This window comes from Sparus aurata, chromosome 21 (genome assembly GCF_900880675.1).
Source record: "Sparus aurata chromosome 21, fSpaAur1.1, whole genome shotgun sequence".
In the NCBI taxonomy this organism is placed as follows: Eukaryota; Metazoa; Chordata; class Actinopteri; order Spariformes; family Sparidae; genus Sparus; species Sparus aurata.
Window position 1 is genome coordinate 3,828,383 of NC_044207.1, and position 144,179 is coordinate 3,972,561.

General features: G+C 41.1%; 8 protein-coding genes across 10 annotated transcripts in view; 3 read left to right on the forward strand and 5 right to left on the reverse strand.

Moving 5' to 3' along the window:
* Positions 1-1,792: 1,792 nt before the first annotated feature.
* On the reverse strand, positions 1,793-7,162 carry pdca (phosducin a). The gene is made up of 6 exons (XM_030401944.1): positions 7,034-7,162; positions 4,906-4,963; positions 4,596-4,732; positions 4,147-4,366; positions 3,892-4,004; positions 1,793-2,342 (listed from the first exon to the last, which is right to left on the reverse strand). The coding sequence occupies exons 2-6, from the start codon at positions 4,952-4,954 to the stop codon at positions 2,154-2,156; spliced, it is 708 nt and encodes a 235-aa protein (XP_030257804.1). The 5' UTR covers positions 4,955-4,963; positions 7,034-7,162; the 3' UTR covers positions 1,793-2,153.
* A 4,551-nt stretch (positions 7,163-11,713) lies between these two features.
* Positions 11,714-15,635, forward strand: ccr12a (chemokine (C-C motif) receptor 12a). Its single transcript, XM_030401704.1, has 2 exons — positions 11,714-11,867; positions 13,802-15,635. The coding sequence occupies exon 2, from the start codon at positions 13,816-13,818 to the stop codon at positions 14,914-14,916; it is 1,101 nt and encodes a 366-aa protein (XP_030257564.1). The 5' UTR covers positions 11,714-11,867; positions 13,802-13,815; the 3' UTR covers positions 14,917-15,635.
* Positions 15,636-20,924: 5,289 nt separating this feature from the next.
* cntnap2b (contactin associated protein 2b) lies at positions 20,925-49,522 on the forward strand. Its single transcript, XM_030402498.1, has 25 exons — positions 20,925-21,391; positions 29,724-29,834; positions 30,675-30,868; positions 31,199-31,346; positions 32,870-33,073; positions 33,245-33,429; positions 33,751-33,894; positions 36,410-36,665; positions 36,780-36,929; positions 37,058-37,220; positions 37,346-37,452; positions 38,027-38,146; positions 38,526-38,641; positions 39,042-39,126; positions 39,891-40,047; positions 40,743-40,870; positions 40,981-41,151; positions 42,420-42,638; positions 42,997-43,233; positions 43,577-43,810; positions 43,974-44,107; positions 44,880-44,973; positions 45,448-45,678; positions 45,778-45,852; positions 46,548-49,522. The coding sequence occupies exons 1-25, from the start codon at positions 21,310-21,312 to the stop codon at positions 46,745-46,747; spliced, it is 3,945 nt and encodes a 1,314-aa protein (XP_030258358.1). The 5' UTR covers positions 20,925-21,309; the 3' UTR covers positions 46,748-49,522.
* Positions 49,523-51,895: 2,373 nt separating this feature from the next.
* tgs1 (trimethylguanosine synthase 1) lies at positions 51,896-64,472 on the reverse strand. Of its 2 annotated transcripts, none has more exons than XM_030402500.1 (15): positions 64,236-64,472; positions 63,988-64,055; positions 63,663-63,790; positions 62,679-62,745; positions 62,501-62,578; positions 60,647-61,168; positions 58,840-58,963; positions 58,570-58,656; positions 57,732-57,882; positions 57,002-57,398; positions 55,822-55,983; positions 55,024-55,170; positions 53,586-53,802; positions 53,178-53,256; positions 51,896-52,282 (listed from the first exon to the last, which is right to left on the reverse strand). In XM_030402500.1, exons 1-15 carry the CDS (start codon positions 64,349-64,351, stop codon positions 52,166-52,168), a joined length of 2,460 nt encoding a protein of 819 aa, XP_030258360.1. In that variant the 5' UTR covers positions 64,352-64,472; the 3' UTR covers positions 51,896-52,165. The 2 variants fall into 2 exon arrangements, with proteins under 2 accessions (XP_030258360.1, XP_030258359.1); XM_030402499.1 differs by having other exon boundaries at positions 63,663-63,793.
* A 595-nt stretch (positions 64,473-65,067) lies between these two features.
* On the forward strand, positions 65,068-78,844 carry tmem68 (transmembrane protein 68). Its single transcript, XM_030403966.1, has 9 exons — positions 65,068-65,246; positions 65,814-65,966; positions 68,812-68,985; positions 70,935-71,034; positions 72,210-72,377; positions 73,112-73,305; positions 73,973-74,033; positions 74,348-74,487; positions 74,850-78,844. The coding sequence occupies exons 2-9, from the start codon at positions 65,907-65,909 to the stop codon at positions 74,952-74,954; spliced, it is 1,002 nt and encodes a 333-aa protein (XP_030259826.1). The 5' UTR covers positions 65,068-65,246; positions 65,814-65,906; the 3' UTR covers positions 74,955-78,844.
* A 922-nt stretch (positions 78,845-79,766) lies between these two features.
* Positions 79,767-104,537, reverse strand: xkr4 (XK related 4). Its single transcript, XM_030402542.1, has 5 exons — positions 104,109-104,537; positions 103,081-103,934; positions 93,392-93,591; positions 90,880-91,234; positions 79,767-89,871 (listed from the first exon to the last, which is right to left on the reverse strand). Exons 2-5 carry the CDS (start codon positions 103,773-103,775, stop codon positions 89,271-89,273), a joined length of 1,851 nt encoding a protein of 616 aa, XP_030258402.1. The 5' UTR covers positions 103,776-103,934; positions 104,109-104,537; the 3' UTR covers positions 79,767-89,270.
* Positions 104,538-111,379: 6,842 nt separating this feature from the next.
* On the reverse strand, positions 111,380-137,246 carry rnf31 (ring finger protein 31). Its single transcript, XM_030403175.1, has 24 exons — positions 136,783-137,246; positions 133,803-134,001; positions 133,199-133,345; positions 131,806-131,961; positions 131,655-131,711; positions 127,867-128,065; positions 127,225-127,405; positions 126,681-126,814; positions 125,893-126,065; positions 124,525-124,758; positions 124,252-124,437; positions 123,985-124,152; positions 123,706-123,891; positions 122,694-122,900; positions 122,429-122,602; positions 121,720-121,818; positions 120,803-120,892; positions 120,254-120,368; positions 117,569-117,681; positions 116,706-116,816; positions 115,263-115,311; positions 113,406-113,502; positions 112,576-112,741; positions 111,380-112,448 (listed from the first exon to the last, which is right to left on the reverse strand). Exons 2-24 carry the CDS (start codon positions 133,998-134,000, stop codon positions 112,398-112,400), a joined length of 3,291 nt encoding a protein of 1,096 aa, XP_030259035.1. The 5' UTR covers position 134,001; positions 136,783-137,246; the 3' UTR covers positions 111,380-112,397.
* A 1,232-nt stretch (positions 137,247-138,478) lies between these two features.
* LOC115572754 (potassium voltage-gated channel subfamily B member 2-like) overlaps positions 138,479-144,179 on the reverse strand; it is a 26,557-nt gene continuing 20,856 nt past the window's right edge. For both annotated transcript variants that reach the window (XM_030403176.1, XM_030403177.1), the window contains exon 3: positions 138,479-144,179. This exon is cut by the window's right edge and continues 759 nt beyond it. In XM_030403176.1, the coding sequence (XP_030259036.1) occupies positions 142,917-144,179 (1,263 nt within the window). In that variant the 3' untranslated portion in view covers positions 138,479-142,916.

Sequence of the window (144,179 nt, forward strand, 5' to 3'; positions counted from 1 at the left end):
TGTACATTCTGGAAATAGTCTTATTACAGTTGCAGATTTGGATATTGACTATTTTCATGATTCCTGTCTCTCCAACATTCCATTAAAATAATGCCAAACTTGATCATTCATTCCAGACCATCTTTTTTTTTTCTACAGATCTGGGATTCCCCCTTGTGGATAAATATGTAATAATCTGTCAGGCCTCTTTAGATCAATTTGTAAATCTGTCATCAGATTTATTTGGAACATAATCCTTATCACGTACGCACACCACAATATTATCATAGATGAATCTCCTAATCCACATGATTTTAATGTGTCTGCCAGGATTCCAACATATATATAGCATAGTTGTCATCTTGCTGGTGCACATAAGCAAATCAACGGCCCATTAACTGTGCTCCCTAGTAGTAATCCTGTGTCATGTCCATTTTTCTACATCCATTTTCATATCATTTTGGGGAGAAGCACAATAGCAATAAACAAACAAAAAGAAAACGCCAACCTGCAGGTTAAAACTAAGACATCTGACACAGAGATGGATGTTGATTCATCAGAACTTTATTTAGAATTTTACCTGGCAGATCCACTCCCCTCCATCATTACACATTGTTCTGCACACACCATACACTGTTGTGTTACAGTCATATATTGCAACAGAAAAATACAGCCAGAGTTGTCCTGCTGAAATACAAGTCCTATATTAAAACGTCTCCAATGATCATAAATTCAGATACCGTACCATTACTGCTGTCGCAGTCCAGTGGCAGCCTGTACAGTCAGTTTGGGATGAAATATCGATACAGCAAGAGTCATTCCACCACTTCTTGTGATTCGACTAGCAATACGCTGGAAGTGGTGTGCTGTCTTTTTCAAAACATGAGGCAGCTCTAAACAGACTCCCCTCACAATTAGACATGCCAGACTCACTTAATGACTTCTCGTTAAGGGGGGCACTCTAAGGAAGAAATGGAAAATAATTGTAATATTTACAATATGAATGTGGTAATAATCCAAACTTTTTCCACCACTGAATAAACCAGCTGTTCTCAGAGGACAGCAAGGTCCCAGAACACTGTTCTAGGAGCTAGAAAGGTGGCAGGGTCCGCCACATATAAACAGAGTAAAACAGTATAAACTGTGTTGTCCTTTAAGGTCAGTTTTTTTATTCAGTTTATTCAGTCATGAAAACAAAGAGTTTGATTATTTAGTTTGTTTAGGCAGAAGAATTCAGTCAGTACTGAAGATCTTTCTCTTCTCATTAACACTTCTGCCCCAAAACTATGGACTGCTCCTTTATCTTAATCGCCAATTTATTGAAAAGAATTCACTGAGCCATAGTTTTTTTCTTCTTTTACACATTTTTATCCAGAATGTTGTGCTCTCTGGCAATCCTACCTTTCAGTTTATGGCTATTTTAAACTGGAATGAAGGCACCCATGGACAAGTTAATATCTGTGATGAAAAGACGTTTTTATACATTGTGATTATACATTTGACATCTCAGGTCATGTCAAATTCTGTGACACTGTCACAGTGTAGTCAATAAATACATAGTAACTGAACTTTGCCATTTTAGGGGTATTTAGTTTCTTCTGTTAGACAGATCATGATGTTGATGAAGGTTCTTCTCCTAACTAACCAGTTAGAACTTGTGAATCATATCATGAGCTACTCTGTGATCCCCACTCCCAGTGACGGACTGGTAATCTGGAATTTGGGCAGATGCCAGAGGCCGTTTTTTTTGTTCCCAGTCCGTCAATGCCCACTCCTCTTGTTCAGTGTTACAAAGACAGACAGAGACAGAGAGCACCTTAGTAAAGAAGTATTTTATTGTAGAGCTCTGATGTGACTGTGAAGCAGTATTTCACATTGCCACATTCATTTACAACTAATTGCTTCTAAACACAATCAGCGGTCAGTATGTGCTGATGGATTTGTACTATTGTGAGTTCATCTGCACATGCAGTGTAAATGCTTTCTTAACCCCTGTGTGTGTGTATGTGTGTGCGTGTTTTAAGTTCTTTACCCATTTCCTTTTCTCAGCTCTCCTTTCCAGTAAATTTCCTCCTTCTGTTTTCACTTTCTCTGCTTTTATCCACTCCCCTCCTCTACAAGTCCTCCTTTTTTCTTAACTATCACGTCCCTCTCTTCCCTCTATCCTTTTCATTCTATTCCACATCTCCTCCCTCGTCATCATCATCAGCACATGCTGCAAACTCCTTCTCAGGTAACAAGCTGTATTCATTGAGAAACGCCTCCACATCCGTTGCAAAGAAATCTTCACTGAAGTGTTTGGTAACAGCCAGGAAATTGCCCAGTAACTCACCAGCTTTGTACACCAGCAGAGCAGGAAGAACCTGAAAGGTTAAACGATAAAGGAAGAATCAACATTTACTTTGACACTAGCTTTAACAAAGTCAGTACTTAGCATCGTGTAACAACATGTTTCAGTAACAAGGAGTCAGTGCCAGTCCAATTTCTGTTATACTGTTACAACATTTGACCAAATGATCTATTTTTCAGGTGCATTTAAAATAATTTAAATGCATTTAGTTATGTAGTTAGAGCTTCTACATATGACAAACCTTCCACTGTGGCATGACACAGGTTACGATAAAAACATACTGATATTCATAGTAATCATTTAAAATGAGAGTTTTGAGTTCTTAATTTCAAAGGGACATAGACAAAAGCAGCTTTTCACTGTTAGCCAGCTACCATCAGTTTTGCCAAATGAAACAGCATCTGTTGGTTGTAGAACGAAACAATGAACATAGCAAAAAGCTTTTAAGGCTGGGTTTGGCAAGGTCAGCAGTACCTCCTTCCAGAGCTAATGTCCAGCCGCTGGACAGCAGGTACTTTACCATGTTCCACGAGCTCTAGTAGTGTAGTAATAAATACAGAAATAAACAACTCTGTTAACTGCCACAATCATTTTAACACGATGTCGCAAACATACCTCACTCCCAAAAGGCTGTAGACTGGTGTAGCAACTGCATATTTTTGTAGGCTAACCTAGAAACTAGCATCACTATGATTCCCTCAAAAAAAAGCCTTTGCCTTTTTTTAAATGGATTTTAGAATATTGCCAGAAATTAGTTGTGACAAACTCAAGTTTATGATACTTACTCCTACTACTACTACTATTATACATTTTGATAATCTTCACAGATGAACACCACTTTTGTGATTTTTGGAGCAAAATTTAAATCACTGTGGGTGCAGCACATTGTTGTCATCGCTAACTATCCAACACGCTTAACCTTATGTTTAAGAAGTAAAACAACACCTAGCATTGTCTTAATGAAGGAAAACAATGAATGTGGCTATTGTTAGCACTCAACACTGGCAAGCTAGAATGTTAGTACTGGAAAATTACGGTTGCACTTTCTTTTCTATTTTTTTGCTACTAGCTTGCTAGTAGCTTTAGCAGTATCCACCATGCCTTCTGGAAAACGCCATTCATACACAATGAGGTGTTTGTAGGTACAACGACAGGTAGCCTGTCCAATCTTTCTCATGAGCCAAATTAAATGATTAGATGGGCATATTAGAGGCCTGTGACAGCTTCAGATACTTGTTTTTTTTTTAAAGAGCATTTGATTTAAGATAGTTCCTTAGTTATCATAATACAAACAAAATCAGTGGTTTTTAGTTCATTTGACATAATTTGCTCTTTCTAGTTCCACCTGCCGACTTCTTGGACGATTGATGCTCATGGGAAGGGTCAATTAACCTCTCATAACCTCACAGTTCCACAAAGTCCATTATTATCACTAGGAGTTATACTATAGCCAAATGTCCTTATGGGGGAAAGTGCAATTCAGTCAATTATTTCCTATTCCGTTCTTAATAATCTACCTTCACCATTTTCATTGCTGTGTTTGTTTGTAACAGTTTACTGACCTCAGGGGAGAAGCGCTCAGCAGCACCTGACGCCACCGCATCGATGCGACAAAACTTAACACTGGTGTACTCTGTAGCCAGACAGTCCAGACATGAGTTCATCTGATCACAGCCTGACAGAGGACAAACAATGTATGCATAAACTGTTAGCAAACAGCACTGTAGAGACCCATCCCCCAGGAACACATCTTTATTTCAGCTTGTGAAGCTAGTTGATCAATAAAACTGTACTGTATCATGATGAGTCGAGCTAACCTTTGACACCGTGCTGGTAGATATGAACTACCACAAGGGTCAACCGATGTTCCTTCTCTATGACCTCCAGGAAGTCCTCTCCACTTTCCAGGTCGTAGACTGTTTCAAACGTCGGACCGAAGCTCAGGCGCTCGTGCATTTCCTGCATACACTGTTTCCTGTAGCGTTTCAGGCAGCGTTCATCCTCTTCCTGGATAAGTTCGTACTCCTGAACGCTCATCTAAAGCCGAGGACATAAACATTGCTGTTTCCTTTATTTGTAACATTTACATTCATTCTTATTCTTTATCATTTCTCTTCTCCAAAGCGACATCGCCGCTCCAATTCCCCAGTCTATGATTCTGATTATCTACTACAGCAAAATTGTTGTTAAATTATCCTCTCATTGACTACAAAATCCGTTAATGCCATGTATCCTGTGTGCGAGTTCTGAAAGTGATTCCATTCACCTTCCTGTTGAGTCTCTCCTTGTCGTCCTCTCGTGGACTGGACATTTGTCTGAGCAGCTCTCTTTTGCTTTGAGGGACAGTCTGATCCACACTGTCCAGTTTGAACCTTCGCCAGTCATTAATTACACCTTTTGGACCTGCAGATGGGCAGAAATACCCACAAAAACATTAGCTCATTAAGGCTATCACATGACCATCATTTGGTGCCTTAATCAAACTTTACATCACTCATATGTTTTGAATCAAATTAGTATATGTACTGAGTGAGACTAGACTGGCATTTTAGTCATTATGACTGCATCGTTCTGACCTGTATGATTGGCAGGCAACTCCTCTTCTTCCTGGGTAGAGCCAGACATCTCGATAGTCTGCAATACAAAAGCACACACATTGGATGCAGAGAGCAGGTGAGGTGATGTGGGTCTGAATGATGATTGATAATTCTTTCAACCTAGCATATTTCCCATAAATCTAGCTTTTGTGGCTCATGCCAACTTGCCAACTTGATTGGAGAGATTTCGAGAAGCACAGATTTTTGCCGTACATTTTTGCACACTTGAACAAACAGCCACTGTAAACACTTTCTGGCTACACCTGAATGGCCAACGTGACAGCTCGTTTGGACACTTTCTCTCATATTATAAAAAAAGTTCCCCTGAAATGTGTCTCTAAAGACATTTTAGGTGAGAAATAAGCCGTACAGTATGGTAGAATTTGGTCTTCATTTTAGATCGACAACAGTTAGTTTTTATATTTTTTCTTGTGTTTCCGGAGGAAGCAAGTCACACTGGCTGCACCTTGTTTGCATAAGGTGGCCTTCATCTCAACTTTATGCAAAGGAGGAGTGGGAAATGCATCACTTCCAGTACACACTGCACAACTGCTAACATAGACCATGAACAGAAAGTGTGGAAATGATGAGCCTGTGGAGAGATACATGTAACAAACATTTTTCATCTCAATTGCTTGATAGAAACGTTTCCACGGGGTTAGGTGCGCAAATTAAAAGTTGAGCTGGACTGACACGAATCCTGTTGTTTATTTCTGATGTGCTGAATGTTAACATAGTACTCAAAGTCAAATTAATGGTGAGTTTGTTACAGAGCTATCCTCATTTCATGATTCGATATAAAATCACTAAATATTATCTTTGCTAGGAGAAGTAGACCACCAGACAACAAAGTACACCCAGCCAGGGGCCTGGGTAAGCATTGTGTTTGTTGTGAGAAACGTGTGTGTTGATGAAATGCTAAAATAGTGAGCAGAGTATTGCTTCTTACTGAGTCATTTGAGCATAAACATAGCCTAACAGCAAAATTCCACACTTTGACACATCCATACTTAACTATCTGCTACATCTCTTGTGTGTGCATACATGTGCATAGGTGCATGCAGCTGGACACTGTTGTCACAGCCACTTACCGTGAGCCAGGCTGATGTTTACTTATCAGATTATGCTGAGATTACCACCAGTCTGACAGGCCTAGGACATCTTATCATGTATGTGCGTGTGTGTGATATGACACAACATGGTAGTAAAGCTTGTCATTAGGTTTACCTTTTTGTAACCTATACATGATTTATCCTATTGTTGTGAAATATTAAGATGAACTTCTGGTGACTGACTCCATTTTTAGAGAGAGAACACATGACCTCTATTTTTCTTTGTCAGAGTAACCAAACATGGTGACAATGCCTAAGTTAAATTATAAATAAACCTACAGCAATTGTGGTACTGCAGTTAAGTGCTGAATGTGCACTACAGGTCTGAGTACCAAGCAACACTCTGGTGAGGAAACCACTTCCTGTTCTTTGGAAAGATCAGTAAAGGCCACATTAAAAGCTATTATGCTGATACAGCTGAGCTGTCAATGACGAGAGGCTCCTAATCAACACTACGTCATCATAACACTGATAATGCTCACCAGTCTGAAGCAGCTAATTCCTTAATGTAAGCAAAGGAATACATTTCTTGTATGGTTGCTTTTGATGAACTGAACTGCAGAAAGTAACCTTCAGGTGAAATGGTTTCAAATGGAATGGCATAAAATGTATAGTATCCAAGCAAATGCACACTACATGAAAAAATGATCAGACTAAACTAATTACTGTATAGGCATACATAAATGGATGTAAACATTTATACAGTATATTACCATGTGCAGCTTTGGAGCAAGTACACATTTCAGTTTATTACAGTATTGCAATCAAACTTATACACAAAAAATGCACACAGAAAAATCAGAATGTGATTTGCTGCAAACAAAGTGACTCAGCTGCTAAACAGTGACACATAAAAATAAACATGGTATCCTTCAGAAACGCTTGTGTGTGGAAAAACTATACATGGCGCTCCAGAAAAAATTAGATGATAGAGTACTAGACATACTGCACAAATATATCCATTGTACCAAACTAAAACAGACAGAAAATCTTACCTTTGCGTCTCGTTCAGTTACTCACAGATTATTTGTCTTTGTCACTGTGTCGTGTGTCCACACACAGTAAAGTGACGGGAGCGGAGAGAACACAGGTTTGGAAAAGGGTGGGGAGGGAGATGAGGGAATAAGCTTTATCTTCGCTGTCATATTCACCATCACGGTAAGATGATGCGTAATAAGATTAGGTGTAATACCAGCTTTAGTGTTATGGATTCAAAACAGCAAAGCAGACACAGGAAGAAAAAAAAAAACAAGATACGGAGTCATGTGGAAAGGTAAGAGCACTTCCAGAACTCAAATTGAGTCTGTAGATCAACCCTGGATCAGGATGTCTAAAAATCACAAGGCAAATCCAGGAACTCTGTTTTAAACTATCACAATGCTGTTATTATCACAGCATCGTCAAGTTAGACCTTGGAAATAAACTCTGACTCACTGGGACATTAAGCCTTAGTTAAATCAAATATCCCTGTTCTTCATGAATATTGTTGACAAAAAGGTGCCGTAGCTGCAGGGTTTATCTCAGAATCAGAATCAGAATCAGAATCAGAAATCCTTTAATGTCCCGCAGACGGGGAAATTTGCTTGACACAGCAGCAACAGAATATTACAAAAACAGAAACATATTACAAGAACAGAAACAATAGCAAAAATAAGTAATAGAATTAAAAAGGGGAGAAATAAATCGACATATATACGTATTTACATGATATAGTGCACAATTAACAGCATTTTGTTTGTTTTGTTTTGTTTTTTAAACGTAGATTTTAAATACAGATAATAAATGTGGGTGTTAAGGAAACTTACCAGAAGTCATGCACAATGCAAAAACAGAAAACTAAAAACTGCTCACACTCTCTCTAGGCTACAACCGCAGGTTCAGGTGTCAGATTTCCATTGGTTGAGAATGTGTTTCTTTTTCTCCACCTACTACACTGTGCAGTCCTGCTGTTCCTTTTGTGTTGGATGAAGTCAACATGCCATTGGGTTCATGTCAGGTAGTGGGAGCTGGACCAGGCAGCACAGATCAGAGTCCTGCACGGGTTCGGGTACCCGCGGGTACCCGACGGGTGACCCGCACAATTTGGATGAAACGGGTGAAAAATGATGTCCTGTGTCGGACACGGGTGCGGATCGGGTCGGACGCCTAGAGAGCGCGGGTCGGGTTTTGCGATTGTCATTTTCATGGCGTCAGGTACAAAAAAAAAAAAATCATTAGCGACACATCTACAAAAATATGCCTGCATTTCAAAATGATAAGCATGTACTGTATTGACCCGAATATAGGACAAGGGTTTTTTCGATGAAAATTATGTGTAAAAGTGGGGTCGTCTTATAATCGGGGTCTAACCGTTGACACATGCTGATAGTTGTCTGGGTCGCTACACGACCGCAACAGCAGAGGGCGCCAGCTTATTAGAGACGTCACTTACACTGTGGCTGCGGTTATCTGTCAATCACAGCGGAGAAGAAGTGACAGGACATGAAAAATGGAGAGACGCGGTGATTTTACGGAGAAAAGTGGATCAAGTGGGGCAAGTTAACAGACATCTGAGGCGGAGCTATGATGCTAATTTTAAGATAATGGTGATCAATGCAGTGGAGGCGCCAAACAACTGTCAGCCAGCCAAGAAATATGGAGTTATGGAGTGTAACGTCCGAAGATGGCGGGTCCAAAAAGACCGTCTGAAAACGCTAACAGTAAGAGAAAAGCTTCTCGTGGTCCTCTAAGCGGGCGCTTCCAAGAGATTGACAGGAGGGTATGTGAATTTGTTATTGAGAAACGAATTTTGGTTATCAGAGTCTTTTTCTGAAGATTAATCTTGAAAAGAGGGGTCGTCTTATAATCAGGGTCGTCCTATATTAGGGTCAATACGGTATATTTCATATGAGCTCATTCATGCGTGCTTGCGCAGTCCCAGAACTCCCATTCCCCACGCTGGCTTACTTTCATTTTTAAAAACTGCGTCAGTCTAATTTTGCTTCGGGTGCGGGTCGGGCGTCGGTACCAATTTATAGCGGGTCGGCTCGGGTGCGGAATGTAATTTGTGCTACTGTCGGGAAACGGTTCGGATGCGGTTTTAAGTACGACGGGTACGGGCGGGTGCGGGTTTGCAAAATAAGACCCGTGCAGGACTCTGGCACAGATTTCACCATGGCCAACCTTTTTCCCATGTAAGTATGTCTACATTGCCGAAGGTGATGATAGTGAATAAAACAGCAGTTACTGGATGTAACTCCAGCGTTTATGAGCAAATGTTTATCTCTTTAAGTGCTTATTATCACAGCAACAGTAACGCACATTTTTTTAAAATAATGTAGGTGCTGCTGACAGTGTTGCAAAATCCATGTTAGTGTAGCAGAAAGTGTTGACAGTGACAAAACCAGTATACTGCCCACCTCCACTTTGTAATGTTAAATACAGGCTTGGGGAGTAACGGACTACATGTAACGGCGTTACGTAATTAGGATACAAAAAAACAGTAACTGTATTCCGTTACAGTTACAGAAAAAAAAGACGTAATCAGATTACAGATACATCTGGAAAAAAATTGGGATTATTAGTTGGATTACAATTAAAATATATGATGATGAATGATGAATAAATGTGAATGAATGAATTAATCTAACACTTGCCAATGCTGCAATGCCGTATGCACACATTACTACACTTCAGACAAGTCAGTCACAACGACCTTCTGCTCTCAAGTGAAGCCAGACGGCTCATTATGGACTCGAGCGCTAGAGAAAAAAATGCTTTCACTGCGTGGAAATTTCGCCATTACTTTGTTTCTAAAGAAGTAAGAGGGAACAACATCACTGCACAGTGCAAGCTATGCCTCCCTGCTGTGCACACACTGTCATCGTCCAAGGACTCCACATCTAATTTAAAGAAACATTTAATGGTAAGCGAAACTGCGAACGTTAGCTAGCTACATAGAAATTCTGTTAGCTAGCTACACAGAAATTCTGTTAGCTAAAGTTAACATTAGTTAGCCTGCTAACCAGGCTCGGGCTGTCATTGTTTCAACTACTGCTGCTGCTGCTACTAGGTACTACTACTGGGTCTGTGGGTGGTGCTGCTGGTGACCGGGATGGTACGTGTTGAGGTTTTTTGGTAGTTTTGAAGTCTCGTTTTGGTTCGCTCCCGTTTGCCCTGTTAAAGTTAAGACATTACATTGTTAATACAAACTCAACACTTCCTGTGTCCGTCTCAAATTAAAAGTCCTCTAGCATAAATAGCTCAGTAGGCTTTTATTGTGAAACATTTGCACGGACTTAATCGTGGAAATCTTGTTGACTTGCGAGAGCCCCATAGGCACTTGAAATGTAGCTACTGCCACCTTGTGAGGCTTGTACGTTACAAAATTGCCTGAAAAACCTGCAGTGACTGAAATGGGTCACTAACACTTAGATCACAACAAGGTATTGAATTAGCATGATTATATTAGGAAATTGTATGGGTAATTTTGGGGGACAAATAAGTGACACACATCCTATATGTGGGGGTGTTTTACTACTGCTATTACTAGAAATAGGCCTAGTAGTTACAATAACACTAATAATAACTGTTACCATTATTATTATTATTATTATTATTATTATTATTGTAATATGTCATGTAATTCTTGAATACAGCTGAATAGTCAGTAGTCAATGAATAAAACTGAATAAGTCTAACATACCCTACAATTAATTAAATATTTAATTTGTTTTATGTGTTCCTTGGAGGAAGTCTTTAATTGCATGTGCATTGAGGTAATCCAAAAGTAACTTAAAGTAATCAAGTTACATTACTTTAATATTGTGGTACTTGGATTACGTTACTGACTACATTTTTTAACAGGTAATTAGTAACTGTATCGGACTACATTTTTAAAGTAACCCTCCCAACCCTGGTTAAATATGAAATAGACATAACACATGCAGTTTGCTATCGGACCCAGGTGCCTGGGCAGGTGCAGCTTTTTATGAAAATACTCAGAGGAAGTCTTAAGATGGTATGAAAGATATGCAAAACGGAAACAAGCAGGAAGAGCAAACCCCCTCAGATGAGACTTGTTACATGTAGTACGTGGTGTATTGCACCATTTCCACATAATTTCTCATCTATTTCTCGAAACCACTTGTGTCTGGAGGGTTAATATTATTACATTAAATTCTAAAAGCACAGTGTTATATACATGCACAAAATCCATTTATATTGCAGTATTTTGAACCTAGTATCAATTGTCTGATATATCCCAGGTGTCCAAGCTTGTTCATCAAAACAAGGCAAAGGGGTTAAGATCTGAGCGTGTAGACTACAGTTTCCTTTTTAGGAAGTGTTACTAAGTTTTTTTTACTGAACAAGTCAAACACTGTTCCTGATTCCTCTCATATAATACGCACAAACCTTTAATCCAGGTTACCTCTAATACTACTACTAAAATTTAGAATTGGCTGGTGTGAAACCTGACAAAGATGGAACTCTGACCTTGTGACGGACCATTTCTGTGTTTTTGTGTCACCAAAACTAAAGAGGGCACTTTAAATGTAACAAGACAACCAGTTAATTCCTATTTTCATTGTTTACCACACATTTAAGATATAACCTTTAGTCTTGTCAGCTGCATATTAAGTTAACAGTGATAACAGCCAATACTATTAAAGCTAAAGCCTAAATGACTTTTGACTGTCTTTGAATATCACACAGACACTACACGACAGCAGTTTTAGGACAGCCCCTTCAGTGGATGCAGTGTCTTTGTCACTTAACTCAGCTCAGTCAGCAGAACTGAACACTCCTGACTCTCTCCTACTTCCACTGCAAACCTGGAATCAGTCACTGGTAAGATGTTTATTTCATTGTATTTTTTTTCCATAGGAATCTCTATTTAACATTCTATGCCTCCCTTTGAAATGTACATATGCGAACTTGAAACCAGTATATGTTTTTTTTTTTTAAATGCACATTGATGATCTAACAAAAATCAAACAGACCCCTGGTAATAAACCTTCACCTTCATACAAAATCCTTTATTCTGTAATGGCACCTATCTCACAATTATCTTTAATTACATGAAAACCTTTCCCTAATACTTTGTCCCAGTGACAAGCAATAACCTTATTTAAACAGTGCTGACTCATTGGCACATATAAAGCTGAAGAATTACAGGTTTATTCTATAAATGGCCTTTATGTAACATGTTACTTGTAATAATCAGTTTTTTATCTGCAATATGTGAGCAGATTGCAGCGTGACGTGAAAAATGAGACCTTCCTGTGTTTCTCGGTTGCCTATACAAGCCTGTTGAGGATTTGTTTAAAAGGGGCACTATGTAGTTTTGGAAAAGATATACTTACAGTATCAATGACTTAAGAACACAAAGTCAGAAATATTCATTTTCTCCTTAAGTGAATAAACCAGCTGTTCTCAGAGGAAAATAAGATCCCAGAACACTGTTCGAAGCTAGAAAGGTGGCAGGGTCCGCCACATATAAACGAAGTAGAACAGTATAAATTGTGTTGTCCTTTAAGGTCAGTTTGTTCATTCATTTTATCCAGTAAGTGAAGACCGTTCTCTTCTGATCAACAAATCCCCCAAAACTACATAGTGCACCTTCAAGTTGTTAAATGCTGCTGGACTATGGATTTCTTAGGGTCAGATTTTATGCAACGTTCTCAAAATATGTGACTAACGTGCACGTTCTCAGGTGCCACACCTCAGCACCATACTCCACTCTGCTAATGGAAAAAAAGTCTAGAAATGGAGTTCTTATAGGCTATACACAAGTAAGGTTGCTTGAGACAGTCCCCAAACATTACCCAAAGCTTTGGCAACCACAGATTTCACTCTAGTCAGCAGAAATTTGGTACGTAACATGGCTATAACACACAAACACACACACACACACACACACACACACACACACACACACACACTTGTTTCAGTTCCTTGGAGTTGAAACGTCTTCAAGAAACTGAAACGTGTCCAGCTGCCTTTGATACAGCACTTAAAACAGCATTAACACCATATTGTAACCCACAGCATCATTTGGTCTAAACAGATGATAAACACTGACAATGTTCCACTGAAAGTCATGATGTCAGGAGTCCTGTAATGAATCACCGTGCTGTCACAGTTGTACACAGGGCAAATGAGTGGGTGAATCTTTCTAAAAATATGTAAAATAACTTAAAATCTTTTTGATTTATAGACTTATGAGGTTTTTTTCTCATCAAATCTACACTTTATAAATAGCTAACACCTGGCTCATTAATTGTTTATTACAAAATACCTGAATAATATATATTAATATACAATTCAAACAAATGCACAGAAAAAAACATCTCTCTGACAGATAAAGCAGAAGTGAAAGCAGATCTGACCAATATGTCAACTGCAGAGAGGAAGATGAGGAACTACTTGTTTCCTGCGAGCGGAGATGTCAAACATCCACTCGTTCCTTAATCAAGTACAGATATTTGTGTAAAAGACTCTGGCAAAAGTATTTATTGATTGCTGTCAGGATTTTCAGGACTTTTTTTTTCTAGAATAACTCATCAACCCTAGCTTCAACTTACATGACATGTTACCAAACAAGCACTTACATCTGCCAACCAAACATGCACTCATTGGACATTTGGCTCATTTGCTGCGTGTGAGGGTTGAGCGGAATTCTGGTTCAGCTGATGTGATTAGAAACAGTTGTATTTCATGAGCAATTGTTTAAACTAAGTGCAAAAGGACTAACACAGATCTTTATCGTCAATGTGCCACAGGAAAACCCCCAGCCATGAGCAATGATGATGACTGGTATCAGCGCTACCTGGACATGAGAGATGAATATGACTATGAAAACGCGACTGACCCGAGTTACGTGCTCAGTCAGCCTGTCAAGCTCTGTTCGAAGGAATCCCTCAACAGCTTCGGTGCGACAATCATCCCAGTTTTCTACTATGTCAACTTCATCCTGAGTTACCTCGGCAATGGGCTCGTCCTCTTCATCATCTACAAGTACGAGAAGCTCAACTCAGTGACAAACATCTTCCTCCTAAATTTGGTCGTCTCCAACATTCTCTTTGCCTCCAGTCTCCCCTTCTGGGCCACATACCATATGTCTGAGTGGATTTTTGGTCCGGCTCTGTGTAAGATAGTAAGCAGCGCCTACTTCATTGGTTTCTACAGCTCCATCCTCTTCCTTACACTCATGACTTTTGACCGATACCTTGCAGTGGTGCACGCGGTGGCAGCTGCCAAGAGCAGGAAAAGGGCATATGCCATCATTGCATCCGTGGTAGTTTGGTGCATCAGTATCATAGCAAGTATCAAAGAGCTCGTTCTCAAAAACGTGTCGGAGAATGCGCTCTCTGGGCTAATGTGTGACGAGTCAGGATACCCCGAGATCACCATGGCACGCTGGCGTCTGGTCACGTATTACCAACAATTCCTGCTCTTCTTCCTTCTCCCTCTGTTCATGGTGATGTACTGCTACATCAGCATCACCATACGCATCCTGTCCACCCGCATGAAGGAGAAGTGCCGTGCCATCAAGCTCATTTTTGTCATCATCTTCACCTTCTTCATCTGCTGGACGCCATACAATATTGTCATCCTCCTTCGAGCTATTCAGATCTCCAGCCCAGGTGAGGAGGGCGACATCTTGTGTTCTGCAGAGGAGAATCTGGACTATGCATTGTATGTGACCCGGAACATAGCCTATTTGTATTGCTGCATTAGTCCTGTGTTCTACACATTCGTTGGAAAGAAGTTCCAGAGTCACTTCAGAAGGCTGATGGCAAAGAACATCCCCTGTCTGAAGAGACGTGTGAGCCTCAACAGCCAGAGCACCAGAACCACATCACAGAAGACACCACATTCAACTTATGAGTACTAGTTCTAGACACACACACACACACACAAAACCACACACACACACACACACACACACACACACACACTGTGACTTTATGCAGCTTAATCTTGTATGCGACCAGACACATTTACTACTCTGTCTGGAGTTACTTTACCTATGTTACTACTGGCCAAAATTAGAAAAGATGTAACTGCAACTGCAAAGCAATTGACAGAATGGTGTTTTGGATTAAATCACTTTTTAACGGGATTCATCTGGAAAAAATGGACACACTCTTGTGTTTTTGTTTTACAAGGATCTGTAAAACAGATCTCTACAATGTGGAGCCCATTCCTTTCTCGTGCTAAACAATTGCATTTCCCTGCAGTTCTACAGTTATATACTGCCTTTGTTGGATGGCGATGAGGAAATTGCATATTTGGTCATATCATATTAATTTTTTCTTTTAGTTTTTGCCTGTTTGTTTCCTTTTCAGATTTGTTTGTTTGTTTTTGGTATCCATGTGGGAATATATGTTTCATATAACATATAAGGCAATCTGCAAGTGCAATTATTCTAAAAAACCAACAAAAAAAGAAGCTACAAAATGTTGAAAGATAATTTCTCTATTACATCCATATACTGAGTATTCTAATCTTGCTGATTTTATGTTGGATGTTGCATTTTGAATGAAATGTGATGCATTTGATACATCCTGTCTTTTGAATAAAATACATTACAATAAAGTGCTTTAAAATGTACTGTATCTTAATCTTCCAATACATGATGCAATCAAACTATTACCCTGCAACAGCTGTCATTTCAAGGATTCATATATAAATCACACGCACACACGCTGGATATAGTTCTCTTTACTCGCGTATTTTGTGGGATGAGACGAATGATCATTTCTCCTTTCTGACAGAACATCTGGAGACATTTCCTGTCAGCTAAGCACATTCCTCTGGTGAATCAGTGCAGTCAAGTCTTGAGAAACAACATGGAATAATGGTATATGGGTGTAGTGATAGTACATTATGTTGAAACAGTTTGATGAAATAGGCTTTGTCATAAATACAGTCTGAGTCAGTGTTATTGCCAAATTTTTGCTGAGAACATAGCAAACAACAACTGCATTAAAAGTACTTCTGACAGAAACTCAGGAAGGCTACATTTCAGAGCCAGACACTGGTCAGGTTTTACAGAGGAGCAGTAGAAAGCATCCTGACTGGACACATGACAAACTGTCAGGTTCATCGGGGCCCAGGACAGGAAGGCTCTACAGCGGGTCATTAAAACCACAAGAACATCCCTGCTACCATCTACAGAGCATCAGGGACATCAGTGAAGTGAGATGTCTGCACAGAGCCCAAAGATACTAAAGACAACAGCCACCCAGCCACAGTCTGTTCATCCTTCATGTCGGGGCTGGTTTAATTAGCTGTAAGACTCAAACGTACAGTGGGACACATGAAAATGGCATTTAAACTTCTCATCGCCAACATCTCAAAAGACATTCCAGAATATTTCCCCACCATTTCTCACGCTTCCATATGGCTCGTTCATGCTGCTGCTGGACACACATCCAAAAAGCTGCAGCTTTCTTTCTACGGTGGGATCTTATTGGCCAAGTGCCAAACTCCAGTTCTGAGAATTGAAGCAAATGTGGAAGAACCAAACACAGCACTTCCTTGACTTGGCAAGCAAGTATGAGCACATCTCACCTATTTTAGCTTCACTCCACTGGCTGCCCGTCCATTTTAGGATTCATTTTAAAATTCTTTTATTTGCTTTTAAAGCCTTGAATGGCCTTGCCCCACCCTTCCTCTCTGAGCTGCTGCACCCCTACACTCCCAGCCGATCTCTCAGGTCAGCTGACCAGCTGCTCCTGACAGTGCCTAAAGCTAGGCTTAAGCTCAGAGGGGACCGAGCGTTTGACATTGCAGCTCTAAAGCTTTGGAATGGTCTGCCGCTGCACATTAGACCGGCCTTCTCTCTGTCTCATTTTAAAACTCTTCTTAAAACCCACATCTTTTCTTTGGCTTTTAATACCACGTAGAGTGTTGATTTTATTTGTTTTTATGTGATTGTATTTGTTTTTTGTGCACACATGCAGTTTTTTTTAAATGTATTTATTTATTTATTTCTATCTCTGTTTTATCCTTTTGTGCAGCACTTTGGAAACCTTGTGTTTGTTTAAACTCGTGCTATATAAATAAAGTGGATTGGATTGGCTTTAAAAGCCAGTCAGTCCCATGTTAAAATGTTAAAATGTCTGTAAACTGTATAGCAGAAATCAACATGTTTACAGCCTGGAACAAAAACTGTTTTGGGCTCTATACCTAATTTATCCCTACAACTGCACAGGGTTGAATTTTTAAATACTTTACATATTTACATAATACTTTTAAATTCACCGGTTTAAATTACACTAAGGCTTACAGTTACAAATAATTATGGGCATGGCCGCTTTGAGTGACAGGTACCGACAAGCTGTCTGCTTGGCTTCACCTCAGCTAATTCAGCCACTGACCTGGATCTCTCTGGCAGTATTTGTGGTGTTGGTACCTTCTGGAGAATTTCTTATGTAGATATCGGACAAATACTATATCTTTCTGTGCTGTAAATTGGAATGAAAGACACCACTGAGGGACAGACACCTGTGTTTTGGATTAATGTGCAGCTCTGTTGGCATGAACTGTCGGACCTGCAGGAGCAAGTGACCTCTGCTGGCAGAGCCTGGAGCTTCAGGGCTTCAGAGGTTCCTCCAGAATCTAGAAAAATTCACTGGGTGCCAAATGTTTAAACAATGAGTACACATGGTGTACGAACGGCCACTGTCAGTATGCATGATGTCCTGACATATAACATGAACAACAATGGTTGAGAGGATACTAATCGTGGCCATTATGGACACCCAGAGCTGAACAATAACACATCTACTCTTACGGAGACAGGACAAACAGTGAGCGAGAAAGTCTACCTGGTAAGTTTTGGAATTATTCCTCAGCACAGCAAAGCTCTGATCGATCTGAACTCCATTCAGCATTTTACAAGTTGTTTGCTTGTCGTCTGGCTGACAGACCTGAAGAAGCATGTATTCAGGCTTTTTACAAGGCATAATGATGCAGTTATTTGGGTGTCCATCTGATCGACTGATTGCAGTCAGATCACATGCTGGGTGCTGCATGGTTGTGGTTATTTACAGGGCCATGCCCTTTAATAACATTTAAAAATTCAAATTTGTTCAGTGAGGTTTTATTTCAGTAGGAACTCAATGACCGCCAAAGACTTTCTCATTCACTTTTGCACACATGGCATTAAATCTTCATGATCACTCAAAAATATGAGTTTCTCCTAATTGGAATGAGGCTCAGTGTAAGTTCAGTCATGAGACTGTATTTTCACTCACCTCTCTCCCTACTACCTGACCATGGGAGTTTAATTTTCTCCCTTTCATTTTATCTCAAAACATCCTGCCATGAACATTATCAGCCAATTATGTCTCTGCTGTTAAACTTAAAACCGCTCTCCTCCCTGCTGCCAGCTGTCCTTTCATGTGACCTCTTTTCACCCAATCCTCCTCCAGCTCTTCATCCAGTGGCTCAGTGCTACTCACCAGAATCTACCTACTTTTTCTGTTTAGCTCCCCTACTTCTTTACATACCTACTCTGTTTTGGATTGAATGTTAATGTCCATTACCCCCTGTCTGTATACTGAACTCAACAATTCCTTTTTTGACTGCTTCTTCAGAGTGTGCTTTGGTTCTTGGGCGAATGTATCCTTTAAATCCCACATGGTAACAGGCACAAAGTAAGGAATCATGTATGTGTGCACATTAGGGTTGGGCATCTTTGGTGTGAGGCCAATACGATACGTATCTCAGTACACTGTCAACGATCCGATGCATTTAAAAAACACATGTACAGTGCACTTTTTATATACCTGGCTAACAGAGTAAAGGATTAACTAAAGAATGTCAAGATTATCGAGACCAATCCAGTGCAATATGAAAAATTATGCTTGACGCTGTTAAAGCAACTGGAAGGCTAACTCACCTGTGAGTAGCACAAACCAATACTAATTTATATTCTGAACAATACAAATGAATTAACCTTTCCATAACTGCTTACAAATAAAAAAAATAAACTATTAGCAGTCACACGCTGCTGTAAACAAACATCAGTCTCGCTGTCATAATAGAAGCCATGACAGTAACATAACTAAACTGAGTGGAGCTGTTAGCTAGCAGGGCATGGAATAATCTTCACCACTCTTGAGGGCAGTAACGCTGGTTGTTTTATGGATCCGAACCCGAGGCAGGGGACACTAGTTTTCTGACAGACTCCTCCTTGGTCAGACCCTGTCATCGCTTCAGGTGTGTAATAAGGTTAGTTGTAACTTAAACATCCGCGACACACGTAGCACTATACATCCTGGTGCACATTAACGTATATTAGGTCCAATTTAGGACCTTAAAGGAATTAAATAAAATATCTTTTATTTGGGGTTGGTCCCATTTCTAAACAAATGAATAAAGGATCTAATAATAGATGAGATTTTACAGATGCAAACATTTAATAACCAATGTATCTTGATTCAATTTTAAAATTGAATCAATTTACAGCCGCTTTACCGATGCACTCCCACCTAACCGCCCATTTCCCTGTACCAATACGTATTGGTTAATCTTACCTTCTCTAGTGCACATAAGCCTCGAATAGGGAGGCAGGAGGGGTGTTGCCCCCCCGAGTGGCTGAAAATTGTCCCTACATTGAGTCCTAAATGGGTTCAACAAAATTGTTGCTTATATGAAAAAATATTTTTAAAGTGATCTTATAAAAGTCACGTTGGTTATAAAATGTTTGGCCAACCCAGACCAAATGTCAACTCTGCCTATGTGAAAGATGCAGGGCCCAATGGTAGTTATGGCCCTGAGATTAGGCCCACCTGAAGTCACATTAACATTTTTGTTGAAAGTGATTTGCTCCCTTGAGGTGGGGCTGTAGAGACCTCGAAACCACCAAACCTGGACAAAAGTTCAGTTAAAGACAATATTCACATGCCAGCCATGTTTCTATTCATCATGCTCAGTGTGAGGAGCTTGAATGCTGAGATAATATTAATGTTTAATGTTAGATAATGTTTTCCATTTTGAAAGCTGTATAAATGTAGGAAATCTGACGAATTGTTAAAATTTCACCAATTGTTCGGCAACTGAGAAGATGATGGGTGGTCATATTCAAGGTCAAACAACATTCATAACCCATTACTGTAGCTAACGTTAGCATTAAACCGCCTCCTTGCTAACATTACTGTTCAATAATGTCAAGCACATATCACTTCTAGGTTTAAAAATATGTATCCAAGATCTACTCTGAAATTCTAGAACTAACCTTTCCAATGTTATGGTCTAACACCATCAAACAGTAATGTTGGTTTGAAAGTGGTTGAATGCTAACGTTAGCTGTCAACAAAAGTTAACTGGATTTATCAATTATGTTGTTTTAAAATGAAATGTCTTTTCAGTTGCTGTTCAATCAGGAAGAGGTGAAATAGCAATCATCTGTCAGATCCCTATATTTACGGAACTTTCCTTTCAACCCAGAACACAGCAGAACAACATCTGAGCTTCCCACCCTGAGACAGAGGAAACTGGCTGCTGTGTCAGTCCGGACTATCAGTGTATCTATATTGATCTTGAATTCATGCCATATGTAGCTGCTGGTAGTTCTTGTTGTATTATTATTATATATATTATTTTACTTTACTCTTGAGGTTTGATATCAAGCTTTTGTGGGCCATAATTTCTCTTCTATTGTATTTCTACCCTTCTATATTTTAAAAGCATCTAGGTCTACCAAACATGTTATTTTCCCCCAATTTTTCATACCTCACTTGTGAAAACACTGAGCTTTGTGTGCCTTTTTTGTTACCTCTTTCCTGTGTTCCCTTCGGGGGGGCTGTGTGGACCCTCCCGCTCCCCTCTCTCCCCTCCTTATTTCAGGGAGCCCTGTATTGTTGTGCGGACCATACCAAGTGAGACAGAGAGCGGGGGTGTATTGATTAGCCAGGCAGTTAAAACGGTTTCATTGCTCTTGCCTGTCTGTCTGACCATGCACCTGGAGCTAGAGGCCCGGCCTGCAGCTCAAACGTCTTCTTTTCACAGGCTCGATCCGGAGGTTGTCGGTCAAACCCCGCTGGAGTGCCGCTGGGCAAGCTGATAAGCGAGGAGAGGAGTAAGAAGACATTACGTACAGGACGCAGCGGACGGGCAGCCACTGTTTTCAATACCGCGGCCGATAAAGAAAGAGGCATCTTGGCTGTGTATCACCGCAACAACAGACAGCCCGGCGGAGGGAAGCCCGCACCGCACCGCACCGCACCGCTTCATTGTCTCTGTCTGTCTCTTTGACTGAGGATTTTCTGTGAAGATGTCTCATCTGACCGTGCTGCTGTTGCTGCCAGTCCTGTGTGGCATCATCAGCACCTCCACCGCTGCATCCTCAGCATCCCGTAAGTAACACACACACACACACACACACACACACACACACACACACACACTAGCAGCCGTGGCTAATCTGGTGGCTTGCTTGTCTCCGGCTGTGGACTATAGCATAAGGCCAAACCAGCATACTCGTAAGTAATGCTAATAATTGCATCGACACACACGTATTTCATAATGTCATCATTACGAATTTTATATCACTATAGAGGAACACGTATAGATTAATGTGCAGAATGCTTTAACAGTAAGAATGGGGTCAGTCATATATTCACTCAGTCATGTATTTATCAAGTCTCCTGTGTAAGAGCATTGCGGGACGAGTCTAGCTAATGCTGAACTAGAAAGCTCAACTGCACCCAATCTGTGCAGCCAAGACTGATATGTTCTGGATACTCTGGCTGCACAGAGTGAATAGATAGAAAACACATCCCACCCAGCCATACACACCATTCCACTGTGCTCCACATGTACCCACCAATAGAAGCCCACCATTGACATTTTTACCCCTTTTTTAATCAGTTTTAATGATGTAATATGCATGACTCCTGCATCACAATGTCTAAAAACACTTAGACGCTTGTTATATATTTTGTTGAGTTGTGTACTTGCATCATCCCAAATCTTTCCAACAATTTTCAAACCCAGAGAAATCCACTAGTTTACTTAAGATAACTGTGTTCAATATGGTCAGCTTTGGCTACTTCTGGGATAGAGAAGTTGGCGAACAAAACTTTTGATGCATATTAAACTTGTCCATGAATGTTTGTGCCTGAGTCAAGTCAGATTCTCATCAGCAGTGATGCTTGTTTAACTGTGTGTTCACCACCAGTGAAGCAAGTTTGACTGCAGGATCATTTGTGTTTATTGGCGTTACTTAAGTGTTCATTCGCCCCAAACTGCAAGATTACTGTGCATCAGCTGTAAAATAGCATACAACGGTGAAAGACTCTGGTTCTTTCTCTTCTTTCCCCCCTCTCGTCTCTGTAACATGTTACACTCGTAAAGTGTATTTCCCCTCCAGCTCCAGTCAGCAGTCAACATTACAGAGCATAAACAACCGACAATGGAGGTCCCCTTTGCGGATCACTGCTGCAGTCACATTGATAAACAGGAATGAATATGAATCCATTTTCACATTCAGTAAATCTCTTGGCTCTCCTCCTGGGGACCAAATCTCAGTGACTCTGGGTGTTTATTCACCCAGAAGGTCCAGCTCTGCTTCTGATCGTCTCCTCCAGAGATAGCCGGCAATGGTTCTGCCCGCACACTCAGAAAACTTCTTTTGTTTCTTGTTTTGATTAAGAGATCCATAATAGCAAAAATACATATTGTGCATTTGATTTGTGTATATACACTTTATATGGGGGTTTCTAACAAACTGCAGTCCAGCTTTTAATAAATTAGGAGACCATGTATTAAGTGTGTATTGTTATGTAAACATTTGATGATACAATATACCTAATATCATGCATGTCTATGCATGCATTTTTAAGCACCTCAAAATGTGTATATATATAGAAATCAACCCTATAATGCCTTTTGATGTTTAAGAGTGAGCGTTCTTATGTCTGAAAAGGCTTGAGACCATGAACTTTTACTAGAAAACTACAAATTGTAGGTATGAGTTTGAAAGAGGATGAATGCCTTGGCCTTCAAGATAAACTAAGACAAGATAAATATTAATACAACATCAGGAAACACAATTTGTTTAGCACGCCAGGAATGTCTAATGAAAGATGCTCTTGAGTTGCTGTCACAACTGTCCTGTGTCTCTGACACATTACAATATGAGTCCATATATTTATATAATATTTGGATCTCGAAAATGCCAAATTGTGTACAACAAATGTGTAATGAAATTATTAATTTTAAAAGAAATCTTGATTCTGTATTCTCTTGTGACGGTGATGCTTTGCCGTTCAGGAGATGCACTGTGTTGAAACTATGGAAGGAAACCACTATTTAGTTTATTTGTAATTAGCCTATGATTTTTTTGACAGGATGGTGTGATAGGGCTGTACCCAATTAAGAATTCAGTTGAATTGGATTTTGCTGTCCAATAAAAAGATTCAATGATTCAGCTTTTTTTCAGTTCAGCGCCACGTTAAACTTCTGTACTAGCCTACAATAGTATGTTTTACGTGCAGCCTCAGACTTGTGTTTTCACACTTTTCATTGTCACCTGTGATGTGAAAACATTGTAACAGTGAAACTGTGTGCGTCCTGCTCATAGTTCAGTTATAGTGCACCACACAGCGTTTCTCCTGTCGCTCCTGACAGCGCTGTTAGAGCAGGGCCGGTGCTACACATTTTGGTGCCCTGAGCCAGATTAGGATTTGGTGCCCCTGAATTGCATCTCTCATCAGGTAACCACTATCACATGTTGTCAGTTGAATGTTTTTTAACTCGTGCTGCAGTAAATATAAAGTTATATTTCTGGTTCCCTTTATATGTAATTGCTCGCTGAGATTTTATGCCAGTTCATTTTTGTCAGCCCCTTTTGTTTTTATCATATTTTTCTAATGTATTCTGATGGACAAATTCAGTCTTCGACTGACTGGCTCAAAAACCTTTTGACACACCGAAAAGATTTGTTCCCGAACTCGTCCGAGTCTCCCCAAACGCTTCAGACAGCCAATGGTTGGCCCGGTGTGTTTCAGTCTTAACGTGGAGTGTAAGAAGAAGATGTTGATTAGCTAGAAATCAAAATGACAGTGCTTGGGTATGAAGAGAGACTCGTGGTAGGACTGCACAAATTCGGAAACCACTGGCATTGCAGTATATTGGTTCTCTGCAATATATATCGAGATATGATAAAATTAGTTAACTTGAATAACTTGAATAGATGTGTTTGGAAATGCTGATTTTGAAAAGCTGATGCAAAAAAAACATAGCTGGGAAGATGAATGATACCAGTGTGGAAAATGGGGAATATGTCAAGGTTTGTTGAAATGATGATGAAATGAGGATTAGGGATTTATAATCAAATTTAAGATGGGAGCTAAATTGTATTGTTAGCTTAAAGGAGATGGAGAAGTAGCTGAAGGACTATTAAGAACTGTTAAAGTTGGAAAGAGTAATTTGAACACAAGTAGAAATGGAAAGCGTGACAGTATGGTTTTAGGTGCAGATAGTGTTGAAGTCACAGGGCAAAGTGGCAACATGCAGTATCTGCAAAGTCCTGTGTCACTGAGGGGTTTTAAGGTCTTACCCCTGTCCTAAGCCTGGGAAAAACCCAGTGCACTCATGACGTACTGGTCCCTCTATTAAAAAAGAAATAATAACAAATAATCCTCTAACGTGTATCTCAGGAACGCCTTGAGCGAATTTAATCAAATTTGCCATAAATTCCACTTGTGGTGGTCTAAGGTCAAGGTCACAGTGACCTCTTGTCTGTCCCATTCTAGTGACTGTGATATCTCAGGGTTGTGCGTCTCTCCCCTCTAAGACGATCCAATATGCATCCAGATACAGGGGCTCCAGCACAATTCAGGGACAATAGATTTTTAATATAGGACAATTTGGTATGCTTTAATGTGATTCAGTGGGATTTGATGTGATACAGTGCAATCTAATACAGTTCATTTGTTTCATGTAGACATTCATTTCCCTTTATACCTTTTATAAAGTTAACTTGGGGATTCCCAAGTACTTTTTTATAAGTAGCCTATATAAGAGAATAATAACTGGTTGAGCTTTCACCAATGTCCAGTAGATTCTTCTAGTCTTATACTCAATTACTCTTGGCAGTCATGATTGTGATTATGACTTCTGCAGTAGACACAGACAAAAATGTCTGGCTGCATGAACAAACAACAACAACAAAGCCATGCCCAGGTGCCTCACATTGGCAGAAAGAGGAAGAAATATTTGAAATGATTACCTTATAATTAATTAAGACCTCCCTGATTTGAAGCAGGACAAACCGTCTGATATCCTTGCCTTTGTCTTGCTCGTTCGTGCCTGTGCAAGCTGTGTTAGCATCCACATAATTACTCCTCATTGCCTGCATATGTTTTATCATACCGTCTGTCTAGGTGAGTTTTCATTCTGTCTTTTAAAATTCAAATGTTCCCAAACTTTAGACCTAATGGTATGAACCAGAGACACAGTCACATTTTCTGCTTCAGAAACAAGACAAAACAAAAGAAAACAAAAGTTTGCATCTATACTGGGAGTCGGCAGCTAAAAAAGCGGGAAAACAACCTACCTCTCTGCCAAAGTCTTGCAGCTTATGCTTTGCAGGAGCCAGGATCTTTCTCCTTCCTGGGTGACTGTCGTTAAAGGGGGGAAAAGACTCTCCCTCCCCCTTCTATGACCCCGCTGTGAGGTGGGTACTGAAATCACCATCCCTCTGTCTGACGGGGAAGTGTCGATCTGATGGTGTTCACAGTGCGATAACTAAACAGCTCCTTTACTCAACAAAATAAAGAGAAATGTCCCACACAGCAACGTTATAGGACCAAACAACAGCAACGTACTAACTGGTAGTATTTTTGGCAACTTATATGAGAGGAAAAATACTGCAGTTATAGGTGGAAAAGTGTCTGTACCCCTGTCTGTCCTCCTGTCTGTCATCCTGTCTGTCCTACCAACTCTTCATCACAGTTCTGCCTTAAAAAAAGTCTGTCCCCAGTAAAAAAACTCCTTCCACTATAGTGTTGTTGTAGTTACTGTCAATCACCCCGACGGTCAGCCCTCCTGACCTCCTTTCCCTTAAAAAAACACATCATCATCATCATGATGTGTACCGCCACGCCACTTTTGGATCCACAGTGGTGGCTTGCTATGTAAATTAAATCTTGAATCTTGAATTACAGACGGGTGCGTCCTTTTTTTTTACGCCAGAGCTGCTTGGTTGTGTATGAACAAACAATGGCAGAGAATTCCTGCTGCTTCATCTAATTTATATCATCATGAAACATCCCCACTTTATTTCTTACATTCAAACAATAATTTTTTGAGTTAGTTTCATGAAATTGTATATTTAAACATGAACTAATTCATTCTCTTCATTGATCAAATAACTCATAAATGTTCCTCAGAAAGTGTCAGTACAGTGGTGCGGTTATTTCCAGGTTCTCCATCGAGCACGTAATCTCTTTCTTGTTCCTTTAAACTGATTAATACATGCTTGGCTTGTTGTTTTGTAATGCATATGAGGAAGCTCATTACCATTCTCTGCACCTGTCACACACGCACACACACACACACACACACAGAGCTGTGACCCTTCCCCCTGCCCAAAACCCCATCTGATATCAGTTCTGATAAACGTGTGGAGAACAAAGACCAACCAAAACAATCAGACACATAAACACAAATATGTCCAGTTACAAAGGAAACAATGGTGTGGGGAAAAAAAATGAAGTAATTTTCTGTTCTTATGCTGATCATTGTTGATCAAGACCAAATCAAAGTGTAACCACTTTAACAGCTTACCAACTTAACAGGCTTTTAGAGTGATTTGAAAGCCTAAATAAAAGACTAAATAAGACTAATAAAATGTAAAGCATTGCAGAATCTAAAGTTATGACAAAGTTAACCCTGTCCAGTAATTGATGATGAAATCCTATTGCATTTCATTGGCATTTAGTTAAGACATTCGTCTTAATAATTCGTCCTTATACAACACATGATTACATAACGAAATGAAACTGAAATGTGAACTCCTTCATGCTACACAAATGGAACACATACAGTGGCTTGCAAAAGTATTCATAGCCCTTTTCCACATTTTGTCACGTGCAACCATAAATGTATTTGTAAATGTATTTTATTGGGATTGTATGTGATAGACCAACACAAAGTAGCTTATAATTGTGAAGTGGAGGGAAAATGATACATGGTTTTAATTTTGTTTTACAAATAAAAAACAGAAAAGTGTGGTGTGAAAAAGTATTCACCCCCCCTTACTCTGATACCCTTAAATAAAATCCAGCACAACCAGTTGCCTTCAGAAGTCACCTAATTAGTAAATGGAGTCCACCTGTGTGTAATCTAATCTTAGTGTAAATACAGCTGTTCTGCTCAGGTGGGAGAATCTGTCCACAGGACAACCATTAGTTGTGCACTCCACAAATCGGGCCTTTTATGGAAGAGTGGCAAGAAGAGCGACATTTTTATAACTTTACTACGGAAGCCCTAAACCGCCATGCATTCATATATTTTATTTCCTCCTTTTTCCCGAGATAACGGGATAATTTTCTCGAGATCTCGTGATAACGAAACTTTGTTTTCCCGAGATAACGATCTAATCAATTCGAGATCTCCAGAAAACAAAACGATAGTGTAGTATATTAAATCATTGCAGGAAACATCATTCAGTGTAGCAATGTCAGAGGAGCAAGAGCATATCGATCACTGCGTCACATATATTTTCAATCAAGGCCTGACACAGGCTGACATAGCATTATGCCTTGCTATTATAGATAATATTTACATTAATGTGCGTAATCTAAGAAGACGGTTAGCAAGGCTTCAGCTATATTGGTGGCGCAATCTAAGTGGGCCTGATGTCGTTGTAGCATCCCCGCTGAATGATGGTCAGACTCTCTAACTGATGGTCCAAAGTGTTTATTACAGGAACCTTGTACACTCAAACACACCTTCGGACACACCGTAAGAGCTTGTACTCTCTATCAGCCAGGTGCACAGTAAATCATTTCATCACGTTCAGCAAAAATCATGCAGGCACACTTTAAACACGCACACACACGATTCACAGGAACACAGATGTTCTCGGTTCACAGCGAGACGCTTTCAAAATAAAAGTCCCGCATTTAGTGTCTAATATAATTAATGAAATAATAACCTGGCTTCAAAGAATATCAGTTAACTAAATGAAAACAAGATGTTCCTATTAACAATTATCACATTAAAGGTCATTTACAGTCGTTACACTAACTGACTGACTCATTCACACACACACACACCTTATTATATCGTTATCACGAGAAAACAAAGTTCCGTTATCTCTAGATCTCGAGAATATTACCTCGTTATCTCGGGAAAACGGAGGAAATTAACTCATTATCACAGGAAAACAGAGGAAATAAAATGTATGAATGCATGGCCGTTTAGGGCTTCTGTACTTTATAACTTTTAACAATCTTTTATTTTTAATCTTTTTTGCACATTCCTGTACAGCTCCTCCTTCTTTATTTATCAATCACCCCGCACTCTATGTCTCTGTCTGTTTATATTGTATATATTATAGTCACTGTTTGTATATTGTCTTCAATGTATGCAACTTCTTCATCAAGACAAAGTCCTTGTTGGTGTAAAAGCCTTCTTGGTATAAATCTGTTTCTGATTCTGATTCTGATTGATGAAACAAAGCCACAAGAAGCCATAAGAAGTCTTGTTTGCAGTTTGCCACTAGCGATGTAGGCGACACAGCAAACATGTGGAGGAAGGTGCTCTGGTCAGATAAGACCAAAACTCAAGTTTTTGGCCGAAATGCAAACTGCTATGTGTGGTAGTACATCACTCTGAACACACCATCCCCACCCTGAAACATGGTGGTGGCAGCATCATGCTGTGGGGATGCTTTTCTTCAGGAGGGACAGGGAAGCTGGTCTGAGTTGATGGAAAGATGGATGGAGCCAAATACAGGACAATCTTGGAAGAAAACCAGACTTGAGACTGGGGCGGAGGTTCACCTTCCAGCAGGACAACGAGCCTAAACATACAGCCAGAGCTACAATGGAATGGTTTAGATCAAAGCATATTCATGTGTTAGAATGGCCTAGACAGAGTCCAGACATAAATACAATTGAGAATCTCTGGCAAGACTTGAAAATTGCTGTTCACAGACACTCTCCATTCAACCTGACTGAGCTTGAGCTATTTTGCAAGGAAGAATGGGCAAATATTTCAATCTCTAGATGTGCATGGCTGGTAGAGATGTTTTTTATTTTTAAAACATTTTCCTTCCACTTTACAATCATGCGCCACATTGTGTTGGTCTATCACTTAAAATCCCAATGAAATACATTCATGTTTGTGGTTATAACATGAAAAAATGTAGAAAAGTTCAAGGGGTATGAATACTTCCTCAAGCCACTGTACACAGTTATTTATGTACAAATATGCATAAAAATGTCTACATCTTTTGAATCTGTGTAAGGGTGTAGGCAGCAGCAACAAGATCATGATGAAAATGTGGTCGGTATCTTCATATCGAAACACTGTTTTGACTGTGTGTGAGCACCAAGCAGCGATGATATAAACACACATGTTGTGGTGGCTCCCCTTGAGCCAGGGATTCGAATCAGCTTCTTCTGCATACTTGATCACTGAGCTGTGTGTCTGTTTTTTGTCTCACCTGATCAGGAAAGTGTGAAGACAGCTTGGCCACTCCTCTCCCTTACAGCTCCTTCACCAGTTCATCAGTGTTTGCCCGAGCATACGGAGCAGGTTACGCTAAACTCAATCGGAAACAAGGTGAGGCTTCTTTATGACTTGTACTGTATAATTCCTGCTATGCACATTGAATCATATTGTGTTCTTTTTTGGGTTGGTATTTTGAAATGTGTCCCTGCATATTGGTAGCTGCTGCATAGAAGGATGATTCTGGTTCGGTATGTAATTCTTTAATTATGCAAGTGCCAAAAATGCGGCTCTTCGTTCTGACCTCAGCGGGCCTCTTTGCTATATGATTATCTTGGTACCAAATGAATTGCTGTTAACTTCTGTCTTCTGGCCTGACAAGCTAGCAGTAAACATGTCTTTTGTAATGACAACTGCTTCTTTCCTGAAGGTGAAGGAGCCATCTAAGAAGGCTGTTGCCAAGGTCAGGGCTCATAAAGAGAATGCCATTCAGTGAAACACCATTGACTGAGCTGAATAAAAGACCATGGATGTAGAAAAATCAGTTTGCAGGTTGATTTTTGTGCCAGCTGCATTACTTATGACAGCGTTGATTGGCCCAACCCTACACCTGCAAATGAACAACACATACATACATACATACATACATACATACATACATACATACATACATACATACATCTGCCTAAACTTAGAGTAACCTACCAGCAATGCTCTCAAAGTCATGAAATGTAATGGATGTCTTCAGATACTGATAAGAAGAACAAAGCTCGCCAACCATGTGTTTACACTGCATAGACTGTTGCCACTGGATCGAAAGAAGGGTGTCTTGAATAAGAAGATACTTATAAATATTTTTTTCAAAATGTTTCACATGCATTTTTCTGCTCTTCTTCTTCCCCTTTTTCCTGCCATCTGTCACCCTGTTCACCTTTATAACACCTGCAAAACTAGGTGCTGGAGGTTGGTCACCCTTGGATACAAACCGCAATCAGTGGTTACAGGTTGACCTGGGTTCAAGAAAGCAGGTGGTTGCCATAGTGACTCAGGGTCGCTACAGTAGCTCTGATTGGACCAGCAAGTATCGGCTGCTTTACAGTGACACACAAAAAAACTGGAGGCCTTATCTACAGGATGGAAACATCTGGGTAAGTAAAACTCTAATGACAGGTATTATAATGACATCTCATCCAAGCTTTAACCATTTAATGCAGTTTGTGTGAAAAATTGCACAAAGTTGTATTGACTTGCTGCTGGAAGTGCAGTTGTCCAGTGACAGTAATGCCTTCTCAAATGTCCATTGGGAATAAAAAATATAGTTAATCATTTTGAAATCTTAAGATAACAGATAACTCACCACCTACTCTGTGATCAGGTGACAACCCACTCTACTTCCTGAACCACAGTTTTTCATCACATGAAAAAAAAAAAATTATTTCAGAAATTATGAAAATGTGTGTGTCTGCTGTGTATTTCAGACATTTGAGGGGAACGTCAACAGTGAGGGTGTTGTTCGTCATGAGCTGCAGCATACTATCCTGGCTCGATACATCCGCTTCATCCCAGTGGAGTGGAGCAGGGAGGGACGCATCGGAGTACGCCTGGATCTCTACGGCTGCTCATATTGTGAGTACAAGTGTACAAGAGGGGGAAACCTGATTCAGCCACTCTGTTCAGCACTGGGCACCTGTCCAAGGTCCACCCAGCTCCCCACCCACTGTGAGCTGGGATACACTCCAACCCATGTGACTCAGTAGAGGATGAGTATGTGTAGATAATAAATAAATGGATGGATATTTAAGATTGGGATGTTTTTTTACATCATGACGATGAACAGTACAGGGAAGCAGGGCTGCCTCACCACACAGGCGGACAGCTGATGGTCATCTACTGCCAGTAACGCACTGACTAGGGATAAGTACCTCATACAACCACGCATCAAAAGACCCCAACTGTTACTTTAAGTGTTTTGTCTTGTATTACTCTTAATTATAGACCACCCATAACTGCCCATCTACCCACGATTTAAGCGCACTCATAAATTCCAGCCTCCTAAATACACTTTTTTTTTTTTTTTTATTACAATCCATGAAATAAAAGAAAAAGCCCTTTCTTGTAATGTTAAAGAAAAGTGAATGTGGTCTATTCTGGGCTGAGACCAATCCTCCATCCAAGTTTAATGGAAAGCTGTTGAGTAGTTTTTCAATAATCCTGCTGACAAACCAACCACCTAACAACCAACCTGACACAGGAAAAGCATCATTTCCCAGGCAGAGGTCAGGAAAATCTGTCAAAATTAGATAATGACCAGTGATGGTTATGTTTTACATTAAGTACTGCACTTAAGTACAGTTTTAATGTTGTTTAGTTGGGTATTTCAACATTTTTGCTACGTTATACTTCCACCTCACTTCATTTATTTGATAAATGTAGTTACTAGTTATTTTGCAGATTCAGATAATTCATTGTCATGATATAATATTAGTTATGTTTAAAATACAGAAAGTGTTGTGTGTGAGACATTGAGTGAGACCACAGAGTGGTGACCACAGACAGAGAGAGGATGCTTCAGCAGAGCCAAAGTAGTGCATCTTTAAATGAATGTATTTTATCACCCAAAAAAACCCTGATACTGATAATCGGAAAAATGCTAAATGTCCGCCCCAATAATCAGACTTTTCCTCGTCAAAGTGAGACGTTGTTTTGATTAATTATTTATAGAAAATTAACAAAAATCAGTGCAGGTTTATGGCACTAAATGATGGGCCTTGACACCATAGATCAGTGAACATACAGTAGTGACAGTAGCTTTGTAATTATATAGAAGCAGTTGACATGATAGCCGGATGGAACTGTTGATAGCACAGCACCCAGTTTCTGCTGTAAGGAATTTCACACCATCTTGAGTCCCGAGAATGCATGTTAAGTGTCTTTGCATCTGGGACATGAGATGAGACATCTTAAGGGGTTTAGTCCCCAACCCCCACTGTCAAAGTGAATGTAATAGCCTGCTTACAACATTGATGATTAAAATAATACAAAGACACAAAGAAATTCATTACAAGCACAGCTACCTGATTTGGCGGTTCTAAATCCAAGACCTTCTCAGCTGACAGGACAATGAATTTTGTTCCTTTTTTGTCTTTCAGGGGCAGATGTGATCAGTTTTGACGGCCATGGCGTCATTTCCTACCGCTTCAGGAGTAAGAAGGTGAAGATTATGAAGGATGTCATATCTCTTAAGTTTAGAACCACGGCTCGAGACGGGGTCCTACTCCATGGAGAGGGACAGCAGGGAGACTACATATCACTGGAGCTCCGCAGGGCAAGGCTACAGCTCAGCATCAACTTAGGTAGCCTTCCATAACATTTGTGTGGTTTCAAGGACAGCAAATGCACTGTAAAGGTCTCCTGAGGCAGGATATTCTATTCTATTAGAAATCTGATGACTCTATTATCTACTGTTGTCAGAAGCAATACGATCAATTTACAGTTGTTGGTGTGATTTGCTTGCTTCTCTACAGGCAGTAACCAGTATGGTTCAATTCAGGGTCACACCTCTGTGACCAGTGGAAGCTTACTGGATGATGACCACTGGCACTCAGTTGTTATAATGCGTTACCGTAGGAATGTCAACTTTACTTTGGACCACCACACTCAGCAGTTCAGGACCAACGGAGAGTTTGACCACCTTGACCTGGACTATGAGGTAAAGACTCCCCATGGGTCGTGCTGTCAGTCACTTTCATCATCTCCCACTAATGTCACAATCCTGAGACCTTTGTTCACATCATCAGTGTGTGCTGAAAGACCTCTGAACAATCAACACACACTAATGGTATTAACCTGCTGAAGTTTGTTGGGCAAGCAGACAAACAAACCATCATAAAGCATTATTCCATTCAGTGTTGTTACCCAAGATATCATCCATTTATCAGGCTTTAGAAATTCTGATGGTGGGTCTCACAGTAGTACAATAAAAAAGATTAATGTTATTAAGTCCATGTTGTCCACTGTGCTGTGTCCTCAGATCAGTTTTGGAGGGCTGCCTGTATCAGTGAAGCCGAGCTCAGGAGGCAGAGAGAACTTTGTGGGCTGCATGGAGGGAATCACCTACAATGGAGACAACATCACTAACCTGGTCCGCAGGAAGAAAGTGGACACCTCCAGCTTTGTAAGCCAACTCTCTCTGGCTCTTTGTGTGTATATGTTGTGTAAGACCAGGCTTACGTTGTTTTTATCTGTCTACCTAGTTTTTAAATTTGAATAATACTTTATATATCGAGGTATCACGGTCATTTATGTGTTATTACCCAACACAGCATTGCACACCAAATGAAAGTTGTTGTTTCTTGGTGCTACAAACTAAGCAAGCCTTTAAACAAACACATTTAGAAAAGGGTAGGATATAACATAAATAAAAACAATAAATACAGTTATGTATATACATGTACACTTATACACTTGACCTGATCCTTTCATTAAAAGTTTGACGACTTAGAAACTCTGTCCAAATACTCTGACTGTGTTTGAGCACCAAGCATAAGTTTTTGTAAACAGAGTAAAGGAGTCCTGTGCTCTGTTGGATCAGAACACAGCTCGTCCAACAACTTGATCTAGAATTGAGGCAGAGACAAGTCTCTGTAAAGATGAAGGCAAACTGATAACCCTGCGACCCGGAATCAGCCATGAGCAGCCTTAAATCCAAACTGGATCAGCACGGCTCATTTTCTGGCTGTCTCGCCTCTCTCCCTGGGGCGGTCCAGTGATCTGGCTGTGTGGTTGAAAGATGTCGTGGACAGTGGCCATCTCAGAGTCTGCTCCTCTTAATTATTAAAAACCTTGGGCTCCACTTTCCACTGCTGATGAATGTATTTTGGTCATGGGTCATTCGTGTTTCAGTGATGAAGCCAAAAAGATTACAGATTAAAACATTTTTTGCAGGCTACTGCTATTACCATGGAATGGCATGCCTATGCACACATACTTTATGAGATTTTATAGTATTATTATTATTAGGGAACTGGGGAAGTGGGACGGATGTCAGCAGGGGCTGTGAAGGTGAAACCATGCCAGAGGTTGGGCTGGAGGCCAATGTCAAAGGTGGAACTGGCCTGGAGACCGTTGATGTGGCTGGACATCTGAGCTGGAGGCCAGCGACAGGGCTGCATTATAAACTGGGGGCATGGATTAAAGAAGAAATAGGCGTTTACAAGGCAGGGATGTTCTACTGACAGTGTAATTAATGCAGTATTGGACATGTGGGATCAAGGGTTTTCTTGTTGGTCAGCCCACTAGGGAGTAAAGTTGTCCGACTTTACTCTGCTTCAGCTGCTTTGGTTATTACTTTCCTGGTCTCAAATTTGGCTATCACAAGACTCCCAAATTTATCAATCAAGTACTAAATCACCATAGCACCCTGTAATATATTAAGACATCCAAAAGTATATGAAGTTAGAGCTGGGTCTTGTCTTCAGACCAAGACAAACCAACTTTGCATGATTGTTCATGTTGCATTTTTCTGTCAAGTTTTTCCTTGTTGAATTTTACAGAATATATTGTAAGAGTAGTTGTTGTGGTACAATGAAGGCAGGTAGGGACTAATATAAGTTGTCCAGCAGTAGACCACAACAGATTTTACTGACATGAAACTGAAAGGAATGTACTGTAGCATTGATTTCAGGTCTTTGGCTCTCAGCTGTGCTGTCACCCTGCCAGATGCTGCATGTAGTTGCTATGTCCTGTTTGAAACTGCATTTGTAATACAAAGTAGTACTGCAAAGTCCCGTGGCATGATAATAATAATATACAGGCCATGATAGAGCAGCTCGTCTTTGTTGTGTGGTTCAGAGAACATCACCAAGAGAAGTATTTGTTGGCAAGATAGAGGTACCTCCATGATTAGTTCTGGTTTGGTCTCCATCACATCTACTGAGTAGATGTAGTTAAATATCTGTCTATGTCACTGCTCACCACTCTACATGTGCCACTATGTTCACCAGCTTGTCTCTGTCTGTCTGCGGTAGTGTATGGTGCTTCATAATCTTCTTAGTCGAAAACAACTTCCAGTTGATGGTAGCAGAGCTTAATAGCTGGACAACCAAAACAGTGAGCTGAGAAAAGTCTAAACCATTGCATGGAGGTACACCTTCACCTGGTATATTACACATAGTCATTTGATCCATTGTTGAAAACCAGTTTCCACACAGATTTGAGGGAATTGATTTCTTAAATCTTGGTTAATAAAGTGATGATGGAACAAACAAGCTAGGGTGTATTGTAAACTTTCTACGCCACTATCCATCAGAAACTCAAAGAAGCACATAGCAAAAATAATTGCCCAAGTCTTGTGGGGTACATGGTATATATGACAAAACACCATGTTATTATTTTAAGGCCAGGCCACCCGGTCATAGGCTGGCCAAGCTCTGATCCTGAGGTCAGTTGTGCTTGCTCATTTGTCACTCATCAGTCCTTGATTCAAATCTCCTACTGTTATTTATGTCTCTCTCTCTCTCTCTCTCTCTCTCTCTCTCCTCTCTCTCTCTCTCTCCTCTCCCTCTCCCCTCTCTCTCTCTCTCTCTCTCTGTCTCTCTCTCTCTCTCTCTCTCCCCCCCCTCCCCCCCCCCCCCCCCCCCCCCCCCCCTCCCCCTCTCCCCCTCCCCCTCTCTCTCTCTCTCTCACTGTAGCGAAACCTGACATTCTCATGTGCTGAGTCCAGCTCAGTCTCCGTCTTCTTCAACTCCACGTCCTTCCTGCGGCTGCCGGGTCAGACTTACAGCGACACTCTCGCAGTCAGTCTGTCTTTCAGGACCTGGAACCCTAATGGTCTGCTGATGTATACGACGCTGGCTGACAGCTGGGTGGAGTTGGGACTGACGGAGGGCAAAGTAACCTTCCTCATGAGACATGACACGAAGAAGTTGCGTATTGACATCTCATCAGGTGAGCTCAACTCAGGAGTCCTCAGTTAGTTTGAACTTGTCATCCTCCTGCTTTCCTCAATTATTGCTGTAATTGCTGTTGTCAATTTGATCCTGTTAATGTTTTTCCTTGCAGGTTCAGGCCTTAATGATGGCCTGTGGCACAGTGTCCATCTGACTGCATTGGAGTACTATGCTATGTTGACAGTGGATGGAGATGAAGCATCCACAGTCAGAACAACCATCCCCATTTACATCCAGACTGGTGGAACCTACTATTTTGGAGGTGATAACTCAATTTGGACTAATATTTTAAAGAGACAGCTCATTGTCAAGAACAGCAAAGAGGTTGTTGGTCATTATTTCTGCAGTGGTTGAAAAAAATGACCTCTGACCTCTTCCATTTTTCTCCAGGCTACTTCCTGAACACCAACACAGGATCAGTTCAGCGTTCCTTTCAGGGCTGCATGCAGATGATCCATGTAGACGACCATCCAGCTGACCTCAGGGCAGTGGAGCAGGGCCTCATTGGAAGCTTTGAAAATGTCAGCCTGGATATGTGTGCCATTATAGACAGGTGAGTGTCATAATAGATGAGAAAGCACATGGAAGTGGAGCAGCTCAGTGGGTACTTCTGATGCCTCGCAGCAAAAATGTAGGGTTCTCACTGTTCTCAAATCTTTTTCTTCCACTGTCTATTAGGTGTGTGCCTAACCCCTGTGAGCACAGCGGTCGCTGTTCTCAGACCTGGGATACATTCAGCTGCAACTGTAATGGCACTGGATACACTGGAGCTACCTGCCATACCCGTAAATGACATTTTTATTTTATTTTATATCACCTTTTTTTTTTTTTTTACCAGGAAGTCACATTGAGATCAAGATCAAGATCTATAACAGAGACATGGCCATGGTTACAGTCATACAACATAACAACTTGCATCACATGGACTGGACACGTATTAACAAGCCAGCAGACTGAACTTAAACTCACGTCATAGCATCACACCTGACAGGTGGTGTAAAATTAGCATGTCCATATTGTCTTTCCATCACAGCTGATCAGAGCTGGAGGCTTGATCGCTGCAGAATGATGTGATGTGAGAGTGAATGCTGGTTGTACACATTCACATCAAACACTGAAGCCTAATGTTGGCGGGCTCTACATTTCTCCCTCCTTGTCTGCATCTGCTCTGTAGACTTTTGCTGTCAGCAGTGTTACCATGTTTTCAATTTTCAAAGTCAACCAAAAAAAACATTGCACGCAATTAGGATTTTACCTCTCTATAGTCAGATATTCATGTCTGGCCCGTGCATACACACTAACCACACACAAACACTGTGTTTTGTGTCTGCTGAGCTGTGTGTCGTGTCTCCTCTATAGCAATGTATCAGCAGTCCTGTGAGGAGTATAAGCACCAGGGGAAGAGCTCAGGGAGTTACTGGATTGACCCCGACGGCAGTGGACCTATCGCCCCCTTCAGGGTCAGCTGTGACATGACAGGTGAGATTGGCTGTGAGAGGGATGGGAGGGTTAGCCCCGTTCATTTTCTCATGCGATTCTGGGCATGGCAGCAAAAACTCTGTTTCCAGGAATAGCTTTAGTCAATGCTCATTGCAGTTTGTTGTAAAAACTCAAGTTTAAAAATATCAGTATTGACATTCTTTTGTAGTGTGATGCTTATTCCAGTGTGTTTGTGAATCAGTCAGTCACGTATTTGTATCTTACAGTAGCTCCTCTGGATTGGATCATGAATCTGTCATTCTATACATTATACTAGTTATGATGCATCGACTAATGTACTGCTTAGTAGTAGATGGATCTTTGCTGAAGAAGGTGTTTGTGAATCTCACTGATACTGTATGTTTACTTGGTCTTTCAGAGGAAAAGGTTTGGACCACACTGAAGAACAACCTGTCTCCTCAAACATCAGTCACCAGTGCAGAGCAGGAGGGGAAGGCAGTGCTGCAGATTACCTACAATGTGACTGATGAACAGGTACACAGGCAACACACACACACACACACTGGAGAACTTAGAGTTCATTTCTTCTTTGTGTGTATTGCATTGGTGCTAATAGTAGAAGATACAGCCACAATCTGAGTTAAATTAAAGTGTAGATTTAAAGAGAAACTTTGCTGATTTTTAACCAACTTTGTATCATTACAGTGTGTGTTGTGTCTGCAAATGCACAATGGTTAACATCTCCCCATGTTGCCAGAGACAGTTTGTCATTATATTAATGACAAAAATGATGATAATCATCATCATCATCCTCAAATATAATAAGTAAAACATTTACTGGATTGTAATCAACTACAGAAAACAATGATGAGAATGAAACATTTCCTCTGTAGTAAAGGAACCCTGTCTCTTTGTCCTTCCTGTATGTGTCCAGGTGTTGTTAGTCACCAGCAGTGCAGAGTACTGTGAACAGTATGTAGCCTACGCCTGCCGAATGTCTCGTCTTCTCAACACGCCAGGTAAGCTATCTGTCACTACCAAATACCTTGCTTATTTATGAATACAAATGATGCATTAAATGAATTCTCATGAGGTTCATGTCTTTGCTTAGAGCTCCTCGTTGTTTGTCCATTAGCTTTAGTTTAGTTTAGTTTATTAGTTTATTATTGCGAGACAATCCAAGTTGCAGGGGCTTAGGGCTAATATGCGTGTCCCCGGCGGAATTGGCACCACGTGCTGAGGCATACATGTTTACAGTAAATGTAAAATAATGTTCTGAGATATCATTGACAGTATTTTAAGCTCCATAAATGTCACACTAGTTCAGGAAAAGACATATGGTTCCTGGGAATGCAGAGCTGCGACAGGCAGTTAGTGGACTAGCCGGCTCAGGACAGGGGGGCTGCAGGCTGAGATGCTGGAAGCAGACTGGTAGCTTAAAGACTGGAGGCTGGCAACTTGGGTGCTAGCAGGTCAAAATCACGTTTGTTGCTAGTTGACTGGGATGCAGGCTGGAAACCAGCAGACAGCAGGCAAGGAGGACTGATAGAGGGCTAGCATTCTGTAAACTAACTGAGGTGCAGATGTTGAGGCAGTCTGTAGCTAACAAAGGTGGCAAAATGAATGACATGAAAGAGAAAAACATGACCTGCAGAGTAGGACAGGATCAACAAGATCACAGGATCAAAGCCATTAATGTGAGCAGGATATTTTCCAGTAAAAGCATGTAGTGATCTAATGAAGTGAAAGTAAACTGACCCTGTGCTGCTGGTTTGACTCCTAGATGGCTCGCCGTTTACCTGGTGGGTAGGAAGAGCCAATGAGAGGCATTCTTACTGGGGGGGCTCAGGACCAGGGATACAGAAGTGTTCCTGTGGAATCGAACACAACTGCACCGACCACAAATACTACTGCAACTGTGACGCTGACCTGCGCTCCTGGTGAGTCCACCACTGCTCATCAGCTCAACTGAGCAGGGACTTCTTTTTAACTAGTCAAGGTCCATTCACAGTGGACTTCAATTCTTACCTTCACTAGAACCTCTCTGGCAGCTGCTTATCATCACCAGGACGGTCTGTTTTTAATTAGTGCATTAGGGGTCAAGCAGTGTTACTCATTCTGAACCCTACTACTTTTTTTCTATACTTCTATTCTGTCACCTCTTACTGATTTTTTAAACTTTTTTTTATCCTCGCTATCTTCTGACATCTTCTTCTTGCTCTTCTCATTCTGCTTCTTCTTCTTCTGCTTCTTCTTCTCCATCTCTTTCTTCTACTTCTTCTTTTTTCACCCACTACTCTAGAACTACTAAACTAATAAACAAGTTTGGGATTTTGCAATTTGCTTAAAAATGGCGTGGCCCAGTGTCAAAATGTTGTCTTCATTTTACTCCCTGAGTTCTTTGTTCCATCTTTGCTCCAATTGTCTTCTGCTTTAATAGGTGAGACCAAAGCAGAATCATACTTTTGACCACTTGTTGGCTCAGGCACTGGTGTTGCTGCATGCCCAAGTCTAACCAGACTGTAAAAAAGGAATCACTGACTCAGAAATCAAGCTAAAACTGCTTCAGATATTGTCCCTGACTTAACTGACAGGTGTTGTTTGTCTTCCTGTGTGTGTGTTTGTGTGCACACAGGAGGGAGGATGCAGGCCTGTTGGTGTACAAAGACCATTTGCCTGTCAGTCAGGTTGTAGTTGGTGATACAGGCAGAGCTGGATCTGAGGCCAAACTGACAGTCGGAGCACTCAGATGCCAGGGGGACCGTGAGTGTCTCTATCTCTCAAAAAAACATTCATCTCTCACCAGAGATATTTCAGATCACCAGATATGAAACATTAGTATTTGCTCCATGTCCTGCTGTTGTTTTCTGAAGGGAACTACTGGAATGCAGCATCCTTCAGCAGTCCTGCCTCATACCTCCACTTCCCCTCCTTCAGAGAAGAAACCAGCACCGACATCTCCTTCTACTTCAAGACTTCCTCCACTCATGGGGTCTTTCTGGAGAACCTGGGAACCACAGACTTCCTTCACATTGAACTCAGAGGTGTGTCTGTGTGTACACTGCACATGATGAAAGATTTCTACATTTCTGGTACAGAATTGTTTTATAAAGAGTTTATAAACCCCAACAGTGTAGATAGATATTAATGGCCAGAAGGCCAGAAGAAGAAAAGCAACTCATAAGGGCTTTAGTATCAGGTGTACATTAGTGATTGTACCTCTAATTAGAGCTTATTTTAATTTAATGACAATCCAAAGACCCACCTCAGATTGTGAAGGCTTGGTCTTCCGCTGCTCCATAAAACTTGGACAAAACTGTCTTCTTACATTCTCAAAGGTCCAGTTCAGTCAAATATTTAGCCCAAGATGATATCCATAAATATCAGTCCAAATCTGTTTTGCCTCATAACTCTGGTTATACTTTGAATATCAACCAACCAGTCAATCAATCAGTCAGTCAGTCAGTGTTGATATGAACATTGCAACTGCACTCTTAGCTTTCAGTGAGACACCCCATTTGACCCAATAAGAGCCTCTAAGTCCTGACTGTAGCCTACAACAGCCAACGTGCGTGGCTTTTAGAAAGGAGAGACACTCTCTCTTCTCTCTCCTGAGCCACAGCCAACGGATGATTGATGCATTTTGTAGTCAATGAAATTACAAAAACAGCTTTGAAAGAGCAAGTTTACAAAATATTTCTTATCAATATCATCATTGTCTAGGCCGCCTAGCATTAGATTTGGACTATTTAAGATGAACAAAGTTAGTGTAAATAAGTGGATAAATAACTTTTTCTGGGTCATATAATACCTTTTTTTGTCAGGCGCCTAAAGATTGTGTAGTGTGAAGTGTTCCTTTTCATTGATATAGTTAACTATTTGAACTTGGACTATTTGATGTGGTCTCATTGTGTTTTCCAGTCATTTGGAATAAAAAAATCAGCTTATAAATTCTCAAATGTCACTTGATAATTTGTTACTTGGATAATTTTACTGTATGTGTGGCAGTATTGGCAGTAAAATGCGTACAAAACAAAAAATCACCAACCTTCATACAGATAGAAAGCCTTGAAGTCAACACACAACAAAAATCTATCCATAATCCATCTATAACCACTGACTGTAATGTTAGAGCCAGTGAAATGTTTGAAAAAATTAGTGTTTTAAAGTATTAATGTTGAACTTGTAGAACAATATCGTAGTAATGCCCAACAAATGAGAAATCTTGGAGGGATCTCACCTTTAGTGGAAAAATCTTAGTCTGATGTTTGAAAATGTGACTAGTGTTGGATTTGTATCCTCACGCTCCCAGGAGGCTCGGTGGTCTTCTTCTCTTTTGATGTGGGCAGTGAGCGGGTGGAGCTCAGCGTTCGCTCACCAGTGCCTCTGAATGATGACCAATGGCATCGCGTGGAAGCTGAGAAGAACATCAAAGAGGCAGTGCTGCAGCTTAATGGACAGTACAGGGAGGTCCGGCACAGCCCCCCACAGGGACACACAAAACTGGAGTACTACAGTGATCTATATATTGGTAAGACACATGCACACATACACCTCATGTATTCAGAAACACTGGTTCTGCACCAAACTCTCTCCTCCAGAGCTGGCCGGCTCTGAGCAGCTGCAGGGGCCCCTCCTGGCCCTCCCCACACAAATGTTTACAATATTTTTTGATAGAAGGACACCTAGCAGCAGAAATTATAAACTGTGTGTTTAAAATCAATAATATCAAAATATTGAACATCAGGAGTACAGAGTGATGATGCGAACTGTCCTCGTTGCATATAATGATATGATTCACACAACTGCGAATGATCCAGTGACTGTAATAGCTGCAGTATCCTTTGCTCTGCCTGAACATTTGCTCTGCTTCGTATCTTAATTACCAGGAGCCTCGAGTGGTCAGAGGGGCTTCCTGGGCTGCATGCGGGCTCTGAAGATAAACGGTGTGACCATTGACCTGGAGGAGAGGGCAAAGGTGGCTGCAGGGGTGAATCCAGGCTGCCAGGGCCACTGCAACAGTTACGGGATGCACTGCAGGAATGGAGGGACATGTGTGGAGCAGTACAACGGATACTCCTGTGACTGTTCCCTCACTGCGTACGATGGACCCTTCTGCACAGATGGTAAATGTGTGCTTGTTGTCAGTATGAGTGTAAAAGGTTTTCTGTCTCTATGTGTCAGCCCGATGAGTTACTGGCACAAATGTTCCCGCTCACGTGACTGATAAAGGAATTTCTGATTCTGAACGTCAGGGTGTACTTGCCTCTTGTCCAGTGTTAGCTTGATCAACTCTAGCCCCCCGTGATCCTCCGAGGGATAAACGAGCCTAGCTGATGGATTTATAGATGGATAGATGTTAAATTAGAACTTTTATTAGATTCAGTGCTGCAAGAAAGATTGCTCAACTTTTTTATACTGTTTTAATTACCTGTCCTTTGTCTGCTGCTGTTTCTTTATGTTTGTTAGATGTTGGCGGCTACTTTGAGACAGGAACCCTTGTGCGCTATGACTTCCCACCAGAGGCAGGAGCTGTTGCGTTGCGGGAGGTGAAGAGTCTATCAAGTGTTGGTGTTCCCAGTGAGGCCAATCTTACTCAGGAGCAGCTGGTGTTCAGCTTCAGCACCTCCAGTGCTCCTAGCATCCTGGTCTACATCAGCTCCAGGACTCAGGACTACTTAGCTGTGGTGCTCAGGCACAACGGTAGGCTCATCAACCTCATACCTGACCAGTTACCAGTCACCAGAAATAATTGTCTATAAAAGAATATACTATATTTTATGAACTGCTGTTGCATTATTATCCTGTGTTAAAACAACTTTATGTCTCTACGTGTGTGTGTGTGTGTGTGTGTGTGTGTGTCCAGGCACACTCCAGATCCGCTACAGTCTTGGGGGGCTAACAGAACCTTACACCATAGATGTTGACCACCGTAACATGGCCAATGGACAGCCACACTCTGTCAACATAACTAGAAATTTAAGGGAGATACGACTCCAGGTTAGTGCTCGCTGCCACTGCAGTAGTACCTAACGATGTTTTAACAAATACTGTACAGTGCCAGTTAGAAGAAAAGGGGTGACCGACTGAATTCAAGTTATATTTGAGAAAATGGACTTACTTGCTGTTTTCTGAGAGGGAGTTGTTCAGGTGGATATTAGTCTATGTGTCTGTAACTGATCTACAACAGGGCTGGTTTAGCTTAGCTTAGCATAAGGTGGAAGCAGCTTGTCCAAAATATACTTACCAGCATGTCTAAATCTCACTGATTAACAATATGTACATATACTGTATATTTTTGATGAAGGTTCTCAGTCATCCAGGTCATGGTAATTCATGCTATATTCTAAGTGCTATATTGTAGTCAACTAGACTAGTTTCAGTTTCTTGAAACGTTTTCTCATCCGAGAGGCTTCTTCAGTTCTAACTAACTGGATGGGAGCTGCAGGCTTTAGACCCTGTGTGGGAGTGTCCTAACGAAATCGACTCTACAAAAAGTCCAGTTGTCTGCGATATAGCACTCAGAATGTACTGCATATTTTTTCCTCATTAACAGCAAACAGTGATTTTTGTGTGGAGTTATGGAATATTTCTTATCTCTCTTTTAAAAAGGAGCCAGTAGTCATAATTTCCAAAGTGTTCAACTATTTCTTTAAGATAAAGTTTTGCTGAGTAAAATGAACAGTTCTTGGGAATAATGGTTACAGAGCAGATTCAAGTTCAGTTTCAGTTCAACATGTAATTGTTGCTTTCCTCTGCCCATATTGTCCAGCTGGACCACTACCCAGTGTCTACATACACCCTACCTGAGGCCTCTGACACCCAGCTCAACCTGGTCAAAAGTATCTTCCTTGGAAAAGTCTTTGGTAAGTGTCGAGAGGTGTTCCGAGTACATTCCTTGTTCCCATTTCCAGTTTGCTCCTTATTCTGCCCAGTAATCATAACTTTATATGTTGTTTTGTTGTGGCAGACTATTATACTACTTGTTCTAATACTGGTCTTCTCACTTAGTCCATATATCCACATTTATGATGATTATTATCAAAACATTTATCTAACATTTATAATAATTTACACTATGTCTTAAGAAATACATTGAAATGTATTATTGGCTGCATCTTTATTGTGTTCTAGTGCATCTACATGATGTCCAGGTTCAGGTTCTAAAGCTAGGTTCATCATTTCAACCATCATAAAAAGTTGGTCTGGATCCCTGTGAAATTAGGTTTTCTGGTGGTTGTTCTGGGTCCTGGAAAGACTTTGACTTGTGTTACTACCAGACAGTTTGTATTGACCTGCTAGAGTATAGAAAAAAAACTGTTGTTGTGTGTTTCTTACAGAAACAGGACAGATTGACCCCATCCTGATTGAGCGCTACAACACGCCGGGCTTTGTGGGCTGTTTGTCAAGAGTTCAGTTTAACAGCGTGGCACCACTGAAAGCTGCACTGCGCTCCGGCCTGGCTTCACCCATCAGCACCCATGGGATCCTGGTGCCCTCCAACTGTGGAGCCTCCCCCTTGACCATCTCCCCCATGGCCTCAGCTAGTGACCCCTGGTACCTAGAAGCAGGTAGAGAGACGGATAGATAACAGTTTGAAGGAACATAAAGACATGTCATCGTGTCAGAATTCAGACATAGAATGTAATAATAATAATTGCTGTCCACAGCTGGAGCAGTTTTCCCCTTCAATGAGGACAAGACCAGCGAGGATGGAGTGGATCGCAACTCTGCCATAATTGGAGGTAAATGTCATTTAACTTTCAACCAAGTGATGAGGCTGCAGCTGGGAACGGTGCTTTAACCAGTCAAACCTACAAATACCAGACACTTCACGCATAATGACAGTTTCACAAAATAAACAGACGTTATAGTGTTCACAGTCACAAAGGAGCAGAGACTCAGAAATAAACAATGAACAAATGTAAATGGAAGCAAGGCAGAGGAGAATGTGCTAGAGGTTTATGCACTGATTGGCTTACCTGAACAGCCAACACTGGCTAACCTTCAGCCTGGTGTGTCAAGACCCTGAGTGGTAGGGGTGCAGGGGGTATTGGGATTAGGCCATATGGTAGAAAGCCTACGTCAGCCGGCTGGAGATATGGAGTGTCAGAAATGTGGATGCTTATCGGACTAGGAGGATCTCTTTTAAACTATGTGTGGGAGTGTCCTTACAGAGTGGAACACTCCCACACCGACCTTAAAACCTCCAACTCCCCTCCAGTTAGTTAGAACTGAGGAAGCTTCTTTGACAAGAGGTGAAATGTCTTCAAGAAACTGAAACAACTCCAGTTGCCTACGATACAGCAGTTTTACCATGACCTGGATGACTGAGAACCTTCAACACTGAGTTACATTACTGGGCACTCTGCAACTTTATCAGACAGTAAACTCTCCAGTCTGTTGTTATAAAAGAAGTGCTCGTCTGCTTTGTTTCCAGGCATTATCTCCATGGTGATCTTCACTGTCCTCTGCATCATGGTGTTTGTTATCCGCCACATGTTCCGTCATAAAGGATCTTACCACACCAACGAGGCCAAGGGAGCAGAGTCGGCAGACTGCGCCGACGCAGCAATCATCGTCAATGACCCTGCCTTCACCGAAACCATCGACGAGAGCAAGAAGGAGTGGTTCATCTGAGCCTCTCTCCACAACACGGACACATGACGTTAGGATGTATTTAGTTTTCTAAGCATAGGGAGTAGTTGTGCGGTCTGTTGGTGGTGATGATGACCTGTGGAACCTCGAGGATGTAGAATGTGAGCAGTTTATTCAAAAACTTTATGGACAATGGACATGGCATTGCAGCATGGGTATTAAAGCACAGGGCACAGTGCTGCCTTGCAGAGCCGAGTGGACGTGTGGAGCAGTTTATTTTAACCTTATTTGCAATAGGCAGTGTGACAGGGTGACAACCTTCAGAAGGTGCAGAGGATGGTGCTGTGAAGACACAGGCCTCGGTGGAGTGAGTGTGTTCATCAGCTGTTATTTTACTATTTCGTTATATCATTCTTAATTTAATATCAGTTTAACTTATTTATTTATTCATATTTAAGTCATATATTTTTTCACAAAAGATCATACTTTGCATTTATTTTTATAGATTCATATCTGTTTGCCTTTGTGCAGTGTACTGGTGTATCAAAAGATTATGTCATTAATGGTAATGATCATTAATCCATTAATCCCAATAATCCTCCACAGCTGTAACAATGCTTACACATACCAGTTTATTTTATATTTATCTCATGTTTTGCCTTATTTATATTAATTTATTTTAGTTTAATTTCAGCCCTTAAGACTGAAAGCATTGTGTGTGTGTGTGTGTGTGTGTGTGTGTGGGTACGTTTGTGTGGGTGCTTTTCACACTTGCTTGCTCGTCTGTGAAGATGTATGAATGAATTGAATTTGTCAGCATCATTTGGAGAAAGAACTGGGGGTTAAAGAAACATAACACTTTTTTTTTTTTTGCATCTACATATCTGACAGTGTCTCTTTATGACCTTTGAGTATTGATTGTTGCAACTATTATTGATTGCATTATTTTTTTGCCAAAAGACTTCAGGCTTTAGTTCCGTGTTTGAACAATGAACTGAGTCCTGTCTGTCCACAAGAGCTCGGCTCACTGTTTTGTTTTCGGTTGTTTTGGTTTTACTGATGCTGCCTTTGTTAGCAATGCCTGTACATGATAATGAGACAACATTTGTGTAAAAGAAAACATTACAACATTTATGAAATCTTCTCATGTGCCATGTGACCCTGAGTCAGATAAGATTAAGGTCAGTACAGTTGCATCCAGTACAGAGACAGGTGGGAAATGAGTTTAGCCTAGCTTAGCACAAAGATTGGAAGCAGAGGAAAGCTTCTAGCCCAACTCCCTCACAAGCAAACAGATACACCCTCCAACAACTCCAAAGCCTTCTCATGTATTCATTGCATGTCATTAGCTCACAATTCTTTTTCCAAGAGCTCAGCTTTGTTAATAGTAAAGATACAACCAGTAGGCAATGTTAAGAGGGCATGCTATCCCCCCTTTTTTTTTTTAGCAAAATGAGCAATGGGACGTTCGGTGTTTCAGTCAATCAAGAACCATCCTTAACACTATCCCTCACCTACAACCATCTTTTATCTGTTCCCACACAGCATAAATGTATGAACCGTAGCTGGGAGTTGTTGGAAGCAGACCTGTAGCCAGCCATTGATATCGACAAGTCTAGGTCAAGGGGTTTTGAGGTAAATTCAAGGCCGTGTCCCAAAAGGAGTCAAGTGCAAGTTAAGGCCAAATGGACTGGACATAACAAAAAAAGGAAGAAGCTAGTAACTGAGAACACCTCAAGGAAATATAACTTAAAATAAGCAACAGCAAAATAACTGTATTAGAAAAAATATTCTACAAATTAAAATCTGTTATCTTAATTTTTTTAACGTAGAAGACACAGAATGAAATAAAAGCAAGAATTCTGAGAAAAAAATGAATAACTGTTTTTTTAGTAGAAGATTAGAACCACTGGATTTTCTTCTTTATTCTAAGAATCTCACTGTTGCCCTAATTCTCTTCCATGGGAAAAATCATGTTAATGAATGTTAGTGGCACATAAGAACAGTGAACGCGGTATCTCTAAGAGGATCTGGCCACTGACCAGCAGCAGAGCCTCTCCAGTCCACTCAGGCTGCTCACAAAAAGAAAATAAGAAAGCTCATTTGAATAAAATTGACAGAGGACAAAGTGAGGATGGAGGCTAGGCTAGCAGTTTTCCTTTGCATTCAGACTCAGCAAGTAACAAGTAAAACACTTTCGTGCTCGGACATGAACTCATCACCCTCTATTCGCAGCATGTTATGAATTTCCAGAGATCCTGAGAAATTCATTCTTATTTCCATGTAAGATAGTATTTTGGTTAGAGAGACTCACCATAGTTAATGATATTGATTTGATAAGGCTTAGTGAATCCGGGGTAAGCCTTATCTGGCAGGTGAGGCCAGCTTCTTCCAAACGGCGCGGCTGCAGCACGAGGGACTGAAATGACTCTTGATTCAGGATTTTCCTGAACTCGGTACTTTTAAACCTGAGCTGTCTTTGATATTCATGAAGTGGAATGATGTTTCTGCAAAAGAATGTTTGTTAACCACATACAAAACTATGGCTTACATCCTGACATTTGATTGTATTGCCTTTGTATTCCTTTGACTGCACTGCAGTATAATGGCATGCTGTTTGACACTGAATGACACACATTTCTGTTTGATAAGCCACTGTAGCATCACATTGCTTTTTCTTCATGTTATATGTATAAAATGTTGCAGAAATGTTCTTTTTATAGCCAATTTCTCTGATTGCTTTGTGCTTTTCTCATTGTCTTGAAAAATGTGATGCTTCCTCTTGGAAAGAGCAGTAAAACCTGAGTACACATCTTACACTGGCTAATGTTACATTTTTGACCAAAGCTGGATCCAGATGGCATCTGTACTGAAAATGATTAGGGCCACTGTAAAAAAAATGTTCAGCTACATGAAGGATGAAAAACATTTGGAAAAAATAAGACCTAGAAGAACTGTTCAGTCCAACTAGGGCTGCTGTAAAATGAGTTCTGACACATCTCTTTTAGAATTCTGACTTTTCTGGAGAAAAAGTCATTATTCTGATTAAAATCTGAGCTCTGGGAAAAAAAAAACAGAATACAGACTTTAACTTAACTTGCCCCAATCCTCTTCTGTCATACTGCTAGAAACTAACTAACCAGATAATCGATTAAAACAGAAAAGATAGCGGTTACATAAAACATATGAAAAGAACACCAGTGAGCAGATGCAGACACATGGACTGTTTGATGTCAGTGACAAGATTTCCTGGAAGAAACTAAATCTACTGTATATCTGCTACAAAAGAATAAGTGCTGATTAGTCTGTCATGTTACAGCATTTGTTGTCAGATGATGATACACTCATCTAGAGCCAATGGGACACTTTGCTGGACACTGACTGGCAACTGGCTTGCAAAATTCATCTTTTTGCCTGCATCATCTATAATAAACGTCATTCTATGGGATATAACTTAAACATATGGCAATACAGGATCAAATATTAAAAGATAAAAGATCACTTCAAAGCACATTTGTGCATGTAAGTTTTTAACAAATATTAAAAAGGAAACTGTCCCTGCTGCCCTGATCTCCACAGGTTGCTCATTCCTCAGTCTAGGAGCCCTGACAGCAAGATCATGCATGATCACCTTTTCTGGTTCAATTTTGACATTAGCATGATAATGAGAAAAGCATTTACAGAGTGTAGGGGGTGTGTGTGGTGTTAAGGTAAGCAATATAACAAGCTGCAGGGACCATAAGTAAAGGAAAATAATATTCACCACAAGTGAAGCAGTTTATATGATACTTCTAGATACTAGGGTTAGTGTTAGGTACTAGATACTGCTTGTCTCATATTATATATTATGAGTGACATACTAACACGATTACTAAGCTCTCTGAGAACTAATCAGATACACTGTGCCTAAACTAAAGTTCAGAAATTGATTTATTAGCTCTGTGTTCAGCACTGGTATCCTGCTACCCACAGACCACACACTGATACCAGTGGTACCCTTGAGGAATTTAGATGATAATTAATTGGCTTAAAACTTAAAAATGAAAATACAGTATTTAAACAAAATATAAAATGGCTCCAGACAGCTCAGGATCACACATGGATTTTTTTTTCTTTTTTTTCAAGACTTTTTTTTGAGGCATAGACACCTTTATTTGACAGTGGATAGATCGGAAAGGGGAGAGGTGTGTGTGTATGTGTGTGACATGCAGTACAGGTCCTCCGGCTGGATTCGAACCAGGGTCCACTGCGTTCGTTGCATGCGCTCTAACCACTCGACTTCATTAACACACTTATTAAAACTGAAATTCTTCTTCTTCGTAGGTGCTAAGATTTCAATTCAATGTAGATTCAATGTAGATATAGTGTGAGCATACACACTGCTTGAGGGTGTAAATAAAAAAAATTCAAATACATTTTGGATCTTTCTGAGACTTAGAATAAACTGAACAAGCTGTACGGAGCGAGGGAACACAGGGAATTTGAAGACCATCACACCTCCTGAGGTTTTTAGGATTTATTGGGTGGGACAATGAGTCTTATGAAGGGGTGGGTTGAACCTTTTTGACCTGTTAAAATGTTATAAAATGAAGCATTTCTTTAAAATGTATTTTGGCCTTTTGCCGTCTTTATTATGAAACTGAAAGTCAGAGATGAGAGAAAAGGAAAAGATTTGAAAGCTGGACTGCTGCGCCAAAGACAGCCTCTGTACATGAAGCGCTACTCTACAAACTGATCTGTCTCAACGCGTCAGCTGACTGAGACATAGCATACAAACACATTCAGATTCACTGCAACCATTACCAAACTACTGTATAAAAAAGTTTGCACATCACTGAGATATTATGCATTATGCTACGACATGATTTAGACAGAATGTTAGTTTTAATGAAGTTCCTCGATTTAAATCTGACCTGAAATGCAATATATGGTAGACAGGGTGGGGAGAGGTTCCACTGTGAGACCAGGGCTTTAATTCAAGCAGTAACAAAGTGTGTCACTGCGTTTGATCCATTCACACCAAGATTCTGTATGACAATAATGTAAAGCCATAGAGTTCATCTAAAGTGGCTTCTCATCATGTGATCCAAGATTAAGCATATTCTGTTGTTACTTAACTTTACCAGGCCTGAAACTACACTGAATTATGTAATTCAACTATGCTATTGACAAGGAAGATGACACCAAACATTTAACATTCTGAAAAAACATTTATTAGTGCTAATGTACAATAAAAATAGGATAAAAATATAAATCGATGTTGTAAAACTCTCAGAACTCCAGTCTTCTGCATAAAATGCAATGTATACAATTTAAATGACCAACAATGTAAATCCAATTGTTCTACTTGTTGGTACTTGAATGGTGCCTATTATAAATCAAAGGAAATGAAGGTGAGAGATGGTAGAAAGTAGAAACTACTTCTTCTTCTTCTTGTGGTTTGTCATTCAGTCACCAGGGTTATTCACAGTCAGACTTTATCAAGCTGCCAAAGTACGCAGTCACAGTCTTCAGCTTGTTGTTGAGCAAGTTCTGCTCCACCTCCACCTTTCCTCCTGGACCAGCCAGAGAGGCTATCTGTTGAGAGATGGACATAATTAAGAGATAATATATTGTCAGACAGGTGTTGTTCCACTCCGTCAAACAGTTAATATTGTTAAACTAGATCACAATAAGTAGTCATAGTAGTAGTAATGGTAGTATCATTTTCAAATATTACCTGAAACTGATTCTGTGATCCAAACTTTAAATGGTAACACCACAGAATTAGAGCTACTAGTAGATATTTCTACCCACTCCATTTACACTTAAGATTTTTGGAACCTGTTAATATGTTTTGCAGATTCTCTGACTATGACTATACAGTGTAGTTTTTAGAATAAAAACACATCTCAACATATGACTTCACATTAGGGACACCAATTCTCAATCTGCTCCAGATTGTCCATCCTCATATGGTGAAAACGAGTGAAAAAGTGCTGCTGCATCAGTCTTCTTGTTAGTAGATAATGAATGTGGATTGTCCCTGCAAAATACAGTATCTTCTAATACATAACTAGTGCAATGTATGTACCGGTACATTCTCTATATGTAACCAAAATAAATAAGCCAATTCAGTTTGTGACCATATCAATTGTGGTTAAAATTTTACAGTAGCTAGTACTGTATTCTTTAACACATTTTTACCATTAGTTCAATGAATTGATCTTTTGTCAGCAAATCAGATATACAAATCCACTGTCATAACAAATTGGAGTTCCACTGGGGGCTTCGACCCCTGTATTCCTGCTTACAGGTCCATTTAGTTATAACAACTTTACAAAATTGTTAAGCGATGACTTTAATGTTCAACAGACAGAAAGGGTATGGCAGAGTAAATGATGTTAGTGTTCTCGTGCAATAACTTATGTCCTAATTTATGTCCCGTTCACCACTCGTGCACCCACACACTTAACACAATGAACATACAGACCTGATCCATGTCAGCATTGCGAGGCAGAAAGTAAACAATGTTGTCTGATATCAGTTTGGCCAGGCGGAAAATCTCAAATGTGTCGTCAGTTAAAGATGAAAATCATTATATAAAAGAAACACAGTGCTACAGGAGAGCTCATGGAGTGTTCAATATACAAGGGTTCACCCTATGTAAATGTAAGGATAATCTGCTCAATTACACTTCAGTATTTCATGTACAAGTGTACATTTTGTCTAGATGATGTTGAGAGAGGCTTGAAAATGTGCAACAATGCAACAACTACTAAAATGAAATATGTGTAAATACAACAACACACCTATTGTGGGATTCACTGACATATCATCTTTCTGCTTAATGAAAGAACATGATGTACAGTATATATGTTAAAATAACATGAAAGGATATCCATCAGGTTCCATCATGGTCTTGATGTCAAACACTTCAGCTGTCAGGTAGTCAGGCCCTCCCCACGGTGGTGACAGGAAGACCACATCTCCGCGGAGACGGGGTGCCAGCTGAAGGAAGTCTCCTTGCACAAAGTCGATTCGGTCAGCAACGCAGTAAACTGTGGCATTGTGCCGGGCCAAGTCCAGCCGCACCGGATCGATATCAATGGCCAGGACTGAGAACCAGTAGAAGAAAGAGACAGTGATTACACAGTTTTTACCTTTGTTTCATATATGTATGTACAGGGATGGTGACATTTCCAATCTTGCATGAAGACTCACTCCATCAGAGTTAAAACAGAAACATTTAAACTTGGGGGCAGTTCAGAGGCTTGAATGTTAATTTCAAGTCTTCACATGTAACTTCTGGATCACTTACTTTGGAGTTCCTCAGGGGAGCATATTGGGCCTATTCTATTTTCTTTATACATGCTTCCTACAGGATACCACTTTTTATCTTAATGTTAAATACCACTGTCATGCAGATGGCACACAATAGTATATCTGTTTCTCCAGATGAATACAGTTTTTAAAGGTTTGGTCTGGTCCAGGAACAGGATGCCCCCGAAGTACAGGGGTACATTTTCATTCATATGCTCAGTCTTTTTGTACAGAGGTGATTTACAGCAGACCCGACCTGGACTTTGATCGGGATCATACTTATAAGGAAGTGTTCTGGTTTTCCCTCTGATGTTCTCTGGCTGCTCTGCCTGACGCTTGGTGGTTTACCAAGTTTCCTGATTGATAGATAGCTTTACTTATTGCTTAAAGTAACTGCTAATTGCTGCTAACTGTAACATTAGCTGCTGTTAGATAGTTTCAGTTAGCCATGCAGTTTGTAGTCCTATTAGCTCATCCTCTCCATTTGATTCCTCCCTGCCCGGGCATGAAAAACCTTCTCCAGGCAGTCCAAAGCTTCTGTGGTAGCCTCCCGGTCTGGCAGATTCAGCCAGGTGGTAGAACCCCTAGCTATAGATGCTAAATGAGCTAACTAGCTGCAATTCATCAGGAAACTATGTAAAATATCAAGCAATTTCCTCCATTAAATATTCTCCAGGACAATAACGTTATCAAGTTGTGTTTTCTACAGTAATCAGTAGGGCTTGGCCTCATCAAGTTCAGTGTCTGATATACCTATGCCATAGAGCATACAGGTGTTCGAGAATGTTTTTACTTCCCTGCATAATCTCACTCTCCATTAGATTTTGGTAGATACAAAAAGCAACCCAAAAAAAAATCATGTGAGTATGGAACAAAATGTGTGAGGGATGTTTTCAGCATCTTGAATGCTGCAAGGAACCAAAGGTTTAAGCCAAATGGGTCCAGTCCCGTACTAGCATGCCATGCCTTATAAAGTAGCGAGTGAGTTTATTGTTAACTCAGTTAACCAGGTTTACCTCGCTTTCCAGTGAGGGCAAACTGGATGGCGTTTCCTCCCACACCACAGAACGCATCAATGACCAGCTGAGAATCAGAGAAGCTGTGCTCCACCCTGAGGGCGATGTGCTCAGCGATCCTCTCTGGTGTCACAGAGAACCAGCCCTCTGAAACATAAAAACACGTTAGTAATGTGTTTGTGAGAGGCAGAATCCAAGAAACTCTAAATTACCCACATTGTCAAGTCAAATGGATGAAGTCTAGAAGAGAACTATAAGGTTGTTTCAAACCCACAGAGAAAGCTTTCATTGCTCTCAATTGCTCAAGTGCATGTGTTCTGTTTCACTCTGCACAATTTATAAAAGATAGTGGATTTTTTTCCCCATGTGACTCTGTAGCTGATATTACTTAAACATACATTGTGGTGAGGTTCAATACTTGAAATAATATAAAATGCCAATATTTTTTTCTAAACACTCGAAAGTACTTATACACATATATGAAGACAAAATACATGTAATACATTAAGAAGAGCAAATGGAATACTTCTTCAGTCTTCTGTCCCACTACAACTCATCAATCTGCTTCAACAGCATGGAAACCATCAGAAACTGGAGATTCTACACCAATTTTAAGTCTGAACTTGCTCATGCTAATGTCAGAAGAAATCTAATCACCCTTGTGGTTCAGTAGCACTACAGCTGGAGACCTGGCTTTAACCACTGCCTTTCATTTGGTGCAGATGATTCTCTGTTAGTAGAGAATTCTCTGTTAGTTGTAGTAGTGCATGTAGTAGTGCATGTAGAGTGCCGACTGACCTCGGTCCAGCTTTATCCCTTCATCGAAGAGAGAGAAGAGTCTGTAGCGCTGAGCCCAGTATTTGGCCAGCTGCGGTTCAGCTGCCATCTCAGCTGGGACCTGCTGCTTCCTCCCTCGCTTGTTCTTCTTCTTTAGTTTCTTTCCATCTTTTCTTCTCCGTTCTACACACATACATACACATTCTTCATTATAGAACTGTTTCAAGTTTCATGAGGACTATATTATTACCAGGGATGTTCTGCTATGTGTTTAAGTAACAGACCCCTTTCCTTCAAAAAGACTATCTGCATCTACTAAGGTGGAACAATTTCTTGCATGCAGGGCTGTAGTGTGGTTTTCATACATACTGTAGTTATACACAGGCCTACTAGAAGGAGCAGCATTACATATGAAGTAGAAAGTCTTGTTATTAAAAAGATCTGTAGCAGCACAATGACCCAGAGGACACTGACTTGTTTATCATGGATACATTGCTTATTGATTGCCCTGATATGATACATCCTGTGGGAGCCCATTTCCACCAGTTAAAGACCAAACACGTATGAAAACTTAGCCTTGGTAAAAAAATATCTATATATTCACATGGTAGGACAGAATTATACACAACCTCTATCTGCCGATTCTGCCTTTTCTCCCACAGTTATGTCTTACCATGGGAATATGTATCCACCAGCCTAGTTTTCATCTTATCCTTGTCTTTAACTTGTGGAAATGAGCTCCCATACTTACCACAGTGAACCTGGTATAAAGCCTGACACGGGACACTTTCACAGCAGGTCCTGAACACAGCTGCTGCTTCTGTTCCTGTGCTGTAACTCTTAGCTGTTCTGAGTGTGTTGGTCAGTGACGTTCAGCCCCTCGGCCCTCACACACACAGAATGACAGGACGATACTGTATGGGTGCAGCTGGCTACATATGTCACATAATGTAACAAGCTGCGCACGAAGAGCTGTTTAGCCTTGTTAATGAGAAGATGCCAACCTTTGTTCAACACATGCATTAAAACTAAATACTTTCAGCAACTCATCACTTTAACGTTGTAACATTCAACCAGATTATGCAAACTGTGAACATTTTATTTCCTTTTTGAATTAAAAAGAGTGTTGGTCACGCTCCCACTGCGCTGCACCTATACAAACACAAAACTATCAGGATCATTTGACAGATGCAACACTTACCTCTGCTGCCTTCAGGTGGATCAGGCAAAAGAAATTCGGGAATTTCTAGACATGGTAGCTGTCTGCCAGGCTGCTCCTCCTCTTGCTCCTCCTCTTCATCACTCTTACTATCCATAGTCCACAGAGCAGAGTTGGAGGAGGTGCTGGGCTGAGTGCACGTCCTTGTTTCTGCCTCTAAACTGTACAGAGAAATAGAAGTCTCTTCTTCCACGGTCTCTTTATTTTCTTCCACAGCACTCTTAATCTCTGTCCTCTTGCTCTTCCTCTCTTCATCTGTCATTTCTCCCAGAGATGGAGGCCTGTCCTCGGCTTCCTGTTTGCATCCTTCTCCCATCTCACCTGCCTCAACTGGAGTCATCCGTGTGTCTCTCTGGTTCTTTTCCAGGAACCTTTGGACCTGTGACACAAAGTCAAGGTGTTTAATGCTACTTTCCATTTCTGTCACTGACTATACACTCAAGGCTGGTTTACAAGCTGATGCGGTTGAGAAACTTTCTAGTGGAACACTGTGTAGTTTGGAGAATCGTCTTTAAATTATAAATCATTTAAATCATCTTTAAAAGAGTGTGAATATCCAACATGGCAGCTCAGGTGACTCTGTTCTGATTACTTTACCAATCAAGTTCATTCCAAACAAACAATTCAGGAGTCAGAACATCCTCCCCACTCTTACAGGTGTTCAGACAGTGGAAACCTTTAAACACTTAAACACTTTAAACACAGCAGGTACCTTGTAGAGGGTGGTGCTGATCTGTGGCTGTGTGTCATTTCCAGCCGTCTCTGTGAACCTGGTGTGTTTGTTGATGCTGCTGACTGTTCTCTTAGTCCACCTCTGATGCTTCTGACCAGCACTGCCTTTAAAGCTTAACACACTGGTGAACCTGTGATTCAAACACAAGAACAACATCATTCACAGAGACATTTACTGTGTAAGCACTGCTCCAATATGTAACAACATGACACTTCATACAGTACACATGTTAAATAATTCAAAGGTCGCTCCAGAACTATAAGGGGCAGCTATAGCTATCTTCGGCTGTAGAGAGTAACTGCTATTAGTAAGTAGCTCAGTTAGCTGTGGAGCTAATTGGCCCAAATCAGCTGACTGGGGTGCAAGCTTGGATGACACAGTTAGTCGCTGCGGGCAACAGGCTCAGCTAGACTGGACTCAGCTGCCCCAAAGTGATGATGAGAGAGAGAGAGCGAGAGAGAGCAGAACAATTGATATAAAATAAATGTATACTTTTTTTTATTCTATATCCGAGTGCGTATAACAATACCTTTTCAACATCATCTACACTGTAATTGTCTGTAATCAGGGTAAACAGGCAAGCTGATACCATGGTTACAACTGTGCAAACTCACTGCTTCAGCTTGCATTAACTATTGGACTTAAAAAACAGGATGCCAGTTGAGTATGTGTTACTTTTCTCTCAGACTCAGTCAGGTTGGGACAGAAGAATGCGGCCTGTGCCACACTCTATTGGAGACCTAAGGGAATGCAAATGTAACTGAATCCTGTGGATGCACGCACAACTGAATTGAAACAAAAAACGGACCTGACTTACAGAGGTTTTGGGCTGCGTTTGAGTCCCAGTTTACTCCAAGCCTCGTCAGGTGTCAATTGTGGGCTCTCCTCCACATCCAGCTCATGACTGTAGACACACAGAAAAGTCAGAAGTCTCTGTCAAAATAATGACTTTAAACTCAAAATTCTTAGAAAAGAAGATCTCAATTTTTTTCACAGTGGTCCTTATGCTGCTATGTGCCTTTATCCATGAGGAAACATTTAAGCTTGGAATTTCTAGACATTAAATACGTATACAGTAGAAACTCACCTGCGTTTGACTTTAGCATTTCCTCCTCCTGGGGGTTTGTCATCCTCGTCATCATCTTCTCTGTTGGACATTTTATTCCTTGAGTCGTTCTGTCTGTCAGAGTGGCCAGGAGCCTGCTGGGAACCTGAGTCAAAACATACAAAATATTTACCAGCACAACACACACATTTATATAATGTGCATTTACATATATGCGATTTTGCATAAGAATATGGCCTCAGGACAGCTAGTGTTAATAAGGTGGCATTTGAACCACAAGTTTTGCAACATAAGTCAAAATCAGGGTTACACAAATGTTAACTTTAATTGCAGGCATTCACAAAAGCAAAACAGAGGCAGGTGTGTTCTTTATGCATGGACATCTAAGCAGTTGGTTAGGAGTTGTGTTTCAGGCTGACTGTGAGTTGCTGGCCTAAATCTGCTTGCATTTCCAAATCAAGTTCCCATCACTAGCCTTTCTCACACAGAGACGCAGCATCATCTCCACACCGGAGGTTCGCCGATTCTCTGCCTTTATTTGTTCACACACAACGGCATAAAGCTTCACCAGTGAGTCAATTTATACAACACTCTGGTGCTGTGGATCCAAAAGAGGCATGGCGGTACACATCATGATGTTGACCACTGTGTGTTTTTTTTCCAGTGTGTTTCCCAAGTGTCCTCCTGTTTTTCTAAACACGCTGATTGAGATCCTGACCCACCAAACATCCTGGAAAGTGACAAAGTTAATTTTTTGCTCTAAATTACATAATTACATAATCACCATCAGTAAACTGGATGCTGTCTGACTCTGTCACTCGCGGGGAGGGGGCTGTTTTCTGGGGGAAAGTTGACTGAAGTCTCGGTCGGGGCACTGACAGTAACAACAACAACACAATACTCTGCGAGTTCAAGTTTTTTGCCTGGGACAGACGCTGTTTTTCTGGCAAAAACGTGATGAAGAGTTGGCAGGACAGACAGGATGACAGACCGTATGACAGACAGGAAGACAGACAGTATGACAGAGAGGAAGATAGACAGGAAGACAGACAGGAGGACAGACACTTCTCCACATATAACTGCAGTATTTTCTTCCTCATATAAGTTGCCAAAGACACTACCAGTTACTACGTTACTGTTGTTTGGTCCTGTAATGTTGCTATGTGGGACATTTCTCTTTATGAAATCCTTGAATGAAGGATCTGTTTAGTTATAACAATGTGAACACCATCAGACTGACACGCCCCCGCTCCACGCCCCCGGCTTATCCATTCACACTGGTACGGTTCACCTCTGATACTACCCCACTAGAGCCACAACAGAGGAGTAGAGAAATCTGCATCTGAAATGTTCACACAGAAGATGTGGAGAATTGGCGCAGGATCCCTGCACTCAAAGAGGATCGAGGATAGGGCTACTGTCAAAGCTCGTGCCAATACATTGCAAACATTGTAACCAATACTAAATATATTTGATTTATGTATATTTTTTTAATTTTTCCTAACCTACTGTGTTTCATTTGATTGTTTTTTGTTTGTTTTTTTTGTTTTTTTTAAAGTTTGCCATAAAAGAATAAGTGACACTGAAAATACTAGCTTGAGGAATTTTGGGCGAAGCATGACACATTTGACAATGAGGTAATGATGACTGAAATGTCCCCAGATGGGAAAAAAATGAGTAATATTAGTTAGGCTATTATTTTGTGGGCAACAAACTCCTGATCTCCCACGTCTGTGGCACGATACATCTAGAATCAAGGAAAATCCTCACCTCTGGAAGCAAAGTTGACTGAAACACAGACACACTCACACCTACACACAATTATCACCTGCATGTTCAGCTGTGTTCGGCTGTGAGGAGGCAGCAGGTCTCTTGCGATCAGTCCCGCCATCAGAAGGATCATCAGCCACTGTCACACACTGTTTGTCTGTCTCTGAGTCAGTCACAGTGCTCCCACCAGTTTCTAATGTGCACTTCTGTCCAAACTGATCATTCACAACCTCAACGCCATCATGGAGAGTCTCGACTTCCTCACTCTGTTGGCTCTCAGCTCTGGTCTGTCCATGCAGCCATTCCTCTGATTGTGTCTCTATGCCTCTGCCCATCACCCCCACAGCTACTGCTTCTTCTGCAGTGTTTCCATTACAGACAGACTGGTCAACACTCCAGCCCTGTGCCGCCCAGTATGAGTACTGCTCCCAGTAGGAGTAGTAGGTCTCTGTGGAATGTTCGTCCCAGAGAGCCTTTGTATCTGGGTCATCCCATGGAGCAGTCACTGATCCTGGACCTTCTGCAGTCTGTGGATGTTTCTCCAGCCAGCTGCTCCACAGTAGAGCTTCACCCTGTTGAGCTGCAGGAGATGCACAAGATGGGGAAAAATGGGGATGGGGAGAAGAATGTTTAACATTTGAGGTGTAAATGGTTTGTCCTGAACTCTTTAAAATGATAAGATGACAGGTGAACACTGGCTGCAAGTAACCAAACCTCTGATGAGTCTACCTAAGTTACCTCATCTCAACATATGCTTTAATACAAGAGGATACACTTCAAGGAAATGTGACTCTTTGTACACAGGCGTCACATTCGCCTAAATTGGTTGCTGACCTACAGATAGTGTAGGATCTTAAATGTATCTTCTTCATTTTGCAAATCAAAACATAACTGTGACAGCAGATTTGACCCCATCTCCTCAATTCTTGTCTGATTTGCTGGGTTTGCAGAGTTCTTTATGGTTGCAGATGTTAGCTTAGGGTCAGAATGGCTGACAAGGTTCTGAAAATGAGTTGCATTACCAAAGTATTTAATTGCTGTGAGGCAGATTTTACACAGCATGAATCTTGTCCAGTTTGCGCTTTCGAGTAGGATCAAAAAATCTCAAACGTCCCCCGACTTCTTTTAAAGGTTAAATTCTCCCAAAAATGAAAATGCAGCCATTATCCACTCACCCTCATGCTGTTGGAAGCTGAAGCTTAACAGAAAAGCATCATTACAGGATTCTCCTAAACAACTGAACTAGATAACCCAAAAAAAAAAGGCTCCATCCAGCATCAAAGCATAAGTCTGCATCCCAAATTATACACATATAAATTTGTGTAAAAATGTCTAAACATTTTCACAGTGAGGTGCATATCAGAAATGCAAATTATGCAAAACAAGACACAGATTAGTTTTATGTCCATTTTGGTGAACAATGTCTGAAACATGTTTACAACTGTAGTCCACTGAAGGAAAACATCAAAAGGGACACATTGTTGATTTGGAGAAGAAACTCAAATTCTTAAGGAATTTTAATTTTTACAATTTTAATGAAGTAATAATACAAACTTTTTTCCATACGTGAACAAACCAGCTGTTCTCAGAGGGAAATAAAGTTCCAGAAAACTGTTTGAAGCTAGAAAGGTGGCAGAGTCCGCCACGTATAAACAAAGTAAAACAGTATAAATTGTGTCCTATGAGGTCAGTTTGTCTGTTCAGTTTATTCAGTTGTGAAAACAAAGAGAGTTTGATGATTCTTTAGCTTGTTTGGGCTCAGCCAAGAGCTTTCTCTGCTCATTAACATTTATCCCAGAAACTACAAAGTGCACCTTTAAATTTCATCATTGGGTTTAATTGTACAACAGTGTAGTGGACAAGTGTACAGGAATGTGTACTTGACAGTAATCTTCACGTCTTCCCTCCTTACCCCAGTAGGTTTCCCAGCCAGTATCCTGGATCTCCCCTGTTCCTTTCTCTAGTGGATCACACATCTCGTTTATATGAGCTAGATCACAACAAGACAAACAACACCACAAATCCTCATCATCATCACCATTATAACAACAACAACAGTAATAGTATTGCTAATAATTTGATTGTACTACCTTTGTTTTCCTGTAGATCTTCATCTTCCTCCTCTTCAGAGGCAGGCCTCCTGTTAGACCTCCTTCTCTGTCACGTGACCAAAAACAGGCTCATTCAGCGGCACAAATGGGTCTATCATTTTTCAAACTAAGTTTAGATTAAACCACGCCCATGTCCTCATGTGAAAGCCTCAAATGGGGAGTTCCCTTTGGACACCACGCTTAGTTCTGGTTCATGTAATATGACAGCTACAGTGTCATGAAAAATAGTGATATGGTGCACTGGATTTGATGAATTTACTGTAAATCAGAGTGTTAAGCGGCACATGCAGAGACCTTTAGAGGGCCAGGTACTCAAAGTTATAAGTGGCACATGGAATTGGAGCTCCAATGATTATACAAATAATAATTACTATTGACAATGAAAAATAATAATGATAATAACAATCAAATAATATATAATTATAATAATAATAATAATTATTAAATAATAGTTTGTTTCAATAACTTTTCGAAATAAATTTATGATAAGCATTTTTTCGATTGTGTTACAGAGTTAATAATGAACCATGTTAATACTTGTTAGTTGCAGTCCTACATGAAATAAGACCTGGTGAATTATATTGATATTTAGGAGGAATATAACATGGAATCTTACAACAGACACCTCTATTACATACAGATCTCTGCTACAGTGGCGTGACAACCACACTGGATAGATCAGTGAAAGGAATGTGTGATTATGTGGCTGTTTATTTGAATATGGGCATATATATCATTATCAGGATGGTTTTACTCCCCAGTATCAGGATAGAAAGAAACCTAAAAAAAAAAACAGTATTGGTTGGGCTCTAATTTTCCAAATTGCTTCTGCTGTCATATGTAGTGGAGTACTCTTATGTAGGAGGTTGTGGTTTCATCTGAACTGGCTTGGGAAAACAACAGACCCAACAGGAACTGCTCCATCCATTCAATATTACTTTTCATAAAGGGAACGTCACTTACTGCTCTCCTCTTGCCAGAGGAAGAAGTAAAGGCCAGCGGCAGACCCATGCTGGCCATCAGTTGAGCCTCTTCATCCAACACCTCCTCTTCCTCCTCCCCATCCTCCTCTTTTTCATCATCATCATCATCATCTGGAAAATTTATTTATGGAATCATACTTTCATACATCGATGCAACCCCACAACGCGTGTGCGTGTATCGTCAGAGCGTCAGTCAGTCACTGGCAAACCTCAGTACCAGCCGAGGAACTCACTTACCAGCAGATGTGAACCCACACCACTGTGATAGTTCCTGGTCCCGTCTGGTACTGACTGGTGTAACATACCTTTAACTGCAGCGCCTGTCAGGTCAGCGGAGAGCAGTCTGTTGTCAGAGCGGTACAGCTCCCTGTCCCTGGACAGAGGCAGAGGCAGAGAAAACACACACACACACACACACACACACACACACACACACACACACACACACACACACAGAAAAAAGCTGCTGAAACTTCATGGGGCCACACTTCACTGTGCAGTGCTGCTCATCACACATCCACGTAAGTGCGTGCAGTAAGAAAGAGACGCTCACTGTACGAAGGCTCTGGAGCAGCGACAGTGGACTCTCTCCTCCTCCTCCGTAGATGAGTGTCTCCTGCTGAAGAAGATGTCCGCCACCACCGTCACCCTGCTCCTCTCCAGCATCATGACTGACTCTGAGGCACGCAGCAGCAGCAGCGCGAGCACACACGGTCACACAAGGCGGTCACCTGCACGAGCTCCTTCCTGCATCACGTTCAGGCGCAATTTCCTCTGAACGGAAGGCAAGGCAAATACTGACTGACACTTCCCCTCATATCTTTTCAGAATAAAAGCGCAATTTTTGCAAATCTTAAAAAAAATAAATAATAATAATTGTACAAGAATAAACAAATGAACAACGAAAATGTGGATTGAGACAATATTCAATATCGTCTATGACAGAATTTTAATAAGAATACAAATAAATAATTTTAATAAGAATACAAAAAATACAAATCATGGAAGTCTGTTTAAAATTCAGTCTATTTGAGAGCTTGGTCTATTTTGGAAAATTAGAGACACTGTACAGTTCTTAGTGCAATGCTGCTCCACAAACTTTAAGATAACTTATGAAACATTTTATATACATACAATATATACAATATTTCATATTTCATATATAATTTTAGTTGGCCCTTTGGATTTATTCCATTGGACTTCTAAGAATACGCTAGGGCTCGTTATCCTATTGTTTACTACTATTATGTCCTATGTTGAAATCTTTCCTCCCCTATCCCGCCCAAAGTCGCTCTTGGCAAAGTGTCGTCTCCCTCAGGTTTTTCCGTTCTGGTTTCAATTGTTTCGCTTTTAATTTGAAGGTCATGCGTCAAACAGGACGTTTTGTTGAATGTCGCTGCTGCTGAGTGGAACGCATCAATCGGCACAGTTGTTTCCAGTGACACTGAATCACCTTAACACCTGACTGTGTCACACTCAAAGCGTTCCGACGTAAGGACCAGGACAGTTGTGCTAGTGTTACATTAACTGTACAGTGGCATCTTTGTAATGGCGCTGCTCTGAGGTAACCTTATCCCTGTTATTCTGTGGTTATTGTGGGTGACGCTGGCTGCTGACTAGCTGGCAGCTCATGGATTCTCTAGTTCTGCTCATTTAACGTTAGCTTACTGTTTGACCGCAGCGACTGTCTTCAGTTATTATTAACATTTTTGTAAGCACACTTCTAGTTAGCTAATGTGTTCGCCGGTCTGCTCTTCATAGCAAGGGGGTAACTTAACCTTATTCCAAACGCTAAAGTTAGCTCCCTTTAAATCATAGCACCATCTTATGATTGATGTCATATTATTCAGTGCAACATATATGGCTGGGTGTCAAGACTCTTGACTGTATTGCCGTTCAGATAGCGATACTTCTTTTTCTAAACCTTACCTACCGTGTAAGGTTAGCTCTTCGACAAATCATTGTCACTGACACAGCGATCGAAACCCTTCAAGTGTACCTGTTTCCCTGACAGACAGCTGTCACGCTACCGTAGCCAACTGATTGCAGTATATTAAGGACATATCCTCCTGTTCATGCATACATTGAGCTATTAAACTGAGTATGTGGTGTTTCCTCTCCTTCACTACAGCTGTATGTAGCAGCGGTGTGAAGCTGTCAGACTGACCGGTCCTGCCACCAGCTGGTTCAGAGTTCCATCTTCTGTGTCGGTCAGCAGAGCAGGATGTCAGACAGTGTGAACCAGTCCTGTCTGATGGGAGCCGAGGACACTGTCTCCTTCCTGGTATGAATGAACCGTGTCCAGCCTGTACACATTTTTCTTTAAGTGAGGAATGCTTGCTTTTCATTGGAAATTCATTTGTCACAATTAGCATATTGTAGCAGGCTTAGATTTGTTTTGCAAGAAATCAATAGACAGGAAATGCTGTTTTTTGCCCCAAGGCCTTGCTTTAATGTTAGCTACACATGCATTCACACATGTGGGAAGTTACTCAATGTGTGAGTGACTTAATGCATGGTGTGGAAATGGCATTGACCCAAACTGCAACCCTAATCTATCAGACATGTGTTCAGAACATTAACACTTACTACTGCAAAACAGACAACATAGTGGTTATTCAGAACACATTAAACACAGTTTATGGCGAACAAAATTTCTCAAGCATGCTGGGAGACTCCCCCCTCCCCTGACATGCTACACAGCTCCCACCTAGCTGGTTAGCTGTCCCCAGAAACCAATGTTCTATGAAAGAGTTCCTCTGGTGTTTGGGAAGTTGACCCTGTCGTTGGAACTGCTTAGTTGGACCCTTGGTGGTTTCTGGAGGTTAAGTAGAGGTTTTGGGCCAGGCCTAGGCCCCCCACCATCAGATTGGGCCAGGGGTGGGTAGGGTGCAAGCCAGTCACGGTGGAGCAATACCACCCCATTCCTCTCGTTTACTCTGTCACTCTGCACCATGTACACAACATCAGACAAGTCTGACTGGCATCCTCAATGTTGGAGAGATCTGTATTACTGCACATGGCTACTTTTTCATCATTAAATTCCCCTTTTATTCAGGAAGTCCTTCCAATAATCAGACTACAGCAGACTACAAAATAAAAGCTGCATCTTTTCAACATCTGTACCCCAATACATAAACATTACAAATATAAAACATTTATCCATCTGCACGGCCTTTCACGTTTGTTGTAATCTACAATAATATTGTTGTCACATGACACCTTTAAGATAAGGCATCCATTGACTCTGCTGTACACACCCCAAAGCTTGTCCAGTTTGTACTTCCCAGCAAGGTAATAAAACCTGACATGTGCCCGGGATGTCAGCCTTTCCCCGGCATACCTCCTACATAAGCAGCGTTAGCCTAGTGTCCACCCACAATTCAAAGCATGGGACCAACGTCCCAAACTAAATGTATTGTCTGATGCCGGATAATCAACGATCAGCATAAGCTGTGAATCTCGATTATGTTCTGTTTCTGCATCAATGCAGAATCTTCAACGTCTGAATTACAATGCACACCTCTACTTCCCAGAGCCAGTCTCGCTGCTGGCGGCTTGTCACGATAGCTAATTTGATGCCCCTGGCTCTGAGGGTGTAGTGGCGAAATCTGGGCTCGTGATGATCAACTGGCCTCAAAGTTCTGACTCTGGTTGCTGTGTAGCTCCTTTGGAACACCAAATAGCAGAGCATGTCTTTATCCAGGCGCTCAGCAGCAGTGAGGCTACTCTTTTTCAGGGACTGCAGAGGCCTCACCCCAAAATTCGACCAGAATTCGACCTAGCTCCGGCAGTCCAGACCCTTACACAGCCCAGAGACCCAGCTGTGAGCCAATGAAGTTTTGTGTGTTTAACATGGGAAAGTACAGCTGGCAAACTGGAAACTGTAGCAATTTTCCACCATTTTTGGTTCTGACCAAGTGACAAGGGAAGAGCCAGCAAATCACGATGAGGCTGTTTGCCAGATTTGTCGTTGTGTTCATAGCCTCCTGCTGATAATGCAGAACATGTATCATATTTTTGCAGTCGTGTGAAAACTGTAATAATAATATTATAATCCTAATATTTATTTGTAAACCACTTTTCATCCAAGTGATGCAGCTCAAAATACTTAAAAACTAATACATTACATGCACTGAGTGCTTCACTTACAATAAAACCTAAAGATTAACATAATGACATGTCACAAATGTTAATGTGACATGAGATGGAAGGTTACAGTTGAAGTGCACTGTAGCAGGGCAGCCACCTTGTAGCAGAAAATGGTACAGCATCATTCGGCGGCTCCCTGAGAGCCCAACAATGTGCATTTTTTATCAGCTGATGGTAATGCCACATATCACGGGAAATTTGGGGGGAAGTTTAATGGTATTAAAAATTCTATACTGCCCACCCTAGTGTGTGATAAGCTCTACTTTCTCTTTTGACATGGCTGCTCATTTTGTATCTCTCTTCTGACACTAATGTAGCAGGCTTACCCGTGGTCTACACTGCATGCCTGTTTAATGTTGAAACAGCAGGAAAGTGGGAGGGAGAAAGAGAAAGAAATAGTGCTCACAGGGGGGAAAAACACCCTTCACCTGTTGTGTGTATTATCTTCATGTCTGTGACATATTCTGCAGATACAACACTGTACTTAAAAGCTGGTATGATGTCTACAGGTCATTCTCAGGTCTTTTTTGCTGAGAACTGTGTGCGTGTAAAAATATGCAAGTCTCCGTAAAAATAGGCCAGACTCCTGCTGCAGCCTTGCTCGACATGCTCGTGAGCTGTGCTACTAACGCCCGCAGTGTTTTTGCTCTAACCCATTAATATGGATGCCAAAATAGAAAAAGCAGGATGTTCGGCTCTCGCAGGCAGTGTCTAATATGCATCAGTGGTGGTTACATTACTTCAGCTTATGGCCTAAAACACATTGTCTCAAGCAAGCTGGGAAACTCCATCCCCCTACCACAAACATGCTACATTCTTGAGTTATGGCCAGCCGCCAAAAACAGGTTTTGTAACGTCTCAATAACTTACTCTAACCGACATGATTTCATGGCAGTCCCTCAAATAGCTCTTCAGATGTTTCAGTCTGGACCAGTGTCGTGGATATAATATTTGGCCTTTTCTGTTTTGTTCTACAGGTGTGTGTGTTCCATGCGTGGGAGGAATGGGCCGGCCTTGGTCAGGTGGAGGACTATCTGAGTGTTTTGGAGTACCTGGTGTGGGTCTTCACCCCTCTGGCTGTCGTCTTCATTTTGCCCTTCCTTATCGTCATCCTCCTTTACCTCTCTATACTCTTCCTGCATGTCTATAAGGTATGCAAACACTATGGATTTTCCGCCGTCTGTGAATGTAATTTACCAGATTTTACAAGCACTCACAAATGATTCAAAATGCCATCCCAGTTTTAATTTTAGCACAAGTGCTTGTGCTATAACATGTTAGCTACACCTGTCTGACCTGTCTGCACAGATAAGTTACGCAATGGCTAACAAGTCAACAGCAGAAAAATGTGCGCACTTGAGTCTGCAAAGTTCTGGTCTCTGGTCATGTTGGTCTGATTTCTGATTAAGAATCTAAGGCACTTTTTTTTAGTAAAATTCATTATTTTAATCTGTGGAGGTCAGACCTGTGAAATTTCTGATTTTATACCATGGTTACTAGCCAAAGAAAAATATGTGTATATTTTCATGTGTTTTGTATCAAAATATAACATTTTTCACAAGCAGTAACTCTGTTTCCCTGGCAACACCCCAGAGTTTGACCAATAGTTGAAACATTCATTACAGTCCCTTAAGGTTCTTATGCAATGGAAGCGTTGTTCACTACTCCAGTAAATAGGCGGACCGTAGATGTGACTTAGCAATGGGAGATAAACTAGTCCACTCAGTGCATTGAGTCTTTAGTCTCAGCTGTTAGCCAGATGGCTAACATAATGCTACCAATATTCAAAGTTAATAACACTCCATACGGTTTAGAAAACGGTAAATATAATTTACAGCATATTTAATAACAAGACAAGCTAGCTAAGCTGCCATGTCTCTGTCCACAAGTAAAAAAACGTTTTCATGAACAACAGAGTGTCCGGCTGCAGCATGGAAGTGACTTAAATAGTGAGTGTGATGTGGGAGGATCGCTTGATACAGTGTTTTGGAGGGACAGTGTAGCAACTGTAGTGAGGAGTAAACAACATAAAAGTCAGTTTTACCAGCTTTTTAAAATCAAACGAGGTTACTCACCTTTTTATGAGTTATCCATGACTTGTTATGGGCGGTACGGCCAGCGGACACTTGGATTACCTACTTTTTAAATTACTTTTTAATTTGTATACCTATCAGAAGAACATGTTATCAAACTATAATCTAAATAAACTAAACAGCTAGAATAATCAAACAAAAATAATTATATTGCATAACAATTTGTTTACTATTGTGTACATTTCTTATTTTTCTGCCCATATTCTGTCTCTCCCTCCATGTAAGCCAGTGAAGTGATGTTTGAATACAGGTTGAATTTGCTATATTTGAAACTGTGGACCTGACAGACTAGCCTCCTTGGGTTGGTGGAAGTAAACTTGAAAAGACAATCAAAATTTGCTTAAATATAGACAATGAATCAAGTTTAACTACTTCTAAGGGCTATATTGTAGTCGAACCCCAGTCCAGTTCAACTGAAACAAGTCCATAAGGTTGCCTACAATATAGCACTTAAATGTGAAAAGATGTTATTTACACCCTCGATCCGCAGTGCATCAGAGCTTGTGCACCCACTTCAGATGGGGTGTACTGTGTCCTTAGTTGTACAGTGGATATTTATAGAGGGGTGTAAATAACTTCTTTTCAAATCAATTAGCAAACTTCCAGAGACTGGAACAGACCAAAGGAGCTGTATGGAGCCATTTTATGTTATATTTAAGATCTTAGAATAAAACTTCACCACAAACCAGACTGATCAGCAGGGGGGTGCGTAGCTGGTGATGGAATTTTCATTTTTAGCTAACTTTGAGTATGTGTATTTGCGAGTAATGTGTCAGTGGAGTATATAAGAAGGAAACGATAATGAGCTCCTGCAAGCCTGACGACCAGATCTGACAGTCATGTCCAATCACACGTGTTAAAATGAAGATTAAAGAATGGTTAACATTAGCAATAAAGGTTATGGGCAAAACCATTGAAAAAAACACTCAGGTTGTTAGTTACCTGTTGCTGCTTTCCTGCTTTGAGTCACTCCAAACCTTCTCTTTTGTCTTGTTTTCTTCTATCAGAGGAAGAATCAGCTAAAGGAAGCTTACAGCAACAACCTATGGGATGGCGCAAGGAAGACCCTGGCTACTCTGTGGGATGGACATGGAGCCATATGGCATGGTAAGACATGAGAGGCTTTATTTTTTTGTGGCTTCCTTTCCATCCTGTCCACAGGTGAAGTGTTGCTGGAGCACTATGGAGCGCACTGGAGTTTGCATAATTGAAAATCATGAATGTCAACTCAAGTAACATGCAAGACAATGTTCCACTTTAACAGATGCAGTACATCATAATGAGTCAGTAATATTATAATTGTTATTGTTACCAAGTTTATAGCTGGATAATGTAAGCCAGTAATGAGGAAAATACTAAAAAGGTAAAAGTTATGTTATGGCTGATTGCTGCATTATAGTCTCAACATGATAAAGTCAGTTACAATTGACCATAGATGTTAACTTGCCTCTGCAGGAACAGTAGTTACTTGACTAATAACACCACTCGTAATGTAACTGTGTGCACTCTGGTAGTCACACAAATAGCAGTACGCCCCTGATCCTGTTCATTCAGATAGCATTTATGCAAGAAACTATCACCATATAAGAAAACAAAAGGGGTTACTGCTTTGCTTTTCCTACTTTGACAAGTTGAAATTTCTGCTGTGAAAACTGCCAATGTGACTTAATATATTTAGATTTATTACAAATAATGAATTTCTTAATTTTAGACAATTAGTTTAAAACCTTCCATTATGGTAGGAATATTTTCATACATTTTGATGACGAACGAGATAACATGAAACATATGCCTGGAGTGTGTTTCAAAACTCTCTCATTAACAAAGAGAGCAATTTTAACAGAAAGAAAACACAGCCAAATACAGAAAATACCACCAAATACACAGACCGACTGCAAATAAAGGAAATACGCATGCTCACACGCACACACGCACACACACACACACACACACACACACACACACACACACACACACAATTATGGACAAAATATTGACATATATCTGTCCTGTAATCAAACACAAACATGAAAAACCTTCTGTAATACAGTCAATGCACGATATCTTATTATTATTATTATGTAACACCTTTCTTAACAAGGTCACCAGGTATTTGCACTGTTTTTTGTTGCATTGTTTTAAGGTGTTTCTGTATTTGTTTGGGTTTTCTGTACGCAGTTGCTTGCATTTTGTATATTTGCATGTTCTAAATAAGCTCTCTTAGCTTATCATGGAATGTATGTGTGTCATGTATGTCTAATTTGCTTTGGCCTGTGTACCAGGCTATGAGATTCATGGGATGGAGAAGATCCCTGACAAAGGACCAGCACTGATAGTGTATTATCACGGAGCCATTCCCATCGATTACTATTACTTTCTGGCCAATGTTATCATCCAGAAGGGACGGACCTGCCACTCGGTCGCTGACCACTTCCTCTTCAAGATCCCAGGTACTAACACTGTTATAAACACTGACCTTGTTATATTTGTAGGCTTTGGTTCTATGCCTCTTTTTTTAATTAGCATCATTCACACAAATTGAGAGCTGCAGGGATGATGTATTTTAGCAGGCTGAGTTAGCATTGCCCTGGTTCCATCGACAAAAATGCTATTTTTCCCTTTTTTCAGGGGATAATTGCAGAAAATAAGCTCTGTGGTAACCACATGTTTATGATACTTAATTTAGCAAGATCATTTTCACAAATGACCACCATGTCAATGATTTTGTGTATATGCAGTTGCATTTAGTTGCAGTTGCAGTTGAGGTAAAAGGCTACCATTAGGCTAGAAACAAAGTACATTGCGGTCCCATGACTGGAACTCCACCAAGCTCCCACACGCTTGTTTGTAAAAAGATTTATCTTTGTATTTTTATTTTTATTTTTATTTTTCTTTTATCAGGAAAATTCCCATTGAGATTCAGAATCTCTTTTACAAAGGAGTATCTATTGTTGTATGTCATATTCATTGTCATACATTTTTCGCAGTTGTGGTCATGTGTTCGTTTCTTTCTCGTCATATCTCAGGAAAGCCTTGTAGGAAAAAATTTAAGAATGAACTGATTAGATTTTGATCAGTGGTCAAGGTCACTGCGACCTCATAAAACACATTTTTTGCCATGAAACTCTTCTTCTCCCCTCGACTCTGTTTCCTTACTCTGTCTCATCCCGACCTGTTCCTCCAGGTTTCAAATTACTGTGTGAGGTATTCAGTGTGATCCATGGCCCTCAGGAGGAGTGTGTGCGGGCTCTGAAGAACGGCCACTTGTTGGGGATTTCTCCAGGAGGAGTACGGGAAGCTCTGTTCAGTGATGAGACCTACCCTCTTCTCTGGGGTAAACGCAGAGGCTTCGCCCAGGTTGCCATCGACTCTCAAGTGGTGTGTTTTGTTTTCAGAAATCTGCTGAAGTTACTGTCTTTTACTGCTTAATTTAAAACTTCAGCCTGGAGTATATGATATTGTAGACTCACTTACAGTGTTTCTAAATACAATTGCGATACAAATTTGCAATTTCTATATATTTTTTAAATGCTTTAAGATGCATTAACAGACTGCAACACTTACCGTCATGGTCAGTCACTGCAAAGGCTGCAGATACTGGATTTCTTTCTTATATTTGTCACAGCATTTGACATTGATTCGGTGATTTTTGTTGGAATGTTAAAAGATTAGATTATAGATGAGAGACTATAAGAAAAAATGCTTCTAGAATATTTTACTAAACCTAATTCAAAGAGCTAAAGCGTTGTGTCATGTGGTTATGACAAATCTGCTGGATTAGTATAAGTCTTTCACCATCAAATCTTCTTCAATACATTTAATATTTCGCGCAGCATGTGTGGATTGTTCTGATTAATCAGTAAACTTAATTGATTCTTGTTACTCCTTCTTACACTCCTTCAGTCACATAACAAAGTCCTATAATGCACTGCCTACACTTGCACTGTGTATGACCTTTACACGTGTTGTTGTCCTCATTAGCATTCTGCAGTGTAGAAAGCTCTCCACTCTAATCTTCCTTTCTCTTGCTCTCTCTTTCTTTCAGCCAGTAATTCCAATGTTTACTCAGAATGTGCGGGAAGGCTTCAGGTCTCTGGGAACACTCAGTAAGTGTAGAGAAAATTCAAATCACAAAGAGATAGCATCACTAATCTGATGGTGCCATTGATGGGGACACACACAGCACAGGACATTCCACAGTAGAATGATTTGATTGTTTGTATGGATCTGTGCTTTTAACAAGAAGAGAACAATGGAATATCACCAAACTTGTCCACAAGATAGTGTGGTAGCAAGGGGAGTGTGCTGGTGATTATGAATCTGATGGTAACCTGTTGGTGTCATGTGTCAGTCTTATGTCAATCCTCTGTTGGTGCTTCTCCCAGTAATGTGCTCTCCCTCTCCCTCTCTTTCTATCCAGGACTTTACCGCTGGTTGTATGAGAGGTTTCGCTTCCCTGCAGCCCCTGTTTACGGTGGCTTTCCTGTGAAATTTCGAACCTTCCTTGGTGATCCCATCCCATATGACCCCAACATAAATGCAGCAGAGCTGGCAGAGAAAGTGAGTGAGCTAAAGCTATTGTACTGCTGAGAATTCCTTTCAATCTTCAGTCAGGTGAGGGTGGAACAGAAAGCTGCTGTGCCTGTCCAAGCCTGGTTTCTTTGAGGGTGTGAAGGGAAATGGTTTACATGCAGCGCCAGTGAAGGTTAAGAACTTTGGAGTATTGAAGGCAGTGAGGGAGCATCAGTTCTTTCTCTTTTCTTTTCTGTCTTTGCTTGTATAATAATTATTAAATAAACTGCCCTAAACTGCAGCATACTGCACCACCCTTTTTTCTAGGGGTGTCCTACAGGATGTTTGCTGTAATGTGAGCATCAGTCATTCAAGTACTGTGCCGCTGACAGTGTTTTTTTGCTCTGCAGGTGCAGCAGGCGGTCCAGTCACTGATAGACCAGCACCAGAAGATCCCAGGGAACATACTGAGAGCTTTGTTGGAGAGATTTCACACCAAACACAAAGACCGTTAGCATCGACAACAGTGACAGACTGTCCGGAGGTCACGTTGGCTCAGATGGCTGCAGTGTGCACAGGTTTGGTGCCCATGTTAATATGATGGAATATTTGCACAGCTTTCTTCACTGTTCCAAACACCACTGACTGCAGCCACTGAGGTTCCTTTTACAAAAATGCTCTTTGTATTGCACCTTTCCGATATGTGCTCTGTTCTGTACTGTGCTCATTCCCAGGATGAATCGGTTTGAAGTTCCTGCGGTCATGACCCTTTGACGTGACAATAAGCAGACCTCAAAAAACATTAATGAAAAGGAAAATATTTTTCCGATATAGACTTGTACAATATCTTCTTTCTCAACGTCTAATATCCTTTGTCTTGATGAGTTATAGTATGATTAGTTCATTTGTAAGATATGGCCAGAATTTTAGTTACATTAATTAAATTAACTAATGTTCTCAACAGAAGAAAGCAGTTAAAGTTGAATTTAATACAGCTCCTTTCACAGAGCACGGACACACGCTGCCTCACAAGTCAGATAACAACTAAACCATAAAACCAGTTAAAGGGAGGAAAAATCAGACATAAAAATAAATGAATAAAAGCATACAGATTCTAACACTAGATGGCAGCAGGTGAGACAATTTTGATAAATAAGTTTTCAGTTGCTTTTTAAAAACATCAACAGAGACTGCATAGTGTCCGTCTGTAGGACGAGCATTCCACGGTGTTGGGGCCACCACTTCATAGGCAGGTGCTTGACTGTATAAGGCTCTGTATGTGAAGACAAGAACTTAGAAATGAATCCTGAACAGCGAGTGAAGAAACAACAGTGTCCGTCCTGTCTCCTCATACCGCTTTGTACCTCAGTAGATGATAGTCTGATGGCCCCTCTAGTTTCGACTGGGAGAAGTTCAAGCTGCAAGTTGGCTACTTGGTTTAATAAGTAAATAAACACTCACAACATGTCAAATATTTGTACTAAACAAAAAATACAACTATATACCGTCTGAATTCAAGTGTTTCTCTTTTACTGAACTAAGATGAGCTTAGCTATCTCAACTCATCGTAAAACAATCTTAAAGCCCTCTTTCTCTTCTGCCGCGTCACGTTTCCAGAGCCAAAGATAACTACAGCAAAGATAGAGCGTCAGTCCTGTGTAGTGAGCATCAGCAAGTGGTTATGCTGCCTTCAAATTCTGGCCATTTCTTACAATTTATACCTTTTAAAGATAGACTGTAGATAAATTGTGGGGTGATTGGTCAGTTGAACTTCTGGTTAGATGTAATTAGTCTCTGTCAGTTTGAATATATGGAATTAAGGCAGTGTCTTTGTTGAAAGTTGCAATAGAACAACACTTAGTTCATAAATTGCAGGAACTATACAGAGCATTGCTTATAATGATTTACTGTAAGAGCACTTGAGTTTGCACATCTTTAGTTTCACTTGATTGAAGCAAACAGTGGAACTCACACTCAGTCCTGGGCTAGAGGAATAGGGGCTTTTTAATTTTGATTCAACAATTTGGGTTTCATGTGTCATAGTTGTCCCACAAACATACAGGGACAATGATCTCAGGTCACAAGAGTGTGACAGCAGGGTGTCGATGAGATTAACTTGTACATAGAGTTCCATGGCTACAATAGAAAACAGCATTCTTTATTATAGAGATCGCACAGTGCTCGTAATATTGTTTCATCAAAATTGACAGTCCTTTTGGTAAACTTGGTTCTCCTCACCCTACAGAACCTTCTGACTGTCTGAGCCTAGCACACTGCCAGTGACAGGCGGATATGACGATAATTCTAAAATAATTTAGTTGAATGAAATGAACCGAATCACAGAAACATGGCCACGTTGTGAATGATTCTACATGCAAGATAGACTAGACTTGGTTTTGTGTCATAATGGTTGTCATTGTCTGTTGCAAGAGCAAAAACGTCGTTATGAGTCCATTAGTTGATCACCACAAGATTAATTGACAAGATTTCTGTGCATGAACTGTTAGGATTTGTTGCTTTTCTCATATGTATATCATTGTAAACTCAACATTTAATATTGGAATGTTGGATGCACAAAATATTTGTAGACATTACTTGGTGAAGATGTATTATGCATTTTACAATATTTCTTTGGCATTTTACAGATAAGTTGACAAGTAATCAGTTACTTGGGAAAAACCATTAACTTAAGTAGTCAGTAATGAAGAAGAGGGTTAGGGACATGTGTTAAATTCATTCTGAATTCTGACTTTAAACTGAGAATGATGAGGGGAAGAAAAATCTGAATTTTGACTTCAATCCTAGAATTCAGAAAAAAGTCAAAATTCTGACTTAAATCTCACAATTGTGAGGAAAGAAGTCAGTACAGACATTGAACTCAGAGTTGTAAGAAAACAAATATCTGATTTCTGAGGAAAAAAACTCATAAAGCAAATAAGTTTTTCACATGGGCTCTAATCCTCTTCTGTAATCAGGTATAGCCCTTTCAAAGTGAGCTGAGCGATGCAGTAGATGCCTTAAATCAGTCAGTCAAACACCAAAGGTGACTGACAAACTAAGACTAAAGTGAGACTACATTAAGTAAAAGAATGTTCATAAAAACTAAATGAAATGATTGAGAACAACAAAATGTGTAAAAGACATTCATAGAAGAGGGCAGGTGTTAAATATATGCTGCTCTCACATAATATGTCAGGCTCACAGGTAAAAGATAAAAGTTGCCAAAAGTCTTTTTACACTGCAGATAACTCTGAGGTACATACATTCAAGCAGGGAGGTGTAATGTAGTATAAAAGAGTTCTCAAAATGAACAGGAAAAAGCCAACAGGCATCTGATGTGAACAGTGTGATGTCGTGTGTTGTCCCTCCGGCCTTGAGACGTGACCTCACTTATTTTCAGGGAAAGAGCAGATTTGATGATGAGACCTAGTCAAGCATAAGTAAACTTGTCTATGTGTGTAATATCTATGGCCTGCCCTTTTCCCCACAAACCTTCATTTGAAGCACATTGCCATTATTATGCAAGATTATAGTTGAATAGGGGTTTTTTTTGTACCGCAGATGCTGTTTTGGGGCAATAATCTTCACACGTTGATCTGTTTTTACAGAAATCTTCACTACAGATACTGACCAAATTTTACCAACACATACGTCACTGCACATTATTAGTTCTGCTGGGGACGTACAACACAGAAACACTCAACTGAAGGAAAGGCAAATAGAAACGATCTGCATAAGCATCTTGAACTAAATGATCTCTGCCGAAATACCTTCGTATACGAGAATACATTCTTAGGCTGTGTGTGTGTGGCTGTGTGTGTGTGTGTGAGCGCGTGCACGCAAGTGTTTCTGGGAACAGACCAAAACTGAGCCTTTCACCATGTGACAGATACTTTGACTGCTCAAAGAACCATCAGTATCTTCACTCTGTAATATTTATCATATCAGTACAAATACTAATCACTTAATTTGTGCAAACTTTATATGTGTATATTAAAAATGATGTAATATGATCATTTTGTTTCACTCCTGGATCTTCAGTGCTTTATCAACAGTGTTGTAAACTAATCATGCACAAATTATGGTTTGGAAATGAAGTGTTCTAGTCTGTTACTAAGTATGAGTTTGTAAATATTGTGATTCTACAAATGTTTCTTTTCACACATGATCTTCAGAGTATCACTGCCAACTCAAATGTTTTAATTTTTAAAGAAAAGTGTGTGTGTTTCAATGGTGTCTAACTGGATGCTTTTACTTCTGTGAACTGGTTGCCTTTTTCCATCTTGACGTTGTTACTTTGGAGATTATTTAACATGTATTTTTAAATTGTGTCAATATAATATAAATGTTGCACTTTTAAATATTGAGATCAACTGCAAAATGTTATTAAATCTATTTTTATTAAGCTGTGTCTTGTGAGTTTTTTATCAAGTGATAAACAGAAGCTACAGATCAGAATTCATTCTGACCTGTCCTGACTATCCTGACACTACTGATCTGTGCACATTATTTGTCAGTCTGGGTGCATGTATTTCTGTCCGGCATATTACCCCCAAGGGTTTAATAAGGATTTTAACCTACCTAAGAAACAAGATAACGAGTGTCATGGCTTCCTAATGAGGATCTCCCACAGGCTGCTATTTATAATGCTCTGTACTATTAAGTGCATCTAGTTTAATAAAAGTCTTTACCAAAAAAGCGTCTCCATTCTTGCTCCCCTGAATAATGAAATAAGTGGACATATAGAATAAACTTACTGTAGTTTGTCCTGTCTAAGGTTTCTTATTCATCGTTTCATCATTCAACTGAAGAAGCATGTTTTTATGTTTCAAAAACACCCTCTACCCTTTACCTGATCCACTGCCCCCCAACTGCTCGTTTAACATACCTCTGGTAAGAAGTTCAAACAGGATCAAGGATCAAATGTGTTAGACATTTCTTTACCTCCACCACAATTTAACATGTGTGAGTTTGAAGATACAGGAACAGCTCACCAATAAAGGAAAATTCAGACATTATCTACTTACCATCGTGCTGGTGGAAAGTTCCACAGTCCACAATGATGAAAAAAAAATGTGTAATTAAAATGTGTACTTATAACTTTGGGATCTCGGGGCTGAATTGCGATGTAGGTTTCCTGACCCACAGGAGTGTTTGTTAGCAGAGTTACAGCACCACTTTTAGTGTCCCCCTCAAGAATTTGTACTAGAGAGTTATACATTCAATAATAACAATATCATTCAATAATAACAATATCATTACTAATTATAATAATCCTAGAAGACACTTCAACTTCGCAAAATAAATGAAAGAACAAATGAACAAACTTGGGGCCAGAAAAATGACCACAGTGTACTTTATTAAATGAATTTTGGTAGTTTGTGTTGCATTAGATTCAAATAAAAATTTACAAAAATCCCTTATATACAAAAATGTCATTTTGTCTTGTTTATCACTCTTGTTTTATTTTTTCAATAAAATGTACTTTTTCCCTAATGAACGCATTTTAAGCACTTCAGACTTTCATCACACAATGCAACTTACTGAAAAGACCAATATTTTTTTTTGTCTTAAACATTTGTATCTGTTTTTTTTTTTAAATACACCACATACACCACATTTATCATTTTTTTCTGCAGTATGTCGTCATAGTTACAGCCATCATGGTGGCATCAGACCTCTAAAGACACCCTTCACAGTCAGAATTTAAAAAGATCGGAATGTTCTTTTTTAACGCGTACACTTTGCATACATTTATTTACAGATAAGCTTTTAAGTTCATCAGTTCACTATCTGTGGTACTCCTTGTTCAACCAGTTCTCTAAACAGACATCTGTACAGAATGATTATACAAGTGTGACTGGAATCCTATCATTATTCACCCGCTGGTTACTGTGCTTGTGCTAAGGCTGAATGATCTCATCTGGAACAGTTGCTGCTGCACAGATCTCATCCTGACCTTCCAAAGTAAAGACAGTCATTTTCTCTTGGACAGCTTTAATGTAAGAGTTAAGAGTTCATTTGGCGGGTCGGTACGGAACTCTACAGCAGAACTTTGATCCATTATAGCTGGTGAACAGAAACAGCCTGAGGGACACTCACAAGGCCTGTTCACATCTCAGAGAGCTACAGAGGGCAATGAAACACAACAGCTCACGGCTTTGTGCTGGCTATGTGCACAGAGTAATGTGATTGTGGAATTGTTTTTGTTAGTTTCCATTGTGTAGACAGCCACCTGACACCTCCATCAAGTTCTCATCATCCTGACAGTATAGGAGTTGTCCAAAGCCTTTTTAAATGGCACATATTGCCAATGTAAAAATTCCCAATGATTGTTTTCTGATCTGCCTGTGCTTTTGTTACGTTTCAGTAATTAAAACCATTTAGCTAAGGTTGGGGAAAGATTGTCTCATACTGCTGAAGCTTCATATTTTTCCATTGGATTTTTGGATTACTTGGTGGCAAACACAGAGTTTATGGTAAATTCTGTTTAACAAGAAAATCTTCAGTAATAAACAGCACCAATGATTTCTGAAGCCTAAATGAAACCGTCAGAGGTACAAAGGTTAACAGGAGGCTATGAACATATAACACTACTTGTTTGCAACCCTCTTGTCTGGGCAGCCATACTGACCAGTAGCAGTGCGGCAATAAGGGCATGATCCCTCACCGGCTTCCCACCATGCAATACTACAAAGCTGTGCACAGCCCAATTTAGTTGTATGTAGGAAATGTTGTTTTTTTCTGTCATGATCCAATAAATTGCATGTTATTTCTTTACAGTTTTGTCACAACTGATGTGTAAAATGACAACCACAGATGGTCAGCTATGTCCTACTGAGCTTTTAGTCTGAGAGATGTTCAGGCTGGGAGGATGGAGGACCTGCCTGTTGGACACTGACTCAGTCCTAGTATAAGCACAGTAACTGCTGTTGACACATTATGCTATCATGAAAAGTGTAAAAAGAACATACACACAGCACACACACACACACACATACGCACCCGTAAAACACACAGACACACACACACGCGCGCGCGCACACACACACACACACACCAGTAGGCTAACCAGAAAACCAAGCTGTGCTTTCAGTACAGCCTCAAATAATGTCCTGGGTTATGAGGTTGAAATAAAGACAGAAATAGAAATATATTCTCTTTAAGGCAAACAAAACGGAAAGCAGCTTTTAGTTATGACCGGAGTGAGGGAGGGAGTCTGTTGATGTGTCATGTCTTTTTTATGAAACACTTCCTGTGAGCAGGGTACCCACCACCGTTCACATGTTACAGCACCTGGCGACCATCAATTTCCCCTTTTTATGACAGCACTTTGTTTTGTTTTAACACATTAAATCAGTCATTGAAGGTAGACCAAGCCTCTCCTGTTGCTATGGCTTTTTTCAATTAACTTTGCTTAACTGATGAAATATTTAATCTGGGGCTGCGTGAATTAAAACTGTGCACAGGAGCCCAGTGCTGCCATGTGTGTGCATGTTGTAAGACAAGTTAAAGTGAAGAATTACGAGTTGAAGGGTTTAAGCCCATTCAACTGAATGGAATAAGCCTTTCTTGCATTATTGAAGTCTGAATAAAAAATAAGGACAAATTGTCTGAAAGTGAACACTTCATTTCACATTCAATTAAATTCCCATGATATTACCATTACACTGTGCTTTGGAGTACACTGAGTATAATTTCTTAATTGAACATTAAATCTAATTTGGGGAACTCTACAGTTCCTGACTGAGACAGGAAGTTGAGTCTAAGGTGTCACCTGCATTACAGAAGAAGAATGTATTGCCAATGAGAAGGTGGAGGGTATTCTGTTCATGAAACAAACTGAGGTAGCTTTATGTTAAGTATATCTCAGTACACATCATACATATCAGTATACAGCGTATGTTAGTTCATGAGATGGCGATCAGTAAACAATGGCTACACTGGATTTAGGAGACGCTGCAAATAAACATACGTAAAATACTCTGATGTCCCTTTTAAGTAATGTAAGGCTGCATTTACACAGAGTAGCTACAGAGAAGAAACCTGTGATCAGACTTCCTCCATGATCAATCTGTCCGACAAACAAACAGGTCAAGTGAATCTTGTCTGATTGAATAAAAGTAATGGCAATGCTTTAAGTGAGCTTAATAGAGAGGAAAGAAATGCTATCCGTCTGTCTGTCTGTCTGTCTGTCTGTCTAATGTGATACTTACGACACTTTCAGTTAACCTTTGAGTTCTTAGCCTCCCATCATCCACAGCATATATCATACCAAGCTCAAAAGATAAATGTAAAAAAAGAAAACCATACACTGATTAAGAATAAGAATGAACAGATTCTTTCAGGTGAGGATTTTTTCCCTCGTCGTCGGCCCAAAAGACGAGCTATGCATGAGCTCCTGCAGTGCTATGTAAATGCAGCCTTTTACAATGTGTGCCAATCTCTAACTCAAACAGTATTGTGCCACCCTGAAACCTGTGCTTCTTCTACTTAGACAGTTATGAAAAACATCCAGTGTTTACATTACCCACAATGCAACGTGTCCGCCAACAGTTCATTACAAAATTCAGGTGCATCATGCTCAGCCCATTTGCCAGAATAAAATGTTGCCAGTAAACGTTTCTGCCAACTACTGATATGCTCAGATTTGTGCACTTCATACACACCAGATTGACATTTCTCCAACATGTGTCATATCATGTTCACACTACATATTTCACATCAGCGGGTGGAGGAGATGGTGGTTGTAGTTACAGGTGAGAAGGCCGCCAAGCCAACCCCCCGCAGTTAAAGACTGTGTTTCAACATTTGTAAGTGTGACCACTGGATATTTTTAAAGAGACCACGAGGCAAACTGTGTTTTTTAACGAGACCTCAGGACATCTTCAGCTGTGTTTGTGCCAACCAAAGCAGGTATTTTAAGTCAAAACATGATCTTTTCCTAACCCTGACGTCCTGGATGTACTTGATTTTTAATCCTGTCAACCGGCTGCATCATGAACATAGTTGTTCACATATACTAATTGTGTTACTAGCTGATGCCACTCGATGGCACACCTTAGCCTGTCTTCCAAACTCTCCGCCATTATTGTCCCTGCTGTTACTGACCTGCTTATACGGCTTTTGCACCACAATTAGCATACTGACCCCATTCCAACTTCCCGCAGACAAGGCCGCCCATCTGTAATTTTATCTGACGCGCCAGGCTGTACTTCACTGGCGTCACGTTGATGTCACTGTTGTGGCGGAAACAGTGTAACAGAAGAGAAAACAGCAATAGGTCCATTGTGAAAGAAGCGTCTGTAAAACGGTGGATACATTATTTTGAGCATCACAAACCCCCGAAAATGACTCGTTTCACTGTCAGAATTTGAACCATTCAGTCCAACAACATTTGTAAAGTCGAGAAGAGCTACACGATTAAATTATTGTATCCCCCTTCAAGTTAGGCAGGCGCTAAACTGGAAGTTAGCCAGCTCGGTCAGCGGTCCAGGTGTTTTCCTAGCCAGGAAGTCTAGCTTTGTTGGCTTTAAACTCCACAGAGCAGCTTTCATAGGAATGAACAGGATTCAGCCTCCAACAGTGTCCAGTAATAAAACATCTGTGAATCCCATCCCAAATTCCTTATTGACACGCCACCACTGGATTTTGATAATGCGTCATCACTTCACTTGTCAGAGTCTAGTGTGTTCACTTGGGTCTTATGTTTAGATCAAAGCCGAGCCGAGGTGATGAAAACCTGTCTACAGCTGAGTCTATTGACCCAGGTGAAATGTTTACACATTCCTATTGCACACAAAAGCCTGATCTTAGTGGGCTTAAGTGGGATTTCTGACCAGTGGAAAAGGAGTATTACTGATCATATTGCTCCTACACTTCCCCCCCGCCATTCATTCGCAAATTGCGAAGACATAGCGTCAATTGAGGATGTGCGAAATCCTCACTCCAAACGTAGGCAGCCATTACACTGTGTATCTAGCCAGTATATCTTTGGTTCGACTGAGTGGTTTTTGTGCCCAAACCAACCAAACCATAAACACAGCTTTGTCACAACAGAAAACAGAAAAGAGAAAGTGGCAATAAAAAACAATGTAAGGTATGTCAACATATTCAACATATTAGCGGTTTGCAGAAATATTACACTATATTGCCAACACTTCTTCTGGTCATTAGGTTGATTATTGATTATGCCTGAAGCAGCTTATGAAGCCTGGAGCCTTCAGCCTGCAGCAGAGGTGAGGAGCAGCTACACAGGTCTGACATGCTCACTTCTTTCTAACTCCACACCTTCAGTTGTTTTTCATTTTTTAAACTTGTCTTCAGCCCCAACTGATGCTGACTCAAATGACATCATGTGAGGCAATTCATCTGACTTCACACAGCTTCCTCCAGAGCCACAACTGGTTATGTAAATGTACGGGCACAAAATTATCACCCCCAGCTAAATGCTGATAAAATATGCAAGTGGCTGGTAGATTTGAACATGTAATAGCCATTTGGCCGGTGAACAAAAATGTACATTTTGCACCCTGATAACGTATATAACTCTTATGTATAGCCTGTAAACAACTCTTGGCCTTACCTGTTTAAAAAAAGGTAATGAATACTCACTAGTACTTTGAAAAGTAAAAACAAAGTAAACCAAAATCTCAAAATTAAGTACAAGGCAAAAGGATCACTTAAAAGGAGCTGTGGTCGAAACAGCTGAAGCAGCCATTAACCAATAGATGTTCTCTACAAACTTATCAGTACAGTGAAACACTACACACACTGACCAACACACTCACACACACTGTGGTGGCAAGAAGGCAAATAAATCAGATGTTTTGGGACTTTTGCTTCATGGGTCACACTCTGAACAGAAAAGAATAAGACACTAAATCAAGCAGCAAACTCCAAATAAAACCTCGACAAACTTAAAGAACCATACCACTGTGGCTGCTCATTTTAACTACACATTATGCATACACTATACTTTTGCCACTGTTTTCAGATGCAGGCTGTACACTGTCAGATTTTTTGAATGTATTTTACCTGCATCTCCAGACAGGTGTACGTAACTGACAAAAATCAATATCATTTGTGTTCCCTTGATTGCACATCTTCAGCAAGAGTTTTCTACCATACATGTATGTTTACTGTAGGAACAACAATGATCCATTAGAACCTCTAAAAGTACATTCAAATCTCTAATAGAAAACAAAGTGTTTATTTCACAAAATGTGTGGCTGCGACATGAAGAAGATGTGACGTTGGTACGGTGCTTTAAAGTGTGTCCCTAACAGAACACATTGGATCTGTTCATGGAAACAAAAATATGTCCAAATCATGTGAGATCCTCCAGTGTTACTTTTCTTACTCGCCACCACAAACATAACATGATTATTACTAAAATGAACACAAGCCATTTAAACATAGTGAGAAAACTGGATAACATGGAAACACATTGTCCTGGTTTTCTCTGTGTTCTGTATATATTGGGCTACACATGAATCCTCTGCTAAGTGCTAAATATTTGTTATGAAAAATAACAGGATGATCATTTTACTTTATCTTGGATATTAACTGTAAAGACCTGCAACACAGAGAGATGACACCAGCTGACCGCCTGGAGCTGGTTAGGTTATGCCATGATTATCCCATTGACTTGTTTTGTGCTTTTCTCTCAACTTGCCATCCTTAGAAAAAAAACAGACATTGCACTTTTGATGTAAGAAACCAACAAACACAACCTGGAATTGACTTTAGTGCTGTACACTGTAACCATCTCAATAGGATTGCCTTTACTGTAAACATGGTGGATTTGGCTGACAGCTCATCTACAGTATGTGATGATGCCATTGCCAGGGGCGGTTCTAGGGGGGGGGCCAACAGGGGCCAGTGCCCCTGTAACTCTGAGTCCGGACCCCTCTGTGGCCCCCCTGACAGGGAGTCTGCATCAATAATACAATGACAGATTTCTTACAATGATTTTAAACTGAAGGGACAGAAATAAAGTGTATCAGCGCTTTACTACCCAATCAAAATAGTTGAAACTGTAAACACTGTTTTAAGTTCCATTTATCCCTTGTATGAATGAGGGATTTGTCTTTTTTTCCTGGGTTGTATGTGCGCCCCAACAAAAAAGCCGGCCCCAACCTGGCCCCCCTATTAAAACTGGTCTAGAACCGCCACTGGCCATTGCCTCTGGCTTCCCAGCATTCCCTCGGGTAGAGCTGTTTGGGCCTGACTTAAACCGAGAGCTGTTCCTCTACCAGGCCTTCTTCTGGCTTGTCCAGCCGCAGGAGAATAAAGTGGATGAGCTGTGACTGTGGCTCACTCAACGTTGGAAAATCAGAGCCTACTGTGCACAAATCTACACAGAGACGTGGTCTAACATTCTGTATTGAGATGTTGCACTGGATGGGGGGACCTTTTTTAAGCGCTGACAGGACACAGGACTCCAGTATGACGGGAGGAGGAGGGCCCTGTGTCTACATACATAATGCTTGGAGCTCAAACACAGTTAAAGTAGATGGACAGTATTCACCAGATTTCAAATTTCTGATGCTAAGATGTCAACCATATTATCTCCCCAGATAATTCACCAGGGTTTTTATTGTTGGTGTATATATTCCCCCATATGCGAACTCAAAAATTGCACCGCATGAACTGTCTGATGTCATCAGCACGACATGAATAAACAACCACCATTCCACTGTCATGTTCATCTCCCACCACACAGCACCACTATCAACACCAATGACAGCTCATATCAGGAGGAGATCAACAATGTTGCAGAGTGGTGCACGAGAACAATCTACGGCTCAACGTCAGCAAAAGCAAGGAGCTGATAGGTAGCCATCTACAGAGCATCAGGGACGTCAAAGACAGCACCCACCCAGACACAGTCTGTTCACCCTGCTGCCATCTGACAACAGATACAGAAGTACCTGCTGCTGTACCACCAGACTACACAGCAGCTTCACTCCTCAGACTGTGAGACTCCTCAATTCATCACACCGCCAAGGGTCATGTTGTATCAGGAACGATGATAAATTATATTTTGGGATACACTGGCAATCGGCCAGTCAATCGTTAAGGTATGATTGTGTGTCGGCATTATTCAAGTCACTTACTGAAGGATATCCGGATTTCATCTGTTACTCTTCCCAGACCATGATATGTGGTGTGACAGTCAAGTCATCTTTTATAGCGGCACCTCATTTGAAAAAACCTTTTAGTTTGCATTTCTCACTGAGTACTTCCATGCTACCTTGCACCATGCTAACGTGTGTTATGTGGCTGGGTAGAACTATGTTAAAAGCTGTTGGTGGGTTAGCTGGAGGACGAAACCGGAACATGTTCAACGGGAAGTGACGCGTTTAGCAAAGAGCGGGCTTAAAATGAAAACATCAGGTGTACCTTAACTGATTAACTATAGCACAGAGCCCATTGGGCATCCAACCACATGTCCTCCTGGGCTGCTTCTCTAGGTCATACGCCACACACACATACACACACGCGCTCACTTCACCTATTACCAGCACATACACACATAATCACAAAAACACAGAGTTACAATGACTTCAGTACCCTCTACATCATCTCTAAAGTAAAAAATGCTGCATGTTGTATCAGAGTACTGTACATCCTGGTGGTTTGTTTAGTTTGGCTGAGATGGCTGCTTGTCTATGTTTTCTCTCCTTCTCCATCCCCTTCTCATTTCCATTTCCATTCCCTGCGTCATCCTTTCCTGTCGTCTCCTTTTCATTGCTGTCCGGTGCTTTGCTCATCTCTTCTGATCTCCCCTCCACGTTCTCCTCCACAAACAAGCAAAGATCAGTACCGTTGCACAATCAGGTTTATGAGGCTGGACTGAAAGGAGTTGATTGAGCTGCCAGGAAGATTTTTTTCTTGGCATTGTGTGAGTTTGATTTTATTTCGTTATAGGAGAAAGGTCGTGGAGGTCGTGTCTGTCCGTCTTTCACCCCTTCTGTCTTGCTCACTATTCTGCCTTCCAGCCAGGTTTGGTTGATTTGACCCAAACAAAACACTGAGTATAGATGCTACTTTGACTACTGTCTTCATGTAGTTCACTGACCTTCTCACTGTCTCCCAGTGAAGACCAGAATTATCCAAGAGGAATGAGGCCAGAGAATAACTTTTTGGACTAGCCATTTCTAAGTTGTTTCACTCCTCAGGAGCTAGAGGATGTTTCCGAGGAACCTTTTTGGCACTAAGAGAACAGGAGTGATGAGTGCTATCGTGTAGATTTTGATGGGAGTACACGCCCAGTTGTGGCTGCTATGAGATCTTCCAAGTCGTTAACACACTTCCAAAAAAACATGAAAATATACTTGACAGTGTGAAGTGAAATGAGGGACCTTTTCCTCTCCTTCTCACATTGCAGGAAGTTCTGTGTAATTCAGGTGTCATCTGAGTGGATATCTGTTTTAAAACTCATCTGGATGGACATGGAGATTATTTTATCCTGAATTTTTCCAAACAGTGCATCACCGTCTTGTAGGGTCTGAGCAGAGTGTTGAAGCACTCTGCTGGTTTGCATTTAGTCCGTACCAGACAGGATTTCCCTGATGACCGGAAGTAAAAAGAACAACCCTACAAAGAACACATTCAGCAAAATCAACTGCACCTCACACTAACTGCCTCTCTCATAACTGCAAACAGGGTGCTGATGCTGAGGAGCAGAAACAGAAAAGGGGGATTGAGAAATGAAAGGTGTTATTGGTAGTTCTTATTGCCACAGTCCCTGTTGCTGTTTAAGTGATAGCAGGATAATCCTCTGACGGCTGCACCCCAGCATGGGTTCCTAGAGCAGGGTGGAACTATAATGTGGTCTCGTATTCCAACCTCTCCTGCACCAGAGCGTCATCTTTGTACTGCAGCCGTGGAGGAGTCAGGGAGCAGTCTATGGCCAGGATTGCCTTGCGTATACTGCGGTCAAGGACATGGCGCTCCCAGGCTGGGTAGCGGTTCCTACAAAGGTCAATCTTGATGACGGTCTCTTCTAGGCGTGGAGCGCGAGACGATGGGGTGGATGGCACTGTGGGTCGGACCTGAAACACTGGCATACAGCCATCCCGCTCAGAATACTTCCCCATGTCACGCTCCAGGGTTGTGGTGGCACCTCGGTTGGAACGCAGCGAGTTGGTGGCACCTTCAGATGGTAGTGTGGAGAACTGAGCAGTGGGGTCAAGATCGAGACCCTGGCCGCTCGGTGAGCGTCCAAAGCGCGGCCCGTTGGGATGAAAAAAGGCATAGTACATGAGCATGAACACCACGCCGGTGAGGAAACTGCTGAAAATGACGCAGAGTGCTGGTACAGCAAAGGCGTCAGTGGTGAGAGGAGACCGGTAGAGGTACCATAAAGCACTGAGAGCAGCGTTCTCCACCAGGATCACCAGGTAATAGATGAAAAGCCGACACCTGAAACCAAAAACATGACACATGATGAGAAGAAATTAATCAAATAGAGTGAAACTAATTCAGTTATAGTGATAGAATGTAACTAAGTACACTAGCTCAAGTACTTTCCCAATTTTGAGGTACTTTTTCTTCCTACTATTGTATAATTCCACTCCACGACAATTTGGGGGCAAATCCTGAATGTTTTTTTTGTCGCAAGGCAGACAGTAAGGCCTTATACCAATGATGCATGCTCCTACAACTCAGCCCTACCCCTTCATTGTGCACATATGATGCCTAGAGGTAGGATGTCCAGATTCTTGGAGGGGCAGGGTGATGTGTTAGGGCTACATGCTCCTCCAAACAGAGATTTTTTCACAGGCACATTTTCAGGGTTAAGAGAACTATCTGAACTATCTGTCATTTCACTGTATTATTCACCTTTTTAGCATACCACCACCAGTTTGTCTTGGCAGCTAACAACCTATAGCTAAACTAACGTTACATTCTTGATCTATCATTCTTGAGAAATCAAAAGAAATGTAAAGAAGGCCTGCGGGCTGACATGTCAATTAAAGAGAACTGCATATGGAGCAGAGTGTGACCTTTTTTTCACTTTTTAGTCTGCTGTCAGTGATTGGTGTGCATTACCCCCCTATGATAACTCAAGAGAAATCACCACAGCTGAAGACAGCATAGTGGAAATGTCACATCTGCTTTCATAAACACCATCGACAACAGCTGAAGAAATATGACGGTCTTAATCACTGTCACTTTCACTGTAACTCTGTTGAAAACAACACGTAGGCAAACAGATTTGGAGCCTTAGGGTCTGGAAGTGGTTGACACCTGAATTTAACTGTGCTAGTGATGTGCAGATATTGTAGAAAGACTACTAAAAGTGAATCTACTTTTCTTGATGATATTACTGTTAACTGTCTTAAAAAAAAACCCCCACAGAAAAATAAAGACTTTTAATTAAACTCATTTTAAATCCACTGAAATAAATCCCACTCAATGCATCCTCACCTTGTCCGTCCCTCCTTGACGTTAAACCAGGAAAAGATGTAGATTATGCCCACCACCATGTCAAACACAATCTCCTCCCACTTGCTGATGCAGAAGTCTGTCTCACAGTGGACAATCCAGAAGGTCATGATGCACCAGTGCAGGACAATGAAGATGCCAAAGTAGAGTTGGAACACAGAGGCAAACAGGGCGAAGGTGATGACTCTGGCAGCGATGGTAAAGAAGTGCCAGCAGAACTGGATGATGACAGCCAGGTAGCTGATGGGCTTCTTGTCATCGCGGGAATCTCGCAGGGCCTTCTGGTAGGAGGCCAGGGCCCAGGCCAGGGAGACCAGGGAGGCTGCTGCTGTCATACCTGCAACACACCCCGACACAATGACTTCCACATCAGTGCCACATCAGAAATCTATAAAAAATGAATTACAAGTTTTTTTTATAAAGTTTACTTTAAAGAATGACTTTGTAATGCTTGATTTATCGTCTTTTATTCACAATGGATCACTCTATTTCCTCCGTGTTTACATCTGTTCTGTTATCATGTTATCGATCTTCATTGTTTATTTTTATGAAGCACTTTGGCTCAGTGGGTAGAGCTGAGGACTAGTGACCAGAAGGTCACTGGTTCAAATCACTGAGCTACAAGCCGAAGCATCCTTGAGCAAGATGCTGAACCCCAACACTGCTCCTGATGTGCAGTTGGCACCTTCGTGGCAGCCACTGCCATCAGTAAGGGCCCTGCGATGAGCTGGCGTCTCATCCAGGGAGTACCCTGGCCTTCGCCCATAGAGCCACTGGATTTGGCCCCAGTATCCCCGCTCCACCTTGAATAAGGTGGTATAAAAGCGGTAACATCACCCGCGACCCGCATGGATAAAGTGGAAGAAAACGAACGAACGAACGAACGAACTTTGTACAGTATGGTGTGATATGACAGCTATCAATGAATCAAGAAAAGAAATCAAGAAAAAAACGAAAAACTTCTACCCTTAGTGCCAGCAGCTGCGAAACAACGCTTACCAGCTGACTACACATCTAATTCATCTAGTTTCCTCCACCTGGATAGCACACAGCACAGCATGGCACGGCTAAGCACAGGACTGTTCAACTCTGGTCGATGCAATGCATATGTGTCTGTTCACTGTTTGGATGTTACTGTGATCTCAGGTCAGGTTATTGGTAGTTTGCTTTTCTACATGCCTAATTTTGACGTTAGCTGAATGATGCTTCACACAGACTCAGGATCTCTGCATGCAACTAACCATCTACTATAACCTGGCATCACATCACATCACATCACATCACATCACGCACGCACACACACGCATGTTCAGCCTTGGCCTTTTCTCCTATCAGAGAAACAAGTGGTGATCCACCATCTTGGACCTGAGTCCAACCCTTCGATCTGCCACCTTGTAGTCCCCTTTTGATCAAAATCCTTCAACCATTACAGCTGTTGTGGTCATTTTTGCTAATCATTAATTATTACTGAAAGCCAAATTTAACCCCAAATCCCCTATTAATGTTACATGAAGCAATACACTTACATTAAAAAAATGAAAAATACAAAATGTCTTGGGGTGGATGGCACACCAGTTTTAACACTGTCACCTGTGTCATGTTCTGCTACGACATGGATAAAGTCAAACTGTTTAGCATATTACAAATATTGTTCTTCACTGTGGCTGTAAAAAGTTACATCTAGTAACTACTGTTTTCCACGCCAGTTCCAAGTTCAGTATGACAGACACAGACGGAAGCAAAAGCCCCTAAATGTACCCGCTCTTATCCGCAAGAACCAACAGAAACATCTTCATGTACTAACCATGTGATGAGGCGAGGACCCAGTGGATACATTTTATTTGTGATAGAAATGTTCCCACAACAACTGGAAAACTCTAACATGTTTGTGCTACACACTTGACCTTGGACTGCTTTCTCAACGAGGGCCAGCAACGGAAGAAGCAGGATGATCATTAAACCTCAAGCTCAAGGATGAATCGTTATCAAGCTCAAACTTGGAAAATGTAACTTTGACATTTTCCATCTATTGTAACACACTGGCGCAAAGTTGTATTTAGTATCAAGGGACAGTCAAAAGAAAGAGTGTGAACGTTAAGCCTCATTTGAAGCAGAGTAGTAGGTTAGATGTGGGAAACTGTCTTGCCATGTTGCCCTTTGTAGAACTTAGACCTGCAACACAAGCTCAGCTGGCTCTGCTGTTCATGTTACACGAAAGCTCCTTTCGCTCAGTGATCCCTGCGAGTGTATTTGTGTCTTGGTGCCGTATGTAAGAACACTGACCATTGAATTATAATTCCAATTCGTTTAATTGTTGCGGCTGCAGGAACAACAACTTCATGGAAGGACTGGTGAATGAATGCAAAATTATTAGGTGATGTGGATGAAAGAGCTGCTATCTGAAGGAATGTGTGTGTGTGTGTGTGTGTGTGTGTGAGAGAGAGAGAGAGAGAGAGAGAGAGAGAGAGAGAGAGAGAGAGTGTGTGTGTGTTACCTTGCACAGCCTGCAGCTTGTGTGTCTGTATGATGATGCACAGCTGCAGCACCAGTTGTGGAGCGCTCTCCAGAAAGGTGGCCAGAAGATGCAGCATGCTCACATCTGCAAACTCATACACCATCCTCCAGTAGTAACGCCAGCGCTCCGTCTCAGCACTCTGACGACTCCGAACACCCAGGTAGATGGCGTGGAAATACCTAGAGGAAATGGAGACGAAGATCACACCTCAGCATCAACCAGACTACCAGACTAACTAATGTTTTGTACGAACAAACACAATCGTAGAAAGAATGAATTTAGTCCATCTGCTGAATGAGCAGTTAAAGCTAGGGCTGGTCAGTGAATCTTAAATCATTTTTTTTAACATCATGACAGCACTCAACAAGTCAAATGCTCTGAAAAATAAAAGAAAAAAAATCCAGCTCCAGTGGATGTTGCAGGACTCAAATAAGCCCAAACTACTGTTTCACTCGGTCATATAAAAAGACTGGAAAGGCTACCTGTCTGTCTTCCTGTCTGCACGCACTCATTGCGTTCCGTTGATTTCCGCTCCTTCCTGTTCATTTGTTTGCTCATAGAAAATTCCCACACATAAATATCACCCCAACAAAGCTTTCTGATTATCTTATCAAGACAGTCGTCATTGGGAGTTCCTTTTGTTTGCAATGGGTGCTAAAGACAAATTTACAAAACATGGTATAAAGTCATTTGGGACTATAGCTGAGGATTAAGTTGCAATGTCCCTTTTTGGCTGCACCAATTTGTCATACTGGTATATGCTGTTCGTGTTTCTGTAAGCTTATCTTCTAGGCAGCTGCCAGGTTAGTGTAAGCAGCCAATCACCCTAAAATACATTGCTAGACACGTGTTGCCAGCAAAACCATTTGATGTGTGGCCCATTTTTAATCAGTTATTAGAAGTTGAATCATCTTAAACTTTTCAGCGGAAAGGGCACAGTTGTACTTCTTTTAAATTTGATATGATGGCCAGGTGCCCATGCATTATGCACAGGCGCACCACACTTCCCAAAGTGTAGTTGCGTCTGTAGCGGTGAGTCTCTGTGTGATCTGGGCTTCAGGGTAACTTTCCACTATCACCATGCAGGCTCCTAGTTCTGAGGCAGTTGTTGTTGTTGTGTAATGATGGGAATTTTGAAAAGGGTAACATACAGATGGCAGAAGGGAGGAGAATGCCAACTGATATAGTCAGACAATGGCAGGTTCATACCCAGAGTCTATAATCAATAGGTCAGAAGAGCATGTGAGTAACATATGGTTGGGTTCTAAGCTTTGGTTCTAAGTTGCTGCTTAGCTTTACTCAATTTAACCCTCATTTCACAAATCTAACTTTTCCTATTTTAAATTAAAAGCAGAAGGAAACAGCGAGAGCAGATTTCAAACACAAAATCAGGATCACACTCATCAAGCTTGTAATGTACTTACAAATATTTCAGACTGTGGTTTGTAGGTTAAGCATGGCTTGAATTTGACTGAATTAATTCTAACTTGCTGCACATTTGTCTCTAAAAACTTTCAGGACAGATGAAAATCAACTTTATTTGTGGAGAGACTTAAAACAGACCCTCTAATATACAGTTTGTAGTATATATTTCCATCATGCAGTTTCATTAGAAAAGGCTGGATTGCAACAGGGACACTGCTTGAGCAGCACACATACTGCAGCTTCTGGCAATCCAAAGCCAACTGCACCTCTCCAGACCTGATGCAAGAGCTTATTTAATGAAGTGAATTCGTTATTACTTTTCAGTCTGTCCGTGGCCTACATTTTGCTGTGTCGCTCTCTGTCACTCTTCAAAATTCATTTCCATTCTCTCTCTCGCTCTATCTCTGAGATATCACCAACACATGGCAGTCATTTAGCAGCAGGCTAATGGGCTGTGAAATTAACTTCCACTGTCAATAAAGAAATTTGGGAATTAAATTTGGGCTGAGGGCATTAAAGCTGCAGCCTGTACATGGACAGATGGACCTGACACATTTGTCAATGTGTGTGTTGCTGCTGGTCTTTGTAAGTCTACAGATACAGATCAGACAAACCTACAACTCAGGCTACATCTGCACTGAAACTGGAGGCGCCCCAGTTCGAACTGTTTCACTCACATCTACTGCAAAGAAAAGTCGAGTCATTCGGTCTCATTTACAGCCTTCAAGTGAGGCCATCACCATCAGTACTGCCAACATTACCATGGCAATGCTACGTTTCATGCACAGTACACATTTCCTGCCAATACAAGCGTTTGGGCAAGCAAATCTGGTTATTCAGATGATTTGCATTTTATGAAGCAGTTATAAGTTCACCATGGATCTCAGATGACCAGATTTTATCTGCACTATTGTATGTATGTATGGCACTGAACCATTTGTCCATGAACTGAGCGTGGAACTGGCTTGTATGTGGTATTATATCCTGAGAGCACACAAGTTAGCAAAATACAGCGCACACAATTCATTTATGTAAAGATATAAAAGTATTACATGTATTACAATAATGTAATGCTAACTAAATGAAGAAGCATGAAGAGCAGCTACTGTTGATTCAGGTGAACATTTAACCACCTCTGGACTGACTGACACATTGACATATCAAGAGCTCAGTGAATAAAGGTTTATTTTCGATGGCAACACGTCTTTGTGTTTGTGTGTGTGTGTGTGTGTGTGTGTGTGTGTGTGTGTGTGTGTGTGTGTGTGTGTGTGCATGTGTGTGTGCATGTACTCCTGATTTCCCATCAAGGGCTGGTAACTGTTTAAGCTCAATGATGGACTGATCCCAGTTGTCCCCTACCCGAGCTCAAATTTGAGGCAGAATGACGTTTGGCTCTTTTATGTTGTTGTTGTTCTTTTTATTTTATGTTGTTTATTTCCCAAATTAGTCTGCTACACATTGAGACACACTGAACAACAGAAGCAGTATGTTGGAAGTAGTTAACTGACGCATGTTTTTGTGGAGCTGTGGAACCAGAGTTAGGTTACACATATATTGTTTGTGTGTGTGCCTAAAGAATTCACAGAGAACAGGCAGGCGTGTTGAATACATTTCTATCATGCAACTGGCACAACAATGGAAAAATACAAACATCTGAGAGTGAAGAAGGTTCACCAACAAGGATGTCTGCTAACTGCAGAGGACATTCTGTTGCTGAAATCATCAACACACCATAATTTGTGTTCCATGTCATGCCTCACACACACACACACACACACACACACACACACACACAGCGGGAGTGGGTTTTCTTCATTAGAACACCAGCAGAACAAGGCATGTTTTATCAAAACACTGGCGCCCTCTAGTGTTGGCTTTAAAAATGATGTTAAATCTGACAGCAATGCCCTCCTCCCCCAGCAGCTCTGATCATGACACTGAAAATGAAACTCTTTCCGCAAAACTTGCAAACATGCAAGAGACTCTTGCTTTAACATACGGTCAGACACAAACCTATGCTATTAGAATACTATCAAAGATGATTGATTAGCGAGTCTTAAGATGGGGGTTTCCATGAAAAATGTGACACACAAAATTGTCTCACCAAAAAAAAACCATTACAATGCCATTCTCTCTACTGTGTCTTTCCCAAAATCTTCAAAAATTCAGATAACTGACTTATAATTGGGAATGTAAATGAGTGGTAGTCTTGACTTGCTATTAGAGTGTTATCACATTTACCTGGACAGAGATCATGTCCACAACTTGACAGTCCTACAACCCTGTGAACCCTGATGGCAGCCAGTCTTTCAAAGCAGCCAGTGTGTGTGGCTGGGTTTATTCGCTAATTGTGAGATCAATATACACAAGTGTGAGTGCTGACACAGATGAGTCTGTTTCTGCAAATAAGACTGGACTGGACATTTGTTCAAATGTTCACAATTTTAAGAAAGGTGAATTATGACGTTCACTTAAATTGTTACATAACTAACTTTCTTTTAACTCTTGTTTGGCCTCCACTTATCCTGAAGAAAGCCCCTTTAGCTGCTAGATGTTCCACTGCGTTAACTAGGTTGTCTCTGAGTCTGTGTGTTGGCTGTTGCTGTTTGGTGCAAAACATGTAGTGTGCAGCATCAGTGAGAGATATTTTGGTTTGTTTTTTTAAATTAAAAAAAGGGTGTCCACTGGTGGCTGAAAAGAGCACCAAGACTTTAAAAAAAACTATAAAGTTTCAAGCTGTACAACCAAATAGAGATCTAGAAGAAACTAAGTTTTAACTGGAGAGAAAATATCTGTACAAGCAACCCATTTACATCAGGCTTTATACCATTTGACTCAAAACATTCATTTGTGCAGGTTAAAGCTATATTGATGTATATTCTTTGCCCCAATAACATAAAAAATATACTGTACTACTTTATGTTGCTCACTTAGCAGCAAATTTCCCCAACAACCAACTGAAAACCTCAGACTTGCACCACTGCTGCAGGACCCTAGATCTCTGTCAGATGACCTGGATAACCTCTCATCCTCACACAATAGGGTAAAGACAGCAATTCTGTAAAGCAAACGCTACAGTGAAACCTCTCAAACATACTCTGCTTGTGGGTGATTGTACCATTGCAGTCTAGACAGCATATGAGCCTTTATAGTACCAAATAAACTGCTTGCAGTATATTACAAGACTATGAATCTACCGATCACACTCAGCTCCTAGTATGTTTCTCAGAGGCCTTCTACCAGCAGTCAGAGGAGGAAGTGAGAGATTCAGCAGACTGTTGGCACTGAACATGTGGCTTTCACTGCATGTACCCTCCATTCAGCGCATTGACAATTCAACCTTTTTGTGGGACATCATGAGTCAGAGCCAAGAAAGAGTCAGAGTCTCTAACTTACATGCCAATTAACACCTGTGAGGATTCACTTTCTACACCCCCCAACAACCCTAACCAGTTCTCCCTCCACTCATGTCACCCTCTCCCACTCCTCTACCTGTCTAGGTCACTGACGAGATGAAAAAGCTGATTACAGCTGGGAACAAACTTACTGCCTGCCCGATGCTTATAAATTCTCCCCTAACTTCACTGTGGTGTCCACCTCCACCATTGGCTTTAAGTCCACGGCCAGCCTTGACATGTGTCTCAGTTACCATGCCATGTTCAGTCTGCTCAGGGACTCCAACTAATTCTACAAAGGCAGCTCTGCTAAATGTTTGATCTCTTACCAACCGCTCCTTCTTAATTGATTACCTTACCAACCTTGATTCTATACTTGGGACTGAATGATTGCTAGCTACTAGTCGCAGGGTTCCCGTTTGAGTAAATCCCTCCAAAGTTTCATTTTATGAATGTTAGAGAGTTGCTATGTTTAAAGACTAATTTTGATGCAAGCAGTTGTCATGTAGTGATTGTGCCTCCTTTGAATACCTCTGCCCTGAGTCTCAACTGATTTGGACTACTTTGTCATAACTGCCGATTCTCACATTCATTGATAATTACCAAGAACGAAACTGCCAGGATGGTTTGTTGTCTATTTGAAACTTTCATTTTCACCTGTGAAAGGGCCCACACATAATCAATGAGACACACTGGATTTGGTTATTAGCAAGGTGTTGTCAGGTATTAAAGCTTTATGGCCATGTCTCTCTTTTTTTTTTTGTTTTTTTTGTTTTTATGTCTGTGTCTCTGATTGCCCAAACCAGATCCATTTCTATCAACAAAAAGTTAGTTGTCTTTTTATGGGAGCTATGACCATGACAACAGGCTTAATATCAGATCGAGTTGATTCGGTCATTTATCATTCTGACCATAAAACTCTTAAAGGTAATGACAGCATTGCTCCTGAAAAGGTCACGACTCTGGTAAGGTAAAGCAACCCCCATGCATGAATACTGATTCAGGCAAAACATTAGATTTGGTTCTGCTAGATTTTGGAGTATCATTGATACTTGACCATAAGTTTCTTCTTGGCAGACTGGTGGGTGAGATTATCCGACACACAACCCAACTGAATATGATCATATCTCAGAGACAGGGCCTATGTTGTTGACATCTGTCGTCATAAATCTGAGGGAGTCACCATGACAAGTGGAGTCCCCCAGGGTTTGATTCTTGGGCCACTATGATTCAATCCGTAGATGTTCCTCTAGGTCAAATCATACATGACAATAACATTGCTTTCTACAGTTAGAGAGACAAAGCAGACTGACTCTTTCCTCAAGTCATCATGGTCCCTAACAGGCTTTATTAAAGCTTAGAACAAGTAAATAGCCTCACAGAGCTCCTTTCCTTAAAATAATGACAAGATGGAGCAAGGTCATTATGGTGTCTTGTCTGGTCTTCCCAAAAGTAACGTTAAACAATATCAGCTCATTCAGAACACTGCAAAAACGGAGGAGAACTGGGCCCATTAAACACAATAAAGCAAGAGGAAGCTGCTGTAGGCGGCTAATACTGCACTTTTATTTCATTTGTTGCATTTGGGGGAGTTACAACTTACTGTCTTATGGTATAATCTATTTAATTGCATTATATTTTGTTGTATGTATTTTATTCCATTATTTTTGTTGTTCATTGTACTTAATTTAATCAATTTATAAACAAAGGTAACAAAATATTCATTAATGAACTGATTTTATCCTGGTTTTAAGTGGTTATTGTTTTTTAAATGTCATTCTAATGCTCTATTTTGCCTATGTAAATCATTTTATAAATAAATAGAGGAAAGGGTATGAATGCCAACTCCAGCTGTTATTTGTTTTTTTGCCATCTAGCCAGATATTAGAACCAGCACAGTTTGGGCTACTATCAGCCTCTCTAACCTTAGGCTAAATACTGACCAAGATGCCAACCTATTATTTGTACCCTAATATAGCAAGGCAAAATCAGCCCTGAATGCTGGTGACTGGCTAACTGAAGCCATGCAGGAAAACACTGGGTTACGCCCAGAGAGTGAGTGTACTGTCCTGTGTAACTCCTTTATACATTAACATTGTTCACAGGTCATACTGCTGCATATGTGAAATAAGTAGCATAAAGCCTTTAGTGGTGAAATGAAATCTGATAAGTTGCCTTCTGTGATGTCACTCACTAGCTGAGTTGCACTGTGGGTAATGTAGGCACTAGGTTTGAAAATTAAATAATGTATGAAATAAAAAAGATGAAAATGTCTGGTTCTGTTCTATTGATTTTGATCCTTTGTTTTTTAACTGTCCATAATGAGTCCCCACAATGCAATTTGGCCACTGAGTGACATCACAGGGGGCAGTTTATCAGATAACATGCAGCTTTCTTTGGAGCCATTAAAAGCTTTCTACACACTGATGTGTAAAACTAGCGGAGGTACCCTTCAATAAATGGAACTCTCAACTCAACCATAGATATGCTCTCACGTTTGTTTTCAATCACATATCAACACTGATGGACTAGACGAGTTAAAAATTATGAACTTGCATGAACAAACATTAATTCTGTAATTAACTGTTTACAGCTGTAAAGTTTACAATGAATAGTTATGGCACTCATGGATATACATGCTGTACTGTACGTCACAATGCACATTTGAAGTCCATGTATACAACTGTGTATGTCCAGGCCAGGACAGGTCGGGGAGACAGTAATATTTTGGCTGCAACCAGGGCTGTTGCTCCAACTGAGGACCCTGAGGTCAGCCATGGAAATACTTTGCCATGCAGGGTAATAGTCACTGACTACATCAACTTAAATTTTAAATGTAGGCCTCCCACTCCAGTAGTCATTTATAGGCAGTATACTTGTAGTACCTCAGTTTAATACTGATAGACTATAGATTTCTTTTTGAAGAGCTTTGGACATTCCCCATCCACTGTCCAAACGATGGCATGCAATGCACATCGAGTGCCTTGACTCAGTGCAGACAGTAACAGTATTTAATGCGACAAAATTGACTTAACAACCAGCTTCCAGCACAACACAGAAGTTCCACGGATCATCTTTAACGCCAAATTCACAAGATGACACAAATGGTTTAGAAATTGCCATAGTTTTTTTTAGCAAAGTTTAATACTTTCCTCCTCACTCAACAACGCACAAATCATGTGATATGTAATGGTAATCTGGGGATATGAAGGTACTAGTTCAATGATTAGTTGAAACAGCGCATTCCCAAACTTTTGGTACCAATATTGGCAGATTAAGAGAACCCACAAATTTGTCATTTGCATTACAGTGATACAAATGGAGATCAGACAGTGTGTAATCCATCCTGCCTGCTGTTGTGGGTTCTTCTTTGTTTCACAGAGGACGACAGTTGAGTAGGCGGTCCTTCAACGTGGCCCCGGACAGTGTTCACACTGTGAAAATAGTGAGGTCACGTGTGGCCCCGACCACCTCTTAATGTAGGAGTGATCAGATGCCCACCTGTACTTAGAGCTGATCAATTTTGACAGCATCACTCAGGATGCATGTTGATACCAGGTCTGAACAGCTTAATAGGCAAAAGTCTATTCATTCCATGCGAAGGAAGGAAATGACAAAAAAAAAATCTTGCAATGTGAAAGAAAGTGAGAGAAATTCCAGGATCCATCCCGTCATCTGGATCTACAGCAAAAGTTACTGTGGTCTATTCTGAGAGCCATCTCCTGTTCAAGTTTTATACAAATCTGCTCAGTAGTTTGGGTTTTTTTGACAAACCAACCAACCAACAAACCAACCAACCAACAAACCAATGGACACGGGCGAAAACATAACCTCCTTGGTGGAGGTAATTACTAGCTACTTATCAAATATTAATATATTATATGCAAAGCATTAGCTCTGCCTATAAAATATGTACTTACACATTAAAGAAGTAGAATATTCTTCTCTAAATTGTGTTAATGTCTTGTGAAAATACCAACAGTCATCCCTATAATATTGTCAAACTATTGATATTGAGGTCATCGGTGGGGGAGTCTTCTGTAGTCCTAAAACCTGTAAACCACTTAGTATTTTTGCACATCGGGTTCCCTCTTCTTTGTAGAATAGTTCTTTGAATTGTTTTCAGATTAAATGTCTGAAATAAGGTGCGTTGCTGAAGATATTAACCCATTTTGTTCTATGACATAAAACACAATGGCGTTTGCTAACAAGTGCCTAAATGAAACTACAGAGGTTGTCAGGGACATTAAACGTCATCACAGCGATGACGTGTGTGTGCGTGTGTGTGTATACATACATACCAATATATACCAAACCATATATATATATATATATATATTTATATATACACACACACAGACTAAATGAATGAATGACTGTGGGCTAGCTGTTGTCAATCACCATGTGTATCTTGAGTTAAGATTTATTCAGATTCATGACTCCACCCAGAAGCTGTTTAGCCAACCATGGAACTTCTCTCCAATGGCACCAAAAGGGGATATACCCTCTGCACCAGCAGCATTACTGTGTGACATCATTTGTGACTGACAGGCCAGCCGGGCCAACTCCCTGTGTTTCTTACACAACATGGAAAGTATTCCTGTTCATGTTATCTCTGTGACCTGGAAGCCTCCCACAGCATCACGGCCCCTGCAGAGAGGGGCATGCTAAAGATGGCAGTTGGTAGCCCTGCTGTAGGGGTTGGCATCATACGGGGACCACCGTGGTGTGATGAGTGCCTACTGTCAGAGAAGACCTGTGCTCAGTCATTCATTTATTCCACACACATAAACACACACACCATCATCTATAGCCATCACAAGGCCTCCATCACAGCCACCATCCTACCTCCATATCTGGCCCAGCTGGAGGATGTGGATGACGGACTGGCCGAACCAGACACAGAAGGAGTAGTAGGCCGATCGTTTCCTGCTCCTGCTGCCCACCGCGGTGCTCGCGGTGCTGTTGGTCGTGGTGTTCTTGCTGGCGGTCGACGCCTGTCTCTGCGGCGTGGCCGGGTGGTGCTGAGCGGTAACGTCGCCGTGTGAGGCTGAGCCGCTCAGCAGCTTATTCCCATCCATGTGAGCGCATTCGGCGGCGGATTCCGTTCCGTCCTCGGTGCTGAAGTCGTGGACGAACCATCTAAAGCTAAAGAGCTGGACCGAGAAGGAGCCGAGCACCACGAAGAAGAGCGTCAGGCCGAACCACCAGTAGTCGCGGCGGAGGTAGTAGTCAACCGACAGCCACACGTCGGTGCCTACATCGGCCAGATACACGGCCACTGCGGCCACGATCCACAGGCAGTCCCACACCGTGTATTTCTGCTGCTCCCTGCCCAGGCGAAGGCACGTCGAGTTGGAGCCTCCCCCGCCGCAGCACCGTGACTCCCCGTTGGCAAAGTCCCCGTCCCCGGTGCCCGCAGAGTCGGGCTGGGCGCCCGGGTGGAGCCCCTGCACCGAGCCGGAGTGCTCCGAGTTCTGCAGGGGGGTGAAGGCCACGTCGCTCTTCTTCATCTTCAAGACCCCGTCCGATTTGGCCGCCATTATTAGAAGCTTGTAATATTCCTACTCTATTATTTTTCCTCCGTTCCTCCCCTCCTCTCCTCTTCTCCTCTCCCCCTGCCTCTCTCCGTCGACACCCTTCTGCGCGTCTCTCCTACTCCTCCTCCTTTCTGGGCAGGATTAGCTCCTCTGTGCTGCCGCCTGATCATAATACAGAATAAGCACAAAAAAGAAGAGTGAACGTAGCCCCGAGCCCGCTCCGGTATGTCGGTCCATATCACGTCTTTATTGGACTTGTGCTTCGGTTGATGATTAGCTCACATCCAGCAGGCAGCAGGGGGTTTCCGCTGTTTCCTCCACCGGCTGACAGCTTACCTGAACGGTTAGGCTTCTGCGGTTTGTCACTCTTTGCACTGGACGAGTGCTGATGCTGGGCCAGATGTTTGCAACAGACACGGAATCAGGAGCGAAGGAAAAAGGGGAAGGCTGCAGCCATCTGCTTCTTCCATGGCACAGACTGAAAACTATGACATCATCCTCCCCTCTCTCCCTCTCTCGCTGAATCTCTCCCTCTCTCTACCTGTCTGTCTCTCCACCGTTTGAGCTGCCATACAGCTCAAAGTCAAGACTGCTGTCGTTAAAATCCCTATTGAGGGCCAAAGTGATCTGCCATGTGACTCAGAAAAACAAAAAGTGGAAGCTGTCCGGAGTCCTCAGGGTGCAGACTGGTTTCCAGCACCATGGACAGATCCTCATGTTACACTCACTCAGCAGCTTCTGCAGAAACTTGAACTTCACACTCGTTCAGTTGTTGTCCAGTGTTCTCAAGCACATCTCAACACATTCAGACCCATCAGCAAACTGCCTCTCACTCTAAACCACATGCAGACGCCAGTGTCCGTGTGGTTGTTTATATATTGGCGAAACAAAGCTAACTTAAAGTAGACTGGCTGAACAGAAACACGCCATAAAAACTGCCGGCCCACAATACCCCATGGCTTTACATCACCAAGAAGCTAACTAGTTGCAATACACTAAAGATATCAGGCATAGAACACATGGGTGAGGGGAACTAAACTTTTCTCCTTTTTGATTTAGTCTAAGGTATCTGAGGCCTTCAAAGTCTGAAAAAGTTCCTTTAGGCATTTGATAAATGACGGATGTTTTTCTGAGTGTCTTGAAATATCCAGATGTTTGTGTATATATGTATCTATCATCTAGCTTATTGTTTGTGATTTTCACTGCTTAACAGGCTGTGTCTTCTGAATTATGTGAGACTACCAGCCTGCTCCTACTGATCATGTGACTGTCTAGGCCAATCAAGTGACTGCTCACCTGTCCATATGTGACTATCTGCCAACCAATAAATGTAAGAGCTCCAAGGTAGCCATTTTTGTCGTCTGTCATTCGTACATATATTTGTAGGCATGTTTTTTTTTTTCATCAATGTTGTGACTCAACAGCCATGATTTGTAAAGGCTTTTTAACTCTCTGGATCCTGGTAGAAGGTTTACTGTCTTTGCTGTTAGATCTGGTCAGATGGTTGTTTATTTTGGGTTCAGTGAATAGGAGTGTGTAGATGATGATTCATCATTTAAGTTTATACAACTCATTCAGTCTATTGTGAACGACAAGTGGCCTGCATTGTATGGTGGATTCATAAAAATGTGCTCAGTAATGCTATTGTGCTGTCCATTGTCAACCTTAATCTTGCTGTTGCTCGACAAATGACACATTTATATATGCTAATCCTGATTTAAGTCCCAATTTCAACTCACTATGGCAGAATGGGTTCAAGATATTTGTTAGGTTTACTGATGTCATTTTGAGTCTGAGACAGGCCAAGTGTCAGTTCAGAAGATCATGACGAGGTGCTAAAGTACAGGAAATCAGAAACATGAGAGAGAAAGGTTTAGTGCACTAAGGTCAAATTAAAGTATTCAACATATACCCCATGGGGGTCAGTGACAGCAGTGAAGCTGTAGATTTTTAGGCTCTTGGCCGTATCTTCTTGTTATTAGCCTTATCACTGTGAAGACAGTTCATTGTTTCTTTAAAGGAGTCAAGACTAGGACGTGACTTGTGTAGTCATTAGAGGTGACACTTCACTCCCCTGTGTCTCTCTCAGATGTCAAACTTTCATTTTACTCAAATCCTATTAAATCCTCATAGACGTCTGTTAATGTAAGCTAGCGTTGTCTGTGTTGTCTTCTAAAGAAAAGGCCCACACCAGAATATCTTTGGAGGCGATCCTGGTTTATCCTGGTGAATAACAAACATTCTCTGGTAAATTATGCCCTTAAAGTTCAGCTCCTACACAATTAAATGATACAGAAATAATTCAGCATATACACAATTAGTTTAAGCTATGAAGAAAATGTGCAAAAGCATGTAATGGCATGGTTAAGACACGAAAATGTCAGATACAATGAAGCTTACCTCTTCTGTGAAGCACCATAAGAAAAAGTGGAGAGGCTAACATGGAGCACTTCTATTCTATAATATATTCTGCTGTGGCAATCCTGAGGCACTGACCAAGATGTGCATTGGTGAGTCTAATTCTTCCCTGTTTCTTGGTAAGAGTTTATTGAAGAAAACAATGACTCACATGTGTATGTGGAGGGGAAAATTGTGAGTAGGAGCGTTGCGATAGTTTTCATGTTTTTGAATTGAGCTTGGGGAGCTACGGTGCCATCACCGTGATGTCACTTACAAACCTCTGAAAATCTTGGGCTTATTGGTTCTGCAGGCTGGATAAAAATGACACAAGCTCATCTCGCAGGTCGCACACCCTCTCCGACACATGGCCTTTGCTCAGCCAGCAAACATCATTATGCAGCAAAAGATCTTTGTATTCTGCTGACATTTCCTCTAGCAAAGCTCCAAAAGGTGATGTTGCAGACTAGAACTCTCCTGAACAGAATATACCAGTCTTGTCACAGTATTCATCTGCCTTTTCATTTCCCCACACAGTTTAGCTCACAACACTGATTTGTGAATAATGCATTGAAATGCCAAGAATGCTGTGTTAATGGCGGCAAGCCTGCTTACTAAGCCCTTGTGTTGTCCCACCATTGATGGAGCCCCATTAGTGACAACGGATGATATTTCACTCACATCCAAGCCATTCTTCTCAAAGAACTGTTTCAGTTTGTCAAAAATGAATTCCCTGGTTACACAGCAGCTCTTCCCCAAAAGTCTTCCCATCAAAAAATCTTGCAAACACAGACAGCTGTTTCATATCAGTTGGGTCACAGGATGCGTCTGTGGCTAGCAATATGGCTTCTGCTTTCTTCAAATTGGTGAGTAGACTGGAAACACACAACTCTGCTGAAGCTTCCTCTCATCTTGTTGCTGTGTTAGCAATAGTGGCACATGCTTTAGTTGCTCCACAACCATTTTCTTGGTTTTCTCAAGGTGACTTAAATCTTCATCAACCATATCAATTGCACACGTTGTAAAGCTGAAGGTTCCAGGCAACATGAAGCAATGCAGCTGTTGTGCTCTCTTATACAGATGTTGATTTACACATAGTAATGCTTCTTTGATGTTATCATATTTGCTATATTGTTGGCATTAAAACTGGCAGCATGCACAGTGTTGGAGTGCCGATCTGTGTGCATATCAAGCATGATGGTTAAGCTATGGTGTGGTCTGGTAAAAGTTGGGGTTCTTCTGCATAGATTCCACCTTGTGCGGCCCAAAGAGCGTGCGCACTGGAGACTCCCACCAACCGAGCCAGCTGGCTTCCTGATTAGCACCGCACTAACTTGAATCAAGATAAAATAATTAACTGATATGGGTTTGTGAATATAAGAGAACCCTTTGCACTGAAACATAAATCAAGCATGAATCCAACAAGACTGGGATATAAATGAGATATAACACAGATATAATACTGCAATGAGGGGAATGGTTGGATAATGACAACAGTTGGTTATTTCAATGCTGTGTATTTCATATTAAGTCATAGATATAAATCCAATCACTTACACATGACATGACATGATTTTAAAGGCAAAGTCACTCTGCATCAGAGAAGTGAGATATCTGCACAGAAGGATATTAAATGACAGCACCCACCCAGACACAGTCTGTTCACCCTGCTGCCATCTGACAACAGATACAGAAGTACCTGCCGCTGTACCACCAGACTACACAGCAGCTTCACTCCTCAAACTGTGAGACTCCTGAACTCATCCTTCAAATTCCACAATTCCTGTGTACCATACAGGGACTACAGTTTAAATGCATTTTATATCTGTTCCTTCTTGTATAAGCTATACATTCTGTTCAGTACCAATACAGCAACAAGCAAGTGACACTGACTGTCACTAATGACATTACCTGTTAAGTCACCAGTGTTACCTTTCCAGACCCACACACCCTGGATTTAGGGAAATTTGAAACAAGAGCAGATTGTTGAAGACTCCGTGGTCCACAAGACTCACAGAATGCTGTTCAGACAGGTGAGTGCAACGACTACATCGACAACCACTGTGTTGCCTAGCAACACAGTGGTTATGTTGTGCACACTACCTGGCGTATAAAAACTGCAGCATTTGGTGCCCACCGCAATGCCCACAGCTCTTTATATTTGTTGTTCTTCATTTAGGTTTAACGGTGCAATATGTAAGAATGTTGGTTTTACACATTAAAAAATAACTGTCATTAGTGAAAAAATAACATTTGAGATGTTTTTGCAATGTGTTGAAGAGAAATCCACCAAAGTTACATGCTAACCAGTTAGCTCCTAGCCAGTTTGTACCTCAAGAGGCAATATACTGATTGTAAACAACCACAACACTCCCCTGTGAGCTCGTCTGAGCAGTCTCAAGCAAAAGGACTGCTAGCTGCATGGTTAACTGAGCTATCTAGCCAATAGCTGCAACAGTTATTACTCTGGTGATATGTTGTCTCCAAACTGTTTGGCGTAAGAATTTGACAGGTGGCCAATCTTACATATTGATTGTCGTTTTTTTTCTTTTTGGTTCATTTGAAGTGAGGCTACGGGAAGGTAAGTGTCCATGTAGGGGAGAATGGGGTAAAATGATCCACCCCTTGTATTTGGGTAACCGTAAAAAAAAAAAGTGACCACCAATTAGTGTGCTCACATTAGTGAAGCAATGGTGGATTCAAGCACATGGAGAGAGTGGTAAACAAACTAGAGCAAAAATAATAATAATAATAATAATTGTCATTCAAAGTAAATTCATCATGTATTTTAAGTTATGAGTCTTGTATCTTAATTTATGTCCGTGTAAAATTGAATAAGCTTGTCATAAACTTAGCATAATTGTTGATCTCAGTTACTGTGTGAAACAGTTTTGACAAAATGGAGGTTGTAGGGAAAAATAAGCCACTGGGGTGGGGGCAAGTTGAGTCAGTGGCTCAATTTACCCCCAAAGGTTAAATTTAGCTAAATTTACATATACTGTGTAATCTGTGTATTTAAGTATTATTACATTGGGTTACTTGAGAAAGTGTCAGACGCTAAGCTCGAGGCAAGATTCTTGAAGGGAGGTAGAGTGTGCCCAGTGCACAACAAGCCAACTTTCACATTCAAATCAATCAATGAGTATCTGAGTGACTTTGAATTGCACCAAACAGAGCACATTTCAGCATTTTTTCTCTTTATGTACAATACCTTCTTATTACTGCCTGTTTATACACAGATACATCACAGTAGATTTAGTTTACCACCTGTTTGTCCATCACTTAGGGGCAGCTTTGGCTCATGGGTAGAGCCAGCATTATGTTATCGGAAGGTTGCTGGTTTGATTCCCCTGGTCTGCATGTCAAAGTTGTCTATGAGTGAATGCATGTTCCCTTCCACACGATGTGATGACTGGTATGTGTATTTGGGTAGAAAGAAAACACTTTCTACATGAAATCGCTCAGAACAAGTCTCTGGATTGTCTCAGGTTAAGATTTCTTGAAAGATTCATTGCTGTTGGTTATCATCAAATGTATTTTGTTGTCTTCAGTATGATGCCCAGTCACACCCCGAGCATCCTTTGTAACAAGTTAGGTTATTGGTTGTGATGGTTGCTGTACTTAACCATGTAGTGTTCCTGTTATACCATCAACCTGGTTTATGAGCAGAGGTGAACACATAAAAGGAGCACATCCTCTTCAGCTGAGCTATATCATTAGCTAGTTTAATTAGCTAGCCTCCCATCCATGAGTAGATGTATGCAGCCAACACTTGGCTCTGTCCTTGGCTTATCTGTAACAGCAGCTAATTAAGCCGGTGACACAGAGATTGTCCTTTGTAACCATTCAAGTGATTGCTTGTGATTGTTGCCATATTTGACTTAACCATATTCAAATTTTTCCTGTATTACAATTAATCTGCTTTTATGTGCACATGTTCTCAAATAACAGGAGTATTCTTTAAAGATATATGGCAATATACACCGATCAGGCATATCATTATGTCCACCTGACTAATACTGTGTTGGTCCTCCTTTTGCTGCCAAAACAGCCCTGACCCGTCGAGGCATGGACTCCACTAGAGCCCTGAAGGTGTGCTGTGGTATCTGGCACCAAGATGTTAGCAGCAGGTCCTTTAAGTCCTGTAAGTTACGAGGTGGGGCCTTCATGGATTGGACTTATTTGTCAAGCACTTCCCACAGTTGCTCAATGGGATTGAGATCTGGGGAATTTGGAGGCCAAGTCAACTCCTCAAACTTGTTGTTGTGCTCTTCAAACCATTCCTGAACCATTTTTGCTTTGCTGCACAGTGCACTATCTTGCTGAAAGAGGCCGCAGCCATACGAGAATATTGTTTTCATGAAAGGGTGTACATGGTCTGCAACAATGCTGAGGTAGGTGGTACGTGTCAGAGTAACATCCACATGGATGGCAGGACCCAAGGTTTCCCAGCAGAACATTGGCCAAAGCATCACACTGCCTCTGCTGGCTTGCCTTCTTCAATGCAGCCCCATACACAACAAACTGTGATGCACTGTGTATTCTGACACCTTTCTATCAGAACCAGCATCAACTCTGAGCAACAGTAGCTCGTCTGTTGGATTGGACCACATAGGCCAGTCTTTGCTCCCCATGTGCATCAGTGAGCCTTGACCCTCTTTGACCCTGTTGCTGGTTCACCACTGTTCCTTCTTTAGACTACTTTGATAAATACTGACCTCTGCAGACCGGGAACACCCCATAAGAACTGCAGTTGTGGAGATGCTCTGACCCAGTCGTCTAGTCACCACAGTTTGTTCCCTGTCAAACTCGCTCGAATCCTTACGCTTGCCCATATTTCCTGCTTTAACACATCAACTTTGAGGACAGCATGTTCATTTGCTGCTATATCCCACCCACTAACAGATGCCATGATGAAGAGATAATCAGTGTTATTCACTTCACCTGTGTGGTCATAATGTTATGCTTGATCAGTGTAGAACACCACTACAATTCAAACATGTGTGTCACAGAGTGAAATAAGCTTCACCAGTCTATAACTGACAATTCATTTGACTGTCAGCCCTATCATACCATACACTCAAAACAATGACTCCCATGAAACACTTCTTAAAAGGACTTGGAATTTCTAACTCATCAACAGGTTACAAACCTGTTCAACATGAGTTCACATTCATCAAGTTGGGCATACTACTACATATTCATCACACTTTTACATTGCTCAAAGTAATTTTATTTAGAATCTCATCATTGTCTGCCGCGCCCCATCAGCAACAAGACAAATCCTCTGAAGATACTGTTAATATCTGTAAACAGATTCAGATACAAGACTCACATGTCAAGTTTAAACATGCACAAGTGTAGCAATTATACATGCAATACATAAAACAAAACCATGACACATGTGCAGTAAAGACTGGGTTAGACGGCTGTTTTTGGGCTCCACCAGGCTTTCTGGTATCACAAAGTTGGCTGAATTTTACCAGAGTAGATTACCATGGTATCCAAGGAAAACACATTATACCAAGCAACATAAATAAGTGTGTTTATAGTTAATTCAATTTTAGTTCATAGTTGTTTAACTGTTCACAAAAAATGACATGTTTAATAAACTATGTATTAAGCAACGTTTTATTGTAAAGTTGCAACTGATGTTTATAATAATTTGTAAATGGTTAATAAATAATGTGTAGTTCATCTAGAAACTTTATTTGGATGGTCATTTTTGCATTGATGGTTTAAACCTTAACAATTCCTAAATACATTTTTGTATAAAGCATTTCATTGCTTCATTGCAAGGTCCAATACAAAACATTCAGCTTCACTAGATGTCAGGAAATAACTATGTAAAGATATAGTGGAGCAAGGCATCCTGAGGGTGACGTCACACTCCCTCTCTGTGATCTTATCTCACACACACACACACACACACACACACACACACACACAGAGGGGGGTTGTTGCTGACACGCTGGTGCTGAACTGTGACCACTAGTGGTGCTCGATATGGTATTTGTCAAATAACTATGAACTAGACTTGAATTAACCATACATCTACCATTTATAACGATGAGCATTTTCAAGTGTTTTAAAGTGTTTTAAAGCATAACCTCAACTAGCTAGGAACGTGAGTTAACAATTAAAGAGCATTTGTCTCTTGTAGCTGAAACCAAAGTTTAAAAGGTGGATATAATCACAGCTGCAGTGAATAGGATGCCAGATGTTTCATTATTTCTTGCGTGGCACCTTGTCGCCGAGCGGTACTTCATCCATTAGTTTCTGCAGAGACCACAGAGGGATGTTAGTGTCACTGTCTCACAATAAATAAAATCACAGAATGCATAACATAAGAAATTAAATTACTCAATGTAATTTTATGCAGTGTGATATGTGGAATAAAGTTCACCTCCAGCAGCCTGCTGTAGAAGGTGAAGCCATCCTCTCCATCCCTGCGGGTGTCATCCACCTTGTACCTCCTGCAGGCCAGCAGCAGCTCATTGGAGCTGTAGAGGGGGGCGGGGTCGATGGCTTGGCTATTGATCAGGCTGACCAGGTACTCCCGGTAATGCTTCCTGGGTAACAGTACACCACTATGTTAGCATGATCACACTTGGCACATGGCAGTCTCCTTCTAGCACTAATGATACACTCACACCAACAGGGTGGTGTTCAGGATACTGATATACATTCAGAATTACATTTTGTGATGTTATTGTACAAAGGCAAATTTTATCTTGTGTACAACCTGAGTCATTTTTATATCTATTTTTTCTATCTTTCCTATTGGTTATGATAACAACACATTACTTAACACCGTCAGGTGGAGATTAATGTTGCAGCGGTGAAACTGGTAATGGAAAAACAAATCAGCACGGTACGGTTGGACACGGCACGCCAGTGGCAAATGTTGCTAAGCTAAGTAAACATTCCCTTGCAGCCCCTCCGTCAAAACATTTGTCTTTGATACGAAGCTGGGTCATCTGACTTTCAGGTAACTATGGAATGGTTTTCCTATTTTTTCTTAGTTCCTCCAAGCAGTTCTTCCTCTTCTGTCAAAATAATATTTGATACATTTTAATTCAGATTCTTGTATTTTATACACCCACAAAAACTCTACTTCGAAGTGTCACACAGAGGTGAGGAGTCCTAATTACGCTGGGGTTTAAGACTAATATAAGTGCATGCAAAAAAAACTGCTTTAGACAAAAGTAGATAATCCTGAATAAAGCATCATACTCGCAGAGTCCAGCATGTCCAGGTTGGGTCTGAGCTCCACATGCTGAATCTGGCTGCTGCCCTCCTTCATCCTTCTGTTCTATCACTCCACACAGACCTGAAAAAGAGGAGAAGATAAAGGAAGAGAGACGAAGAGCAAAAGGAGGACAGTAGAATAAGGACAAAAAACGAAAGAGTAAATGTCTAAAGATCGAATGCCCTGGAAAACATGTAATAATGATATTTTACACAGACCTGTATTTAATGAAATTAAAGAAATGAGATGTACTTAATTGAGAATAAACAGCAAGGTATTTGAGATCTGTTAGGGTTTAAATATAAAGTCAGTAGAGAGTTCTGTCTTAATGTTTAACAATATCTCATTTAACAAGGTCTTTGAGCTAAATGCTAATGTCACATGTCAATGTCACAACGATAATACTAACATGCTGGTACTAAGCATGTGTAATGCTTATCATGCTCACCATCATGTTACCATGCAAACATTTGGTAATTATTGGAGCATTGATAACAAAGTCCAGCTGAGGCTAATGGGAATACCATTAGCTCTGCATGTATTTGATCATAAAGCGACATATTCAGATGTTGAACTATCACCTGACGGAGGCACTGGATGAAAAATGAAGAGATTACCAGAGAAAATACCATTCCTCCTGACAGGACCGTGACTCAGGCTGCACCTGAGATGGAAAGAAACTTTCCGACATGGCCTGCCACAATTCTGTACCTCTGAAGGCGATGTGTATACAGCTCAGATGGGATTCAGGAAGGAAAGTTGTTGCGTTTAATACGTTTATTTCCCCACTAAAAGTTTTACTAAAAAAGAAAACGATTTTGACTAACAAAAATTAAAGGTATGGGGTGCCGTTTAGCTCAGTTGGTAGAGCGGGCATCCCATGTGCTGAGGCTCTGCAGCAGACCCGGGTTCGACTCCCGGCCTGGGAACCTTTGCTGCGTGTCACTCCCCCCCTCTCTCTCCCTGTTTCCTGTCACCCTCTTCAACTGTACTATCAATAAAGCTATAAAAAGGCCAAACAAATACTTAAAGGTACAGTGCGTAATATGTTGCTGCATCTAGCAGAACCGACTGTGCAGAAATGGAATATAATATTCATAAGTATGTTTTTAATTAGAGTCTAATCAACTGAAAATAATAGTTGTTGTGTTTTCATTACCTTAGAATGAGCCGTGTATATCTCCATAGGGAGTGGGCCCTCCTCCATGGAGGGAGCCAACATTAAATATTAGCACCTGGTAGTCTCAGTCTGTGCCTCTCAGAGAGATGGTGGTAACATACTCTGAATTCCAGGAATTTCCAGGTAAGCAGATTATTTCCAGGTAAGCAGATTATGTTTTTTCAGGTTTTACTAGCACCAAATAGACGATAGTACACTCATGGTTCTCCCCTGAGCTTCCATAGTTAAATAAAAACAGATACAGTATAATGTGGCACTCTGCACAATAACTTGCACACATCTTGTGTACTGTCTCCTGTGTCTTATTCACTGAACCCCCTCTCTATATTGTCTGATGTTTTTTGATGGTAGGTCGTATTTAGTTTTGTGTCCAGTGTTCAAAGGAACAGTGGACAGCAGGTTTGGTTTGCATTCATGGAATGTGAATTTGAACTCAACCATCAAACAACTTTAATATCATCACGTACTGCTACTAACTTTTCTATGTTTTGTTAAGTACACATATGGCGGCATCTACCCCATTATTACTACCTCCTCCTCTTGCTTCACCCTGAGCTGCTGCTGCTCCATCTCTCTCTCTTAAAATAGATGTGATGGACAAACTATTTGAAACACCTGAATGAAAATTCTGCACATATTTCGAACTATAAATGTGGCCTACCTGTCTGTGTTCCAGGTGGGGGCTCAGTGTTGAAGGCAACTCCGTTATTCTAAGTCACAAAGAAAAGAAGACTCACATGAGACTGTTTACGCTGTTTCTATGGTGGCCCCAGGGTGTCAAACACTGAACAAAACACAACATTTAAAAGACACAAAATTACATAACACATGACAACAGAACCAAAACACAACCATATTAAATACGTTCAGTAAAAAGTTTGTTAACCCTGACATGAGGGAACCTTTGGGTCTTCACAGTACCTAACTCTGTGAATGTAACCTGCGCCAGGGCTGTACGCTTAGCACAGGTGCTCCTAGTGAAAAAATTTAGGAGCACAGAAAAAATTTAGGAGCACTATGAAATTTCTTAAATAACACAATTTTATTATTGACACTCAAATCACGTACACAGTAACACACATGTGCACTCAAACATATAAACACAGTGCCATCATAAGGCCTACTGCAACCCTCAATTAAACACAGAGAACATCCCTGTCCCACATCTTTTTGTAGTCAGGTCACCTGGCACGCTTGGCTTAGTTTATCCATCCATTCATCCATGCTTCCAGCCTTCACCCCTCTTACCCTTATGTGTGCATAACCTACAGCTTTTAAAATACACAAATGTCTTTGGTATGGCCCATGAGAAGCAGGTAATTATTGTTTATCCTATCGACTGAAAAAAATAAATATAATGAATCCCTGATGTTAGTTTGTTTTCTTTTAAAATATGCCATTACATTCAATCTGTATATATGTAGACTACAGCCTGACACACAGGTAGACTCCACCACTTCATCACCCATCACGGAACTGTACGTCTGGCTAACAATAAATTAACAGACAACACTGAATGAAACTTTTTGTGTTACTTATTGACACGACTTTTCCATTCCTGCAAGGCTTTATTTATTTTTTTTGTAAAGAAAAATGGTCACACTCCATCTATATATATATCAAAATCTCTACAGTGGTGACTCAGGCCTTCGTTTTCCTGTTGCCATGGTGAACTGCAGTGTCACAAGTCCACAAATGATGATGGGTTTTTCAGCTTGACTCAAAGTGACAATAGCTAGACTTAACTGAACAAACACTGATCTTGTCGAACTGAATCATAAACCTGCCAGTTGGAGCAGACCTCAGAGAACACGACAACAAAACAGGACACAGAGTGACACTCACATCAGGAAACACAATAACAGACCAGACCAACAGATCTGAAAACAAAACTACACATTAAATAAAAACAAACAGAATACAGTATTTACACAGCAATTGAGAAAACACAATAACACTCTGAATAGAATAACAATTCAAAAATACAACATTTTGAGTTCATTCATGTTTCATCAAAAATCCAAATTCCAATCACCTCTACCAATTACACGTGGAGGCAGGCATTCTTCTGTGTGTGTGTGTGTGTGTGTGTGTGTGTGTGTACCTGCAGTAAAGCCTGCAGTCTGGAAGGTTCCCAGTCTCTCAGATAGAAGAGGCAGTCTCTCGGATGGTGGGCATGTAATCCAGACACACTGCACTCATCCACTGCACAGGTCTGTCAGGAAGACAAGAGAGGAGGAGACACCTGTCACCTGTTCAGGTATGTCAAATATTAATCACCTCTTCAGTAACCGTCACACCAAATGTGTTGGAAACATCAAATTCAACCTGTGAGAGCTTCAACACATATCTGTGTTTAGTCAGGTAACATGTCATCACAGGTGGCATAAAGTAATGATTAAACAAATTATTCTTAACTTGCTGATCATCATTTCTGTATCCTAAAATGTGTGTGTTCCTAGAAAAAATGGTTCTAAAATCATAGTGGCAGGTTATGAGATTAATGTTTTGGGACTGTTTCTCAATGTCACATCTTCTTAGCTCCTTGAAAGCTGGTGAATCATCTCCAGATGTCAAAAAAACATTCATTCTGGCTCTCCAGTGGAAATCTTTTAAAAGTCATCAAAGACGCTGAACTGACATATTTTGGATCTGTTTCTGCGCAGTGAGGAGGTGTGTGTGTGTACTGGCATCCACCTGAATGCCAGGGTTTTCCAGCAGAGCTTTGACTTGTAAGGAGATGAGGAATGTTATTCACTTCACCTGTCAGTGGTGATGTTGTGGCTGATAGGAGTACATAATCATTTTCCTCAGTCTATGTTGTTGAAAATACAAATGTATCTGGGTACAGTGATATGTGGGCCAGAATTTCATCTAGTGTTCTGCTAATATGTACCACTGCCTTTACTATTTAGACAATTACACCATGAGCATATGACACAGGACTTCAGTTTGTGTCAGACTTACAGTGTGGAAAGGGTTGTTGCAGCCACTGCAGAACTGGTAACGACACTGTGAGCAGCAGAAATGCATGCAGCCTCCTTTAGAAAGCGCGTACTGAAAGCGACAGTTAGGACAGGCTGCAGGGAGGAAGGAGACGGGCAGGGGGTGAGTGGTGAAGAAAGACAAAGAGGAAATGGAGGACAGAGGTAGTGTCAGTACATTAAGGTTGATTCATCTACTCTATTGTACATAGATGATCACTGGACTCATGTGTGGCATCCTTGTGACTCCTTTGAGGAGGCAGGTAGATTGTAGGCTGAACTCCACCTGCTCAGCCTCACCTGATGGAGAACCTGCAGGAGCTGATGGCCACTGATATATTTTAATATTTCACTTGAAGCTAACTAACACTTATGAGCATGGCTGATGGCTCAGCGTGGCTCGCGTGTCGGAAGGTCGCTGGTTTGATTCCTCAGGTCTGCATGTCGAAGTGTCCTTGGGCAAGATCCTGAACCCCAAACTACCTTGCATGGCAGCCACCACCATCAGTGTATCAATGTATGTATGATAAGTGAACAAAACAGCTGTTCTCAGAGGACAACAAGGTCCTAGAACACTGTTTGAAGCTAGGAAGGTGGCAGGGTCCGCCACATATAAACAAAGTAAAACAGTATAAACTGTGTTGTCCTTTAAGATCAGTTTGTTAATTCAGTTTATTCAGTCATGAAAACATAGAGTTTGATTATTTTGTTTTGTTTAGGCAGAAAAGAAATCAGCCAGTGAAGAGCTTTCTCTGCTCGTTAACATTTCTGCCCCAAAACTACAGACTGCTCCTTTAATGCATATTTTGACACATTTAAAATATTAAACAATTGCATATTTTGCTTTTCGTGTGTGCAGTTGGTCAGTCAATTTCATCTCAGTTCAGTATAACACAAAGTTTATTTTCAACGTATCCGAGTTAAGAGTGATGGAAAGTGTAGTGATGGTGCTGTACTGCCTTGGGAGTTATAGTTAAGCTTAATTAGAATAGAGATGCACCGATCAGGATTTTCGGGGCCGATCACCGATCACCGATCACCGAAAGCAGTATCTGCCGATCATAATATTGCAGATCACAGCGTCAAATCCATAAATTCTTCTATATTGTTGTCTTGTGTAACTTTCATATATTTAATTAATGATTCTTCTTACACAACATTGACATTGTATTATTAAGTATAAAAATTAGGAGATGAGAAAGTATCATGAATTGACCACCGTTTTATTGCAGGCTGAGGCAATGTGCAATATTTCACACTCTAGAGACTCTTAGAGACAACTTGGACTCAGCTTACATAGAGTAACTGTAGCTTACTAGTGGGAATGCAGTCAGGGTGGGAATTTTGTCATTTTAGGGGCAAGTCCATTTGGCCTTCACTTTTTTTTTGTCAGGGGCATCAAGACCACATGACAGGGCACAAAGGCCACTGAGTAAAATGTGTTGATTTACCTTTCAGACTGATACCATAACATCCTAATTTATAATAAGACATGGATTGTGTATTAAAACATTTTTTAATACCAAAATCAAGTTAAAGTTACATTAGAAAGTAGTTTTTGTTAAGTAGGGTTAGGGTGAGGTGGGTTTTGTGACACCTCACTGAATATTAGTGTTATTGAATATTTCTCCCAATAGAAATTCCCCAAAATTATGGCAAAGCACATTTTTTCCAAACAAAAAATTGTAGAATAACAGCAGGAGACCACTGATGTGTGGAGTGATTTTGGTGGCACTACACTCTGAATAATAGTGAAGTTATTGAATATTTTTTGTAGTTTCTCTTTTCGGTGTTGCACTTTGTAGACGGTCCCTGCGCCCTCGTCTCACAGACGGCTGACCACAGGAGGAGGACCCGGAGGACCGCTCGTTTTGATTAAAATACGGTTGTAGCTCATTGTCTTCCTTACTACGGTAGGAAAGAGCCGTCGTCTGTGTTTTAACAAGGTTTCACTTATGAGTTATTGATGCGGTAAGTTCGAATCTGTGAATATATTTCCAACTTTACCAAACTAAATCCTACCACATAAGTCAGTTACGTATCATATCAAACCGGCTGCGCTCGCTCGCTGTGCTGTACGTTTCGTTCTTCTGTTTTGAGACGCTGCTGCTGTTTGAGAGGCTTTCACGTGAGATCATCGTGATGATGAGACTCCACCTGCGCGAACCGCGGACTCACTGAAGTTACTGTGAGTGACTACTGTGCACTCAGGTGGCTGTAATTCAAGGCAAGCTCGCTACGCTGACCGGGCCAGGGGCACGGAGGGCCACTGTGGCCTAACCATGAGATTTTTTTTCACGCTGCATCAAGGCCAAAGTGCGAGGCAATGGCGGCCATGGCCGCCGTGAAGTTCCCACCCTGCATGCAGTCAATGCACTGTCTCTATATTGAAACGTCATCTGATCGGCCTGATTTGATCTATTTTGAGAACTCCAATCAAAACCGATAGGAGCATTATCGGTCGATTGCGATCGGTTGCTGATCGATCTGTGCATCTCTAAATTAGATATGAATTTGGGCTGGAGGATACAGTGTTGTCTACCACCCGGCAACTTACAAGATGTGCCTTATACATCACTTATAGATCTATTATTCACCCTTAACTAACGTACACTTTACAACAGCTGCTGCTACAAAATAACACAGTCAAATGAGTGTGTGTGCTTACTGATGCCGTTGTCTCTGAGGTATCCCGCCAGGCCCTGTCTTTGATACTCTGGATCATTCTCCCTCTTCCATGACTGGTACTGTTCACAGGACAGACCTGCATGCTGAGACTCCCACTGAAGATACAAGAGTGAAACATGACACTGTACAGTTCCACTGTTGACCACCACTCCATCCCCTGATGAAACCAAGCTTTGAAGATTTACATACATATACATATATATATTTTTATATATATATACATTCTTGCATGTTTTTATGTTATGTCTTATTGTATTGCACTGACTGAGATGCATCTATGATTCACTGGAAGCTGAGCTTACATTGACAATAAAATAATTCTATTCTATTCTATTCTATTCTATTCTATGGTGATTAAAGAGATTTGTTTTGATTTTTAACTATTACTCACCAATCTGAACATTCAGTTTTTTAATAACAAACTGTTCAATTAACTGAAAATTTAAGTCACAAAAAGGGCAGAAACAATATGATTTGTGAGAAAGCGAATACAGAAGGCACAACACAGGGAGGGACAAAGACTACTTACAGGCTTTTTACATTGAGCACAGAAACTGTTGCGGCACTGGAAACATGTGACCTTCAGCTGGTCTCCATCATAGATAAACCCATAGGAACACTGAGGAGAGGAGAGGAGAGGAAACAAGAGGAAATTCAAGCTGCAAGCAGTGATGCGCGTTTACTGGATGTGGTGAAATATCACTGCTTGTGTCTGCGAGAGATCACCCATCAATCATACGTCATGTTGTCATGTAATGTATGATGTGGAGAAAACAACCTGTAAATGTCAAGTAAATCGGATGATGTTTGTCCGCACTGCTAATGGCTGAGAGTAAGATAGCACTTCAGTTGCTTTCTGTCAAAAATGTATGCATGTGTTATGTGTGAGAGAAAATGTGTGTGTGTGTGTGTGTGTGTGTGGCTTGTGGTTTTACGTCTGCTTTGTTTTGCTTGCATTTATTGTGTAAAGCACTTTGTGCTACATGTTATTAGTGCTATATAAATAAAATCAGATTGAATGATACGAGGCTGACTTCCTGTGTCCAGTGTGTGGCGCTATGGATATGACACAGTATTGATGCAGAGACATATTCAGGGTGAAACACTCTACATGTGTGAGCAATTTGGTGTCGATTGGAAATTGTATGTTGGAATTATCTGGACTTCCTGCTTTATGGCGAAGCAGCAAAATCGACCGCACTGCCACGCCACCAGGTATAACTTTTCATCTTCAAGGTCTGAGGATGATACTGACTGAATGTGAAGTCTGTGGTGTTAAATCTGTAGAATCTGTATTGTTTCTGTAAAACTTACACTCATAGTGCTCGGGCCCTATAATGGTTAAAAAATAAAAAAGCTTGCATTTACCAAAAAAAGTGGTACTTTATGAATCTTGTTCACCATCTTTTCTGTGCCTAAATCAAGAGTGACTCATTGTGTACTTACATGACAGCACCAGAGGAACTTGGGGTCCTTGATCAGAGCCTGTTCTGTCAGCTTCTTATGGAACAGCTCATAGACTTCTGAATCCAGACACTCTCGCAGCTGAGGAACATAACACAGTTGAAAAGCTGTAAATCAGCGCCTTAAAAGGTATCACGCTACAGTGTCAGTGTAGACATGTACACATACCTAATTGGAGATGGTCTGAGACAGACAGACAGATTTTTTGTTGAAAACACAAAACTACACTAAAATCAGCCGAATGTGAAAAAATCACGGATGATCTGGGTATTTTTTTTACCCAGGAAGTCAAACGTTTTTGGCTTCAGAGCGCCACTGAGTAGCTTTCATATGAATGAATGGGATGCCATCTCAAACTCTATATCCAGTACATCCATGATCTGAACCAGCTAACTAACTAGAGAAACAAAGGGAAGCTGCAGTTAGCAGCAGTTAACAGTAACTCTGGTGATATGCTGCCTCTTATTGTTTTGAGTAATAAAATGTTAGGTGGCCACAGACTACACCTTTATTATTGACATAAAATAGTAGTTATTGGCAGATGAAATCAGAGACTGTCCAAATCTATGTACACATCACTGCGGCAGCTCGGTCACACTCATTCTGGACTAAAACCAGTGAATTCCAATAGAATGAATGAATGGTGACTCTCACTCACTACATTCCTTCCTCTCTTCATCTGCTTCCCTACCTGGATGTCCAGAGTGGAGAAGTAGCTGTTGAGGTGTTCGGGGTCGTTGATGTCAGGCTCCCAGCAGACTGGACACACCATATCTCTAATGTGTTTGTCCCTCACAGCGATGGTGAAGTGCTGCTGGAAACAGCCGCAACAAACCGAACACTGGCACGATGTCAGAGACTGCATCTGAGGGAGAGGAGAGGACGGCAAGGGAAGAGATGACTCGAGATGTGCTTCAACGCTGCAAAGCTCTTAGAAACATTCTCTGTGTCAGTACCTTGCTGTGGGGGAAGACAGAAAGGCAGATGGGACACTCTTTAGCCAGCACTCTCTTGATAAACTCCCTGTCATGGGACTCTCGTACAGCCTGCACCACATCTTCCAGTGAGTAGGGGGCGCTGTGCTCCAGAAGCAGAGACAATGCCAGCTCACAGCGACCCCAGCTAGGAAGATCGTACACTGCTAGTAACCTCCGACATATGCGCTGGAAAAAAGGAAAGAAACATGTTCAGACTTCACATGTCCTACCAGCTGTTCCAGCCATTACTCATGCTTGATAAGTTTCCTCAGTTAGGCTCCACTGATTGATTGATCAATTCGAGAAGTGCACTGGACACAACAATTAGTCTTCATGTTGTATAATTTGATCAATTTAAGCCCAGCATTCATTCTCTTATGTGACTCTTTGGTTGCTAAATGCTGTTCACTGCTGGAAACAAGGCTGGTGAGAATTCATTTTACAGACCTAGAAAAAACATAACCTCGTAGTAAATAATGGAACAGAGAGGAACAGAGTTCATGAAGGTTCTCTACGGTTACGTACAGCACAGCTCATTGGATCCTTTCTAAAAATGTAACTATCATTCAGTGCAGCTTTAACAGTCAAATATAAAAGCATTATAGTCATTAAAACCAGACCAGCACACAGGAAACAGTTGAAATACAGCGTTATGATTTCAGCAAGAATGATTCATTCAAGAATGATGTGTTTCTGTTACCGTGGAACTTTTCAAATCTCTAAAAACAACTGAAACTGATTTGAGAAGACTTTAACTAGACCCTTGGCATGTGGTCAAGCTTGTGCACCCACCCAGCCTGGGTGAGGTGTGCACTGCTGTTTTGTTCCCACCTATTTCAGTTGTCTGGCATTTGTATGATGGGGCAGGATGAGCAACTAGAGAAAATGTTAAATGAATGCATAAATAAATAAATAATGAAAATGAGAGACTAGCTGGTGAATAAATAGCTTGTACTGAGGTGGCTGTGCCTGCTGCCAGGCCTGGTCTCACCTGTTTGTCAGGGTGATGGATGTCTACAGGAGACTCTGGTTTGTCACTCCAAAGACGTTTGTGAAATGGTTCCAGAAGAGGTCGCTGCAGCAGGGCCAGGGCCCCTCTCACCTCACCACCACTCTGCCTTAAAACCTCATGAGAGCGTGCCTCATCACTGAAGCCCAGTGCACACAGCTCCTTCACCTGAGACAGTAGGGTGGACAAAAAATAATGTCTATTGACAAAACAAAGACTGATGGCACATTTATAAACAGATTATGGAGAAATATGTGTCACCTTGGCCAGTCTGTCCCTCAGAGCCTGTCTGGCAGCTCTCTCAGTGTCGCCCCCTGCTGTCAGCCAGGCCTGCTTGGCCTCTGCTCTCGACAACTGGACCACGCTGTCTGTGTCTGCAGGGTCCACCTCTTTCCCAGCATCCCCTGCAGGAGCTTCAACTGAGCTGCTCTGTGTCAAAGAGAGGACTGTCACAAACAGAAAACACTACTGACAGTGGTGCGATCTGTCTGTCAGGATCACATACTGAGAGAAGCATACTGTACTGACTGTGTGCTCTGCTGTGGTCTGATCAGAAACACACTGAAGAGAGCATGTTGCCACCGACATCCTGATCTGGTCTAACAGCAGAGGAAGCTCTGTCTTTAACCACTTGCAGGGCAGGATGCTGCTGTCCCCTGCTACCCTCATGCTTGTGTACACCTCCTCTGGACTCACTCCTTTCTTCTCTCCATCCTGACACACACATAAAGGACACACGTTTGGGAGGGAATGTGAGAGGATAGACAAAAATGCAGTCTAGAATCAAGGACAGTGGCTTGCTCTAATCAGCTGAATTAGCTTCAGCCCCTCCTCCTTCATCAGCTTCTGCCTGCAGGAGTCCAGGTCTTCAGAGGCGGGCTCTTTGGACTTAATTGGTAGGGCGGGGACCCGTCTGACAGGAGAGGGGGGACGGAGCTTCGCAGGCAGGGCTGCGGGCTCTGGACGAGCCAGGTCACACATCTCACAAACTGTAGCAGGAGAGTAGTTCAGGTAGGTGCAGAACTGACACACCCACTTGGCAGAGAGAGACAGAGACAGAGAGAGAGAGTCACTCATTATACAAAAGACACACATTACTGTGTTAACTGCACACTCTAACCTATTATCAGTCTTTGTCACAAGCAAGTTAAAGTGAAACTCTGGACAAAATGCAACCTAGGCTTTTTTTGTGAATGTATATGAGCCAAACCTTCGTGTAAATGCATAATTATGACGAAAGAGGCACTTTTAAGATTTACTATCTTAAAAACACTAAGAAGACTCGACACAACATGAAACTTTGTTCGTAGTATCACCAGGGTCTGAATACTACAGCACAAAAAATATATATATTCTGATGAAAATAATTTATTTCAGATTCTACATAATGAACTGTAACTGAAAAGAAGATGCAAATACAAATACACAAAGACACAATGAAACTGAATTGTGCTTCACCCTTCTGCAAGATGTGACTATAGTTCAGACACAGTCAGCCACTCAGTAAGACCATGTTGGAACCAGCTAGCAACACTTTTGTCAGAGACAACAGTATTTTCTGGCTGTTATATTAAAAAACAGTCTTTTTATTTCACACATGTACATACACATTTGTACCGTGTTGATTTCAAGGTTTTCTATATTTGTGACAGCCACTGGGCGTGTTTTCCACTGGGTTCAGGAAGCTACAGCTTGTAATGCTTGCATATCAGTGATGTCATCCTGTTCCCTGCGGACGCTGTTTTCACAGTTAAATTTGCTGGAAGTCACAGAGATCAAATGATATAAACAAAACCAACAAAGATGAAAGACATTTCAAATTGAAAATGAAAACTAAAAGCATAACGTATCTCGCACCTAACTGACCAAAAATCTGCTTTTTCCTAATTTGGACAAGCAATTCCAAGTTAACTGGTCTTAAGTCTGAAGATAGCCAACTTCTCCAACACCAACACTGACCCTGACTGAACGTTACCCTGTGCTTAAACAAAGTTTTCACCCTAAACTGTAATGTTGCTCATTATGGGGACTTTTTTGCATTTTGTCCCCATATGGAATGCAGGTCTCTGAAATGTGACCGTATGAACAGATTTATGTATGATACACATCCCCAAACACACACACACACACAACAAAAAAACCTAATCAAAGCAAAAGACAGTAACTGACCTGGCTGTCTGGGTCACCGGGCATGCCCAGTACTGGTGCTGGTGGTCTGGGGGGGTTGACGGGTGGGTGTGACGGGGTCACTGGAGGTCGTGTGGCCAAACGAGGTCTTTCACACACCTCACACAGAATACTGCTGGCTGCATTTACCATAGTGCAACTTCGACACTGCCACTCTGATAAGGACACATTAATATACACACACGTTAAGATACACACACACACAAGCACAGTACCACTGTTTTGTTCCAGAAGTACCATGACTGTCTTGCTTTCTGATGAAATAAAAAAGTGCCAGCCATGGGTAAGTGACAATGGCACAGTGAAGGAGGATGGCTGGTTGGTGGTGTTAGGGCCAGTGTATGTGTACTGTGAGGGTTTTTCCCACTAATTGTCTGCAGAGGACAGTAAGTGATGAACCTCATGGAAATGTTATTGTTTTTACTTTCTGTGGTTGGCCTGAATATCTTTTAAAACTAAAATAAATGTCAGCATGCTGGCGCACCCACATCACTTACACGTCCAACCAAACTCAAGTACAGCGCAAGTATTAATTACAAAAATGAAGTTACAAACAGCACTGACATTATCATGATATCATGAATACAATGCAAACTTCAATTATTACATAATGGATTGCTTTAAGTCAGAAAATCTAACAACTTTCTCTAATGTGACGTATGTGTGGTGTATCTTATCTCAGTCTGTGTGTCATGGAGGAAACTATTAATTAGTAGAATAAAGAAGGTGTGTTACTGATGCAGCGGGATGCAACAACTGACAATACAGACCAGTGATGGTGGCAGGCTGCGATTCATCTGCTTTCGAGCTGACTGATTCGATGCGAGGGCGCTCACACTCCTCACACAGCACATCCTGCACAGAGTTGACTTTTGTACAGTGAAGGCAACGCCAGGTGGAAGAACTGAAACAGGGGGACAGGCAGAGACAGTATACTATTGTATACATCCATTAATAATGATTTCACACATACTTGTACCCGTACCGGCACCTCAGTTCTAACACTTTGACTTGACTCAGCCATTTAATTCATTCAGTCATAAGGACTCAAACAAACCCTTTTGTCTTATCTTCAGGGAAACTATAATGGAAGATCCACAACCAAACAGGTGAGGAAAGAGGGCAGCTGAGAGGAAAGGAAGGTCACCAACACATACACCTGCTGACACCTTTTATCCCAACGGATATGAATGAATCCTGAAGTGAACTATCTCTGATTGATATTTGCTGAAAAGTAGGCAAACCCGGCACCGGAGGTGGATCAAAGGAATCAGAGTATTCTCAGTTAGAACTGCCGTAACTGTTGATCCCGACCTGTGACTGCTCCTGTTTTGGGATGATGATGATGATGATGATGCTGATGTGACAGCTGTTCTACGGTGGTTGGCCCTCTCAGGGTAGGAGTGGTACAGTCTGTCACATTCAGAGCAGAGCCCCTGGAGGCAGGTGAGGCAGTGGGCCGAGATACGGAATATTTCACAGATAGTGCAGTTCTCTGAAACAGAGATATCAATACCATGTATTAAAGTGTCAGATCATACTCTACTAGAATCTGTACCAATTCCACAAATCCACAGTACAATACCAACCAGTACAAACTGGTTAAAATTGTTTCATGCTTGTTATATAGAGAGGTCATAATACAGTGAAACAGCAGAGACTTTTCAGAACCCTTGGTTTGAAGTGTGCATCTGAAAAACCTGTCTGGGTAGCCATGTCGCCCTAACATGTCACCCTACCCCTTTATCCCAGCAAGAACCGGGACACCCTACACTTAGATGTGTACGCACAAAACGGAAGTGTATGGCTAAGTGGTAGGTGCAAGTGATGTACTGGAATTGAGCCTAATCGTTGTAGGCTGGTTCTCAGTCCAGAGTGTCGTTGGTATGGTATATTAGATATTTAGGCTTCTACTAAGCAGCTGCTGGGTGGCTGCTATAGTCTACGAGGCCTCACCTGGGTGCTTTTTTGAGGAGGTGGAAAAGACCTGAATGGACCTTATACTTTGGTGTTGGGAGAACAGGGAGTGACCATGGCCGCTCTCCCTGGAGGAGCGATGGTGGAGGGGGAAGGCTAAAGACTTGGTCTGACCATCCGAATGGCACGAAGTGGAGTAGGAGTGGAAGACCACAGCATCAGTGTTGAGACCCACATCCTGATAAGAGAGATAAATTGGCACAAGGTCTGTTATGAACCTCAAAATTACCTATAGTACCAGGAGAACAAAAGGGGGATAATAAAGGGTGCATAATTCTAAGGCTGGTCTCAGATCTCACTACCTGCACCAAGCAGGTCATGATTCTACCCCGTCTCTTATGTTGGTCGGTTGGTTTGTCTGCAGATTTACACAAAAATTACTTAACAGATTACCATGAAACTTGGATGTAGGACATCCATGTCAGCCCACAATAGACCTCGTTAACTTTTGGTGTGGATCTGGACGAAGAGACGACTACAGGAATTTTCCTCACTTTCTTTAATATTGCATGAAGGTTTTCTTTTTCTTTTTCTTGTGAATTTTGGCATTGAGAATAACATTTGTCTGTGAAAACATAAGCTGTACGGACAAAGGAAACATTGGCATTGAAACACATATTAAGCACTGTAAAAAGTTACATTGAAAAATCAAACACAGACATGAATTGTATTTTATATGTCTATAATTTGGAGGATTTTTATGTGTATTTCAATGAATCAGTCTTCTGATTTTGTTCTCCATGTCTGTCTTTTTACAGTCACAGCATTTTTTTTAACCAGGGCAGTATTTTTGCAAGTCACTGATTTTCAGTTCCAAGGGCAGGGTTCTAGGGTCAGAAATATGTATCATCATTATTATGTGGGTATACAAATCACACTCTCCTTGCCACTCCCTTCAAACTCCTCCCCTCCACACCAAAATGCTGACAGAAAGTTGAAACTGAAAAGCAGTCACACTGAAAGAACACTGACTAGGGATGCACCAAATATTCGGCCACCGAAAATTTTCTTTGGACTTTTGGGCCATTTTCGGCCGAACATTTTCGGTGGCCGAAATACTTTTACCACCGAAACAACACGGCCGACAGAAAGTTGTGATGACGCAAACAAAAACCGCGGCCAGCAAACGCTTGTCTGGATAAGCGCCAACATGTCTGCGGTGTGGACTTATTTCAATATATCCATGAAAGACCCACAGATAGCGATTTGCAAAACGTGTAATGCTGAAATTTCAAGAGGGGATGCATCTGGGGGTGCCGTTTAGCTCAGTGGGTAGAGCAGGTGTCTCATGTACAGAGGCTTTGTCCTCGCTGCAGTGGACCCAGGTTCCACTCCCGGCCTGGGTTCCTTTGCTGTGTGTCACTCCCCCTCTCTCTCACCCTGTTTCCTGTCATATCTTCAACTGTCCTGTCAATAAAGCCATGAAAGGCCAAAAAAAAAAAAAAAAAATAGGGGGTGCATCTGCAAAGAGTTTCTCCACATCAGGTTTCATTTATCACCTGAAATCCAAACATCCTGATTGCCATTCTGAATATAAGAAGAATGTGGCACAGAAAAGGAAATTCAATCCGAGCACGCCCACTCCGTCTGTGGCGGATGTTTTTGAAAAGGCAAGAAAGTTTTCCAGTGATGGTGCCAAGGCAAAGGGCATTACACAAAAAATGATGGAATTCATTGCCTTAGATGATCAGCCATTCTCTGTCGTAGAGGATGTGGGATTTCGTAGGCTGATAGAACATGTTGAGCAATGTTATGACATGCCGAGCAGACGACATTTCTCAGACGTGTGTTTACCTGAGCTGTTTAATGCTCAGGCGGTGTGCACGAGAAATGATCCAGGCTGCGATGGATGCGGAGAACCCGCTTGGAGACGGAGACGGAGAAGCGCACAGGGCAGGAGAAGGAGAGCAGAGCGCAGAAAAAAGGACTCGTCTCTCTGCACCAGATGAGGGGCAGGCACCCTCGTTGTCTGATACGTTCAATGAGATTTTGCAAGAGAGTGCACCAAATAATAGGCAGGCTATTCAGTTCTGACTTACTATATGTGACTATCAGATGATTTTATTTTTCAGCTAGACATTTTTTATTTTATTTGACACAAATGTTTATTTATGCACTGGCCCTATTTATCTTTCACAAATGTCAGGCAGAGGACAAACTCAACCGCTCAACAGTTTGATGGTTATCTGTCTGAAGTCCTCATCCCCAGAAGTGATAACCCTCTTGCCTACTGGAGAAATAACAAAGGCCGTTTTCCTGACCTGGCAAAGATGGCACGCAAGTACTTGTCTGCTCCGTGCACAAGCACTGACAGCGAGAGACTGTTCAGTGCTGCAGCTCATATTCTCGATGAGAAGAGGAACAGACTTCACTGTGATAAAGCAGAGAAGCTACTCTTCATCAAGAAAAACCTGCCACTTTACCTGAAGAAGTAGAATGGGCTTGTGTCGAGTGTTTAAATATTTGTTTTCCACTTTGAACATCTGCAATTCTTGGTGCATTTGTTGTTGTTAAAGGCCTACGGTTAACATACAGGCTATGACAATCTTTGTTTTGATACACTGTCATGTTGTAGGCCTACAGAGAAAATAGTGTTATATCTTCCAGCAGCTGCAGTCTTGTTCTGAATGCACTTTGTTGTAGTAGTCCTACAGAGAACATTTAAAAATGCACTTTGCACTTTTTTTCACTTATGTGAGAACATATTTAATTTTACAATCTTTCAGCAGGCCAGTCAGTTATAGGCCTGTACATTATTATTTATGTAATGTACACATGAGTGGGGTCAAGATAAACCTTTTATTTTGAATTTCATTTTATTTTAAATTGTGCATTGTTGTAATGTCAGTGCTAAATAAATATTTTCATACTTTTGTAATTGATTTATTCTTTGAATTGCAATGCCTTGATTTTAGTAAGGTTAGTGCACAGTCATAGCCATAAAAGCAATGGTATTAATAACTGGCATAATAATTTCTTTCGGTGTTTCGGTTTTCGGCCTTGGTTTCCTCATTTTTTCGGTTTTCGGTTTCAGCCCAGAATTTTCATTTCGGTGCATCCCTAATACTAACTTGGTAAAAACTCCTGTCACTGAAGAAAGACAGACATGACGAAAAAATCAGGAGATTGTCAAAAAACACCTTAAAGCAAAACTCTGGCCAAAATGCAACCTAGGCTTTTTTTGTGAATGTATATGAGTCAAACCTTTATGTAAAAGCATAATTACGACGAAAGAGGCACTTTTAAGATTTTTAAGGTTTTTCTAACAACTCACCTTAGCAGCAGCTTGTTCCACGCCCAGTCGTCATGGCAGCCGAGAAGTATCGATCTCAGAATGTGACGTAACATGGAGGACAGTTAAGGTGGACCGCTACTGTCTTCTGGCAACAACGCGATATCTTACGTGACTTTTACAGGTTTTTATTTTAGTATTGTTTCTTATGTGAGGCTCCTTTTTCAATTTGAAGGTCAATATTGTATTTGCTAATGACAAAACAATGAATTATCCGTGAATTTATATGGAACTAAGCTTTAGGAGCGGTCCAACTTAACTGTCCTCCAGGTTACGTCACATTCGGAGATCGAAACTTCTCGGCTGCCATGACAACTAGGAGTGGAACAAGCTACTGCTAACGCGAGTTTTGGCGAGAGTTTCACTGTAATTCAGTATTGAAGCACCAAGTTATACAGTCTTTATCAATGTACTGTTTCAATTAAACATGTGACTGAAGTGATGAGAGATATGACGGCTGTATGATGGACTCTACCTTGTGTCTCAGTGTCGGAATGATTCTCTCATAAAACTCAGGGTGGAGATGAGCCTCCTGTAGAAAAGAAAAATAACATTAATGCTTTTAATCCCCCCGAAAACACACACAAATTTGGATAAAATTCACAGACACACACACACACACACACCTTGATAAGCATTTCTAGTTCGATCCTCAGGCTCATCACTTCTAGGGTTACTGCAGCCACACGGCCCACATCAGGATCCATGACGTCATCAGGGAAGCTGAGTCCATCTGGCTGCTGATTGGAGTAACCATAGAGACAGAGCACCGCTCGTCCTCCCTGGAAACGGATAGCACAAATGGGATGTAATGTGAACTCATCTTTTTTCTATTCGTTTTTCCAAACAGTTGATTCTGAAAGACATTAAAGAAAGACATTCCTCGGTTCCTTACTTAAGAAAAACAAGTTGTTTCCTTTCAGTCCACTTCCATCAAAATGGACTAGCCTGAGGTACACAACTATGTTATTGCTTTTCAGGTGTCCATGTATTTTTGTCATCTGTCACTTTTTTACCTTGCATTTGCAGTTTTGGTACTGTATGTTTGCTGTTTGGTCTCTATTCTGATAGCGGTTTGTGCTTACGTTACAGTATATTAAGAGCTAGGAAGAGTCGAAAAATAGTTAGCTCTACTTCCTACGTTACATCAGGCTGCCTACAAGGTTCATTATCAGAAGGCAGGGTCAGCACAATTTAGGTAGATTAGTAAAATACAAACTTTTGATTGGACTAAACACCATTCTAAAGGACGGTGTGTTATGGGAGCGTCATATTTTTGTCACAGTAAAAACTGTAGTAACACCAACACAAAGACTCTTTTATGATTAGCCTCGAGCTACAGTCACAAGCGCACATGACATTTACTGAGTAACTTCCTTTAGATTAACCCGTATTGACTGGTCAGGTCCCAGAGTTTATCATTTCCATCCTCCCTTTGGTCTGAAGTCATAGATCTCTTCTTTTCCTGCCCTTTGCTTGCTGGGTAAGAAACGTAATGTGTGTTTTTTCTTTTTTCTTTTTGTTTTTTATGTTTGATGTGCAAAATGCATCACAGAGGCTTTTAGGCACCGTGGTACAACCTTTTCAAATTTCACAGCGGTTGTTTTCACCCAAAAGGGGCCATGGCAACAGGAAAGATACGTATGCCTGCTCTCATCTATTGAGAGAAGCTGTAGCAGTTTGATGATATGATAAACATCATTGGGACAAGATCAGGACATGTTCTGGGCAGGTTCAAGGAAGGACAGGATTGTCATCGATCAAAGTTGCAAACAAAAGTTCCACCATGTAACTTAAGATAACATTCACATGCTGCTCACCAAGGGAATAACGACCGCACTGTGCCAAACAGAAGAATAAGTCAGAACGATGATGATGAACGATGAACATGCTAATATCTCTGCTTTGTGAATACTAATTTACTAAAACCAACAACACTCAACAATTTAGGAATATATGCACTCAGTGTTTCGTTACTTGTCTCTCGTATTTTTTTTAAGGTTTGTTAGTTCTTGTTACCTGAATAGCATCAACAGTGGCCCTGAACACCGGGTTGTTGTGCTTCACGGTCCTCCAGTACTTGGGCCTGTTGGGGTTTGTCAAGTTACAGCCATACTTTTCCAGGATATTCAGTGCTGTAGACAGGCGCTGGAGAGATGCAAGGGTCTTAAGAAGAAGCAGAGGAAACAGGAAATAGTTTTACAGATCTGTGCAGTGGGAAATAGAAACATATGATTAATCTTTCTGTGTAGCTGTTTCCTCCAACTGAGTTGGCTTTTGGTCTGTTTATTAAAAATATTGTCAACAATCAAATATCAAATGAATGCTTTCCTATTTTCTTCCATCTATTCTTCCTCTACTGTATCTTCTCCACTGATATAAAGTCATTATTAGTGAAGGAACACTTTGCTTGATTGGTCTCAATTTTCATAGGCTCCTGTATGAAATAGGTCTTTATGTTTACCCAGACTAGTGGCACAGCAGTAATCAATATATACTCTAAGTGTTGGTCAAGTGTTACCTACAATCCTGATTTACCCAACTTGGTCTCTGTCTGGATGAGTGGTATATACTGTAGGCATTTCCTGGTGCAGATACTGTATGTGCACAGGTTCGCTCTCACCTCCTTCCTGTTACTGCCAAAGCTGTTTTCTATGACCATGGTCTCTGCAGCGATGTGATGGTACTTGGAGCAGGGCGGTAAGGGTAGATTAGCCATAGCCATTACCCCCGCCCGCACCTCCACCACCCTACCACCAGAGTACAGACACACTTCAGCCCGACTCCGCACCTCCTGCAGCTGCTCAGACAGAGATGGCATTCTACACGCACGCACGCACGCACACACACACACGCACACACGCACGCACGCACACACACATGTGCAATTACTTAAAATAAAAAAACATATGGTTACATTTACAGTAAGTCTCACACATTTTTAAAAGATTATACAATCATGACATCAGGGCAATGTGTATAGACAGAGAGCAGCTCTGTGGGGCTGTCATCTAACATGCTCACAATAACAGTGCCAACATGCACATTTAATGTCTAGTGCAGTGGTGTCAAACTGATCCAGTAAAGGGCCGTGTGGCTGCAGGTTTTCATTCCAACCAAGCAAGAACACAGGTGTGTTCTTGCAGGTGTGTAAAAAATTAATCCCATAATAACAAAAGTATTTATTAAGCAAATGTTTGTTGCAGCCGTAAAGAAACAACAACACACCTGGTACCGAGCGCACAGGCAGCGATGTCACTTGTCAGCAAAACGAATCACATTCCAATCAGTCTGCGGCGTCAGATGTATCTAGCAATCACTTACAATTGTAAACATGTTAACACACTTGACCAGTGGTGTCAAACTGATCCAGGTGTGTTGTTGTTTCTTTACGGCTGCAACAAACATTTGCTTAATAAATACTTTTGTTATTATGGGATTAATTTTTTAATTCATTCATTTTTTGTCTATAAAAAGTGCAAAAAATAGCGTAAAATGCACACTGCAGTATCCAAGAGGCCCGGGTGAATGAATGTGGAAATATAGGAGGGTTTAATAGAAAACAATGGGACACTGTCTTTCTTTTACCTCATAAACATAGCATTCCAAATAGAATCAAAGAGCTTCTATTCACTTTAAATTCAAAGAGTTACTATCCCACTAAAGCTAACATCTGGCGTGTCTCTCCAACTGTGAATGACAGATGCACTTCTTGTGAATATGAGGGTGAAACTATTGAGCTTTTATATGTAGCTTGTTTCCATGCTTCTTCCTTTTGCTTTGATTTACAGAAGAAACTTGAAATCTCGAGAATAAAGTTGACATTTTAAGATTAAAGTCGACTCTTTGAGACTACAGCAAACAGCTCATGTGGCTGCCTCAACAAAATGCCTTGTGTAGATGAACTGGTGGAACTGTACTTCAGTATCGGCTTTAGTAACAAAGAAATGATTTCTCTCTTAGCTCACACACACAGTGTAGTTGTCAGTATTAGGACTTTGAAGAGATTATGCCAAATTCTTTGTCTGTTCAGAATGAAAAACCACACAAGCAGGAAGAGGTGGCCGCATTCGTGCAAGCTGAAATCTTGCTCCCAGGTCGTTCGCCTAACTGGACCCGAGGGACCAGAAGAGCTGACTTTATTCTTGACATTTCCACTTTTTTTTGGTGTGCACAATGGAAAAAAAAACTCCCTTCCCTCAATTTTTTCCCTCATCCTTGGCCCTTACACTCTTCCATACTTGGCAAAATGTTATCTTCACAAAATGACAAAGCTTGTTGTAGTTATGGTAAATTATTTTTAATACTGTTAAGTACTGAAGCCTTTACGGTGAATAACTGTCTGACACATGTTTGCGGTACTCCTTTTATTATATGAATAAAGTTAACTTTTATCAATAAAGTTTACAAGGAAAAAATCGGAACAATGGCTCAGCAGTTGCAGCAATTCAAAATGTTATTATTTGCAGCTGTGTCTGACGGGCCAAACGTCTCCAATAACAAGTTCTTTCACTTCCTTCCACATTCCCTATGTGACTGTCAGGGGCCTACATAAGATCCAGTCAGCAGCAGGTCAGTAACACAGTACATGTACTCAAACACTGAACTTGTGTTCAGTTTTGGGGGAACTATACTTCTGGTCCGTTCGCTACATGTCAGAGGTAAGTTCATATCTTTGCAGCTTACATTTAGGAATCATCCATTAGCTAACGTTAGCATTTGAAACGTTTGATACAAGCAGTGCTTTCACCTCCAGGCCTAACGATTAAATCTGTCCAAGATGTGTGTGTTGATATCTTTTAATCAAATTACGCCTTTCTCGTGTCATGTGACATAATAACATGGCAGTGTTACAAGTAGTGGGTTGTGAAAAGTTTATACTGAAGTAAATTTACTCAAGTACTGTGCGTTAAAATGTTAAAATATTACAAGGTGAAAGTACAATGTTAGTGCTAGAGAGCAAAAGTCTTAAGGTATCTCATGTTAAAGTATGTGATACCAAATGAACATACGCACCTAAAACAATATTCTGGCGAGAAATTTACAAGTAAAAGTAAACGAGACATACATGTGTGTATTACTTTACAGCCTACATGGGTTGAAACATTAAATCCCTTTCTTTGGCTCTGATGCAGATTGCAAACTGCAAAGTAATTAGTCACTAGTTTATAAAATGCATGTGTGGAATAAAAAGTGCAGCAGAGTGGAGGTAACATCACAAGCATACATACGTTGCTTTGTAATGAAGTGTACAGGATTCAGACTGAGGCAGCACCTGGACCAGCTGCACTGCCCATTACCTGTGCTGCAGTCATTTCTAAAGGAGTTCTTCACTGCAGTCTTCCATTCTGACAGGCTTTAAGATCCATTTGAGCCAACTGATGACAGCAACTGTGTCACACTGTAACATCATTACACAGCATGGAGATGTCATGTTGCTCTGCTGCCTGTGCAGCAGGTTCAGTCACTCTGAGACAATGCAGACGTGAAGCTGCACGTGTAAACACACAACTGTTAGCTACAGCACACACACCCACTCGTCTCGTCACAGTGTGCGGTGCTAATACTGCGGCTGTCGGTCTGTGCTCGTGTGTGTTGCCTACCTCTGGTGCACAGGAACACGGCAGTGACCGGGTCTGCTCCTCCTCCTCCTCCAGCAGCAGCAGCACTAGCAGCAGCAGCAGCACGGTCACGCTCTCTTCGGTAACATAATGTGAGGTGTTCAGCTCACAACGCCAATTGTTTACCAGGCAGTGAAACGTAATGCGACCACTACATGGGACTGAACGATGACCAGTGTACAGTCGCTGTCAGACACACCGGGCTCTCAGACTGGAGCAAAACATGGACGGCGCAGGTGACGTCACTGAAAGGTTCCTGAACGGATGGTTTACGGCGGAGTCGTTTCTGTGCGTGTACCGTGAACGCAACACAGCGGCTATAACATGCTGAGCTGGGTATATGAATGACATGACCCCTCCAACATTAAAGACCCGCTGTTCAAATCAGCTAGTGATGTATGGACGTGCAATGAAATGTGTCGATTGTTTTTGGCGACCAAAAATATTCACAAAGCACACACACAGACACACACACGCTCTCTCTCTCTCTCTCTCTCTCTCTCTCTCTCTCTCTCTCTCTCTCTCTCTCTCTCTCTCACACACACACACACACATACACTAGCCCACTGTTCCTAACTCATTCTGAGTGGTGTATTAGGTTATATTACAGTTTGCCATTAAAAAAAAAAAGATTTTTTTCTTTTCATACCAGGATGTGAAATTAAATCTTACACCCCATACCTCTCCAATATTGTAAATATTATTCATGTTAGCATTACCTATATCTTTATTTGGGTTATGCCCGTGACTTTAAAGGAACGGTTCACCCTAAAAAAAAAATGAAAATTCAGTCGTCCCTCCGTAGTGATGTAAAGTCAAGTGAAGTCTCATAGTCCACAACAGATGTCTGGAGCTTCACAGTAATGCAGCGTTGCAGCATTCTGCTAAATGACTAAAGTAGCTGGAGACCTGATTTAAACGTAAGAAAACACAACACACGAAAAAACACATTTTTGGGTGAATGTATTTTTTGAGTTAAACGAGTAACCATATGTCAGAAAATCAAACTATCTTTTCAGAAGAGGATGAGAATGAATTTACAGGATGTAAAGTTCTTGTCTGCCATGGATGAGTTTGACTCTCAGGCAGGGCAACAACCTTTGCAGCCTCTATGGTTTATGGCCAGATTATCTTGATTGGGGCCCTGGGTTAAAAGAGAAGAAAGTACAAAGAAAACACATCTTTTTGTTAAGCCAAAGTCATCACTGGTGCCACATGCCTCATCTGATGAGGGTGCATCAATTTGGGTTCCCTGGGCTTCTTCAGACTTGGTTAATGCCAGACAAGCTGTGTGCAGTCATTTCTGGTCCCACCTTTAAAACAGTTCCCCATCTCCTCGTTTGTGTAGGAGAATGCTGCAACATTGTTTTGCTGTGAAGCTCCAGAAATGTTTTCACGACTATTAAACTTCACTTTCCATCGACATAGGTGTGTGTAAGTAGATAATGACTGAATTTTCATCTTTGGGTGAACAGTCCCTTTAAAACTGCTTGTTTTTGAGCATATAGTTTAGTGGTGTAAATTGTAAAAAAACAAATCTGTATGTAATAAATGAGTAACACCATCTAACATGCAGTGAACCTGCAGCTATTGGGGCCCCCTTTTTCAAGTCTGTTGTCCAGCCCTGCTTGCATTCACAAACACAGACACATAAACCCACATAACACAAAAACAAAAGTAGGTCACAGGAACACATTTATTTGTCTTGCATATTGGTTACTGAATCAAAAGTCCCTATCATTCACTATCAGAATGTTAACTGACAAATCGTGAAACTGACTAAGCATCACAAAGGCTACTGTTAAACAAAGTGGATGAGGATGGAAGAGTGGAACATTAAAGAAACAATAAAAGAAGGAAAGCAGGCAGGAGAGATGAAGAAGCAGGTTTTTGGTGTCTGGTCTGCATGACTGTGTCCTCTAACTGTACAAAACCTCAGTGGTTACAACAATAAATAGGAATGCAGATTGTGTGACATATTTCAGATGATTATGTGGAGGTGATGTTGTGCAGAGGAGCCAAAGCAGTTTTCACATGGTCCCTGATCTGCAGCAGTGACAAACCAACATTTTCTATACTACAGAGCCACATCAGGTCAAACAAACCAGGCTGAGCATTCCGTCCGCATGGATGCAGGTGAACCAGCGACATCCAGCATGTACTCAGCCAAAACCTCGGGAAGAAAACTTGTTCTAGGTTAGGAGTATTTTCCTTTAATATAAAACCCCATTCCAGTTGAGTCCATGTGGTCTACTCCTTTGCATTTCAAGCAAACAGCATTATGTTAATTATCAATTTATCTTTTTTTTGTTTTGATTTCCCCTGAGATCATTCTGTGCTCAGTCATGCACTCTTATCTGATCAACAGTCTTGACAGGCTTGCTTGGGATACTGGCTCCCCAGAAACAGCGTGAATACAGTTAGAAAGTGGTGCTCCCCAACACTTACAAGACTAAGAAAAAGATCCCCACATAGCAACATTGGTTTAGCCCAATGATGAGCCACTCAACCATGACATAGGCCTGGACTCTAGGCCTCAGCCATAAACCTGTCTATGTTCTGTGTGTGATCTGGACTGATTTGTTGCTGTATGTATGTATGTATGTTGCCCTTCACTGGGCCAGACAAACTTTGCTGTGTGACATCATGTTTTCATCTCACATTGTATTTCTAAAGCTACTATAGAGAAGTTGATGAGACAGTGATGAGAGACATGTCTCTACTGTGATCATTTTCCATATGTTGGGCTACCATCTTCTTTTGTTTGAATGTCACTGTCCAGTATAGTATAGTGCTGCAGTTGAACTATACAGTATATTGCCACAGCACCAAACTGATCCAAGCTGAACTCACTGCTGAATGTAACTGGCGCCACTGCTTCCCACAAAAGGTTTCATTTGCTGAAAAAACAAATGACATTGTGGCACAGTGAGGTCGATACTTTAACCTATGTTGCATGAAAACTAGATGACTTGAACTTAAGTTGATTAGAGAACAACAAAAAAGAAAAGGTAGCAAAACCTCACAAACTGAGGCTTTGCATATTAACATATCCACTAAACATAGATAAACAAGAGAGGAAAAAAGAACACAAACCAAAAAAGAAAACATCTGGCCATATTGAGGATACAGCTTTTTTCACCTTCTCATAAATTGTCTATTTATGAAAAGGCACCCTTTTTTTTTTTTTAAATATACAGATGTTAACAACATACAGCTCCAAGTTCCTCTTATAAAAATGCAATACATTTGTTTAAACAACAAAAAATATGACATCTTCTTCTAGAAAGAGTACATACTTGGGAGCACAGATAGAATGTTTCACTTTGTTACTGGTCCCTTTACTACACACTTACTCTGCACTGTGTGTTTGAGTAATCCATTGTGCACATAATTCAATGTGCATCTGAATGTGTCAGCATGCATACAAATAAATGCACAGATGACCTAATGAAAAAAAAATCCATTAAATAAGATTACACAGAGTGCTAAAGAGGCATCCGGTCCTTTCATTCAAGTTCCATGAGAATGCCTGTAGAGGGCACCCTTATACTACCTTTACAATACAATCAGCACCCATGCAAGATAAGCCACACACTCACTCCCTCTCTGTGTCTGTCTTCAAATATAAATATGTGCTTGCTAGAACATAACATTGTGTGGAGTCACAAAGACCCAGGGCCACAACCTTCAGTGGTCGACCTGCAACTCCCCCATAGATTATTTCTTTATCACAACTTGGTCTTATGTTGATTATTTTGGCCTTCCTTTTGGCTATGATAACATAGTCCAAAAGTAAATGGCAGAAGTCTGGGGGCATGGCAACATAACTACAACAAAGTCCAATGAGTTAAGAAAAGTAGGCAGTCAGATGATCAGACAGCAACTACAGTGTACGGTTCAGTATGCTTAAAAAGCAACTATGTATGACAAAAATGTTTACTCCTTTTAAAAATGGCCACATAAGGTGGGGTGACAAGTGGCTCCCCGATCTCACACCAAGAACTCAATGCCTTTCTGAGTCTTTAGAGTCTTGATCAAACGAATTGTGTAAATAGAGATACTGACACACATGTACCAACAGTCTGTCCTTATTTGACCTGGCCCACCCCAGTGACAGGCATTTTTCTGGTTGTTAGTTTGGAAAAATAAAAAAAATTAGATGGATGTTTCACTTCCAGGTAAGCATGGCTTATCAAATGTATTGTTTGACCTTGAAATACGGCCTTATGTCCCTCCAGATTTTCACTATCTATTGTCTCTACAGCTGTTGATCAATCAGGCTGTGTTAACCACTACATATATACAACTTGCAACCTGGAACACAGCAGTGTGACATTCGAGCTTCTCACTGGAATGTGATGTCAGAGGAAAATGGCCTCTGTGTGAACATGGTCTATTCAAATGAAACAGGTACTTTTTCTGAGATCATACTGAGGGCCTAGACGGAGTGATGGGTCTATAAACTGTGATGGCTGTTTGGGCTATATTTTCAAAGTTTATTTTTCTCTACCAAATAAGTTTGAGTAACTTGTTGGTTTGGTTTCAATGTGTCTAATTGTGTGACTGCGTATGTTTCTTAAACAGCTGATCTGTTTATTGGTGTTCCCAGATCTTCTGCTTTTAACCTCAGATGGTCGTACAAAATAAGACCAGGTTGTAATCAACAGATATTCATTAATAAGACACTAGTCTCACAGAGACCAAAACAGATGATGTTTTTGGATGCTCTTTGTCAACTCTTATACAACATGCTCAACTTTAACCCTAACCAAGTTGGGAAAAGAAAGGGACATTTCTCCGCCACATTTGGATTTGAAATAGGCCAAGTCTCATCAGCCTGTTATGACAGTATAGAAATATGTGACACTGAAGGAGGAGCCCCTGAGCTGAGACACAGGCAGTGTGTGATGACCACACACCAGTGATCATTGAACTGTGCCACCGTGCTTGTGCGCTTTCCTCTCTGTCTTTGTATATATCTGCTCATTTCACACATGTCCTTTTGAGTATATAGTGCTGTATCCTAAGCTAATTCATTTTTTCGGATTTTTTTTATTATTCTAAAAGTGTATGCAAACAGTGATTTAAAGATGAACACAATTGCCTTTGAATCTCTATTCATTCCCTTTTCATCTTCAAGACGCTGCTTTCATTTCACAAATTATAGAAAAAGGAGAGACAAAAATTAAAAACAAAAAAAACAGAAACATACATACATCAGAACATTCATTGTTGAGCAGTGACAAAAATATCAGTGTTCAGGATTGAGCAGATGCACATGTCCTCTTGGACTATGTATTACTATTTGTGTCCAATGAAGTGATAAGAGTGGGACTTTTAGTCCTGTTATTGTGTGCTTGTGTTTGATCTGGGTCCCTTTACAAGAGTGCAATACCTGGATCCACAGAGTGATGAGTAAGCAAGACCCATAATACAGAATAGAGACTCATTTTTTGAAGTCTTGTAAAAGATAAATTTTCAAAGGTTGCTTAGGCAATTGTAAAAAATATTATTTCCTTCCACCTTCTGTCTTTCCTTGGTGTTATTAGTCCATCATAAGAAATAGACCTAAATAGCAAGCAATAGGAATCAACAAATTAAGCCTATTGAGATGAGCACAAAAACTCTTCCATGTAGTCATAAATATTCATTCAAAAAAGGCTTAATTTTTGCTCACATCTGAGCCTTAAAGGATTAATCAGTCGTCACTGTTGTGCTCCGCAGCATATCAGTCTGGTCTTCAAAGAATAAGTCAGTAACACTGACATGAGACAGGGCCTTTCAAATAGGACCCAGACAGTGGGCACATGCTTCTGACCTCCCTCAGTGTCCGGTAATAAAGCCATGTGACTACACTGCGAGATGTGTGCTCCTGGATAGCAGTGTTTCTCAGAACCAGAGGTGAGAGTCCAAAAGTCTTGTGGGATATGATGAGTGCTTCTATCCAGTAAAAACCACAACAACTATTGTGAAAGTTTTGTTAACACTTTGTTCACATCAGGTAATAGTTGTTACAGTTTATTCTGGGTAGTTGCTGTCACCCTTCCCAACAACCTTCTCCTCAACCTTTCCATTTGGCGTCCCTATCTCAGAACCCTCTCGTACTTTTGGGATTACATGCTTGTTTCACAGGGCGGTGTCATGTTCCCATCACGAACAATGTGGTTTTCTTGTTTCTCTCTACTCTGTTCTGCCCCCTCCCTGTCTTCTCCTTCTTCACCTCCCTCCATAAACATTAGCTCCTGGGTGCAGTTGAGCGGGCTGGCTTTAGCTGACAGTGGGCTTGCATTGCTGCCTGAGCTGACAGCAGAACGCTCCATGTGATTCCTCCCCTGGTGGCTTAAGCCTGTGAGCTGCCCTTCACCTTCTAAGCTCTTGGATGCTGAGCCTTCACCTCCCCCCTGGGAGTTGGTCGGACCAACAGATTGCTGGGCCAGAGATGCAGGTTGCAGGATCTCCAGCGGAGACTTACAATCTTTCGTTGCCGAGCTAGGAGATGGAGAAAACCTGGAAACCATGTCATCAGAAAGGAGTTGAGCAAGCTTGGCTGAGCCAGCAGAGGCTGGGGTGGCCACAGGTGTCATCACTGCCATTAACACATCATCTTGGGATCCAATGAAGTCAACCTTTAGGGCTCTTGCCTTTTGAGGGCTGCTATAATCTCGCAAGGAGCTGCAGATGCTGTCATAGGTTGTTCCAAAGCTTTCAACGCTCTGTGGCACCATACCGATATCTCCAGTCCCACTTCCTCTGGGAGTGGACACAAACTCATACAAACCCTCTTTGATGATGGTCATTGGCTGGATGCCGTCAGAGCCCCTGTTCGCCTCCAATGTGCTGATCTGACTTAGATCCAAGGGAGGGGGGATACGCTGCTGTCTAAGACCAGTTTGACCCCCGTCATCACTAGGTAGCAGTGAGCTTCTTTCTCCTCTTTCCGCTGAAAAATCATCAGCCACATTAGAGGATCCTCTAACCATGTTTACCTCAGGTGACGTTTGCCGGGGTTGGGTTGAGGTCAACACTTTCATCTCCATCTGCTCCTCCATAATTTTCTCTTGCTGCTCCGGAATAGTTGGTGTCTCATTGTAAGTGTCCTCCAGCCGCTTAGCGCTGAGGTGTTGAGGGGTAGTTTTGTTAGATGAAGGCTTTCGATTAGGGGAGCCCAGCTGAGCCACTTCCTGGTAATGTGAATGTTGGGACCTATCTGGGCTACCCACCTCTGCATTGGAGTAGTGTTTGTGGTAGCTCCAGCGACTGGGTGACAGGTGATTGTCCACAGGACATTTACTTTCCTCTCTCTTTTCTACCAAGACATCTGTGAGTTCCATACTACGTGCGAAAGCATCCTTTAGGTTAATAGAAATAATGCTACC

Excerpts from the sequence above, each read along its gene's own strand:
- pdca (XM_030401944.1), bottom strand. The coding sequence starts at position 4,954 with ATGTCTGGCTCTACCCAGGAAGAAGAGGAGTTGCCTGCCAATCATACA. Across the intron at positions 4,733-4,905 it reads GTTGCCTGCCAATCATACAG|GTCCAAAAGGTGTAATTAAT; the intron begins GTCAGAACGATG and ends GCCCATCTGCAG. Across the intron at positions 4,005-4,146 it reads CTACCAGCACGGTGTCAAAG|GCTGTGATCAGATGAACTCA; the intron begins GTTAGCTCGACT and ends GTCCTCTGTCAG.
- ccr12a (XM_030401704.1), top strand. The coding sequence starts at position 13,816 with ATGAGCAATGATGATGACTGGTATCAGCGCTACCTGGACATGAGAGAT.
- cntnap2b (XM_030402498.1), top strand. The coding sequence starts at position 21,310 with ATGTCTCATCTGACCGTGCTGCTGTTGCTGCCAGTCCTGTGTGGCATC. Across the intron at positions 30,869-31,198 it reads TACAGGATGGAAACATCTGG|ACATTTGAGGGGAACGTCAA; the intron begins GTAAGTAAAACT and ends TGTGTATTTCAG. Across the intron at positions 31,347-32,869 it reads TCTCTACGGCTGCTCATATT|GGGCAGATGTGATCAGTTTT; the intron begins GTGAGTACAAGT and ends TTTGTCTTTCAG.
- tgs1 (XM_030402499.1), bottom strand. The coding sequence starts at position 64,351 with ATGATGCTGGAGAGGAGCAGGGTGACGGTGGTGGCGGACATCTTCTTC. Across the intron at positions 64,056-64,235 it reads TGCTCCAGAGCCTTCGTACA|GGACAGGGAGCTGTACCGCT; the intron begins GTGAGCGTCTCT and ends GCCTCTGTCCAG. Across the intron at positions 58,964-60,646 it reads GAACACAGCTGAACATGCAG|GTTCCCAGCAGGCTCCTGGC; the intron begins GTGATAATTGTG and ends GTTTTGACTCAG.
- tmem68 (XM_030403966.1), top strand. The coding sequence starts at position 65,907 with ATGTCAGACAGTGTGAACCAGTCCTGTCTGATGGGAGCCGAGGACACT. Across the intron at positions 71,035-72,209 it reads ACATGGAGCCATATGGCATG|GCTATGAGATTCATGGGATG; the intron begins GTAAGACATGAG and ends CCTGTGTACCAG. Across the intron at positions 74,034-74,347 it reads CAGGTCTCTGGGAACACTCA|GACTTTACCGCTGGTTGTAT; the intron begins GTAAGTGTAGAG and ends CTTTCTATCCAG.
- xkr4 (XM_030402542.1), bottom strand. The coding sequence starts at position 103,775 with ATGGCGGCCAAATCGGACGGGGTCTTGAAGATGAAGAAGAGCGACGTG. Across the intron at positions 91,235-93,391 it reads CAAGCTGCAGGCTGTGCAAG|GTATGACAGCAGCAGCCTCC; the intron begins GTAACACACACA and ends GGTGTGTTGCAG. Across the intron at positions 89,872-90,879 it reads GTCAAGGAGGGACGGACAAG|GTGTCGGCTTTTCATCTATT; the intron begins GTGAGGATGCAT and ends TTTTGGTTTCAG.
- rnf31 (XM_030403175.1), bottom strand. The coding sequence starts at position 134,000 with ATGCCATCTCTGTCTGAGCAGCTGCAGGAGGTGCGGAGTCGGGCTGAA. Across the intron at positions 124,759-125,892 it reads CCGGTGACCCAGACAGCCAG|TGGGTGTGTCAGTTCTGCAC; the intron begins GTCAGTTACTGT and ends CTCTCTGCCAAG. Across the intron at positions 113,503-115,262 it reads CCCACCTGGAACACAGACAG|GTCTGTGTGGAGTGATAGAA; the intron begins GTAGGCCACATT and ends CCTCTTTTTCAG.